This window comes from Macrotis lagotis, chromosome 3, assembly GCF_037893015.1.
Source record: "Macrotis lagotis isolate mMagLag1 chromosome 3, bilby.v1.9.chrom.fasta, whole genome shotgun sequence".
Classification (NCBI taxonomy): Eukaryota; Metazoa; Chordata; class Mammalia; order Peramelemorphia; family Peramelidae; genus Macrotis; species Macrotis lagotis.
In genome coordinates this window covers 98559017-98703195 of record NC_133660.1, presented here as the reverse complement: position 1 = coordinate 98703195, position 144179 = coordinate 98559017, and the positions used below count along the sequence as shown (strand labels likewise).

General features: G+C 34.9%; 2 long non-coding RNA genes across 5 annotated transcripts; one reads left to right on the top strand and one right to left on the bottom strand.

Moving 5' to 3' along the window:
• Positions 1-44587: 44587 nt before the first annotated feature.
• On the top strand, positions 44588-57454 carry LOC141517723 (uncharacterized). The gene is made up of 3 exons (XR_012476966.1): positions 44588-44666; positions 51876-52033; positions 57347-57454. It is a non-coding gene; the product is annotated as an uncharacterized LOC141517723 (long non-coding RNA).
• LOC141517722 (uncharacterized) lies at positions 56659-137139 on the bottom strand. 4 transcript variants are annotated; one of them, XR_012476965.1, is made up of 5 exons: positions 137062-137139; positions 80329-80522; positions 77795-77911; positions 66968-67305; positions 56659-57098 (listed from the first exon to the last, which is right to left on the bottom strand). It is a non-coding gene; the product is annotated as an uncharacterized LOC141517722 (long non-coding RNA). The 4 variants fall into 4 exon arrangements; XR_012476964.1 differs by lacking the exon at positions 56659-57098 and adding an exon at positions 63346-63543; XR_012476963.1 differs by lacking the exon at positions 56659-57098 and having other exon boundaries at positions 66557-67305.
• Positions 137140-144179: the final 7040 nt, after the last annotated feature.

Sequence of the window (144179 nt, the reverse complement as noted above, 5' to 3'; positions counted from 1 at the left end):
GAGACAGATTTTGGCTGTGGGATGTATAGAGAATGATGTACAAAAAGACTAGAAAGTTAGGACGTGGCCATATTACCAAGCGCTTTAAATGTCAAATAAGATTTACAGGAGGCTGGAGATGGAAAGTTATATTCAAGGCACAAGTAAAACAATGTAAGCTGAATTATAGATTGTGTGAAGGGAACTAAAATTTAAGAAGAATTGAAAGGTCAAAAGGGACCAAGTTATAATGAGATTTAAATGTCATATAGGACTTTATATGTGATCTTGGAGATAAGAGGACACATTGGGGTTTATTAAAAGGGGATCAAATGAAGGACGTGGTCAGATCTACTCTTCAGTAAAATTATATTGGCAGTTGAATTGAGGATAACTCTCCCCAGGAGAGATAAGGCTGGGAGAACTTTTAGAAGGTTAGAGGAATAACCTAGGCAAGAGAAGATAAGGACCAGATCCAGGGTATTGGTTGTATGAATAGAAAGGGGACATATACCAGAGATATGGTGAATTTTTAGAAATAACAAGATTTGTCAAAAGATTAGAAATATGGTGTGAGAGTAAAGAGACAAATATGACACTGAGTTTGCTAGTCTGTGTGACAAGGAGAAGAGTGATGACGTAAACAATATAAAGGAAGACTTTGGGAGAAAGATAACGAATTCTGTTTTGGACACTTAGAATTTAAAATAAATACTCACAAGACTTCCAGTTCAAGATGCTCAAAAGAGAGCTGATGGTGTGAGACTGCAACAGGAATGGATTCCTCAATCTAAGGATCTTCTGCAAAGGAATAATAATTGAATTCATTAGGTCTGATGAGACTATCTAATTATGAATACCAGAGGCCCAGATTAAGTTTTGAAGGACAGTCAATCATGGTGCATAACCTAAAAAAAGAACGAGAAGAATAAAAAAGACTAAAATTGAGTAGCCAGATAGAATTAATAGAGAGCAGAGTAATTAAAAAAAAACTAGGGAAGAGAGAGCATCCAGGAAGAGATTAATTTTGTTAAAAACCACAAGAGGTTAAGAAGGTTGAAAAGGGGGGAAAAGGCCATTAAATGTGGCAATTAAGAAAACATTGGTAACGTTAGAGACAGCAGTTTCAGATGAGTGATGACATCAGAAACAAGCTAGCAAAATATGAAGAAACAAGTGAACTGAGAGCAAATAGAGATACCAAGTAAAGACAGTTTTCTCAAAGTGTTAAGTCAAAAACACCTAGTCCAAGATATAAGACAGTAACTAGAGGAGGTTGTAGGATCAAGTGAAAGATTTTTTTCAACAATGAGGGAGACATGCATGTTTATATGCAACAGGAAAAGATCCAGTAGGGAGAGATAAATTGAAAATAAGATAGAAAATGGGTGCAATGCTAGAGACAATCTGCGATAAAAGACTTGAAGATGAAGGATGTAATAGAAGTCATTTCCTTGATAAGGTGAACCTCTAGCCCTTCATCAAAACCAGAGTAAAGCAGGTAGTTGAGAAAAGTGGCTTTATGATGTAAAATGAAAAGGATTGAAGATAGAATTTTAGCAAATAGCCTCATATTGGGGTAGATGAGGGACTGAAATATGAGGTGAGGCCCTCAGTAGAGAGGAAAAAGAGAATAATGCTATGAAAAGGTTGAGGAGAGACAATAAATTTAACACAGATCGTGCAGATAATGGGATAGAAAATCAATTAGGAATGAGTAGAATGATCGCCTTGCCTCAGTGAAGGCCCATTTGAGATTAAATTCAAGCAGGACCAACCATTTCATTATTTCTTCTTGCTCTCTTTCAGATGTGAACAGAATTAAAAGAAGTAGGTTGTGGGAATAATCTTACATTTAAAGTGTAGTAAAGTGATAGGACAAGAGGCCAAGGGATTCAAGAGTAGGAGATAGATACTATTGAGCTGAATTGGTTCATCAAGGGATTGACAGAGGAAATGAATTAATTATCCATTGCAGAGTTAATGACATGGAATAGAGGCAACTAACTGCCAGAGTGAATATAATGAACTTGGAATCCGGAAAGTCTGAGTAGCAATTAATCCTCAGACTATTACTAGCTGTGTGACCCTGGGCAAGTCACTTGACTTCTGTCTATGGGAATCATAATAGCACCTGCTTTTCACAGATTTTCTGAGGAGCAAATGAGATATTTGTAAAATGTTTTACAAACCTTAAAGTGATATATAAATGCTAGCTATTAGTGTCATCGTCTTCAGAACTAAGATATGAGGGCACAAATATAGTGTGAATGGAGAAGAGGGTTAGGGGGTATAAGGAAGTTTGAACAATGGACTGATAAAAGATTATGATCAGAAAAGGAAAGTTAGGGGTGGAGCCAAGATGGCAGTAGGAGAACAGCCTTTCTTAGGAGCTCTCACCAAAATACTTCAACAACCTTAAAATTATGACTCTAACTAAATTTTTGAGAGACAGAACCCACAGAAAGATCCAGCGAAGCAATTCTCGAGCCCAAGGTAACCTGGAAAATAGTGGGAAGGATCTCTTTTATGGGACTGCAGGGGGCAGCAGCACACCAGAGCTAAGTAACTTCAGGCTTCCAGGAATAGCCTCGGGGCACCTGGGTCCCTTGGGAGACACTGCTCTGGCAGCAGAAGCAGTTTCCTGACCTGCTACCCCAGGGAACACCAAGCACAACTTGGAAGATCAGCAGGGAGACCTTTGCCAGAGTGATCATAAAGCCCAGGCCAGGGTGGCCTTCCTCAGCATGGCCCTCCTCAGCATGGTCATGGCCCTCAGCACATCCCAGATCCCATGAAACGGAAGCAGTTCTTTGGAGCTTCCCAGCAAAAGCCGTCCATAACTGCTCTGTGATTGCTCAGCCCATGGAAAGTAAGGGAGTGGAGGGAGACTGCTGAAGTCTGTCCTCTGTCCCTGGGACAAGACTCTGGGTCTTTGACCATATTCAGACCTTGGTCACAGTTTGGGGCCCCAGAGGGGTAAGCTTGTGCCCATTCACAGGCCAGGAGAACAGTCATGGCCTCTCATAAGACCTTGAAGGAACTGAGGTTCTTATAGTAAGCACTCCAAAACCAGGATACAGGCTGGGGAAATGAGTAAACAGAAAAATAAGGAACCTGACCATAGACAATTACTTTGGTCCCATGGAAGACCAACACACATACTCTGAAAATGAGAAAGTCCAAGCTTCTGCATCTAAAGACTCCAAGAAATATAGAAATTGGGATCAGGCTATGACAGAGATCAAAAAAGATTTTGAAAATAAAGTAAGGGAGTTAGAGGAAAAATTGGGAAGAAAAAGGAGGGAGATGCAGGAAACACATGAAAATGAAGTCACCAGCGTAGTCAAGCAGATCCAAAAAAATGCTGAAGAAAATAACATATTCAAAACCAATTTAGGTCAAATGGATAAAACAGTTCAAAAAAGTTAATGAAGATCCAACCTTTCTGGAGAGCAATTTGGAACTACGCCCAAAGGGCAACAAAATTGTGCATACCCTTTGATTCAGCAATACCACTACTGGGTCTATATCCTGAAGAGATGATAAATACAAAAATATTCATAGCAGCCCTGTTTGTGGTGGCAAAGAACTGGAAATTAAGTGAATGCCCTTCAATTAGGGAATGGCTTAACAAACTGTGGTATATGTATGTCATGGAACACTATTGTTCTATTAGAAACCAGGAGGGATGGTAAGTCAGGGAAGCCTGGAGGGATTTGCATGAACTGATGCTGAGTGAGATGAGACAGATGAGTGGAACTAGAAAAGCATTGTACCCTAACAGTAACATGGGGGCAATGATCAACCTTGATGGACTCGCTCATTCTATCAGTTCAACAATCAGGGACAATTTGGGGCTGTCTGCAATGGAGAATATCATCTGTATTCAGAGAAAGAATTGTGGAGTTGGAACAAAGACCAAGGATTATTACCTTTAATTTGAAAAAAAAAACATATCTTATTGTCTGATATTTCTATCTCTTATACTTTATGTTTCTTCCTTAAAGATGTGATTTCTCTCTCATCACGTTCAATTTGGATCAATGTATACCATGGAAACAATGTAAAGACTGGCAAATTGACTTCTGTGGGGGGTGGGGGGAAGGGAAATAAGATTTTGGGGAAAACTGTAAAACTCAAAATAAGTAAAATGTTAGATTAAAAAAAAAGAAAGGGACTGACTCTCCAAAAAAACAATTACTGAGGAGAACAATGTTTTAAAAAGCAGAATTGACCAGATGGAAAAGGAGATAAGAAAAGCTCTCTGAGGAAAACAAATCCTTCGAATGTGGAATGGAGGAAAAGGAAGCTGATGACTTTGCGAGAAATCAAGACACAATAATTCAATATCAAAAGAATGAAAAAATGGAAGAAAATGTGAAATGTCTCATTGAAAAAAAACAACTGATTGGGCAAACAGATGCAAGAGAGATAATTTAAAAATTATTAGGCTACTTGAAAATAATGATCAGAAAATTGCCTTGACCTCATTTTTAAAGATTTTCTACAGGAAAATTGCCCTGATATCCTAGAAGCAGAGAGTAAAATAGAAATTGAGGTGATCCACTGATCTCCTATTAAAAGAGATCCAAAATCAACAACCCCCAGGAATATTATAGCCAAGTTCCAGAACTCCCAAGTTAAATAAAATATTACAAGCAGCCAGAAGGACACAATTCAAATATCGTGGAGCTACAGTCAGGATCATACAGGATTGGCAGCAACTAAATTAAGAGCTTATAGGGCTTGGAATATAATATTCTGGAAGGCAAAAGAGCTCAGAATGCAAATGAGAATCAACTGCCCAGCAAAACTGAACATCCTCTTCCAGGGGAAAAGATGGACTTTCAGTAAAACAGGGGAATTTCAAATGTTCCTGTTGAAACAGCCAGAGTTAAACACAAAGTTCGATATTCAAGTGCAGGACTCAGGTGAAACATAGAAAATAGATGAGAAGGTAAATTATGAGGGACTTAATGATGATGAACTGTTGTGTATTTCTACATGGGAAGATGATACTGATAATACTCATATGAACCTTCTCATTTAATAGAGCAGGTAGAAGGAAACTTTATAAATGAGACACAGGAGGGAACTGAATTTGAAGGTATCATATAATGTAAAAATGGAGTGAATGGGTGAAAGGGAAATGTACTGGGATTAAGAGAAAAGGGAGGTAGAAGAGGCTAAGATATTTCATTTACAAGAGTCAAGAAATAGCTTTCACAATGGTATGGAATGGGGGAAGGTGAGGGGGAATGAGGGAGGCTTCAATCTCATTGGAAAGGGCTTAGAGAAGAAACAGCAGGCATACTCAATAGGGTATATAAATCTAAAAGAAAAAGGAGAGAAGGGGGACAGGAGGAGGGGAGAGGGGATGTTGTAGATAGAGGAGAGGGGGAGATCATAGGAGAAGATAGATATAACACATGTTCTTTTTCACTTTTTGCAAGGTGATGGGATTGGTTGGCCTGTCTGGGACCATGGGACCAGGTGGTTGCTGGACTCTGGGGTGGACCTCTTGGCGCCAGGGCCGGTGCTCTATCTACTATACCACTCAACTGCCCCACAGCACATTTTTGAAGAGGGACACAGTGAAAGGAAAGAGAAAATATAATAGATGGTAGAAGGGAAGAATGGATAGAGGAAATTAAAATCAACCATAGTAACCGTGGAAAATATGGAAGTAACTTCTATGAAGTACTTACATTAAAGAATGTGATCTAGGAGCAGCTAGGTGGCACAGTGGATAGAGCACCAGCCCTGGAGTCAGGAATACTTGAGTTCAAATCTGGTCTCAGACACATACTAATTACCTAGCTGTGTGGCCTTGGGTAAGCCAGTTAACCCCATCACCTTGCAAAAACTAAAAAGATAAGGAATGTGATCCACCTGAGACAAAGCTGATGGTATCAGAACACAGACTGAAATTCATCTTTTTCTTTCTTTCACTTTATTTCTCATGAGGTTTTATATTTTTGTGGGGGGAAGGGTCATTATGTTTACTCTTACCACATGAATATTTTAGTAATGTGTAAATAAATTAAAGAAAATTAAAAAAAAAGAAAAGGATATTTAGAGTTCAAAAGATGAAAGTGCAAAACCAATGAGTAATTATACAGAACAAGAGGATGAGTTTCTATAAATAGCTGGGGTGGAGTTGAGGAATATGTAGTGGAAAGTGTCTTAGATTGAGAAACAAAAGAGTTAATGTATTTGAACGAGCATCAGTGTGTATACTGAAGTATGAAGACATGAGATGAAGTGAAGAGAGAGTTTGAGCTAAGCCTGGCATCTATCCTTAGAAAATGTTTTTGAAAAAATTGAATTAGCCAATCTCAACTCTACGGTTTGAGTATTTTGGGCCGGTCTATAATCAGGACTAATCTCTTTAAGTAAGAAAACTCCCAATAACATGGGATTTTTCTACTCTCCCCATCTGTAACTTAATCTATAACTAGTCATGATAAATTGTCTAGGACACTGAAAAGTTATGTGACCTGCCCAAAGTCAAACAGCTAATATATGTTAGATTGAACTCTTATTGACTGTAAATCCAACTCTCTATGCACTATATCACACTACCTCAAGGCAAGAGATCTATATCAATAATCCCAACTCTCTCCCATGATTTATTATGCATAAATAAATGACTTAACCCTCTTGACAAACCATTTCATTGCTGGTAGATCCACAAAAATACATAGGGATAAATAAGGCAGGTCAGAGACCATGAGTCATTGGTGTAAACTATTTTAGGTTGTGCATTACTGGAGAGTTCAGCAATTATCAAAACTTTTTCTCTAAGTTAAAGAGGTCAAATCACCAGTTTATTAATTCCCCAATAAAATAAATTGGGTTCCTTCATTTTTAATTAAAATTTAGTTCCCTGATAGGCTATTACTGACAAAAGTGTTATACTCTATCATTTTACAGGGAAGAATAAAATATATGAGTTTACCTTCATGAAAATAGATTTCACTTTAGTACTGGAACATTATCTATTTTTGATCAGAGAAAGTTAGCCTAATTGACAGAGCAACTGAGTTGTAGAAGTCGCATCATTTTCTTATTAGGCCTACCTAGAGTGAGCAATAAACAGGTTCAAACAACTTTAGCCATTTTTAAAATTGTAAAATGAATTTTTTTGAATGGATAACATGCACCAAGAAGCAGAGCATGAAAAATTGAACAAATTGTGTGGGCATGAAAATATATTGAGGCTGTTTTGGCTTTCACTCCCCACAGTGTTAACCTGTATAGATAATAAGTCCCCTTTAGCCAAGGATTCTTTTCTAAGGCTTTAATACAAAGACCCCAATCAAAGGTTCTTCAATCAGACTCTACAATTTTTCCTAACTTTATTTCTGAACCATGGTATTATCCATTTAATAGATGTGGTGAACAAGCCTGCTTTAGAATTCTAGTGGCTCAAACCTATCATCTTATCCACCTTTCTCTTGTAAAAATTATCCAATGGACAAGAAAGAAATGGATTAGATGGTTGGGAAACAGATCAGAAGTTTGACACATTAGCTAAGTGATAGTAGGAAGAGGCACTTGAGTTTCTCTCTCCCAAAGTCAAAGCTTTTAAAACTGTCTTGAATTGCCTTTCAAAAGAATTTTCTTCTATGAAAAATAGAGGACCCAACAAAGGGAAAATTCAGTTCTGGGTCTAGGGATGAGAATTTTCTAGGGAAGTGAACATTTGGTCTTAAATTATACAATAGAGCAGAGGAAGGTGAGGTAGATATTAAGGAAGCATATTTCAAATAATGCAATTAAAGGATAAATAAACTCCCATTTCATTAATGTTCTAAAGAGGATGTCATCTAATGAGGAGTGGGAATAGGAGTGTTTTGGATCAAACTAAAAACAGCTCTTGAATAGATTATTAAAATTTCATTGTGATCATTAATACTTTGGAAATCAGCAAAAACTACAAATCAGGGCTTAGTTTATTGTTTGTTGATCATCTAGACTTTAAAAAGTGATGGAGAAAATGTTAATAATGCACATTAAATTTTAAGTGTGTCATGGACAGTTTGAGGGTTTGTTTGTTTTTTTGGAGACTAATTGTTAAACATCACACCAATGAGTAAGAAGTACTCAAGAATAGAATTCAATGGCTATGAAGAGGAAAGGAGGGAAATGAGGAAAGAAGGAAGAAAGGAAGGAACTAAGGAAGGAAGGAAGGAAGGAAAGAGGGAAAGAGGGAGGGAGGGAAGGAAGGAAGGAAGGAAGGAAGGAAGGAAGGAAGGAAGGAAGGAAGGAAGGAAGGAAGGAAGGAGAAAAACCCTTCATTAAGAGTCTACTATAGGGGGCAGCTAGGTGGTGCAGTGGATAAAGCACTGGCCATTGGAGTCAGGAGTACCTGGGTTCAAATCCAGTCTCAGACACTTAATAATTACCTAGCTGTGTGGCCTTGGGCAAGGCACTTAACCCTGTTTGCGGGAAAAAAAAGAGTCTACTATGTGCTAAGCACTATAAAATATAATGTGATTTGATCCTCACAACAACCATGGGAGATGGGTGCTATGATTACCCATGTTTTATAGTTGAGGAAACAGACAAATACAGGTTAAATGGCCTGCCTAGAATCATGTGATGCTATAAATTGTCTTTCCAACTCCAAGCCAAGCATTCTATTCACTATACCACACAGCTGTTTCTAGAAAGAAAAATAACTGGGGCACAGTTCTATAAAGATATTGTCAAAAATGCAAAAATTCAAAAGGAACTAAAGCTGATAACAAAAAGGGGGGGTGGTATTTAATTACATTATACCAAAAAAAGGCTGCTTGAGATTCATATGATTGTTGGACAGAACCAAGATGGTAGAGAAAAGGGAGGGACTCCCCTGATCTCTACCAAATTCCCCTTCAAACAACTTTCAATAATTCCTCGAAATAATTTCAGGAGCAACGGAACCCATAAAAAAATGGAGTAAAATTTTCCAGCTCAAGACAACTTAAAAGATCAGCAGGAACAGTCCATCACACCAGAGTGAGAGTGGAGCATGGTCCAGCACAGGCAATGACTTGGCAAGCCAGGAGCAGACCACACTTCAGTCAGACAGTACAGGCTCAGGGGCAACTGAACTAGCAGGAACAGCTTCTGGAGCTGTCAGCTCACAGATGGTAAGGAGTCAGAAAACTGCTCAAAAAAGATTATGAGGGTCCCTTTGCTGCCACTGGATGCAGGACCTTGTCGTAGTACCCTTATGGGAATATAGGTTAAAATCCTAGCTCGAATTCCCACTAAGATTCCCATAGGTAACAGAGCCAGGATTCAAACCCAAATCCTCAGATGCTGAAACCAAGGCTCTTTCCTCTGCAGCTCCACCCATAGTTTGTATCCTTTAAATTGTCAAGGAGAACGATTGCTTGATAGGAAAAAAAAGATAGAGCAAAATTGTCTAAGAGGGAATTAATACCCAAGATAATAAGGAATTAAAAAGAGAGCATAGGACATTCCCTTCATCAATTCAAGAAATACTGGAAAAACAGGACTGACAGCATCAAAAAGAATGATTAGATTGTGAGCTCCTTGAGAGTAAGAACTGTCTTTTACCTCTTTTTTTTGCATTTTGTCTAGCACATGTAAGTTACTTAATGTGTACTGAATACTAAACTGGCAGTGTCAGTTTAAAAAGTAAACTTGGAATAATGAGAAAGGTACCTTAGTGTGAGATGACAAGCATACTATTTTCCAAAAGAAAAGAATTGAGTTTTCGAACTATATACCAATGAGTTTAAATTTTATTACTGACAAACTCCTATTTAACTACCAAAGAAACACTACTTCCCACCTTTTGGTGATAAGGGTCAAGAACCTGCAAAAGAATAATAATAAAATAAATTTAAAATGTCCATCTTCATAACTTCTCTGTAATGTAAGCATGCTCCAAAATTAGAGATTTCAAGAGGCATAACTAAGGTACTTAAACTGAACTTCTATTCTCCTAGTGCCATCAAACAATATTAGTCATTCAACTAAAAATCTCATTTAGCTGCATGAGTGTCCAGTCAAAATTCCAGCTGGAGTTTTGATCCTCACCATCTTCCAGTTCTAATGCTCTTATGCTTATTTTCAACTCCATCTTCTTTATTTGGCCACCTAGGTCCACATTACCTCCTCAAGCAACTGCTTTTCCATGTACTATTCTCCCTTATACAAGCAAATAACAGTGAATTCAGGTTTCTTTGAGTCAGATTTTTCAGTCCTCAGAATACAGAAGGGAAAATGCAGAGGTTTCCCAGACAACATTAGCTTATGTCCCATCTATGTCTTTTCTGCTTTTTCCTCCAAATGATTAAATTACATTCTAGATTATTTTCACCTTGGCACATCATGTTTTATATCAACAATATCAAGCTAAAATAGCAACAAATTTCTAAGTTAGAAAACTGGTCCAAAAAATAAAGATTGCAAGGGTCCCTTTGCTACCACTGGATGCAGGACCCTGTTGTATTGTCTTTATGTGAATGTGGGTTAAAATCCTAGATGGAATTCCCACTAAAATCCCATGGTAAAAGAGTCAGGATTTAAATTCAAGTCCCTGGATGCTGAAACAAAGGCTCTTTCTTCTGTAACTCATTTTACATTCTTTAAATTGCCAAGGAAAATGATTGCTTCACAGAAAAAGGATAGGACAAAATTGTCTAAGAGGGAATTAATACCCAAGATAAATGAGGAATTAAAAAGAGAGCATACAACTTGCCCTTCATCAGTTCAAGAAATACTGGAAGAACTATATCACAGGACTGACTTAGAAAACTATAAATTAACATTATTTATGTTGTTTTGTATTTTTATTTGTTTTGTTCAATATTTCAAAATTATATTTTAATCTGGTTCATCTGCACTGAGAGTTTTGCAGTGGGGGTAAGTATGATACCTCTGTTCTTCCCTCATTTGTTTATACTCTCATCTTTGCTCTCCATGCCCATTATGTTCCACTTTCATAGGTCACCAAAAGTTGCAATTCAACTTTGTTCCAGCAAAGAAGAAGGGATCAGAGAGCTAGGAGGCTTATACTTAAATGGTATTATTAAGGAGAGATTAGTGGGTCTAGAAAGTGATCACAAAGCTTCATTAAGAATATATCATACTAGATTAATTGTATTTCCTTTTTTGACAGATCAAGTGAATTGAGGTTCAACCTGTTCCTGGCTCACCAAGTCATTGTCTGTGCTCCACTCTCACTTTGGAGTGACAGACTGTTCCTGCTGACCTTTCAAGTTGTCTTGAGCTGGAAAATCTTACTCCATTTTTTGTGGTTTCTGTTTCTAATTGTTACATTACCAATGATATTAGTAAAGCATTTGGGTAATTTGCACAATTCTTGTGCAAAAGCTGGAGTGATATAGGCTAGACAAGAAGACAACTGGGAATATTCCAAATTGGTTGAATGACTAGATTCAATAAGTGTCTATTAAATGAATCAGTGTCAAACTGGATGGAATCCAGGTAACTGCCTCTGAAATCTGTACTTCATTCTTTGTTGTTAATTTATCAATGATTTAGACAAAGTTATGGAAAGCATTTCTGACAATTTTTTAAAATGACACAAAGCTCAGAGGAATAGGTAATACACTGGAAATGAGTCAGCACACAAAACATCAAGGATCTAAAGCATGAATTGTAATAGGAATAAAGCTGTATAAAGTCTTATATTTGTGCTCAGAAATTATTGTCACATGTATAAGCTGGGAGACATTCAAGCTCAACATAAGATCACAATAAGATGCAGTAAAAAAAATAGATAATGTGGTTTCAGCTTGCACTAACAAATCCAGTGTAGAAAGGTGGAAATAGTGCTGAGTTTACAGTCATAGAATCTGAGTTCAAATTCCATCTCTGCCAGTTATGGGCATGTGATCTTGGTTTTCTCTGGGACATATTTTTCTTTTGAATAAAATCAACAGGTTGGACAAAGGACTCTTTTAGCTCTACAATCTATGATTTTGAGATACAGAGGGTAGAAATAGGAAGATACAAGATTTGCTATATTCCACTCAGGTCAAGACAGAATATTGTTTTTGCATTCAGTTCTGGTTGCCATATTTAAGGAAGGACATTGATAAACTGAAAAGTATCCAGGGGAAGGCAATCAGAATGGTTGCCTATCATTTCATGAAATAAGGATCAGTTGAAAGAACTAGGGATGTTAAGCCTGGTGAAGAGAAAATTGCAGGGAGGGGATGATAGATGTCTTTAAGTATTTAAGTTTTTGTCAAATGGAAATGGAAACAGATGTTCTACTAGACCTTAGAGAGCAGAACTAGGAGTAACAGGTGGTGAAGTTAAGAAATACATTTTTCCTTGAGATTCAGAAAAACATTCTAACTAGCACCATCCAAAAATGACCTCAGTAAAATGAATAAAACCAGGAGAATATTGTACAGAATAGCAATAATACTGAATGATGATCAACTGTAAATGACATAGCTGTTCTCTGCCATACAATGATCCAAAACAATCATGAAAGACACAATGAAAGATGCTTTCTGTCTCCAAAGAAAGAATTAATGGAGTTGAAATGTAAATCAAATCATACTTTTTTCAACTTCTTGGGGGTTTTTATGGGGGGAGGGATCTTTCATAATATAACCAATATGGAAATATACTTTGCATGACAACACATGCATAACCTATGTCAAATTGCTTACCTTCTCAATGAAAAGGGATTGGGAGGGAAGGAAGGAAAGACTTGGGAACTCAATTTTTTTAAATGAATGTTAATAATTATTTCCATATGTGGTTGGGGGAAAAATGAAATATTAAATAAATTTTTCAAGTGATTTCATCTACCTTAGAAGTTTGGGTTCCCCTTACTTTAGAGGATTTCAAGGAAAAGCTGGATGATTTGTTAGATTATGATAAAGGAGAGATTTTTTTTTGGTAGCTACAGTTTGAACTGAATTAATTGGTCTATGAGATTAATTGCAACACTTAGATTCTGTGTGATTCTTTAACCTCTCTGGATCTTATTTTCTTCTAGTATGAAAATGGAAAATTTGAACTAGATACTTTCTAAGGTCCCTTGTAACTGCAATTTTCTATGATCCTGTTATTCTATCAGGAGTATGTTAGTAAATGTTTGACCAGAGAAAATGCAATCATGACACACTTTTAAATTTAATCTGCATTATTAACATTTTCTGTCATTTTGTAAAATCTAGAAAACCAACAAAAAATAAATTGAACCATGGATTATCATGTTTACTGATTTCCAAAGAATAAATATTTATGATGGAAATTTAACAATCAACTCTTTTGAGCTGTTTTGAGTTGACTCCAGCTCACCCCTGGAACTACAAAAATTGTCATGAGCATTTTAGGTGAATTGATGGCTCTACAAAATAAAATCAAACTCCCCCTATTTCCTTCTGAATTCTAGTTTTGGGGGGGGTGATAGTGGATAGATCGGAGAAGGGGAAAGGAAAGAAGTGGGGCGGGGGGGAATCTGGCATTCTGAGGTTTGAAAATCAATAGCACTGACAATTCATACTAGGATCATGTGGAATGATTTTTTGTTTTTGGTCTTTTGTGTGTGTCCTTAGCAGTCTGGGTTGCAGATTGCAGTGGTTTTCTAGGCTTAAACCACAGTAGTTCCAAATAAAAAGAAAGGTCTTCTCATGCACTGCTTTTTTACTGATACCTATATTATATACCTATATTATATTTTATATATATATTATATATATATATATACTGATACCTACATTAAAGAAAATAATTCTACTTTAAAGTTTTACCCAAAATAAGCTAGTATGATCTATTCTCTGAGACCTAAGTAAACCTGTGCTTTAAATAAGGCCAAATGTAATTTTCTAGGATTTATTTGCATGGAAAAAAGAAAACTATAAATTCAGAGAGGGTGACTTTACTACAATAAAGGTGACTTCCTACAAGATTCATTTGCCAAGTGAATCATGAATTCTTCAGTATTAGATTGATGACTTATGATGCTGTTAGAAATAAAAATGAGAATGGTAACATAGTTCCTTGATGAAGAAGATGCCACTAATGGCTGAAAGGATTATAGGATTTAAGTCTGGACAGCATCTTATAAAATCATATAGACCAGGGATTCTTAACCTTTTTAATGTCATGGACCTCTTTAACAGAACTCTTAATATTTTTAAATTCATGAAATAAAATACACAGGATTAGGATTGTAAAGAAAATCCAATTAAATTGAAATAGTTATCAAAATATTAAGTTTCAATTTCATGGATCTGTGATTAAAATCCACTAGTCTAGAACAACTCATTCTTTTCTAATAATGGGGGGGGAAAGGCTTACTGAGTTGAAGTTACTTGCCTAAATTTACAAGGTTAGACTGAAACCTAATATACAATAAATAACAGTAGTAAATAAAAAGAATCAGAGTTCTTATTTGAAATGTAATGATGTTTCTTCTACATTATACTTATCTCTTCTCAAAATGGACAGTATAAAAATTTCTTGAAAGAGAAATGGTTCATATCATTAGGAATCCCTGTACAAGGTAATGATTGATGCCTTAGAATTTCTAAAGTAGAATGGACTGTTCTCCTAGGAATTGGTTTCCCCTTCACTGAGGATGGGGGAAAACAGAGACTGGATGATAAATTATCAGATGAATAGGTAAACACACAGAATTGAGGCTGGATGTGCTGCCCAAATGGTGGTAACAATCAATACTACTGACCCTTCCTTTCTCCCTCAGAGCAAAAGGATATAGTAATATTCTCCCAGAGAATACTAAATACCTAGTCCATGTACTTTGTTTGCTTCTGCCTGGGTTTGCTTTTAAAGGGACTGTGCTTCAAGTATGACTTGATCTGAAAGGATTCTGAGTTCTCTTACAATTCTGAAATTCTGTGACTATTATTCCTAAGAATAAATGACTACAGTAACCCAGTGTTTGATAAACCCAAAGCTACAACTTTGGGGGCAAGTACTCATCATTTGACAAAACTTGCTGGTAAAAGTAGAAGACAGAACTTAGGCACAGATAAAATCAAAATGGACAAATTATTTAGACATAAAGCATCATATAAGCAAAATAGGGGAACTTGGGGAAATATGTCTGTCAGATCTCTCAATATGGGAAGAGTTGATGATCAAAAAAGGGTTGGAGAGGATTGCAAAAGGTAAAATGGATAATTTTAATTATGTGAAAATAAAGTTTTTGTTTTCTTAATATTAATGCTTTAGTTTGTTTTCCAATTACATACAATAGTAGTTTCTACCTATCATTTTTGTAAGGTTTTGAATTTTACAATTTTTCCCACACCCTCCCTTCCCTCCCCATCCCCCCACAGAAGGCAGTCTGATAATCTTTACATTGTTTCCATGTTATACATTGATTGAAACTGAATGTGTTGAGAGAGAAATTATATCCTTGAGGAGAAAATAAAATATTATAGATAAGTAAATTATGTAGTACGTGACACTTTTAAAAATTGAAGGTAATAGACTATGGTCTTTGTTTAAACTCCACAGTTCTTTCTCTGGATACAGATGGTATTCCATGTCGCAGGTACTCCAAAATTGTCCCTGATTATTGCATTGATGGAATGAGCAAGTCCATTGAGGTTGATCATCAACTCCATGTTGCTGCTGTTAAGATGTACAATGCTCTTCTGGTTTTGCTCATCTCATTCAATATCAGTTCATGCAAGTCTTTCCAGGCTTCTCTGAAATCCCATCCCTCTTGGTTTCTAATAGAAATATAGTATTCTATAAAATACATAGATCACAATTTGTTCAGCCATACCCCAATTGATGGACATTCAATCAATTTCCAATCCTTTGCTACCACAAACAGTAATACTATGAATATTTTTTTACAAGTGATGTTTTTACTCTTTTTCATCATCTCTTCAGGGTACAGACCCAGTACTGGTATTGTTGGTTCAAAGGGTATGCACATTTTAATTGCTCTTTGGGCATAATTCCAGATTGCTCTTCAGAAATGTTGGCTGAGTTCACAGCTCCACCAACAATGTATTAGGGTTCCAGATTTCCCACATCCCTTCTAACATTGAACATTGTTCTTTCTGGTCATATTGGCCACTCTGATAGGTATGAGATGGTACCTCAGAATTGCTTTAATTTGCATTTCTCTAATCAGTAATGATTTAAAGCAATTTTTCATGTGATTATGGATAGCTCTGATTTCCTCATCTGTAAATTGTCTTTTCATATCCTTTTACTATTTGTTAATTGAGGAATGACTTATGTTTTTATAAATCTGACTCAGAGTTCTATATATTTTAGAAATTAGTCCTTTCTCAGATATACTAGTTGTAAAAATTGTTTCCCAATTTACTACATTCATATTGATCTTGTTACAGTGGTTTTATTTGGGTAAAAGCTTTTTAATATGATGTAAGCAAAATTATCTAATTTTTTAATGATGTTCTCCATTTCTTCCTTGGTCATAAACTGTTTCCATTTCCATAGATCTGATAGGTAAACTTTTCCTTGATCTCCTAGTTTGCTTATAATACTGTCTTCTGTGTCTAAATCTTGCACCCATTTTGATTTTATCTTGTATAGGGAGTGAAATGTTGGTCTAATCCAAGTTTCTGCCATGCTAACTTCCAATTTTCCCAACAGTTTTATCAAAGAGAGAGTTCTTATCCCAGAAGCTGGACTCTTTGGGTTTCTCAAATAGCAGATTACTATAATCATTTCATTCTGTCCCTTTTGCACCTAATCTATTACATTGGTCTACCACTCTATTTCTTAGTCAATACCAGACAGTTTTGATAACTGGTGCTTTATAATATAATTTTAGATCTGGTAAGGCTAAGCCACCTTCTTTTGCAATTTTTCCTTTTTTTGTTTTTTCAGATTTTTTTAATAATGTACTTGAGTTGGTTCATGTTTCATAAAGCCCAACCTTATGGAGTTCAAACACTTACACATCCCTCCTTTGACCCAAAGAGCAAACATGCACTTACTTTTAAACAGAGACTTAAAACAGGATTAGTCCCCTAGGGAAAAGGACATCACATTCTCCATGTTTTCTTCCTTTAAAAAAAAAAAAGGTACACATAAAATACAAAACTTCCTGCTGACCAACCAGTAGGCCTGGGCCATCCTTGACATTAACACTGGCTGACTAGCCCCATGTCCAGGAGTTCCCATGGCCAACCTGATGTGTGCCCAGCCTGGGCTCCTGGAGGCTGGACTGGAGAAAGGACAAGGGGCATTCGAGAATGTAGTTCATTTCTTGGATTGAGATTTTGAGGAAAAAGAGGGAGGTCCAAGCCAGAAAGGAATAAGTGCCTTTCATATTAAAGTATGTTTTACTTTAATATGAAAAGCACTTATTCAGGAAGGCAGGAGGTGTGGTCCTGGGTCTTTTGCACTTTTTTTTCATTAAATCCCTGGATATTCTTGACTTTTTGTTTCTCCATATGAATTTAGTTACAATTTTTTTTCATGCTTATTAAAGTAATTTTTTTGTAAGTTAGATTGGTAAGTCACTAAATAAGTAGTTTAATTTAGGTAGAATTGTCATTTTTTATTATATTAGCTTGGCCTATCCATGAGCAGTTGATATTTCCAAAGTTACTTAACTCTGATTTTATTTGTGTGAAAAGTGTTTTATAGTTTTTTTCATGGAGTTTCTGAGTCTGCCTTGGCAGACTGCCTTGGCAAGTATTTTATAGTGTGTGAAGTTACTTTAAATGAAATTTCTCTTTCTAGCTCTTGCTACTGTATCTTACTAGTCATATATAGTAATGCTGAGGATTTGTGTGGGTTTATTTTATATCCTACAACTTTGCTAAAGTTGCTAATTTTTTATATTAGTATTTTAGATGATTTTTTAGGATTCTCTAGGTATGCCATCATGTCATCTACAAGGAGTGAGAGGTTTGTTTCTTCCTTCCCAATTCTAATTCTTTCAATACCTTTATCATCTTTTATTGCTGAAGCTAACATTTCTAACACAATATTGAATAGTAGTGGTGATAATGAGCATCCTTGTTTCACCTCTGATCTTATTGTGAATGCCTCTAGCTTATACCCATTGCATAAAATACCTGTTGATGATTTCAGATAGATACTGCTTATCATTCTAAAGAACAATCTATTGCTCTCTGGTGTTTTTAATAGGAATGGGTGCTGTATTTTGACAACAGCTTTTTCAGCATCTATTGATATAATCATATAATTTCTGATAGGTTTGCTATTGATATAATTAATTATGCTGACAGTTTCCCTTATATTGAACCAACCCTGCATTCCTGGAATAAATTCTACTTGGTCATAATGTATTATCCTAGTGATAACTTGTAATTGTTTTGCTAAGATTTTATTTAAGATTTCTACATCCATATTCATCAGGGAGATAGATCTATAATTTTCTTTCTCTGTATGAACTCTTCCTGGTTTAGGTATTAGCACCATATTGGTGTCATAGAAAGAGTTAGGCAGAGTTCTGTCTTCACCTATTTTTCCAGAGTTTATATACAATTGAAACCAATTGTTCCTTAAATGTTTGATAGAATTCACTTGTGCATCCATCTGATCCTGGAGATTTTTTTCTTAGGGGGTTCAATGATAGCTTGTTGAATTTCTTTTTCCTGAGAAAGGTTTATTTAGGTATTTAATTTACTCTTCATTTAATCTGGGCAAACATATTCATAAATATTCATCCATTTTACTTAGATGATCAAATTTATTGGCATACAGTTGGGCAAAATAATTGTGAATAATTATTTAATTTCCTCCTCACTGGTAGTGAGTTTTCATTTAAGATACTAATAATTTAGTTTTCTTCTTTCTTGTTTTTAATCAAATTAACCAAAGGTTTATCAATTTTATTGCTTTTTATCCCCATAAGGTCAACTCTTGTTTTTATTTATTAGTTTTCTTGCTGTCAAATTAATTTCTCCTTTAATTTTTAGAATTTCTAATTTGGTATTTAATTGTAGGTTTTTTATTTTTTCTTTCTATAATTTTTTTTAGTTGCATGTTTAGTTCATTGATTTCCTCTTTCCCTATTTTATTCATGTAAGCATTTAAAGATATAATATATCCCCTAATAACTGCCTTGACTGTATCCCATAAGTTTTTATGTTGTCTCATTTTTGTCATTATCTAGGATGAAATCATTAATTCTCTCTATAATTTATTGTTTTATCTACTCTTTCTTTAAAATGAGGTTATTTAATTTCCTATTAATTTAGGATCTGTCTCTCCATGGCCCATTTTTGCACATGATTTTTATTGCATTATGATCTGAGAAGGAAGTATTCATTATTTCTGCCTTTCTTCATTTGATTATAAGGTTTTTATGCCCTAATAAACAGTCAATTTTTTTGTAAGTGCCATGTACTGCAGGAAGAAAGTGTATTTCTTTCTATCCCCCCATTCAATTTTCTCCAAAGGTCTATCATGACTAGGTTTTCTAACATTCTATTTACCTCTTTAACTTCCTTCTTGTATTTATCTTAATCTGAGAGAGGGTGGGTGGCTAGGTGATGCAGTGGATAGAGCACTAGGCTCTGGAGTCAGGAGTACCTGAGTTCAAATCTGACCTCAGACACTTAATAATTACCTAGCTGTGTGGCCTTGAGCAAGCCACTTAACCCCATTGCCTTGAAAAAAAAACTAAAGAAACATCTGAGAGAGGGAGGTTGAGATCTCTCACCAGCAGAGTTTTGCTGTTTATGTCTTCCTCTAACTTATTCAGCTTCTCCTCTAAGAATTTGGATGTTATACCACTTGATGTATACATATTTAGTATTGAAATTGCTTCATTGTCTATGGTACCTTTTAGGAGTATATAGTTTTCTTCCTTATCTCTTTTACTAAGAGCTATTTTTGCAGCTGCTTTGTTTGAGTTAAGGATAGCTACCCCTTCCTTTTTTCACTTTGGCTGAAGCAAAGTATATTCTGCTCTAACCTTTTACCTTTACTCTAAATGTATTACTTTGCTTCAAATGTGTTTCTTGTAAGTAGCATATTGTAGGATTCTGGTTTTTAATTCACTCTGCTATTCACTTGCATTTTATGAGAGAGTGCATCTCATTCACATTCAAAGTTATAATTATTAACTCTTTATTGGCCTCCATGCTATCTTCACTCTGTATTTTCCCCCCTTTTCTCACTTTATCCATATTCCCCAGTATTTTACTTCTGAATACCACTCCTTTAGTGTGTTTCCCCCTCATATCCACTCCCTCCCCTTTCTTTCCCCCTTTCCTTTTGTCCCTTCTTCCTTCCCTTCTTTCTTTAGTTCCCTGTTTCTTCTCCCCTCCCCCTTTCCCCCTTTTGATATTTGAAAGGTAAGATAAGTTTCTTAATTGAGTGTGTGTATATTAATCCTTCTTTGAGCCAAATTTGATGAGGGTAAGATTCAGGTGGTTCTCACCTCTCTCTGCTTCCCCTCTATTTAAATAGGTCCTTTGTACCTCTTCATGTAATGCGTTTTACCCTATTCAATCTGCTCCATCTCTTTACTGTCTCCCCTTTTTAAGGAGGTATTGTTTTTAAATCATTCTATCTGAATCACAGACAAGTCATGAGTGTCCATTACTTCTGGCTAAGTATAATCTCTATAATAGAGATATATTTCTCAAGAGTTGTGAGAATCTTTCTCCCAGGTGGGGATATAGCCAAGTCCATCTTATAGGATGGCAATTTTTCTCTTTTCCTTTTTTTTAACCTTTTCATGTGTCTCTTGAGTCTCCTGTTTGAAGTACAAAATTTCTATTTAGTTCTGGTCTGTTGGAAGTCTCCTATTTCATTAAATGTCCATCTTTTCCCCTGGAAGAGAAGGCTCGGTTTGTTTTTTTTAGGTTTTTTTGCAAGGCAAATGGGGTTAAGTGGCTTGCCCAAGGCCACACAGCTAGGTAATTATTAAGTGTCTGAGACCAGATTTGAACCCAGGTACTCCTGACTCCAGGGCTGGTGCTTTATCCACTGCGCCACCTAGCCACCCTGAGAAGGCTCAGTTTTGCAGGATAGTGAATTCTTGGCTGCATTTGAAGCTACCTTCCTCTTTGTAATATCGTATTCCAGGCCCTTCAATCCCTTAAAGCTGATGCAATCAAGTCCTATGTAATCTTTACTGTGTTTCCTTGGTATCTGTATTGTTTTTTTCTGATTGCTTGCAGTATTTTCTCTTTTATCTGATAATTTGTGGAATTTGGCCACAATATTCCTTGGTGTTTTCATTTTTGGACCCCTTTCAGAAGGGGATCGATGTATTCTTACAATAACTATTTTGCCCTCTGGTTTCATGATATCAGGGTAATTTTCCAACACTAAATCCTGAAATATTGAGCCCAGGCTTTTTCTATCCTCAATGTTTTCATGAAGCCCAGTCATTTTAACTTGTCTTTTATGAATCTATTTCTATTCTCTAGGTCTGCCATTTTGCCAATGAGCTATTTTATGTTTTCTTCTATTTATTTTATTTTTTTGGTTTTGTCATTAGTTTCCACAGATTCCAATTTTTTTAGAGAAGAATTTTCTTCATTTATCTTTTGGTTCTCCTTTTCCATTTGGTCAATTCTATATTTGAAGGAGTTTTCCATTTGTCCAATTGTATTTTCCAAGGATTTTCTTTCTTGTTGCAGGTGTTAATTTTCTCTTGCATTTCTTTCTCCAATTTTCCCAATTGATTTTAAATTTCTTCCTGATTTCTTCTAAGAAGTCTTTCTGAGCTGGAGACCAATTCATATTCTCAGAAATTCTGGCTCTCTCTCTGAGTTAGGATCTTTGTCTTCAAGGTAGCTTTCAATGGAACCCTCCCCTTAACTGGCCTTTCTTCATTTTCCTAGCATCTTGTGTTGGGGGAGGGGCTGATTCATAGACCTTTGGTTTTGAAAACCCTAGAGGCTTTGCTCACTGGGCTTAGTAACTCCAAGTGGCCCAGTGGGGGGGGGGGTGCTAGAGACTCTCTGGAGTGTCTGTGTCATTGATTTCTGGCCCACTCCCTAGGCCTGGGGGTGGTGGTGAATGTCCTTGAACATTATGTGCTAGGCCCTTGGTCTATATGGTTAATCTCCTTATTATTCACTCAGTTCTGAGAGAGATCTGCTGCCCACACCTGAGCTGGGGCCGGCAGGAATGTTGTTACCATATTTGTTCTGGGAAGAGTCCCTTTTTCTCAGGGATGGGGAGAGTCAACTGGAAATATGGGGACTCTGCTGAAAATATGGAGCACACAGCCCTGGTCTTCCAGGCCAGTGAAGATGAGCAGATTGATGTCTAGCTGCAGTGCTGGAGCTCTCCCACCTACTGTGCTAGAACTCTCCCTTCAACCATGCAGAAACTCTTCTGCCCACTTACAAAGCCAAAAGCTTCTGTGGCTGCTCTTAAGTTAATTCCGGATCTCACCCTACCACCCCTGTGCTGGCTTTCTGCTGTCTCTTCCTGGCTCACCCAAATTCCCCTGAGACAGACCTTGTTGCTAGATGTGATTCGCTTTTGCTCTTGCTGGATTTTGTGCATCTGAATTCTTTTAGGAAGCTTGATTCATGTTAACTCTGAAGGAAAGCCAGGAGACCTTAGGGCAGTGCCTGATCTCTGCCATCTTAAATAAAGAAGTTTGGCACAAACAAAACTAATGCAGCCAAAATTTGAAGGAAAGCAGGAAACAGAAAAATTTTTTACAGTAATTTTCTATAATAAAGATGTCATTTTTCAAATATGTATAGAAATAAGCCAAATTTGTAAAAAAAGAAACATTTTCAAACTGATAAGTGGTGAAAGATTATGAACAGGCAGTTTTCAGAAGAAGAAATCAAATATTGTATCAATAGTCACATAAAAATGACTTTAACCACTATTGGTTAGAGATATGCATATTAAACCAACTCTGAGATAGTGCCTTATAGTATCAGATTGACTGTCAGAAAAAAAATTTTCAAATGCTGGGGAACATGTGGAAAAATTGGGGCACTAATGCACTATTGATGAAACTGTAACCTGATCCAGACATTCTGGAAAGCAATTTGAAACTATGCCTAACAGACTTTTCAACTATGTGTACATACCCTTTGACCCAGCATACACTACTAGGTCTGTGTCCAAAAGATTTACAAAGAAGAAGAAAGGTTCAATTTATACAAAAATAATCATAGCAGCTCTTTTGTTGTGACAAAGATTTGAAAGTTGACAGGTTGCCTATCAATTGAAAAATGACTGAATAAGTTCTGGCATTTGGTTGTGCTATAAGAAAATATGAACAAGATGGTTTCAGAAAAACCTGAGCACTCATATGAACTGATACAAAGTGAAGTGAGCATGATGGTAGATCTACACATTTTCATTTTATTTTTTCACAATTGATATTATATTTTATTTTTCAAATTACATGTTATGAAAATTTTTCAACATTCATTCACATGCATATGCATATTTATAAGTTACATAGTTTAGTTCCACTCTCCCTTCCCACCCCTGCCCTCAACAATGAATAGTGTGGTGAACATTGTACATATATATATATATATATGTTTATTTCTGTTTAATATGATTATAGATTAGCCATTTTTGGTATGAGCAATTAGAACTAAAGAAAAAGGAAGAAAATCATGAAATAGGAAATAAAAACATAAGAGAAATTTTTAAAAAGTGAATGTAGTATTCATTCAGATTCTGTAGGTTTTTCTTTGTTTTGTTTTGTTTTTGTTTTGTTTTTCTTCTTCTGAACGTGGATAGCATTTTCCATAACAAATTTTCCTCGGTCTCTGAAACTCTGAGAGGAGTTGCATACATTAAGGTTGATCAACTCACAATGTTGTTAATGTTTACAACACATTAACATATATATGTTCATGTACAAATATGCATGTATATATAAATACTGATGCTGATCCCACATTAACATATATACATATATATATGTATATATGTTCACATATAGAGAATGCTGATGCTGATCCCTTCACTCAGTCTCACTTCCTGAGATTCATTCATTGCCTCTCTAGACTCCAACCATTCATAGTTTCTTATAGAACAATAGTACTCCATGACATTCATATACCATAATTTTTCATTCATTCCCCAATTGATGGGTATCACCGCAATTTTCAAATCTTTGACACTTCAAAAAGAGCTGAAATGAATATTTTGGAACATGTGGGACTTTTCCCATTTTTTAGGATTTCTTCTGGATATAAACCTAGTATTGGTATCAGTTTTATTGCTCGTTGAGCATAGTTTCTATATTGCTCTCCAGAATGATTGGGTCAGTTCACAATTCCACCAACAGTGAATTAATGTCCCAATCCTCCTACATCCTCTCCAACATTGATCTTTTTCCCTTTTTGTCATCTCAGCTCATAGTTGTTGTAATTTGCATTTCTCTAATTGATAATGATTAAGATTTATTCATATGATTATAGGTTTAATTTCTTCATTTGAAAACTGCCTGTTCATATCAATTGGGGAATGACTTGAAACCTTATGAATCTAATTCAATTCTTTATATATGTTAAAAATGAGACCTTTATCAGAACCCCTAATTGTCTAAATTGTTCCCCAGTTTTCTGTTTTCCTTCTTATTTTTTCAGCATCAATTTTGTTAGTATAAACCCTTTTTAATTTAATATAGTCAAAAATAATACATTTTACAATTTATAATGTACTCTACTTCTTGCTAGGTCATAATTTCTCTTCTTTTCATTGATCCGACGGATAAGAGTATTTCATGATCTATTCATTGGTCTCTGGTATAACCCTTTATGCTTAAAGTCTGTACATATTTTAACCTTATTTCGGTATAGGGAATGAGATATGGGTCTATGACTATTTTTTGCCATACTATTTTCCAGTTTTCCCACTAATTTTTGTCAAATAGTGAGTTTTTATCCCAGAAATTAATCTTTTTTTACTGTAGTCATTTTATTAGTTTCTTTTGAACCTATCCTAATCCACTGATCTATTACTCTATTTCTTAACCAGTACCAGGCAGTTTGATGACTGCCATTTTATAGTATAGTTTTAGATCTGGTACAGCAAAGCCACTTCCTTTACATTTTTTTCATCAGTTCCCCTGACCTTTTGTTGCTCCAGATGAATTTTGTTACTATTTTTTTCTAGGTTGGTAAAATAGTTATTTGATAATTTGATTGGTACAGCACTGAATATATAATTTAATTTGGATAGGACTGTCATTTTTACTATATTAGCTCATCCTAACCATGAGCAACTGACATTTTCCTAACTGTTTAGATCTGATTTTATTTGTGTGAAAAGTGCTTTGTAATTGTGTTCATACAGTTTCTGAGGTTATCTTGGGAGGTAAATTCTCAAGTATTTAAAATTATCTGCAGTAAGTTCAAAAGGAATTTCTCTTTCTATATCTTGCTCTTGCATTTTGCTGTTCCAAGTAGTTTTTAGATGATTTTCTCAGGTTCTCTAAGAATACAATGATATCATCTTCAAAAGAGTGAAAGTTTTGCTTCCTGATTGTCAATCCTAATTCCTTCAATTTCTTTTTCTTGTCTTATTGCTAAAGCTAACATTTCTAATACTATATTGAATAGTAATGGTGATAATGGACATCCTTGTTTCACCCCTGATTTTATTAGATCTTATTAGAAATGTTCCTAGTTTATCCCCATTGCATATAATATTTGTAGATAGTTTTAGATAGATACTACTTATTATCTTTAAGGAAAATTCCATTTATTCTAATACTCTTTTGTGTTTTAATAGGAATAGATATAGTTTTTGTCAAAGATTTTTTATGATTTCTGTTGATTTTGTTACTGATGGGATCAGTTATGTTGAGTGTTCTCATAATATTGAACCATCCCTAACTAGCTGGTAAATATCTCACCTGATTGTGGTGTATTATAAGAGTAATAACTTGTAATTGCTTTGCTAAAACTTTGTTTAAGGTTTTTGCATCAATGTTAATTAGGGTGATTGGGCTATAATTTTCTTTGTCTATTTTGACTCTTTCTGGTTTAGGTATCAGCACCATATTGATTCCATAAAAGGAATTTGACAGAACTCCTTCTTCTTGTATTTTGAAATAGTTTTTGTAGAATTGTAATTAATTGTTCCTTAAATGCTTCATAGAATTCACTTGTAAATCTATCTGGTCCTTTTCTTATGGAGCATATTGATGGATTTTCCAATTTCTTTTTCTGAAATGGGGTTATTTAAGCATTTTTACTTCCTCTTCTGTTACTCTGCATAGTTTGCCTTTTTTGTAGGTTGTCAAATTTATTGGCCCACAATTGAGCAAAATAGCTCCAGATTATCTTTTAATTTCCTCCTCATTGACAGTACATTCACCCTTTCCATTTTTGATATTGGTAAATTGGTTTTCTTTATTCTTTCTTTTTAATAAGATTAAACAAAATTTTATCCATTTTATTTATTTTCATAAAACTAACTCCTAGTTTTATTTATAAGGTCAATGGTTTTCTTGCTTTCAATTTTACTAATCTCTCTCTTGATTTTCAGAATTTCTAATTGGGTACTTAATTGGGAATATTTAATTTGTTCTTTTTCCTAGCCTTTTTAGTTGCATACCCAATGCATTAATCTCTTTATTTTATTCATATAACCACTTAGAGATATAAAATTTCCCCTAAAAAACTGCTTTGGCTGCATCTTATGAATTTTGGTATGATGTCTAATTATCATTTTTTTGGATGAAATGACTGATTATTTGTATGATGTTTTGCTTAAACCACTCATTATTTAAAATTAAGTCTTGTAGTTTCCAATTAATTTTGGTTTATCTTTCCATGGCCCTTTATTACATGCAATTTTTATTGCCTCATGATCTGAAAAGTATGAATTTATTATTTCTGCCTTTCTGCATTTGATTGTTAGGGTTTTATACTCTAATACATGGTCAATTTTTGGTATAGGTGCCATGTACTGAAGAGAAAAAGGTATATTCTTTCTTATTCCCATTAAGTTTTTTCCAGAAGTCTTTCATATCTAAATTTTTTAAGATTTTGTTCACTTTCTTAACTTCCTTCTTGTTTATTTTGTGGTTAGATTTATTTAGTTATGAGGGAGGGAACTTGAGGTCCTCCTTTATTATAGTTTTCTTGCATAGTCACCTTGAAATTCATTCAACTTCTCTAAGTATTTGGATGTGATATTAAACATATATGCTTAATGATATAACACCATTGCTTATGTTGCCTTTTAAGAAGATGTAGTTTCCTTCCTTATCCCTTTTAATGATATCTATTTTTGCTTTTGCTTTGTCTGAGATCAGGATCACTAACCTTGATTTTTTTTTTCACTCCAGCTAAAGTATACAGTATTTTGCTACAACTTTTTACCTTTATCTTTGTGTATCTCTCTGCTTCAAATGTGTTCCTTGTATACAACATATTGTGGGATTCTGATTTTTAATCTATTCTGCTATCTACTTTCATTTTATGGGAAAATTCATCCCATTCACATTTATTACAAAGATTAATAATTCTTTATTTCTCTGCATGTTATCTTCCCCCATTTGTACTTTTCTCTTTCCTTTCCTGTTATTCCTCCTTGCCAATGTTTTGCTCCTTTCCCCCTTTAACTTCTCTTTTAAATTTTTAACTTTCAATTTACTTTCACTTATACCTTTGCCTTTTCTTTTATCAGTCCCTTCTTTCCTTTTCTTACCCTTTCCCCACCATTTCCCTGTAGAGTACGATAGATTTTTAAGTGCAACTGTGAATGTATCTTATTCCCTCTCTAGAATAAATCTATTGAATGAGATTTACTCAGTATTCACACATTCCCTTCTTTCTCTCTATTATAATCATTCTTTGACCTCTTTACCTGGTGTTATTTATTAACTAATGCCTTGCTTTTTCCTTCTTGTTACGTTTTTATTGTTTTCAAAGTATTATCAAAGTGCAATCAATCAAAGGTTGATCGATTGCTTGCTTCATTGATAAATAGCATTGCCTCATCGTCACTAAGTACCCTCCCCTCTTCTGTCTCATTATAAATACACTACTCAAGAGTCATTAATCACATCAAATTATAATCATTTTATACCTTAACCCCTTTTCAAGTACCCTCATGGATACCCAATCCTCATGAGCCAAAGCATTATGCAAAACCAAAACATTTCATGAATGATTTGTACCCCCTAAGCATACTCTCCCCCACACTCCCCTACTTAAACTCCCCAACCAATGTACTTAAATTAAATCCTCATTAATTAAAGTATGGATTAAGATAATCTATTTATAGACAACCCTTCTAATAAGGTTCCCACCCTCTGCACCTATGTTTCTCCAAACCTCTAAGTATCTAGTAAATTAAAGTCTCTTCTGATTTAATTAAATATATAGTCTCTTGGTACACTAAGTACTGAGGCACTCTGAAGATCTCTCTTAAGAACTTTACAACTGATTGTAAGGTATGGAAAACATTGGCACAAGACTATCCAGCATGCCCTCATCTGAGCTGTACAAGCAAGACAGAATTAAAATAGGTCAAAAGAAACATGAGACACATAAGTTTAGAGTAAACACCCCAGCTTTTCACCTGGACTATTTGTGCATGACTTGTAGTAGAGCTTTCTGGACTCATATTGGTCTGATCAGGCACAGTTGGATGCCCAGTAATTTGTCACAAATAAAGTGATGCCATTTTGGTTTTCTTCAATAGAAGGACAAGAACAAACCATATCCATATCCTCTAAGTTCAATTTCTTCAATTATATCCTAAAAGGAATCCAGTTCTCAAGAGTTATAATTGTTATCTTCCCTTATAGAGTGCTGTATACTCTTTAATGCTCTTGACTAATACGTTTTCCCCTTTCCATTTGCTTTTTTTACGCATCTCTTGAGTCTTGATTTTGACAATTGAATTCTTGCTTCAATTCTGATCTTTTTATTAGTAAATTTTGGAAATCCTCTATTTTGTTAAACATCCATCTTCTTTTCCTTTACAAATTTACAAAGTATATTGAATTTTGCAGAGTAGTAAATTCTTGGTTGTAATCCAAGGTCCTTTGCACTCCAAAATACATATTCCAGATCTCCAATCCTTCAATGGTGAAGATTTTGCTTCCTTTATATTTGAAATGTTTCTTTTGGGCTACTCACAGTACCTTTTCCTTAATTTTAGAATTCTGGAATTTGGCTATGATAGTCTTTGTAATTTTTATCCTAGTGTCTTTTCCTGGAAGAGTTCTTTGTATTCTTTCAGTGACTATTTTGTCTTCTTGATCTAGTAGATATGGATACTTTTCCCTGATAATTTTCTGAAATATAATTTCTAGGATTTCTGATAGACAAATGATTTATAAATAATCACATCTGGATCAATTTTCCAGGTTGTTTATTTTTTTCTAAATGGTACTTTACATTTTCTTTGATTTTTTTCATTTTTTTACTTTGTTTGATGGAATCTTGGTGTTTCATAAATTTATCATTTTTCTATTTCCTCAATTTTAATTTTAGTGCTTTATTTTCTTCAGTTAGCTTTTGTGTTTCCTTTTCCAGTTGGCTAATTTTATTTTTTGAGTTGCATTCCTTTTCCAATTGGTTGATAAGAGTTTTCAGTGAACTGCATTCCTTTTTTAGTTGGTTGACTTGAGTTTTAGATGAGTTGCATACCTTTTTCAGTTGGTCAATTTTATTTTTTGAAGAATTAAATTCTTTTTCCAGCTGGCTATTTTTACTTTTAAGGAGTTGATTTTTCAGTCAATTTTTCATAATATTCCTACATGACTCATTTTACCCCTTTTTCTTCTTCCTCTCTTCTTTGGTTTTTAAATTCTTTGTTAAACTCTTCTATATGAGGTTTTGGATTTGAGATCAATTCATAAGATTCCTTTGAGACTTCCCATGTAGGAAAATTTTCATTGCTTTCTTCTTCTTAGGTGGCATTTTTATCATCTCTATCTGTATAGAAGCTTTTATATGATTAGTGTTCTTTTAGATTTTGTGCTCAATTTGATTGCTCCTGGTGTACAGGGAGTATAAATCAGATATTTCTGTGCTGGAGCTGGGGCCTGATCCCTGGCTTATCACCAGCCAAGATTTTTCCTATTTGATTCAGTGTTTTGCCCCAGTGTTCCCAAGGGTTCAGACCTCCTTTTGGGTGGGGACTCTCCCTGTGGCTTGCTATCTAGATGCCAGGAACTATGCTGTTTTCAAGCTGCACATGCTAACTTCATTCGGCTATCTTGACTCTGCCCTGAAAGTCCTCACATTTTCATTTTAATATCTTAGTGTTTGAAATTAAAATGACACTTAAGAAGATAGATTGAAGGAGGGTGAAGTAAAGGCAGAGATTCTTCTGAGTTCTCCCTTAAATCTTTACCTTTAAATAATAACTCTAACCAAATTCTAGAGTAGCAGAACCTACAAAAAAAATGGAGTGAAACAATTTTCCAGCCCAAGACAACTTGGAAGATGCAAAAGAAGTATCTATTGCACAGGGATTAGAAAGGACCCACATTGTAGCCTGTGCAGTACCAGAGTGAACTGGCCACAGCATTCCAAAAGCAGACAGTAGGATGACTGAGTTAGTGGCAATGGTGGAAGTTTTTAGACCTCTCAGTCCAGGGATTGTCTAGGACAACTTGGAAGGTCAGCAGGAAAATTGTGCCATACCAGGGTGAGAGTGGACACACAGTACATCCCAGGGCTCAGCAGTTCAGACCCTGAGCTCTCAGCACACAGATGGGAAAGGGGTTGGGGAGAGATTGCAGGGGTCTCTTTGCTTTCACTAAGGCAGAACTCTGTTGCTTTGTTCATAATCAAAGCAGGGTTATAGTCTGGCCCACCAGTTCCAGAAAGAGGAACAGAAGCACAACAGAGCTTACTGCCTACAGCAGAATGGGTACATTCCTCACAGTTCTAGGGCAACATGGAGTGCTTGTAGGAACCAATAGGCCAGAGTGTAGGCCAGAAGAGTAGTTACAACTTCTTATAAGACCTTGGAGTAATTGAAAACTTGCAGGTCCCTGGCAGGGGGAGGGGCGGGGGGGGTTCTGGGAGGGGTAGGTTATCCATGTAAACAACTGTAAAAACCCTCAAAGGTTAGGACAATGTGTCCTCCACTCTATATGCAGAGTCCCACCTTGACAAAGAGTTAAAATCTAGTCATAGGCTGAGGAAATGAGCAAACAACAAAAGAAAAAATCCAACCACAGACAGTTACTTTTGGTCAAATGGAAGATCAAATTACACACTCAGAAGAAGATAACAAAGTCAAATTTTCTACATTCAAAGCCTCTAAGAAAAATATGAATTGACTTCAAGTCATGGAAGAGCTCAAAAAAAAAGATTTTGAAGGTAGAGAAAATATTCAGAAGAGAAATAAGGGTAATGCAGGAAAATCAATAACACTGAGTCAGCACTTGGTGAATGAGATACAAAAAAAGGCTGAAGGAAATAATATCTTAAACACAAAACTGTGCCCAATGGAAAAAGAGATTCAAAAAGTCAGTGAGGAAAAGAATGCCTCAGAAAGCAGAACTGGTCAAATGGAAAAGGAGATACAAAATCTTACTGAAAAAAAATAATTCCTTAAAATATATAATAGAGCAAAGAGAAGCTAATGATTTTGTGATAAATCAAGAAAAAATAAAACAAAACCACAAGAATGAAAACAAAAGAAAATATAAAATATTTCATTGGGAAAAACAACTGACCTGGAAAATAGATCCAGAAGAGATCATTTTAAAATTATTGGACTACCTGAAATCCATGAGCAATAAAAGAACCTAGACATCATTTTTCAAGAAATGATCAAGGAAAACTCTAGAAGCAGAGAGTAAAATAGAAATTGAAAGAATCCATTGATGATCTCCTGATAGAGTTCCTCAAATGAAAACTTCCAGGAATATTTTAATAAAATTTCAAAATTCCCAAGTCAAAGAGAAAATATTGCAAGCAACCAGAAAGAAACAATTAAAATATCATGTAGCCACAGTCAAGAAAAGACAAGATTTAGCAGCTTTTATAATATGGGATCATAGGAATTGGAATATGATATTCCAGAAAACAAAAGAGCTTGGGTTTCAACCAAGAATCATCTACCCAGCAAAACTGAATATACTTTTTCAAGGGAAAAGATGGGCATTCAGTGAAATATGGGACTTTCAAACTTTCCTGATCAAACAACTAGAGTTGAACAGAAAATTTAATCTTCAATTAAGAGACTCAAGAGAAGCATAAAAAAGTAAACAGGAAAAGCAAATAATAAGGGACTTAAAGATGTTGAACTGCTTATATTCCTGCATGGGTAGATGATACTGATAACTCATATGAACTTTCTCATTTATTAGGGCAGTTAGAAGGAGCATGTATAGACAAAGCACAGTTGGGGAGTTGAATTTGAAATGATAATATATTAAAGAGATGAAATTAATGGGTGAGAAAGTAATTTACCAAGAGAAAGGGAAAGGAGAGGGAGAGTGGGGTAAATTATTTCACACAAAAGAGGCAAGTAAAAGCTTTTGCAGTGGAATGAAAGAGAGGGAACATGAGTGGAAGTGAGTTAACTTATTCTCATCAGAAGTGGCTCAGAGAGGGAATAATATACACACTCAATTGGGTATAGAACTCTATTTTAATCCTAGATAAAATAGGAGAGAAAGATGGAAGAAAGGGGATGGAAGGTAGATAATAGAAGGGAGGAAGATTTTGGAAGGGAATAGTCAGATGTAAAACACTTTTGATGATGGACAGGGTAAAAGAGAGAGAGAGAGAATAGAATATAAGGAAATACAGTTGAAAATGCAATTAGAAATACAATTGGAAAATACAGTTAGAAATACAGTTGGAAAAATATTGAAATAAGTTTCTCTGAAAAAGATCTCATTCCTGGAACTCTATCAAATTTATAAAAAATAAGAGACATTCCCCAATTAATAAGTGATCAAGAAAAATTTTCGGGTGAGATCAGCATTACAATCTTTTAAAATCATTTTAAAAAGTGTCCTAAATCACTCTAATTAGGAGAAATGGGGGTTGGAACAATTCTGAGGTGATAACTTATACCTATTGAATTGGCTAATAGGACAGAAGGAGACAATGACTAATTTTGGAAGGGATGTAGGGAAACTGAGACATTGATGCATTGTTGGAGGACTTGTGAAATGATTCAACAATTCTATAGATCAATTTGGAACTATGCCCAAAGGGCTATAAAACCCATGCCTACCCTTTGGCCTAGCAATGTCACTACCAGGTCTAAATTCCAAAAGAGACTGAAATAAGGGAGAAAAAGAACCTATATGTATATGGATGTTTATTGTGGCTCTTTTCTGGTGAAGGAGAACTGGAGATTGAGGGGATTCTCATTTGTTGGGGAATGGCTGAAATAATTGTGGTTTGTCATGGAAATGAAATGCTGTTCTGTATGGGAAATGATGAACAGGATGCTCTCAGTTAAGAAAACTCCATTGTGGAAAGACTAAAAATATACAAAATGGAATAGTTCTGATATTTCTATTATACAAATATTCTCTTCATGATGTTCCATTTATGATTCATTGTACTACTATCATTTGTGACAAACTCTCTGAAATTCCTTCCTCATATTTAATACTGGAGTTTACACAGTAGTTAGGTATTAATTAGACTTAAAATAAGGAGGACATAGATTTAAACTCTGCCTCATACAGTTATCACTTTTGTCACATAAGTTAAAATATTTAACCTCTCTGTGCCTCACTATTTCCATTTATAATGTAGGATGTAGTGGATTAGAAGTCCTCTATGTTCCCTTCCACCTTAAAGCTATGATGTTACAAGGATGTTTTTTAAGCTCCCTTACAAGGTTAGATTTATCACATAAAAATTGCAAGATAACAAACAAAGCTGAAAAGAGTAGTAGGGCCTAACCAATTATACACAAAGTTCATGACAGTATGACACAAGATTAAAATTTCATTGTACTTACCACTTGCTAACTATAATAAAGTAAAAACATTACTTAAAAAAAAGGAAGGTAAATTGAGAGACATGGTTTGGCCAGATGAAATATGTACTTTATGAAATCCATGCTAAGTCAATAAAATCTAGAAAGCACAGAGGAATCATTTTATACAATATCTCAGAGAGGGAAATATAGCAATAGAATAGAAAAAAGGGACTATTATTACCTCCAAAAAGTCACTGGAAATTTATAAATAGCTAAAAACCCAACTAAAATCTAAAAAGCCTATTTCATCTTTATTAAAGCTTTTTGTGGAAAAATCTATACATGCATTGAGAGATACTGCAGACCTCATCCCTTTAGATGCATAATCTACTAAACTGAAAAAATTCAAGAGCCTGCTCTATTTATTATTCATTAATTATAAGAAATTACTTTATTTAAGAGAGAAAACATGAGGAAAATGTAGTTTAAAGGTTTTCCTCTGATGTGTGTCTGGTGCATTTTTAAAAGATCATATCACATTACTTGATAAACGTAACCTCATGAATAACTTAGATCAAAAACTCTTTATTTATATCAAATAAGGAACCATGAAATAAGGAATTGAATGTTCATATAATGTATTAGCCATAGTCATGGAGGATGTTTCATGAATAAAAGAAAGAGTTCTGATTCATAATGAGGTCTTCTTAGATACTCTTATTTATTGATGATATGTGTTGATTTCATCATGGCCTAGAGAGAACATTGATCCATTTAATCAAATAAGTTTGACCTAAGAAGATAAGTAGGGAAAAATCAAATGGATGCATGATGAATGCTTATTTTAAGGACATGTGGTTTGAAGAAATCATATGATTTAATTGATTTGGATATTTCCTCCCATACATAGTAATCCATCTTTATTGTCCATTGTGGATGGCTCTTGTATCCTACCAGCTTCAACCCAATATCCTTAAAGCTTTCCTTACTTTCTCCTGGCATCACAAGGATACCAGTAGAGTCAATCTATTCATCTGTCATACTTTAACCATAAGCATATGACTAATCTATCTTCGTTAGCATCGTATTAATATATGCATATTATATATGCATAAATTAATGTGATTATATATATATATCTCCCTTGTGAAAAATTTTTACTCATGTTTTTCTTCTGAGATCCACAATGATTATAATTATAGCTTGTGTTTACCCTCCATATCCCTCATCATTGTGTGTCATTTATTTCTCCTCCCCCTTCTCTTCTTTAAATATCATTTCCAGGTTCCTGGTTGCCAATTTTCACTGTGGATCAGATTTTCAGCTGCTCCATGCAACTATATTTGTTTTGGGGTTTTTTTTAGGATTTTTCAAGGCAAATGGGGTTAAGTGGCTTGCCCAAGGCCACACAGCTAGGTAATTATTAAGTGTCTGAGACCAGATTTGAACCCAGGTACTCCTGACTCCAAGGCCAGTGCTTTATCCACTACACCACCTAGCCGCCCCATACATTTGTTTTTTGATAAGAAGATTTCATCTAAGAAGTTTTACTGGCCAATAATTTCACTGGTTTCTGAATTATTTTACAAGTATGAAAATCTTCTTTTGTTCCCATAACAAAAAGTATAAGATTCAAGTTAAGTGACATACAAATGAATGAATAAACAAACAGATAAGTGAATAGATAAATAAACAGTTGAACAGATAGATAAAGAAGCAGATAGCCTCTCTTTGGGAGCAGCAATAGGGAAAATGTGAATGTTTCCATGAGATTGGCTCAATGGGAAGAACCTATGAGTACATCTGACCAGGTATTTCTGAGGACAGGCATGGAATTGCACTTTTGTAGATGATGCCAGAGTCAAGTCTGTGGGGTGAATGGTGAGGCAAAGAGGAGATGGAGAAGAGGGGTAACAGGACCAGGCAAGACTCATCCTGAAGGTTGACTGAAATGTCAATAACCACCTTGACATTTAAAAAGTGTCATTACATCGACATGGAAACATTGTCTCCTTTTAAAAAAGAATTAAAATATCTGATGCATCTCCAAAAATTTATTTTCCATGGATTTAATAAAAGGACATCAATCAAAAATATCACTTGTTCACCACTTTTCTGATACAACTGTAAAACATTCAAAGACATTAGAGGTGAATAGAACCTGATTGCAGGAGAATTTTCTTAGTCATTCAACTCACTGAGCATGACAGATACATAAGGGATTATTTACTTGAACTTAGATCTATTTTTTAATATGTTGAATATGGAGATTTTTACGACTTTTGACCTTTGTTTGCTGATTCTGCTGTCTCTCTAAGATTCTACTAAGCCACATGACCAACTCTTACATCTGCTCCTTCAGGAACTCTCAGTGTCCTAAGACATTACACCATAATCCACCATACATTCTAAATGGATGTGTGACCTTAATATTAAAGATTTTACTATTAAAAAAACAGACCATATACCTGTCACAGATATGGGTAGGAAATGTTCTTTTTTTAAAAAATTATTAAATTTCATTTTATTTTCTGTTTCAAAATCGCTCCATTTCCCCTCTCTCAACCATCATAAAGCAAGAAAAATAAAAGCCATTATAAAAACATATAACCATGCAAAAGAAATTTCTATTTTTAGTCTTCAAAAAAGTCAAGAAAATAAAATAGAAAAATGTATGCTTCGTTATACATGCTGAGTCTATCAGTTCTCTGTCTAGAGATAAATAGTATGTTTTATTATGAGTCCTTTGGAATTGTGGTTGGTCAATGTGCTAATCAGAGTTACAAAATTTTTCACAGTTAATCATCTTGTTTTCCTTGATCTCATTAAATTTTGTATCAGTTCAGACTAGTTTTCCCAGGTTTTCCTGAAACCATCCCCTTTATCAATTCATTTAGCATAATAGTATGCCATCACATTCATATGCAATAACTTTTTCAGTTATTCCCCCAAATGATGAAAATCCCCTCAGTTTTCAATTTTTTTCAACCATAAAATGAACTGCTATAAATGTGTGTATATGTGTATTTCATTTCCTCCTTATTTGATCTCTTTGGTATATAGACTCACTAGCAGTATCCCTGAGCCAAATGGCACAGTTCAATAGTTTTTTGAATATAACTCCATATGATTTTGCAGAATAGTTAGACTAGTACACAACTCCACTAGTAGCACATTACTGTACTAGTTTTTTACACATCTTCTCAAGCATTTGTCAGGTATCTCAGAGTTATTTAAATCTGCACTTATCTAATTATTAATGATTTAAAGCATTTTTCCATGACTATTGATAGCTTTGTTTCATCCTCTTAAAACTACTTATTTATATCCTTTAATCATTTATCAGTCCTTAACAGTCGATATATTCTTAAACATGAATTAGAGGTAATTCCAAAAGATAAAATAAATAACTTTGATTAGATGAAACTGAAAAATTTCTCCAGTCAAAACTCAATTCAAGTTGGAGAAGAAGAAACATAGTTGAATAGGATAAAATATTTTCATCAAATTTATCTAATTTTCTTACTTAATTCAATGCTTCAAATTCAATTAATTTGGATCCTAGATTATTATCTGAGTGCACCCAATTGACTAATTCTGATATGACTTCCACATTTGTAACATTTGTTTCCAATTTGTTAAGAAAAATTGTATTTCATTTGTTATATTGCCTGCTGCTCACCATGGTTAGTACATACATATTTTTAATAACAACCATTCATTATGTTACTATTTTTTCTGTAAGGTGAGATGAGAAGACTATTCAAGCAACACAGCTGACAATTCTGATTTTTCTTTATAGTTGTACCTCTAGAAGAAGAAAAGCCATCTCTAGTGACTTAATACAAATACTAATGAATTTCTATTAGTAAAACTGACAAGACAGCTATCCAGAGAAATATTTTCTATTATATTTATAGATATGATGGATGCTCAAGGAATCTGCTGTTAACCTACAGCTATTTAACTGACTTCTCATAGCCCTTTTCCCTCGGCTATTTTTTGCCTCATGACCATCTCCTCTATTTCATCCATCAAAGTTTTCTCCAATATACAAAGTCATATACTCAATCATCATGAACCTTAGTGCTTGAGATGAACCTATATAGAACCCTCGGGTATATCTATAGGTTTTTCTTTGCCTGTAACTGTATATATGTATCTTAGTGAAATGTGCATATAATCAACTTAGTGTATGTATCATAAGTGCCTTCTTGGTACTTTATTTGACCAAATTGGGGGAGGAAATCAATAAAAACAATTATTAACCACATGAATTAAATACTTATTCATACTTCTTTATTAAAAATGACTCATATGATTGTTTTAAGTGGGACTTTTACTTTCAAAAGTCCATGGTGATTGTGGGAAAATGTTGTATTTCAAAGCAATAATGACACTAGAATTCTGCATTACTTGGTATATTTGTAAAAGGTTTGAACATTGTGTGAATCAGCTACTTTGCCTCCCTTTTTTATTCCACCATGGCGTCTGAAGAAATAGAAGAGGACACACAAAGGACTAAGGTAAATTTTGGGATTTTTTTCTTTTTTCCATGGGTTGCTAGTATCATCTAGTATTAATTACTTAGTAATGAACCTGTGGATTTTGTGGGGTTTTGTATACACATTGGACAGTAGACTCCGTCTGTCAGCAGCACTATATTAGACATTATTTCCAGCTTGTGTGAGGAGGAAAAAAGTCTGTCAGTTTATTATTTGTTCAGTTGGCATAGTTTTCCAGCATGTCCTCCAAGCCATGATAGGGCATTGGCATAAGACTTTGCATAGGAACTGAACTGTATACAAATTATGAGTCACTTTGTTATTATGTCAAATCCCATACCCCATAGCATGCCTTTATAGATGGCACTGATGACAAGCCATCCTGACTGCACTGATCACAAGCCTTCCTGAAAATTATTTCCTAAGGATCATTCCTTACTCTTAATATGTCTCTATGTTGCTCATACAGGAGCTTTTGCTGTTCTTCAATCCTTAGAATTACATAGGGAATGGGGACAATTTTAGGGTTTCTGTGATGGAGAATACCATCTGTATCCAAAGAAAGAAGTATGGAGTTTAAAGACCAAAGACTATTACGTTCAACTTAAAAAAAAAAAAAGTTGTCTTGATTCTTCTGGGGGAGTAGCCCAAGATGGAGACAAGATAAGAGCCTCTCCATATTATTTCAAAAATCTTAAAATTATGACTCTAAATTTTCGAGAGACAGAACCCACAGAAAGATCCAATGAGGCAATTCTCCAGATCAGGGTAACCTGGAAAATAATGGGAAAATGCCACTCCATGCGGTTAGAGTGGTAGCCCCACCAGAATGAAGAAACTTCAGTCTCCTGGAAAGAGCCCCAAGGCTCCTGGGAGCCATGGTTCCCCCAGCAGAAGCAGTTTCCTGACCTGGACCCCCGGGAGCACTGGGCACTACTTGGAGGATCAGCAGTGGGACCTCTACCAGAGTGAGCATGCAAAGCCCAGGCCCTCAGTGCACTCAGCACAGCAGCCAGCAGCCCAGACCCAGGAAATGGAAGCAGGTCTGGAGCACACAAGCAGGAGCCTCCAGGCAACTGAGCCCTGAGTGCTCAGCCCACTGAAGGTAGGGGAGAGAGACTTCAGAGGTCTGTTCTCTGTACCTAGAACAGGACTCTGGGGCTCTGACCACATTCAGATCTTAAATGCAGTCTAGGGCCCCCCATGGAACAAGACACCCCCCCCCCATACCTCAGCCCTGTGGCAGAGGGGTGTGTATGTGGTCATTCACAGACCAGGAGAGTAATCAGAGCTTCACACTCTGAGATCCTTGGGGGGGGGGTCCCAATAATAATAATCAAAAGCTCAGGAACACCCCAAAACCAGACATGGGATGGAAAAATGAGTAAACAGAGAAAAAGAGGAACACCATTGATAAATACTTTGTCTATGATCCCAAGAAGGATCAAAATACTCAATCTGAAGATGAGGAAGTACAAACTCCTGCATTTAAGACCCCAAGAAAAACGGAAATTGGGCTCAGGCTATGACAGAGCTCAAAAAAAGATTTTGAAAACCAAGTAAGGGAGATGTAAGAAAAATTGAGAAAAGAAAGGAGAGAGATGCAGAAAAGACATGAAAAAGAAGTCAGCAGCTTAGTCAAGGAGATCTAAAAAAGTGCTGAAAAAAAAATAACATGTTAAAAACCAGCATAGATCAAATGGATAAAACAGTTCAAAAAGTTATTGAGGAGAAGAATGATTTAAAAAGCAGAATTGACCAGATGGAAAAGGAGATAAGAAAGCTCTCTGAGGAAAACAAATCCTTCAGATATAGAATGGAGCTAAAGGAAGCTGATGACTTTACAAAAAAGTCAAGACACAGTACTTCAACACCAAAAGAATGAAAAATTAGAAGAAAATGTGAAACATCTTACTGAAAAAAAAACCACTGATCTGGAAAACAAATTCAGAAAAGATAATTTTAAAATTATTGGGATACCTGAAAGTCATGATCAGGAAAAGAGTCTTGACCTTATTTTAAAAGAATTAGTACAGGGAAATGGCCCTGATATCCTAAAAGCAGAGGGCAAAATAGAAATTGAGAGAATCCACTGATCTCCCCCAGAAAGAGATAAAAAAAACCCTAGGAAATATTGTAGCCAAGTTCCAGAGCTCCCAAGTCAAAGAGAAAATATTAAAAGCATCCAGAAAGACACAATTCAAATATTGTGGAGCTGCAGTCAGGATCACACAGGGCTTAGCAGCAACTACATTAAGGGCTCATAGGACTTGTAATATAATATTCCAGAAGGCAAAAGAGCTTAAAATGCAGCTGAGAATCAACTACCCAGTAAAACTGAATGTCCTCTTCCAGGGGAAAAGATGGACTTTCCATGAACTAGGGAAATTTCAAATGTTCCTGTTGAAATGACCAGAGCTGAACAGAAAGCTTGGCCTTCAAATACAGGACTCAGGTGAAGCACAGAGAGTGGAGGAGAAGGGGAAAATATGAGGGACTTAATGATGATGAACTACATGTATTCCTGCATAGAAAAATGATACTGATAATACTAATAATAACCTTCTCATTTAATAGAGCAGGTAGAGGGAGTTTTTATAGATGAAGCATAGGAAAGAGCTGAATTTGAAGATAGAATATATTGTAAAAATGGAGCCAAGGGCTAAAAGGGAAATGGACTGGGAGTAAGAGAAAGGAGATCTGGAATAGGCTAAGATATTTTGTATAACATATATATATATATATATATATATATATATATATATATATATATTATATATATATTTGCAATGAGCTGATGCAATGATTTGGAAGGGGAAGGTGAGGGAGAATGAGGGAACCTTCACTCTCATCAGAAATGGCTCAGAAAGGAAACAACATATACACTCAATAGAGTATAGACATCTAGAGTAAAAAAGGAGAGAAGGGGTAAATGGGGGAAGGGGGATGTGGTTGATAGAGGAGAGGGTAGATCATAGGAAAGAATAGTCAGATATAACACATTTTCTTTTTTACTTCTTGCAAGGGGCTGGGATTGGGTCGCCTGTCCAGGACCACAGGGCTGGGTGGTTGCTAGGTCTCTGGGGTGGTATTTGGGCTCGCGGTCTCTTGGTCCCAGGGCCAGTGATCAGTCTGTTTCACCACTCAGCTACCCTATGGAACATTTTAGAAGAGGGACAGAGTGAAAGGAGAAAGAAGATATATAATATATGGTATTGGGGAGGTATGGATGGAAGGAATTACAATCAGCAACAGTAACAGTGGAAAAATATGGAAGTAACTTTTGTGATGGACTTATCATAAAGAATGTGATCCACCTGAGACAGAGCTGATGGTATCAGAACACAGACTGAAACACATTTTTTCTTTCTTTTACTTTATTTCTCGTGAGAGTCTTTATTTTTTTTGAGGGGGGGTATTATGTTTAACTCTTAAACAAGAATATTTTAGTAATGTATAAAAATCACTTGTACAAAAATAAAAAATAAAAATAAAAAAGTTGTCTTATGTTTTATGTAATTTAGATATCTCTTATATTTTATTTTTTCCTTAAGGATATGATTTTTCTCTCAACACATTCAATTATGTTCAATGTATGGCATGGAAACAATGTAAAGATTTTCAGACTGCCTCCTGTGGTGGGGGAGAAGAGAGAGGGAAGCTAAGTAGGGGTAAAAACTGTAAAATTCAAAACATTACAAAAAATGATAGGTAGGAGCTACTATTTTACATAATTGGAAAACAAGTAAAATATTTATGTTAAAATATATTTTAAAAGTTCTGCACTGAGTTGGACAAAACAATCTAAAAGTATTAGAGGTGAAAGTACAAGACAATGCAATAATCAATAAATTGATAAGAATTTATTTTAAAAATAAAGAATTACATGATTACCCGTAAACTTGAAAGAACAATATTGCATACCAATGTATTGAGCCACATAACAGGGCGGATTCTAATTATGTTGTCCTACATACCCTGGCAAGAAGACCCACTCAATCCATTTCTTCAAGATAATCAAGATACCAAATTGACTGCATGGGAACTCACAATGGTCTGTGTCTGGAATTGTCTATGGGGAATGAGCACAGAGAAAATATATGAGTAATTCTAATCATATGTAAGCCATCACATGAATTCTTTGTTCACAAATCTATTTTAGGAAGAAGTCATGCTGTAATTATAGAAGGCTTTCATATTGTGACATCATTTGCAACCCATCTAAAAGCTCTTCAGGTATAAGCTAGAATCTAGGTCTAAAGTTCAAGAATTGAATCTGAGTTGATAAGAATTCAATTTAGTAAGCATTTGTTGAGAATACTAGGTTCCAGGCAATATGCTAGATCCTGGGGCTACCAAAGAGAGAATTAAATAGTCCCTGTCCTCAAGGAGCTTACATTTTCTAGGGAAGGAAAGGAAAAAAAATACCAAATATATAGATCATGTAGAGAATCTTAAATAGCAAAGGATACACAGAAAATAGATTTATTTCCCCTTCGTACCTTGAGATGCATGTGGTTATTGTTGACTGGATAATTCTAAGAGTTCTTTGCCAACCCAATCAGGTGTCAAATTGACCACTTGTCCGTTTGTCTCCCTCTGGCTCCAGCTGTCGGCAGATTATATGAAATAAAGTCAAAAAACAATGTTTCTGCCCTGGAAGTCAGAATTCACCAATCTACCTTACTAACCAATACCTTGCTTTGCCTTTCTGACATCTAGAACTTCTTACGTAGACCTATACTATTTGCCTTGGCTGTGATACTGGACTAGAATCATTGCCTGCTTGGATGTTGGCCTTCCAGATCTCTCTTGTTTAGTTCAGATGCTTCCCTTCCACCTTTGATATAGCTAGAGCTCTGACCCTGATGTCAAAAAATCTATGGTTTAAGTCCTTGCTTCACAACATTGTAGCTCTATCACTTTAGTCATGGTTCTAAAACTCTAAGTCTCAGTTTTCACATCTATAAAACAAGGATAATACTATGCTAAAAAAAATTATGGAGTTGTTATTAAGCAGAAATATCATAAACTCTCAAACAGTGAGGCAGTAGTCTGGATGATGTGAATTAGATCCTTTTGATACTCATCAACTTTGTGACCTTGGTAAATCACTTAACCTTTCTGAGCCTGTTTCCACATGAATAAAATGGGGACAATAATAACTATACCACCAACCTTTAATTACTTTTAAAGACCTTGAATTCCTTCTCAGTAAAATGAGAATAATGCCTATAGCATCAATCCTGCAGGACGTTTAAAAAGATTCAAGGAAACAGTTAAACACAATGTGTCCCAAAAGTCTTAGTGTGGTTTTAATAGCTCTAAATAGTGCAGCTTAAAAATGGCACCAAGACTTTTGGGACAGCCTATATAAATTGCTTTGTAAAGTTTAATGAGCAATGAAAATGTCAGCCCTTTTTTTATGATGATGATCACCCTGCCCCATTGCTACCCATACCTAAAGAAGGACAAAACAATTTATTATGCTATTTTACTATGGTATGTAGGTTACTACTAACAAAGAGAAAGCCTTCAGGGCTGCTGTTAAACTGTCAACAGCCACAGCTTTAGGTCTACAAGTTTTGGTCTGAGCCTTTAGCTGTTCACCATCTTGTACAATGGTGCAGGGAAACCATTGCCAAAGCAGATGGGGATGCATTTGGGAAAGAAAATAGATTAGGAAAGACACTCAATAATCTGGTTCCCTTCCACCTGGAAAAACAGCTTCCCTTGGTTTCTTGCCCTCCATCCTTTAAATCTTTCTTTCTAAGGATTTATCTATGCCATAGCTCATCCTATTGAATTTTTGCAATCAGTATGTGAACTATTCCATTTATATATCCCTATGCTTTCCTATCAAGACTATAGTATAAATGAGTTCCTGGCTCAAGTTTGTATCTCCTTTTTAAGATATATTGAATAAATATGTAAATAATGCTATCTCTAGAGCTGAAAAGGTATGCAAAGATGCTTAAGGATGATCACAATAATGCAAAATTCATGACAACTCATTTGCTGTAATGGTAAATCTGAGTCAGTAAATGGTGTTTAAAAATACAGATGGGAGATACTTTCAGCAGAAGGATAAGTTCTATATGTATAAGTCCAAAATTTCAAAAGTAACTAAATTCTCTGTTAACGCCAATGACAAAATGGATTATGTTGTCATTTTGTCCTAGCAAGTCAATTGTGATGTAGGAGTCTCCAGAGATCTGAAGGGCTCTTAGTTTGCTATAAATAGCTTACCAAGAAAAACTAAGACTGCTGAGGCAATCCCTAATGGCTAGTAAAGAGGTTAGTGCCATTTCTAATGCCATGTCTCATCAGAAGACACCTCACTACACACCGGTAAGTAAAAACTAATGCTGAACCCCACCTCACCTCAACAAAACACAATGACAGGAGAAAGCACTGATGCTGAGAATAAAGCAATGATTTCTTAGAAAAACAGGTTTCCAAATCCAAGTACACAGATGGAAATGACTCAATCCAACCATAAACGCAAAATCTAGACACATGATTGTGCTGCTTTCACTTTACCTCTAACTCTATCATTGAAGCAAAAGTTGTTCATCCCAGCAAAAAACTCTTTAGTAACATACTTTTGGATCAATCATTCAAGATGTCTGCTTGCAGCAGCAGCTGAATAAAGAGGCCCTAGTGGCAGACCCAAAAGCTAACAAAATAGTTCATTAAACTATAGAATTCAATTCCATGGAAACGAACCTAATTAAAAACAAGTATTTACTTACTAACTGCCTACTATGAGTAACCCTATACAACAAGTCACCTTAATGTTTTTCAATCTCGTTGTTCTCCAGGGTTCATTTAAGGGTCCAGCCAAAGTACTAGGAGACTTCTTTGCATTCTTTTGACATTGGCTATAATGAAATAATCAATTGTTCTTGTCACATAACCAGTCTACCATCTTCCATTTCCATTTTAGATAGATACACAGACACACATACACACACACACACACACACACACACACACACACACACACAGATATATACATATATGAAATTTTCCATCAATATTCTATATAAAATGGGAAATTATGTGTGCATATATCTAAATCAGATATATATGATGGTAATACATTTCTGCATATATATGTGAGTATATATGTATGAATATATGATATATGTGTGTGTTTGTATTCTTTATTTCAATTTCCAGTTGTAATTTCTGATTTGGTAAATGTTGCAGTATTGATACCAACCAACTGCCTTCTGTGTGGTATAGTATATTCTTCAAAAACTTGTGCTCTATTAGTTGGAGATATACAAAAATATCACAAGACAATTCAAATAAAAAAAGTTGGGCCTTTGTTTTAAGGAGAAATTTGGGGTCATTAAAGGAATTAGGTGACTTTCCCAAAACAACCCAGACTGCTTTCCATATCCTGTTAAATTGTACATCTTACTCATTGTCCATTTGCATCTGTCCAAGATAGATAGGATGATGGACAAGATCCAATTTGAGGAAGGATTCATCAATATCCTGGAGCAAAACATGATCACTGTGTTCTTTCTTACCCTTCCCCACAGAGGTTCAGCAAGGATTAATGAATGATAGAAAAGTGCAGCAAGTTATAAAATGCAAGTCATAAAATGATTCACATCATTTTCTCCAATATAATTGTTTACCAATTTTTTTTTTATTTTTATTCCCTATTTCCTTCTATGTTCAACCATGACACAAGCTTTTGGTCTCTCATCTATAGGGCCACATATTTAAAGTTCTGTTTTTCCAATGCTTGATTTTATGTCCTTTTCTTATTTCTTTTTCCCCTTCTTACCTAACTTCAATTGACATAGGGAATGTTCATAAAATGAATTCCCAATTAGTAAATGTTTCATCAAGATTATTTTAGAGGGATAATCTGACATAACTAACAACTTTTGATTATTCTTTTTTTGTTGTCATATAACTATGACCTATAAAGATGCTTTCAATTTACAATATAGAAAGATTATGCAGTAGAATAGAAAAAATACTGGTCTTTTTTGAGGAAAATATAAGTTTAAATCTCAGGTCTTTTACTTTCTAGTTATAACATTAACCTTTCTGAGTCTCAAATTTCCTCATCAATTAAATGGGAATAATAAAGTTTCTCCCATATTCTCACTCCCATTGATACTAGGAAAAAAGATCATACCCTTCATATTTTCTGAGTGAACCATATGGAGTGTTTCATACAAAAAACAAATATAAAAGAGTTTTTTAGACTAACTTTGCATAATTGTATATGACACTCCCAGAAATGGAATTAAGAGGTAAGTAGAACCAAGGAAACAATTTACACTAAACTGCAACTTAACGTTAAGGAAAAGAACACTGAGGGAGTTAAGTTCTTCACAACACCAAGGAAGACGTATACCTTCCTCCTTTCATCAGAGATAATTGACCATAAGTAAATAATGAGGTCTAGGGTAATAGATATGGTCAATGTGATCTCTTGGTTTACTTTATTTAAATATGCTTCTTTGTTAGGGGAAAGTTAGAGGAGGAAGATTTTAAAAATATCAATAAAATTATTTTTAAAAAAAGAAAAATAGACATATGTGTTTTATATTCTGAAAATGGATTCCTTGGGAAATATTGACATTGCCTTCATTATTACTATGTGTTTGCGAAGGCCATCATAGGATACAGAACAGGAAAAAGTAGAAAAAACATGGATGCTTTTCTAACTTTCTCAGCTGCTTGGCAGTGGGCTTGAGTTACAGGCTGCCTATGCGGTGCATTATTCCTACACCCCAACAAAGTCAAGGAAATCAAAGATATAATTATCACAACCAGGTGAAAGGATGCCAAACATGTCAAGATTGAGAAAAACAAACATTATATCAAGTTTAATATGCACAGCAGCAGGTACCTGTACAAGTTGGTCATTACAAACAAAGAGAAGGCAGAGAAAGTCAAGAGTCCCTGCCTTTAGGACTGGCTAAAGGAAAATAAGTGAAGACCAGGTGAAGTCATCCTGTATCTGAACTATATAAAATCTAGAAGAAAAAGAAAGAAAAATAACATTAGAGGAATTACTTAATAAGTAATTATTTAAAAATAGACTCCATGAAATTTCCCCCTTTTGCTTCAGAATAAGTAAATTAAAAGAATATATGGTGAGTGACAAATTTAAAAAATAAAAACCTATAGTAGTATGTATGTGTGTTTCTATTGTGTAGTACATATAGACTCTGGGGGATCCTTATCTCAATCCCCACCTGCATTGATGAGTTAGGTTTCCCTAAGCAAAATCAACTATATGTATCTCCCCTTCAGGTTCCTGAGTTATTCCTAGGAGGTAATGAGTGTATTTTAAAGACTTTTTAGCTTAACTTCTCATTCTAATGTGCTTTCCCCTGTATTACTTAATTGCCAGTTAGAGTTGTATCTCCCTTATATTATTGGTTATCCCAGTGATTAGTACCTAGTATCATTTAGCAAATTGACATCAGATTAGCCTTTATAAAGAAATATTTACTGAAAAGAGATAGAAAAGACCAAAACAAATAATATCCCTCAAAATGTTTATGAATTTCCCATATAAGCATTCAAGAGAAAGCTCAAGTTTAGAATTAACAAAAATGGAAATTCATAAATCATGAAAGATATTTTGATGATGTCCTTCAAGACATTTTCAGTAGGGTTCATTACCCTACCTCACCCAATCAGTTCTTTGTAGAGCCTTAAATCTACATCAAGTTTGTATTTGCAAACACTGACATAATTTCTAATAATGATTCTGTTAATATGGCCAGAAACAAGTTGTAAGATTCAAAATCCTTCACTCTCTTCAAATTTCACTAAGTTCTGTGGGAAAAGGGGAGATAAAGGCATGCCCTCCTCCTTTCCCCCAAGTAATTCCTTCTCAGGGGTTTAGCTAGAATGGTCTTTTTTCCCTCCTGTATCAGGAATCCAAATCTCCTTATTTCAACTCTCTCATCGGTTTTAAACTGGCTCAGAATAGATAATAAAATATTTCAGCCAATCTGAACAAATTTCTTATCATCCCCTAGGTCAATAATTAGGTCTTTCTCATACCTAGTGAACAACTGAGGTACATTCACAGCTAGTAATATAATAGCATCTTATCACTCCCTTTGGGGTGTGGAAAAGTGATTGATATATTCAATCAATCATAACTTAAAATATATATCATATATGTGACATAGATATATGTATATTTTTAGGTTCATGCTGTCAGACATCTCTATTACTCATTATCAACAAATAAATCACTCACCTTTGAAATGAAAATGTTATCACAAATCTCCAAGATGAGAAGTAGATGCCTCCAAGAATTTATTTAATGTTATAATAAAAAGAAGACTACTTTTTACTCTGACTTTCAATGTCATCATTCACCTGTGATTTTACCTTTGAACTTCCTTCAGTGCCTGGGGTCTTCTCAGCCTGGAGTTCCTTCCACCAAATGCTGTACCACCATTTTTCCCATTGGTGAATTCTTTCTGGGGTTTCCATTTTGGGAATGGGACCAGTCCAGACATTTTTCATTCCCTTCCAAACTGCACTTTTGGTTCTCTTGACTTAACCACCATGCCCTTAAATAAATACCTTCTCTATGTTCCAACCTCCAGCTTCTTTTCTGTATATACTGTCTTTCCTTATTAAAATGCAAGTTTCTCCAAGGCAGTGACAGTCTCTCTTTTTATTGGATATGCATCTCTAGAATTTAGGAAAGAGCTGGACACAGCACTTAATAAGTGATTGTTGCTTTGCTTGATGCCTATGACAGCTCTTCTGTTTCAAGGCATTCTATATCAACATAAATTTTTGATACAAAAAAGTCACTTTCTTCAAGAGATTTGGAAGGAATAATTCACCTTTTTGTAATGGAAGGCTGTTTAAAAAAAAGAAAAGGAGTTAACCTAGGGCCATTGTGGTTGACAAAAACAAAAACAAAAAAGATAACTCTGAAAATGGATCATGATTCCAGAAAACTGTTCCCAGGACCAAATGACAATCTATATTCTTCTCTTACCATGTAGCTCTGAATAGGATAATAGGTCCAATTTCATGTTTGTAATGATGAAGAATGAGAGAAAGGCATTATCTGATATTATGCTGTACAACAACCCTCACAAAAAGGGAAAAAGAGATCATGAAGTATGCTTAGCTTCACAAAAAAAAAATACAAAGGAAACCATGCTGAGGTGGGAATTTATAAGATAACAGGTGCCATGGATTCTCTCCCTCTATGTATGTGAGCACTTTCTCAATCTAAAAGAGAAAAGGGTATTTTTTGTGAAAATGAGTAGATCCCTCTAGGGAGCAGGTAGATGTTGGGACCTGAGATGTGACTGTGGGACAGGAATGTCTGATAGCTATCTGGTATGACAATTCCAGCAGACTTAGAAGAAAGGAATTTAGGATGGGGTGAGTAACCAGTATTCAACCCATGAGTTCCAGGAATGCAATGCTTTCTCTTTTCTTTATCTTTCTTTCTTTTTTTTTTTTTTTTTTTTTTTTTTTTGGTTAGCACATACACACTCTCAAATATTACTCTGTTTGCTACTATGGGCACACTGGAATATGAATATTTTAGTTCCTCTCAAATTTGGTTGCTATTCTCCAGTATGCATCCATTTCAGGTATTTTTTTCCTTTTCTTTTTTTTGCCTCGATTTGGTGATGGTTAGAAGAATGGGTTTTGATAAGACAAATCTTGGCCAAAACTCACAGTTCCCATGGATGTCCAAATATCTAAAGGATTTTTGACTTTCATTGTTTTAGAGTTCTCTGGGTTCTTCCTAGTGACAGAGGGGATATCATAGAATGCAGTAAGAATGAACCCAGGCAAATTTTGTCCAATGTAGACTTCGATGAGAGTTAATAAAAAAAAAAAAACATAGTGTTTCCTTAAACTCAATTAAAATAGTTATAGAAAGAGGACAGAATCTGGAGCCCTTTAAAGAATGGAGGTTTGGGGTTTGAGATAAGAGGGATGTTCTTCTCAAAGGTACACAGGGCTTATTATATTATTAGTTTATTTTTTTCTTAAGGAAAGATTTTATTTTGAGTTTTACAATTTTACCCCCATTCCTGCTTCCCTCCCCCACCCCCACCCCCACAGAAGGCAGTCTGTCATTCCTCACATTGTTTCCAGGATACACCTTGATCCAAGTTGAATGTGATGGGAGAGAAATCATATTGCCAAGTAAGAAAAATAAAGTACAAGAGAGAGCAAAACTACACAACAAAATAATGGGGTTTTTTTCTAAATTGAAGGTAATAATAGTCTTTGGTCTTCATTCAAACTCCATAATTCTCTTTCTGGATAGGGATAGCATTCTCCACCACAGATAACCCAAAATTGTCCCTGATTGTTGCAATGATGGAATGAATAAGTCCATCAAGTTTGCTGATCACCCCCATGTTGCTGCCAGGGTGTACAATGTTTTTCTGGTCTGGCTCATCTTGCTCAGAATCAGTTCATGCAAATCCTTCCAGGCTTCCCTGAATTCCCATCCCTCCTGGTTTCTAATAGAACAATAGTGTTCCATGACATACATATACCACAGTTTGTTAAGCCATTCCCCAATTGAAGGACATTCACTTAATTTCCAATTCTTTGCCACCACAAAAAGGGCTGCTATGAAAAATTTTGTACAGGTGATGTTTTTACCCTTTTTCATAATCGATTCAGGATATAGATCTAGTAGTGCTATTGCTGGATCAAAGGGTTTTTATTGCCCTTTAGGCATAATTCCAGATTCCTCTCCAGAAAGTTTGGATCATTTCACAGCTCCACCAACAATGCATTAGTGTCCCAGATTTCCCACATCCCTTCCAAAATTGATCATTGTCTTTTCTGGTCATATTGGTCAGCCTGAGAGGTGTGAGGTGATACCTCAGAGACTCTTTAATTTGCATTTCTATAATAACTAATAATTTAGAGTAACTTTTCATATGACTATGGATCACTTTGATTTCCTCATCTATAAATTGCCTCCCCATATCCTTTGACCATTTGTCAATTGGTAAATGGCTTTTTTTAAAATAAATTTGAAATAGATTCCTATATATTTTAGAAATGAGCCCTTTGTCAGAAATATTAGCTGTAAAAATTGATTCCCAATTTCTTTTGACTTTGGTTACAATGGTTTTGTCCATGCAAAAGCTTTTTAATTTAATGTAATCAAAATTATCTAGTTCATTTATAATGATGTTCTCCATCTCTTCCTTGGTCACAAACTTCTTCCTTTACCATAGATCTGACAGGTATACTACTCCTTGATCTTCTATTTTGCTTAAAATATTGTTTTTATGTCTAAATCTTGTATCCTTTTTGATCTTATCTTGGTATAGCGAGGATGTGAGATGCTGGTTTAATATATTATTAGTTTATTCAAAATTCCCCTCTAAATATGGAATTAGAAAAAAGGAATAGAAAGAAATGAGAAAGAAGAATTTGATAAATAATTCAACATTCAGAACTAAAAGGCTGTACAAATCTATATTAATTTCAACAAAGAGTGAGGTTTATTCCAACAAGCTAATTTGACATTTTCCTGTGAAAATTAAGGGTGTCTGCTGCAGTCACGGAGTTCAGCATGGTGCTGGTGCTTAATAAGAGACTCAGTGATCTAATGGGCTTGCACAGATATATAGATCAATCTACTTCACGAAGAACTATGTTCAAAAGTCCTAGGACTGCTCATCTGTTTCAATTGGAAGGCAAAGGTAAACTTGCTATTTAAGGGATAGTTCTATGATTTTCTTTCTCTGTTTGAACTCTTCCTGGTTTAAGGTATCAGCACCATATTGATGTCATAGAGTTCCATCTTCACCTATATAAATGACCTTTTATTTACAACCTGAAACTTTGTGGAAGTAGCAGGATATTCATCCTATTCCAAATGGATGAACTTTTAAATCAATATGATCAGGAATTCAGCTTAACAAATTCTTACTGTATTTCACAGTTCCTAGTTTGGACAGCATTAGATTTGCTGCTAGAACAGTAATAGCAATTATATAATAATAATAATTGCAATAGAAATAGTTCAGTAAGTGAATTACTCTCCTGTCAAAGAAACATTTCTTTCATTTTTTTAAGGTTTTTGCAAGGCAAATGGAGTTAAGTGGCTTACCCAAGGCCACACAGCTAGGTAATTATTAAGTGGCTGAGACCAGATTTGAACCCAGGTACTCCATGATATCAGGACAATTTTCCATCATAAGATCCTGTAATATTAAGCCAGGCTTTTTTTTTTTTCCTCTTCAATGTTTTCAAGAAGTCCAATAATTCTCATATGGCCCCTCCTCAATCTATTCTCGAGGCCAGTGGTTTTGCTGATGAGGTATTTTACATTTTCTTCTATTTTTTCTATTTTTTTATTTTGTTTAACAGGCTCTTGCTGTCTTGTGAAGTCATTAGTTTCCACAGATTCCATTCTTTTTTTTTTTAGGGAGGAGTTTTCTTCATTTACCTTTTGTAACTCCTTTTCCAGTTGGTCAATTCTACTTTTGAAAGAGCTTTCCAGGGGCAGCTAGGTGGCATAGTGGATAAAACACTGGCCCTGAAGTCAGGAGTACCTGGGTTCAAATCCGGTCTCAGACATTTAACGATTACCTAGCTGTGTGACCTTGGGCAAGCCACTTAACCCCATTTGCCTTGCAAAAATCTAAAAATACAAAAGAAAAAAAAAAGAAAGAGCTTTCCATTTGATCAATTGAAGTTTTGAGAGAATTATTTTCTTTTTTGAATTTGCCCAATTGAGGATCTGAGAGAATTATTCTCATTTTATATTTGTCCAATTGAGGATCTGAGAAAATTATTCTCATTTTGTATTTGTCCAATTACATTTTCCAATGATTTGTTTTCTTGTTGCAAGGTGTTAATTGTCACTCCCAAATTTTCCAATTGATTTCTAAACTCCTTCCTGATTTCTTCAAGGAAATATTTCTGTGCTGGGGACCAGATTATATTCTCCTCAGAGGTTCAAGTTCTCTCTGAGTTAGGGTCTTTTCCTTCCAAGAATTTTTCTATGGATCTACCTTTCTGCTGACCTTCATTTTGCTAAAACCTTGAGTTGAGGAGGGGCCAGTTCACAGAGGTTTGGTGTTGGGATTCCTAGAGGCTTTACTCACTGAGTGCAATTTTTCTGGCTGGCCAATGGGAGGTGCTTGTTGCTTTCTCTGGAGTGTCTGTGACCTTGATTGAGGCCTACTCCCTTAGCCTGGAGGGAGCAATTGAAGCTGTTAAATACTTTTTTTGTTTGATTGTTTGTTTTTTGTTTGTTTTTTTAGGTTGCCAGGCAAATGGGGTTAAATGGCTTGCCCAAGGCCACACAGCTAGGTAATTATTAAGTGTTTGAGACCAGATTTGAACCCAGGTACCAAAGCCTGTGCTTTATCCACTACCCCACCTAGCCGCCCCTGTTAAATACTTTTGTCTTCAATCAGTGATACCCTGGGGTGAGGTCATCCTTCTCCCTATTGTCAGCTGGGCTAGTTCTTCTACTCACACACACCTGTGCTTGGGACAGAAGTAGTCTGTAATTATATTTGTTCTGGGAAGAGGCCTCAGCCATAATGGAGGCATGGACTAGGAGTTCCTCATACCAGAGGAACCCAGGAATGGTGTCTGCAGCTCTCCTGCACATGAACTCCGCCCCCCCCCCCCCCCAGCCCTGTCGGCAAGCTCCAGATGGTCAGCGCCAACACCAATCCCTCTGCTCCCTAGTAGACCCAAGCCCCGAATTCTAGCCCCATGACTGCTGATCAAGCAGGTCTGGCTCTCCGGCCCTCAGGCTCCCAGGGCTCCAACCCCACTGCTAATCAGGCTGATCTGAGGCTGATCTATCCTCTGCACCCGGACTCAACCACAGCTGCAGAAGACAAATCATGAGGGAGATGTTCTTTCTCCTGGCTTTTCTTTCTGGGTTTTGTGGATTGGATTTCTGTTAAGAGGTTTGTTTCATATCATAGATGGGGAAAGATCAGGAGACTTTAGAACTGTGCCTGTCTTCTCTCTGCCACCTTGGCTAGATCAAAGAAACATTTCTTAGTCAATTAAAGTTGTTACAAGCTCAATCTCTTGAATATGCAATTAGAGTAAATATATTTCCCAGAGGCAATGAGATCCAGGGAACATAGTATTTTTTAAATGATATTTTATTTTATTTTTCTAATTACATGTTATGAAAGTTTTTCAATATTCATCCACGTGTATATGTATGTGTATAAGTTACATAATTTACTTCCACCCTCCCTTCCCATCTCCCTCCCCTCAGTGGCAAACATTTAGCTGAATGTTGTACATATACATTTGTGTTTAGCAGATTTACAGATTAGTCATTATCAATATAAGGAATTAGGATTAAGGGAAAAGAAAGAAAACCATGAGATAGGAAAGAAATATATAAGAAATTTTTTTAAAAAGTGAATGTGGTATTCAGTCAGATTCTTTGGGGTTTTTTCTGGTGTTGTTTTATTTTCTTTTGTTTTTCTTCCTCTGGATAGGTATAGCATTGTCTCTAGTCAGTCTCCTAGGGTTTTCTAGCTCTCTGAATTGCAGAAAGGAACTGCATCCACCAAAGCTGATCAATTCACAGTGTTGTTGTTAATGTGTACAATTTTTTCTCAGTTCTGCTCCTTTGCTCAGCATCAGTTCCTGAAATTCATTCCATGCTTCTCTAGAGTCCAACCATTCATGATTTGTTATAGAATAATAGTATTCCATAATATTCATATACTATAACCTGTTCAATCATTCCCCAATTGATGGCATTCTCTCGTTTTCCAATTTCTTGCCACTACAAAATGAGTTGTTCTGAATATTTTGGAACATATGGAATTTTTCCCATTTTTATAATTTCTTCTGGATATAGGACTAGTATTGGAATTACTGAGTAAAAGAGTATGAACAGTTTTATTGTTCTTTGGGTATAGCTCCATATTGCTCTCCATAATGATTGGATCAGTTCCATAATATAGTAATGTCCCAATCCTCCCACAACCTCTCCAACACTGATCTTAGCTGTGTGAGGTGATACCACATAGATGCATTTTTTCTAATCAGTAATGATTTGGAGCTTTTTTCATATGATTTTATACATATATATTTATATATATATACATAGCTTTAATATCTTCATTTGTCTACTCATATTCTTTGAGCATTTATCAATTGGGGAATGACTTGTAACCATATAAACTTGATACAATTCTCTCTCTCTCTCTCTCTCTCCATATACATACATATATATATATATATATATATACATATATATATATATATACATATATATGTTTCAGAAGTGACTTTTTTTAGAACCTCTGGCTGGGCAAATTGCTCCCCATCCTTCTATTTTTGTTCTAATTTAGTTAGCATAGGTTTTATTAGTGCAAAAACTTTTTAATTTAATATAGTCAAAATCATCTATTTTGTGATTTATAATATATTCTATTTCTTGCTTGGTCAAAAATTTCTCCCCTTTCCATAGATCTGACAAATGGAGTGTTTCTTGGTCTGTTAATTGGTCTATGGTATTACATTTTATGTCTAAATTCTGTACACCTTTTTGACCTTATGTTGCTATAGGGTATGAGATGTGGATGGGAGATAAAGTTGGGTTTTTTTGTTTGTTTTGTTTTGTTTTTTTTAGGTTTTTGCAAGGCAAATGGGGTGAAGTGGCTTGCCCAAGGCCACACAGCTAGGTAATTATTAAGTGTATGAGACCAGATTTGAACACAGGTACTACTGACTCCAGGGCCAGTGCTTTATCCACTGTGCCACCTAGCCACCCCGGGAGATAAAGTTTTTAAAGTAATGTTGAAATGCTATGAAATTTATTCTTCTAACTATTGTTCATTTGTTTGGGATTTTTATTGTCGAGGTTTTTTTTGAGTCTTTAAATAAATTAATTTATTTTCTTGATGTTACATATATCACTTGGTGATATATGACTAATAACAATATCCAAGAATAGGAAATAATAATGACTCTGTATTCTAAATTTGTCAGACCTCATCCAGAGTTTCTTGTTCTTGAGTGTAAGGAGAGTTTTGATAATCTAAAGAGGATCAAAGAAAAGACAACCATGATGGTGGAGGACATCAAGCTTTTATTATACAAAACAATTTTGAAGGAAATATGAATATTTAGCATGGAGAAAAAAATGCATGGGATTTGAGGACATGGTGGCTGTGTATAAGTACTTAAAGGGATAACCAGTGAATTATATTTATTCTTTTTAGTTCCAAAGAACAGAACCAGGATCAAAGGACAAAATGTAAAAAGAGGAAATTTTTGTTTTGATTTTGTAGAAAAACTTCCTAGTAAATTTGTTGGTTTTGCTGTTGTTTGGTTGTATCAGTCACTTCTGACTTTTTGTGGCCCATTTTGGGGTTTTCTTAGCAGAGATACTAGAGTTGTTTACTACTTTCTTCTGAAATTCATTTTACAATGAGGAAACTGAGTCAAACAGGGATAATTGACTTGCCCAGAATCACATAGCCCATAAGTATCTAAGGTCAAATTTGAACTCAGGTCTTCCTGACCCAGGACTCTATACACTTCACCACTGACAATAAGAGCTGATCAAAAGTGGAAATAGTTACCTTGAGAAGTGGTGAGTTGGCCCTCCTTAAAATTCTTCAAGTAAATGATGAATGATCACTTGTTATAACAGGGATTACTTTTAGGTAGAACTTGGACAAGACGATTGCTTAGGGCCCTTCCAACTCTCAAAATCCTGTGATTGTATGATTCCTCATGTAATGTCCAAGTGAATCTCAAGACCTGAGATAAACAGATGAAATTGAATGAAAATGAAGGTTCTTTGACACTGTGAACCCTACTCAATTGGTTCTTAAGGCAATAGCCAATACAACCTATCTGTAATATATTGATGAATGAAAATTTCAATCAAATAAGCTTGTTTGGTATTTGTCTACAATAGCTAGCTGTTGTCTGCACTCAAAGTGCAAACTTGTGACCTTCTCAAAGTCAAGGTAAAGGACTCAAAGGAACATATCTTCCTTTTCCAGGATACCCTAAGGAATGAAAAAGATATTTATATGAAAGGAAAAAGAAACTAAAGTCAAAAAAAAGAAGAAAAAGGATTTGAAGAAGCAGAAGAGAATAATGACCTAGAATTAGAGAATAAAAAAAATATATTCAAAACAAGAAAGAAAAAGAGATTGTGACTTTGTATTCCTAAAGTGCCTTTCCCATTGTTCATGCTTAATAAGTCGTTGTTGAATTAATCTGAAAACTGAAGTCTAAATAATTTCTATGAATCTCTTCCTTGTAAAAAGGAAAGTCAGATCACCAGGAAAGGACCAAATATGGTCATATCACTCCCCTGCACAATAAATTTCAAAAGCATCCTATTACTTCAAATAATCAAGATCAAGATGAAACTAGTCTGCCTGGCAACCAAAGTGTATCCCAATCTGGAAGCACCTCTCTTTCCAGTCTCATATATTTCTCTTCTCCATATAGACTAGACAAACAGGATTTCTTTTTCTTTTTGGAGGTGATTGGGGTTCAGTTACATGCCAAGGTCTAGAAGCTTGTAGGTATCTGAGAATAGATTTGAAGTCAAGTCTTCTTGATTCCAGGTCACTGCAAGCTACACTTCTTTTTTCTTTTTAATTAAAGATTTTAATTGAGTTTTTGAGTTTTACAATTTTTCCCCCAATCTTACTTCCCTCCCCCAACCCCCACAGAAAGCAATCTTTCAGTCTTTACTTTATTTCCATGTTGTACCTTGATCCAAATTGGGTGTGATGAGAGAAATCACATCCTTAAGGAAGAAACAAAAAGTCCTAGAGATAATAAGAGCAGACAATAAGATATCTGTTTTATTTTCTAAATTAAAGGGAAAAGTTCCTGAACTTTGTTCAAACTCCATGGCTCCTTATCTGGATACAGATGGTATTCTCAATTGGAGACAGCTGAAAATTGTCCCTGAATGTTGCACTGATGGAATGAGCGAGTCCATCAAGGTTGAATATAACCCCCATGGTGCTGTGATGGTGTACAGTGTTTTTCTGGTCCTGCTCATCTCAACCATCATCAGTTCATGCAAATTCCTCCAGGCATCCTTGAATTCCCACCCCTCCTGGATTCTAATAGAACAATAGTGTTCTATGACATACATAAACCACAGTTTGCTAAACCATTCCCCAATTGAAGGACATTTATTTGATTCCCAATTCTCTGCCACCACAAACAGGGCTGCTATGACTATTTTTGTACAAGTGATGTTTTTACCCTTTGTCATCATCTCTTCAGGGTATAGACTCAGTAGTGGTATTGCTGGGTCAAAGGGTATGTTAATTTTTGTTGCCTTTTGGGCATAGTTCCAAATTTCTATCCAGAAAGGTTGTATGAGTTCACAACTCCACCAACGGTGTAATAGTGTCCCAGGTTTCCCACAACCATTCCAACAATGATTATTATCCTTTCTGGTCATATGGGCTGGTGTGAGGTGGTACCTCAGAGAAGCTTTAATTTGCATCTCTCTATTTATTAATGATTTGGAGGAATTTTTCATGTGGCTATGGATTGCTTTGATCGCCTCATCTGTAAATTGCCTTTGCATATCCTTTGACCATTTGTCACTTGGGGAATAGGTTTTGTTTTAAAAAATATGACTCGAATCTCTGTATAATTTAGAAATGAGTCTTTTGTCAGAATCATTAGTTGTAAAGATTGTTTCCCAATTTACTACATTTCTTTTCATCTTGGTTACAGTGGTTTTATCTGTGCAAAAGCTTTTTTAATTTAGTGCAAACCAACTCATCTAGTTTGTTTTTGGTGATGTTCTCCAACTCTTCCTTAGTCACAAACTGCTCCCCTTTCCATAGATCTGACAGGTAAACTAGTCCTTGATCTTCCAATTTGTTTATAGTATTGATTTTTGTGTCTAAGTCCTGTAACCAATTGGATCTTATCTTGGTAAAGGGTGTGAGGTGTTGGTTCTAATCTAAGTTTCTTCCATACTAACTTCCAATTTTCCCAGTAGTTTTTATCAAAGAGAGAGTTTTTATACCAATAGTTGGACTCTTTGGGTTTATCAAACAGTAGATTACTATAATTATTTCCTGCTAATGCACCTAGTCTATTCCACTGGTCCACCACACTGATTCTTAGCCAATATCAAACAGTTTTGATGACTGATGCTTAATAATATAATTTTAGATCAGGTAGGGCAAACCACCTTCTTTTGCAATTTTTTTCATTAAATTCCTGGAAATTCTTGACTTTTTATTTCTCTATGTGAATTTACTTACAACTTGTTCTAACCCATTAAAGTAATTTTTTGTTATTTTGATTGGTAGGGCATTAAACAGGTAGTTTAGTTTTGGTAGAATTGTCATTTTTATTATATTAGTTCTGCCTATCCACGAGCAGTTGATATTTTCCCAGTTATTTAAATCTGATTTAATTTGTGTGAGAAGTGTTTTATAATTGTTTTCAAAAAGTTACTGAGTCTGTCTTGGAAAAATAGACTCCCAGGTACTTTATATAGTCTAAGGTTACTTTGAATGGGATTTCTCTTTCTAGCTCTTCCTGCTGTATCTTGCTAGACATATATAGAAAAGTTCAGGATTTATGAGGGTTTATTTTATAACCTGCAAATTTGCTAAAATTGCTAATTGTTTCCAGTAGTTTTTTGGATGATTTCTTGGGATTCTCTAGGTAGACCATCATGTCATCTGCAAAGAGTGAGAGTTTTGTCTTTTCCTTCCCAATTCTAATTCCTTCAATTTCTTTTTCTTCTCTAATTTCTGAAACTAACATTTCTAATACAATATTGAATAGTAGTGGTGATAATGGGCACCCTTGTTTCACAACCCTGATCTTACTGGGAATGCCTCTAGCTTCTCCCCCATTGAATATAATGTTTGTTGATGGTTTCAGTTAGATACTGCTAATTATTCTAAGGAACAGTCCATTTATTTCTACACTCTAGTGTTTTTAATAGGAATGGGTGCTGTATTTTGTCAAAAGCTTTTTCAGCACCTATTTATATGATCATATAATTTCTGATAGGTTTGTTGTAGATATAATTGATTATACTAACAGTTTTCCTAATATTGAACCAACCCTGCATTCCTGGGATAAATCCTAATTGATCATAATGTATTATCCCAGTGATAACTTGTTATAATCATTTTGCTAAGATTTATTTAAGATTTTTGCATCTATATTCATTAGGGAGATAGTTCTGTATTTTTCTTTCTCTGTTTTCACTCTTCCTGGTATAGGTATCAGCACCATATTTGTTTCATAGAAAGAGTTAGGCAGAGTTCCAACTTTTCCTATTTTCCCAAAGTGTTTATATAGAATTGGAACCAATTATTCCTTAAATGTTTGGTAGAATTCACTTGTAAATCCATCAGGCCATGGATATTTTTTCTTAGGCAGTTCAATGATGGCTTGTTTAATTTCTTTTTCTGAGATAGGGTTGTTTAGGTATTTAATCTCCTCTTCATTTAACCTGGGCAACTTATATTTTTGTAAATATTCATCCATTTCACTTAGATTATCAAATTTATTGGCATAGAGTTGGGCAAAATAATTTTGAAATATTCCTTTAATTTCCTTCTCATTGGTGGTAAACTCAACTTTTTCATTTATGATACTAGCAATTTGGTTTTCTTCTTTCTTTTTTTGAATAAAATTGACCAGAGGTTTATCAATTTTATTGGTTTTTTCATAAAACCAACTTTTGGTTTTATTTATTAGTTCATTATTTTTTGCTTTCAATTTTATTAATTTCTCCTTTAATTTTTAGATTACCTAATTTGGTGTTTAATTGGAATTTTTTAATTTGTTCTTTCTCTAATTTTTTTAGCTGCATATTTAGTTCATTGATTTCCTCTTTCTCCAATTTATTCATGTACGCACTTAAAGATATAATATATCCCCTGAGAGATGCTTTGAGTGAATCCCATAGGTTTTGGTATGTTGTTTCATTATTGTCATTATCTAGGATAAAAATGAATAATTCTTTCTATAATTTGTTTTTTGGTCCACTCATTTTTTAAAATGAAGTTATTCAGTTTCCAATTTGTTCTGGCTCTATATCTCCTTGGCCCAATATTGCATGTGACTTTTATTGCATTGTGATCTGAGAAAGATGTATTCACAATTTCTGCCTTTCTGCAGTTGACCATTAGGTGTTTATGTCCTAGTACATGGTCAATTTTTGTGTGTTCCATGTACTGCAGAGAAAAAGGTATATTCTTTTCTATCCCCATTCAATTTCCTCAATAAATCTACCATATCTAGTTTTTCTAACAATCTACTTACCTCCTTAACTTCTTTCTTGGTTATTTTATGATTCAATATCTGGATCTGAGAATAGGAGGTCGAGATCTCCCACTAGTAGAGATTTGCAGTCTATGTCTTCCTGTAGTTCTTTCAGCTTCTCCTCTAATAATTTGGATGCTATCCTATTGGGTGCATATATATTCAGTATTGAAATAACTTTATTGTCTATGGTACCTTTTAGGAGGATATAGTTTCCTTGCTTACCTCTTTTAATGCTATCTATTTTTGCTGCTGCTTTGTCTGAGATAAGGATTTCTTCCCCTGCTTTTTTCACTTCAGCTGAAGAAAAATATATTTTGCTCCAACTTTTTACCTTTACTCTATATGTATCTCTCCGCTTTAGATGAGTTTCTTGTAAGCAGCATATTGTAGGATTCTGGTTTTTAATCCACTCTGCTATTCACTTAACATTTTAAGGGGAGAGTTCATCCCATTCACATTCAAAGTCATGATTACTAATTCTTTATTGCCCTCCATGCTATCTTCCCTCTGTTTGTATTTCCCCCTTCCCCCCCTTATCCATATTCCCCAGTATTTTGTTTCTGAATACCACCCCTTTCAGTGTGTTTGCCTTCCTGTATCACCCCCTCTCCTTTCTTCCCCCTTTCCCTTTTTCCCATTTCCATTCCCTTCCTTTTGTTATTTCCTCTTTATTCCTACCCCTCCCTTTCTCTATCCCCCCTCTCCTTTCCCCTTTTTATACTTGAAAGGTTAGATTTTTTTTAAGTTAACTGAGTATGTGTAAGTTGACTTTAAGCCAAGTCTGATGAGAAGAAGATTCAGGTGTTTCTCATCTCCTCCCTTCTTCCCCTCTATTACCATAGGTATTTTGTACCTCTTAGTGTAATAAGATTTACCCCATTAAATTCCCTACCTCCTCCCATCTCCTTCCTGTCCCCCTTTTTAAGGAGGTATTGTTTTTAAAAATCGTTCTATCTGAGTCATAGAAAATTCTGAGTATCCTTCACTTCTAGATAAGTGCATTCTATCTCATAGAGTTAAAATTCTTCAGTTATCGGAGTTTTTTTTCCCAAATGGGGTTAAAGCCAGTTACATCCCATTGGATAGCAGTCTCATGGATAGTTCACGAGTGTCCATCACTTCTGGCTAGGTATATTCTCTCTGTTAGAGCACAATTCTCAAGATTTATGAGAATCTTTTCCCCCATGCTGGGATATAGCCAGTTTCAACTTATTGGATAACAGTATTTTTTCTTTTACTTCCCCCCTTTTTTTAACTTTTCATGTGTCTCTCTTGAACCTCCTTTTTGATGTCCAAATTTTCTATTTAGCTCTGGTCTTTTCATCAGGAAATTTTGGAATTCTTCCACTTCATTAAATTTCCATCTTTTTCCCCTGGAAGAGAAATCTCAGCTTTGCAGGATAGTGGAAGTTACACATCTTGATATTTCTCTTGCATATCAGTTCATCTCATACTTCGGAATTGTTATACTGTTTGTCTTCTAGACCTAATAGGCTCTCCCTCCTTTAATGGTCTTTAAGAATCCTGAGTTTCTTTGAAGGTTCAAGTAGTATTATTTACATTAGTTTTTCTTATTTCCCCCATGGCTTGTGCTTTCTCCTCAAAATATCTTTGAATCTACCATGTGTGTGTGTATATATATATATATATATATATATATATATATATATATGTATATGTATATGTATATGTATATATTTGTGCATGTTGTCTTGGCCCTAACAAGTCTACAAGCTCCTTGAGTTAAGGGTTTGTTTTGCTCTTGTCTTCTTAGCAGTAGGACATATCACATAAAATGAGCCTAAAATACTTATTTGTGGCTAGATAAAAAGGATGGAAGACTGGTCATATAAGAAGATGGAGAGATCAAGTAGTTGTCTGGTCTCCAAGGAATTGTTATGTGAAACCACAGACTCTATGAGAAAAAGAGATCATTAATGTTAGAAAAAGAAACAGGTAATGGTGACTTCTTCCTGCGGAAGATGCAAATCATCTATTTATCAAGTTGACATTAACAACAGAAAGAACAACTATGATTCCAGGTCATGTATCTAGAATTTGATGGAGAAATTGTCAAGAACTGTCAAATCTGATAATTACTATGTACCATCTGATTATTTATGTAGACCTTAGTGATAATACCAGGAAAAAAATCAAGAATGAAAAAGGATTGAACAAGAACTGGAAACCTTGAGGGTACAAGTGACATTTTCATCACTGCTGCCAAATGAGAATAAAAATTTTAGGGGAGAAAGTTAGATAGGGAAATGAATAGCTACTTATGAAAATGCTAACTTAGAACAACATTTGCATTTCTTAAAATATAAGAATGAAGGGCTCTTGGCCAGAAATGATATGTACCTAACAGATACTGGTAAAAACATATTTCTCTAAACTTTTACAAATTTAATCCAATATGAAAAGGGAAAGGGAAGAGAGAATAATTACAATGTGGGGGGGGGAAGCAATAGAGATATCTAGAAATTCAAAGGAAGCAAAATATAAGAATGAATCTAGCAATTAAAACCATGGCCTTAGGTATTTATATGCAAATACAGAAAATTTGGGTAACAGGAAAAATTTACCAGAAAGTTTAACACCAGGAAGCAAAGTTATGAGTAAGATATGGTGTAATTAGAACTATGACTGGGGTATGGCTTTGAAGATGGATTTGATTAGTCCCCGATTCTCTTAGAATCATTAAATAATTTTTTGCAGAGGCCCAACCAAAAGAGAAAAAGAAATAAATTCTCACAAAGAAATTCCAACAACAAAAAAACCTTGCAGAAATATTGAGGAAAGAGGAGTAAATGAAAGCTTCAAAACTAAGGGAAATAAAATAAAGTAAAATAAAATTTTTAGAAATCCAAACAAATAAAGATTTCAGTTCAATGAAAATAAAAATTTTCAAACAAGTTACATAAAAGCTCCAGATTAAAAGAATAATTCTTTACTATCTAAAATTAAGATGCCAAGAAAGAAATAAACAAAAAAAAAATCCTGAGAGTGTTTGGAAGGTGTTATCAAAGTATAGGGTAAAAAGAAAAGTCAGATCTAAAATTTAAATGCAACTAATTAAAAAAGGGAAATGTTGGCTTAAAATAGAAGACAGAATTCTTAGAGAAAAGAAAGAGGAAAGGAAAATGTTTAGGAAAACCATAAAAAAGGAAAGGAGATGGAATTCAAAATTTCAATAATATTAAAGAATTGTAAAAGTCAGAAGGAAAAGAGAGAAAAAAGAATATTTGTGCAATTTTTAATTTAAAAAAAAGTCAACTCAAGGAAAAAGTTCAATGTGTTGGTCTACAAAAACATGAGGAAACAAAATACCCCTAATATTCTATTTTCAGGAAAATGTAAAAATCATCTAGAAGTACTGGGACCACAAGATGGAATAGAACTTGTTCCAGTACAAAGGGGACCATCAGAGAGGAAACATAACTTTATCACACTCTACAATATAGTTGCCAAGCTCCACAGCTACCAGATCCAAGAGAACATAAAAGTGGATTTCAAAGGAGATTATATACTAAGGAACTCCCTCCAAAATTGCCAAGCATGATTTTTTCTTCTTTAGAATTGGAAAGAAAAAAAAATATTCTTTGAGATGTATAGTGTCCTGTGCTGCCCTACTCTGTCCTATTCAGAATACACCTCAATCAATGTATTTAGCTCTGGATGTTACATACAAGGAAGGTAGACTGGAGAGCCTGTAGTTCATGACATATGTGGAATTATGAAGAAATTGTTTAGGTCAAAGAAACAAAAATTTAGCAGGGACATAATAATTCCCTGCATGTGCTTGAAGTGTTAGCAGTGTGAAAGAGAAATATGATTTGCAATACTTCATCTCAGGAGGCAGAATTATGACCAATGGTTTGAAGTTAAATAAATGTAAATTACAGTTCAACATAAATAAAACTCTAACAAGGAAGTCTATTCAAAAGTAGAATGGGCTGCCTCTGGAGGTAGCTGGTTCCTTCTCATTAAAGGTCTTCAAATGAAGATTGGATGGACATATTTCTGAATACAATTGTGGGGAATTCCCACAATTGAATTTTCATTCAAATTGTTTTTCTGATTCTGCATACTCAGAACAGTGTCTTCTCTGAATTGTCAGATTGCTTGACAAATGTGATTAGTTTGGCATCCTGTAAATTTCAATTTTTTTCTAAATTTATCTTAAAATCTGTATCAGTAAATCATACTAAGAAACTGAAATGTCAACACAAGCCCTCTATCCCCCAGTGTGAAAGAACAACTGGCATGTGAAATGTTGCTTCTATGAACATCTCAAGCAGAATCTTTGACTAGAAACAAGAAAGACTGAAATAAAATGCTTTAGCCATTATAAACAAAAGATAATGGAAACAGGAAAATACTTTGATTTAGTGTTCTTATTTTCATTGAAGATGTCACTATGACATAAATTTGGCTTTGTGCTTAATACAAAGAACAATACCTTTCAGAAGTAATGACCATCATCACCACCATGCTAGAAAACTGACCAAGTTAACAATGAATCCTCCTAACAAAGTATATCTAACATTAACTTTTTGAATATATTCACAAATTTCAAGAAATCCATGATCTCATTAATATAAATGTTTCCTCCAGTGATACAGAGAGCATCCTATACATGCTGTGCTTGTTCTATGACATTATTACCTGTGCCTTCCTAAGTGTTTGCCACAAAACACCAATTTGCCCAATGTGTTTTGTAATTTCCACACTTTTTCTTAACATGAAGAGGATTTTAATTTTAAAATTTGATTAATTGGAATCTATGATTATTTCACAGTATAGCTATAAGTGATACTTTTTCAAATCTAAAATTCTTTTTCCTAATAAAAATACTAATAAATTTTCTCTGTGAACAAACCTTAGTCATTTTATTATATAAAGTAAATATCCTATTTAACCACAGAGTAACTAAGTAATGTACACAGTAAAACCACAAGGAGAAGTCAAATTTTCTGTACTGCCAAGCAGCTGTCACTTTTGGTTGGTCAAGCACAAAACACTTTAATGTTTCAGATATGACAGACTTCAGATTATCCAAGTAAAAATAAATAAAAACTTTTCTACTCTTTTATTTTAAAAAAATGATTGAAGTTACTAAACAGAGTGGAAGAAAAAATATAATCTTTTATTTTTTTCAATTCTTCTGTTTTTCTATGAAAAATATGAATCAGCACTTCCGGCCCAGATGGTGGAGAGAACACAGGCACAGTTCTAAAGTCTCGTGATCTTTCCCCATCTATCATATGAAATAAACCTCTTAACAGAAATCCAACCCACAAAACCCAAAAAGAAAAGCCAGGAGAAAGAACACCTACCTCAGGATTTGTCTCTTGCAGCAGCATTGGATGAATTTGGGCAGGTGAGTCCAGGCTCAGAGGGTGGATCAGCCATGGATCAGCCAGATTAGCAGCTGAATTGGAGCCGGGAGTCTGAGGGCCCCAGAATCTAACCTGCTGGATCAGCAGTGGAGCTGGAAGGCAGGGGCTTGAGTCAACTAGGGAGCAGAGGCACTGGTGTTAGTGCTGTCCCTCTGGAGCTTACCAAAAGGGCTGTTGGGAGAGTTCTGGTGCAGGAGAGCTGCAGACACTATCCCTGGGCTCCTCTGGTTTGAGGAACTCTGAATCCACACCTCCATTACAGCTGAGGCTTCTTCCTGAAACAAACAAATGCAGACTACTTCTGCCTCAGTGTGTGAGCAGAAGAACCAGCCCAGTTTACAATAGGGAAAAGGATGGCCAAGGCAAAGCCCACCATTGATTGAAGGCAAAAGAATTCAATAGCTCCAACTCCTCCCTTCAAGCAAAGGGAGAAGGCCTAAATAAAGGTCACAGACACTCCAGAGAAAGCAACCAGCACCTCCTACTGGCCAGCCAGAGAAATTGTATTCAGTGAGTAAAGCCTTTAGCGATCCCAAGCTCCTGTGAACCAGCCCCTCCCCAACTCAAGGTCTTAGCAAAATGAAGAAGTGTTAGCAGAAAGGTAGATCCATAGAAAAGTTCTTGGAAGGGAAAGACCCTAACTCAGAAAAGATCTAGAACCTCTGAGGGGAATATGATCTGGTTTTCGGCACATAAAGGCTTCCTTGAAGAAAGGAGGAAGGAGCTCAAAAAGCAACTGGAAAATTTGGAAGAGACAATTAATACCTTGCAACAAGAAAACAAATCCTTAGAAAATACAATTGGACAAATACAAAAGGAGAATAAATCTCTCACATCATCAATTAGACAAATACAAAATGAGAATAATTCTCTCAAAACCTCAATTGGTCAAATGGAAAGCTCTTTCAAAAGTAGAATTGACCAATTGGAAAAGGAGTTGCAAAAGGTTAATGCAGAAAACTCCTCCCTAAAATAAAGAATGGAGTCTGCAGAAACTAATGAGTCCATGAGACAGCAAGGGCCAGTTAAACAAAATCATAAAATAGAAAAAATAGAGCAAAATGTAAAGTACCTCATCAACAAAACCACTGACCTCAAGAATAGATCGAGGAGTGGCAATCTGAGAATTATAGGACTTCCTGAAAACATTGAAGAGAAAAAAAGCCTGGACTTAATATTACAGGATGTAGTGATGGAAAACTGCCCTGATATCATGGAACCGGAGGGCAAAGTAGTTATTGAAAAAATACATCAATCCCCTTGAGAAAAAGATCCTAAAATGAAAACACCAAGGAATGCTGTGGCCAAATTTCAGAACTATCAGAAAAAAGAGAAAATCCTGCAAGCAGCCAGAAAGAAACAATTTAAATATCAAGGAGCCACAGTAAGGATCATGCAGGACCTGGCTGCATCAACATAAAGGGATCAAAGGGCCTGGAACGAGATATTTCGAAGAGCAAGGGAGCTTGGAATGCAGCCAAGAATCTACTATCCCACATACCTGAGCCTTCTCTTCCAGGGAAAAAGATGGACATTTAATGAAATGGAAGAATTCCAAAAATTCCTGATGAAAAGACCAGAGCTAAATAGAAAATTTGGACATCAAAAAGGAGGTTCAAGAGACACATGAAAAGGTATAATAAAGGGGGGGGTGGTAAAAGAAAGAAAAACTGCTATCAAGTAAGTTGAAACTGGCTGTTTCCTAGCATGGGGAAAAAGATTCTCATAAATCTTGAGAATTGTAACTCTAACAGAGAGAATATACCTAGCCCAAAATGATCTTTCATGATCTTTCATGACATTCATGATCTATCCATGAGACTGCTATCTAATGAGATGTAACTGGCTTTAACCCCACTTGGGAGAAAGACTCTAATAACTCTCAAGAATTTTAACACTATTAGATAGAATATACTTAACTATAAGTGACAGATACTCAGAATTTTCTATGACTGAGATAGAATGATCTAAAAAAAACACTACCTCCTTAAAAAGGGGGTCAGGAAAGAGACAGGAGGCGGGAGGGGATTGAATGGGGTAAATCTCATTACACTAAGAGGTACAAAGTACCTATGGTAATAGAGGGGAAGAAGGGAGCAAAAGAGAAACACCTGAATCTTCTCAATAGACTTGGCTTAAAGTCAACCTACACATACTCAGTTAACTTACAAAACATCTAACCTTTCAAGTCTGAAAAGGGGAAAAGGGGATGGGAGACAGAGAAAGGGAAGGGGAGTGGGGGAAAAAGGGGGAACTAACAAAAGGAAGGGCAGGGAAAAGGAATAACAGAAAGGGGAAAGAAAGGGGAGGGGGTGATATAGAAAGGCAAACACACTGAAGCGGGTGGTATTCAGAGACAAAATACTGGGGAATATGGATAAGGGGAGAAAGGGGGGAAAATACAAACAGAGAGAAGATAGCATGGAGGGCAATAAAGAATTAGTAATCATGAACTTGAATGTTAATGGGATGAACTCTCCCTTAAAATGTAAGCAAATAGCAGAGTGGATTAAAAACCAGAATCCTACAATATGCTGCTTACAAGAAACTCATTTGAAGAAGTTAGATACATATAGAGTAAAGGTAAAAGGTTGGAGCAAAAGTTATTTTGCTTCAGTTGAAGTAAAAAAAGGAGGGGTAGCAATCCTTATCTCAGACAAAGCAGCAGCAAAAATAGATAGCATTAAAAGAGATAAGGAAGGAAACTTTACCTCCTAAAAGGTACCATAGACAATAAAGTTATTTCAATACTGAATAGATATGCAACCAGTGGGATAGCATCCACATTCTAGAGGAGAAGCTGAAAGAATTACAGGAAGACATAGACAGCAAAACTCTACTAGTGGGAGAACTCAACCTCCCACTCTCAGATCCAGATAAATCGAATCATAAAATAAACAAGAAAGAAGTTAAGGTGGTAAATAGATTGTTAGAAAAATCAGATATGGTAGACTTATGGAAGAAACTGAATGGGGATAGAAAGGAATATACATTTTTCTCTGCAGTACATGGAACTTATACAAAAATTGGCCATGTACTAGGACATAAAAATCTAATGATCAACTGCAGAAAGGCAGAAATAGTGAATACATCTTTCTCAGATCACAATGCAATAAAAGTCATATGCAATATTGGGCCAAGGACAAATTGGAAACTGAATAACTTCATTTTAAAAAAATGAGTGGACCAAATAACAAATTATGGAAAGAATTAACCATTTTATCCTAGATAATAAAGAAACAACATGCCAAAACCTATGGAATTCATTCAAAGTGACTTTTAGGGGATATAGTATAGCTTAAATGCATACACGAATAAATTGGAGAAAGAGGAAATCAATGAACTAAACATGCAAGTAAATAAATTAGAGAAAAAGGAAATCAAAAATCCCCAATTAAATACCAGATTCAAAATTCTAGAAATTAAAGGAGAAAATAATAAAATGGAAAGCAAAAAATACTATTGAATTAATAAATAAAACCAAAAGTTGGTATTATGAAAAAAACAATAAAATTGATAAACCTCTGGTCAATTTGATTAAAAAAAAGAAAAAAAGAAAACCAAATTGCTAGTATCATAAATGAAAAAGGTGAACTCACCACCAATGAGGAGGAAATTAAAGTAATAATTCAAAATTATTTGCCCAACTCTATGCCATTAAATTTGATAATATAAGTGAAATGGATGAATATTTACAAAAATATAAGTTGCCCAGGTTAAATGAAGAAGAGAGATTAAATACCTAAACAACCCTATCTCAGAAAAAGAAATTCAACAAGCCATCATTGAACTGCCTAAGAAAAAATCTCCAGCACCTGATGGATTCACAAGTGAGTTCTACCAAACATTTAAGGAACAATTGGTTCCAATTCTATATAAACTCTTTGGAAAAATAGGGGAAGATGGAACTCTGCCTAACTCTTTCTATGAAACCAGTATGGTGCTGTTACCTTAACCTGGAAGAGTTAAAACAGAGAAAGAGAATTATAGACCAATCTACCTGATGAATATAGATGCAAAAATCTTAAATAAAATCTTAGCAAAATGATTACAAGTTATTACTAGGATAATACATTATGATCTAATAGGATTTATTCCATGAATGCAGGGTTGATTCAATATTAGGAAAACTGTTAGTATAATCAATTATATCAACAACAAACCTAGCAGAAATTATAGGATCATATCAATAGATACTGAAAAAAGGTTTTGACAAAATACAGCATCCATTCCTACTAAAAACACTAGAGAGTTTAGGAATAAATGGACTGTTCCTTAGAATAATTAGCAGTATCTATCTGAGGCTAGAGGCATTCCCAATAAGATCAGGGTTGTGAAACAAGGGTGCCCATTATCACCACTACTATTCAATATTGTATTAGAAATGTTAGCTTCAGCAATTAGACAAGAAAAAGAAATTGAAGGAATTAGAATTGGGAAGGAAAAGACAAAACTCTCACTCTTTGCAGATGACATGATGGTCTACCTAGAGAATCCCAAGAAATCATCCAGAAAACTACTGGAAACAATTAGAAATTTTAGCAAAGTTGCAGGGTATAAAACAAACCCTCACAAATCCTCAACTTTTCTATATATGTCTAGCAAGATACAGTAGGAAGAGCTAGAAAGAGAAATCCAATTCAAAGTAACCTCAGACAGTATAAAATACTTGGGAGTCTTTTTGCCAAGACAGACTCAGAATCTTTTTTTAAGGCTTTTTTTGCAAGGCAAACAGGGTTAAGTGACTTGCCCAAGGCCACACAGCTAGGTAATTATTAAGTGTCTGAGACCAGATTTGAACCCAGGTACTCCTGACTCCAAGGCTGGTGCTTTATCCACTACGCCACCTAGCCGCCCCAGAATCTTTTTGAAAAACAATTATAAAACACTTCTCACACAAATTAAATCAGATTTAAATAACTGGGCAAATATCAACTGCTCATGGATAGGTAGAGCTAATATCATAAAAATGACAATTCTACCACAACTAAGCTATCTGTTTAGTGCCCTACCAATCTAAATTCCAAAAAATTACTTTAATGAGTTAGAAAAAATTTTAAGTGAATTCATATGGAGCTTTCCGCGCTGCCCAGAAGAGGGGTCCATACAGCGTTGTTCATGGTTTCCGTCGTAACTTTCAAGGGAAACTTTCACAATGTCCGGAGTCCTGGATGTCTTGCAGATGAAGGAGGAGGATGTCCTCAAATTCCTCGCTGCAGGCACCCATTTGGGTGGCACCAATTTGGACTTCCAGATGGAACAGTCTATCTACAAAAGGAAGAGTGACCACATCTATATCATTAATTTGAAGAGAACTTGGGAAAAGCTTCTGCTGGCAGCTCGTGCCATTGTTGCCATTGAAAATCCAGCTGATGTTAGTATCATCTCATTCAGGAACACTGGCCAGAGAGCTATTCTGAAATTTGCTGCTGCCACTGGCGCCACACCTATTGCTGGACGCTTCACCCATTGCACCTTCACTAACCAGATCCAGGCAGCTTTCAGGGAGCCTCGCCTCTTGGTGGTCACTGATCCTCGTACAGATCATCAGCCTTTGACTGAAGCATCATATGTTAACCTTCCAACCATTGCACTGTGCAACACAGACTCCCCACTTCGCTATGTGGACATTGAAATCCCATGTAACAGCAAGGGAGCTCACTCACTGGGTCTGATGTGGTGGATGCTGGCCCGAGAAGTCCTGCGGATGCATGGTACAATCTCCCATGAGCACCCATTGGAGGTCATGCCTGATCTTTACTTCTACAGAGATCCAGAGGAGATTGAAAAGGAAGAGCAGGCCACAGCTGAGAAGGCAGTGACAAAGGAGGAATTTCAGGGTGAATGTACTGCACCTGCCCCAGAATTCACTGCTGCTCAGCCAGAGGTGACTGATTGGTCTGAGGGCGTCCAGGTGCCATCTGTGCTCATTCAGCAGTTCCCTACTGAAGATCGGAGTGCTCAGCCGGCTACTGAGGACTGGTCTGCAGCTCCTACTGCTCAGGCCACTGAATGGGTAGGAACTACCACAGAGTGGTCCTAATATTTACCCGGATGCTCTAATACTGTTGGAAAAATGTGGATGGAAAATAAACATTGGTTTCTTAAAAAAAATTCATATGGAGAAATAAAAAGTCAAGAATTGCCAGAAATTTAATGAAAAAAGTGCAAAAGAAGGTAGCTTAGCCCTACCTGATCTAAAATTATACTATAAAGCTTCAGTCATAAAAACTGTTTGCTACTGGCTAAGAAATAGAATGGTGGACCAGTGGAATAGACTAGGTATAAAAGCAGGAGATGATTATAGGAATCTGCTGTTTGATAAACCCAAAGAGTCAGGCCACCAGGATAAAAACTCCCTCTTTGATAAAAACTGCTGGGGTAATTGGAAGTTAGTATGGAAGAAATTTAGATTAGACCAACACCTAACACCCTTTACCAAGATAAGATCCAAATGGTTACAGAACTTAGAAATAAAAAAGAATACAATAAACAAATTAGAAGATCAAGGACTATTTTACCTGTCAGATCTAAGGAAAGGGGAGAAGTTTATGACTAAGGAAAAGTTGGAGAACACCGAAAACCAATTAGATGATTTTGATTACATTAAATTAAAAAGCTTTTGCACAGATAAAACCACTGTAACCAAGATCAAAAGAAATGTTGTCAATTGGGAAACAATCTTTACAACTAATGATTCTGATAAAGGACTCATTTCTAAAATATACAGAGAACTGAGTCATCTTTTTAAAACAAAAAGCCATTCCCCAACTGACAAATGGCCAAAGGATATGCAAAGGCAATTTACAGATGAGGAGATCAAAACAATCCATAGCCATATGAAAAATTGCTCTAAACCATTAATTATTAGAGAAATGCAAATTAAAGCTTCTCTGAGGTACCACCTCACGCCTCTCAGACTGGCCAATATGACCAGGAAGGATAATGATCATTGTTGGAAGGGTTGTGGGAAATCTGGGACACTATTATACTGTTGGTGGAGCTGTGAACTCATCCAACCTTTCTGGAGAGCTATTTGGAACTACGCCCAAAGGGCAACAAAAATGTGCATACCCTTTGACCCAACAATACCACTACTGGTTCTATATCCTGAAGAGATGAAGAAAAAGGGTAAAAACATCACTTGTACAAAAATATTTATAGCAGCCCTGTTTGTGGAGGCAAAGAATTGGAAATCAAGTGCATGTCCTTCAATTGGGGAATGGCTTAGCAAACTGTGGTATATGTATGTCATGAAACACTATTGTTCTATTAGAAACCAGGAGGGATGGGATTTCAGGGAAGCCTGGAGGGATTTGCATGAACTGATGCTGAGTGAGATGAGCAGAAGCAGAAAAACACTGTACACCCTAACAGCACCATGGGGGTTATATTCAACCTTGAAGGACTCGCTCATTCCATCAGTGCAACAATCAGGAACAATTTTGGGCTGTCTGCAAAGGAGAGTGCCATCTGTATCCAGATAAGGAGATGTGGAGTTTGAACAAAGTTCAAGGACTATTCCCTTTAATTTAGAAAAAACAGATATCTTATTGTTTGATCTTGCTACCTCTTAGACTTCTTGTCTCTTCTTTAAGGATATGATTTCTCTCTCATCACACTCAATTTGGATCAAGGTATAACATGGAAACAAAGTAAAGACTGACAGATTGCTTTCCGTAGGGGGTGGGAGGAGGGAAGTAAGATTGGGTGGAAAATTGTAAATCAAATAATATCTTTAATAAAAATAAATTAAAAAAATATGAATAAAAATTATGAAAAATGTGGGTATTTTCATCCCTTTGATTAGAAAACAAAGTAATCAGGAGATTTAATTTTAAAATAAAAGAAGATATGTAATTGAGGAAAAAATAAAATACTATTAAAAATATAATAAAATAAAAATGAAAGAATTATGAACTTGAAGTAAGAAAGCCTAGGTTTGATTTCTGGATCTGACACTTACCAGAGAAGTACCAAAAAACCAAGTCTCTTATATTGCATGAGCTTCAGTTTCCTTCTCTATTGAAGTACTAAAATTAATTTTTTTTAAATGATAGGCTCTAATAGATGCTCTTTTACTTTATCTAGCCAGTAATTATACCTTGACACACTTTGCAGGCATCCTAAAGTCATTACTTTTTTGTAACCTTCCCTCTTTCCACTCCAATTTTCAACTCTATCTTCTCCTTATGTATGTTTCCCCATGTTTCCTAAAGGCAGAGACAAGCTTGCTTATTTATTCTTGTATCCCCAATGCTTAATACAGTTCCTAGTTCAGACAAAATAGTTAACAAAATTTTTTCTTTCATTCATTTATTCATTCACTCATTTCCAATGGTTTTAAATAGATGTTTAGAAATAAAAGGTATTGTTTATTTTAAGTGTTTATCTATTAACTACTTACCATGCTCAAAAGTATCATAAGCATGGTAGAAACAGAAACAAATTCTCAAACAAAAATCCTCAAGTTTATTCTTCTGATCTAGGTATAGCATGAACATAATAACAATCTGAGAAAAGAATAAAAGGAACAAATCAAAGATGAAACAAAGAAATCTAGGAATCTGAGGAAAGGGAAAGTACTAATAACTGAGAGAAGTCTAAGGTAAGGTCATGACAGTTGAGCTAGGCAATGAAGAAAAATAAGAATTGTGAAAAGCAAATGCTAATGGACTACTGAGGCATAAATACATAGAAGCTGAAAGAACTAACAGTTCAAAGAATAGACCTAAAATAGAAAATGAAAGGGAATAAACTGAAATAAATCAAGGAAAGTATGTTAAAGAGAGATAATGGAAGATCTAAAATGCCAAACTAACAAGTTTATAGCTTATCAGAGGAAAGAATTGGGAATCACTGAAGGTTTTTATTAACACTGGTATTACAGTCAAATCTGTTTAGGAAGGAATTTTGGTAGCTATGTGAGAATGGATTGGAAAAAAGAAAATGATAACAGAAAACTATTTAAGAAGCTATTGTAATAGTCCAGATGAGAGGGGATGGTGGAGGCTTAAGAGGAATATCATGTTAAGGGAGAGAAAGGAATGAAAATGATAAATATGGTAGAAAAAATGGACAGAATATAATTGGTTATGTAGAGGATGAAGAAAAAGGGAAGAAGATAATTCAAAGGTTATAAACCTGTGAGACTAGATGATGATGGTGCCATCAACAAAAATGGGGAAAGTTGGAAGAGTTCCATTTTCAACATGGTGAACTTAAGGTTCTGATATAGCATCCAAATGAAGATTTCCAACAGACTATAGCACTGGACCTCAGAAAATAAGGCAAGACATATATGTGTGTGTGTATATATATATGTGTGTGTGTGTGTGTGTGTGTGTGTGTGTGCTTTTTAGTATATATAGGAATTATCTCTATTAAATAGATAATTGAAGTGAGGAGATTGAAACCCAAAGGAGAGAGTCTAAAAGAAGATGAACCAAGAATGAGCCTCAGAAGACACCACAGTCAAAATATGAGAAGATAGATGATAATACAGCAAAGGAGACTAGGAAGAAATGGTGAGTAGGACTCAGAAAAGCAGTGTCATGGAAGTCAAGGCAAAAGAGAATGTTCAGGGGGAAGGACTGATTGACTTTATAAAATGCTTCAGAAAAGTAAAAAGCTAGAACTAAGACAAGACCAAATTGTTTCTCAAGCAAGAGATTATTTGCAATATCAAATTCAAAAAAAAAATGAAAACAATGCCAAGCAGATTACAACACTACTGCAATTTTGACTGACCAACTTCTTCCTCTCCAAGTCAGAATAGGACAAAAAGGAAAGTAATTGGGTAGCAGAGGGGAGTGAGTTTTAGCAAGCATAATAATCTAAGAAAATGGGCAGAAAGAGATTGTGAATTAGACCCTGCTGTCTTACCAAATGAAGCTGCTACAAGACTGGAAACAGTAGATGCCATTGTCATGTAAATAAATTGTGGCATATCAATGTAATGGAATATTACTGTGATATATAAAAGGACAATAAAAAAAACAGAGAAACATTGAAAGACCTATATGAACTAAGACTGAAGCTCCCAGAGTCAGTGAAACAATATATACTATAACTTTTGAAATGTAGGGGTAGCTAGATGGTGCAGGGAATAGAGCACTGGCCCTGCAGTCAGGAGGACCTGATTTCAAATCCAACCTCAGACACTTAATAATCACCTAGCTATGTGATTTTGAGTGAATAACTTAACCCTATTGCCTTACAAAAACAACAAAAAAAGAAAAAATGGAATTGGAAAGAACCACAAAACTTCTAAAAGCAAATGCTACAAATTTATAAGAGCAAGAACAGCATGTACATAGAAAAAAATATAATAGTAGGAAAAAGAGGATATAAGTATTAAAAAAGTATCATGATAGTCATATAATAGAATACCCAATATATTCAAAATAGGTAGATTTTAAAATAAAAATCCTTCTGATGTCAAAGAAGGCTGCATTAGATGAATTTTTTATAGAAACATATAGGAAGGTATGGGCAAGAGGATCACAGGATGGGCAGGTTTGGATTGTTTTCTACATCACTGAAGGAAGATCTACATTGATAAGCTCACAGGTCTCTTGGAATATGTGCCTATAATCAAAAACCTTTGTACTTGTTGGATAGTCAGTTTTGGACCAGTTTTCTAGCCCAGTGGTGTTGGTGGTCATTGCTTCTGGAAGGCATTACTATTTGTTTGAAGCAAAACTAATTTATATCATAACCAGAAATACTTTCAATAAAAAGGGATTTGAGAAGACAACTCACCCCATTCCTTTGTAAAGCTGAGAGATCTAAAGGTGTGGAACACTGCATCTATTTTCAGATTTTTCTCAATGTCACTCTTCTTCCTCTTTTTTTCCCTTCTAGATATTCATTGTGACCCTGGAGAAGAAAGAGGGAAAATTTAAAAGATATTTTAAAATATTGTAATAATTTTTAATGACACTATTTTTGTTGGTCAGTTGTTTCAGTCATGTCCAGTTCTTTGTGAGACTGGGTTTTTCATGGAAAGAATATGGCAAGGGTTTCCCATTTTCTTCTCCAGCTCATTTTACAGCTGAGGAAACTGAGGCAGATAAGGTTAATGACTCACCCAGGGTCACCTAGTTAGTAAGCATCTGAGAACAGATTTAAACTCATGTATTCTTGGCACTCTATCCATTGTGCCCTGACTCCATTTCCAAGCCCAGCTCAATCTCATCTCCTGAATCTGTAGAGAACTCAACTGCTACCCCACTTTCTCCAACTGAGCTAATTAACTCTCTGTCAAACCAGTGCTTTGTGTCTCCATCTCCATATTTTTCTGCCTCAGAACAGTAACACCAAAGCATAGTTCTCATAGGAGAGAACAAGCATGGAGAACCATAGGCCAGATTTTCCTCCTTTTGTCTTTTCTTCCTTTTAGTCCATCTATGTCCCTGCAATACTGATCAAAAGTTTCTTCAAAGCCAAAAGAAATTAAAAAGCTAGACCCTCTGAAAGTATGCGGTGGCACACATTCAGTTGACCTCTGATCCTCCAATGTCTCTATGGTATTTTCTCTTCAGAATCATCTTCACTTGAGGCAAATATAAGCTCTGTGTGTTTGTGGGTATGGGTGTGGATGTGGATGTATGGTATTAATGACTTTCTCTCAGTCTGGTCTTCTGTTTCATTGGGTGAATGCTTCTGTAGTATAAATACAAGTAAAGTAAAATTGTTAGATAACATCTACATCCTGTATAATAGATAGAAATAAAAGAACAAAACCTATAATGTTTAATAATGGGGGTTTAATTTATTCAGACTTGTTCTACATTCTACTACAGAGACAGTAATGAAAAAGTATCAAAAAGGGACTATTCAACCTATGATCAGTTCATGACTTTGCTATAAAATCTCCCTGTAACCTGAGATAAGACATAGCTACTCCCAAATCCTCCTTTTACCTTGTCTGTAAAATGGAAAGATGGAAGCAGGGGTTGTATAATGGAAAGAGTATTTGTCCTGAGGTCAAAGAACCTGGGTTTAAAATCTGTTTCTGATGCTATTACCTCTGTGATCTTGGGAAGTCCTTCCTTCATTTTCCCTTATCTGCAAAATGAGGGAATTTGACTAGGCACAATTTGTATGAAATTTGCTGATTACCTATAATATAGGATTTAGAGTGTCACATGATAGGGATAAATCTTGATCAAAAAGAAGAAGGAAAAAAAGTAATAACTTACTGCTGAGAGATGGGAAGGCAAGTATGCTCAAGAACAGATGAGAATGATGCTCACCAAAATAAAAGGACAGCCAATAAGACCGCCTTCTACTCCAAAAAAAAAAATGTGCTATCTCTCTCAGCAAATACCCAAGGGTCAGTTCAACATCTTATTTGTACTTATCCCAAGAAGTTCAACTTTGACCAAAATGTATCTAGACAGATGAAAATGGCTTGTGAATAAAGCATGTCTAGATAAAATGTAAACCCATTTTTCAAGCCCTCTCTCCACCTGTATTCCAGAAAGGAGAAAAGTCAAAGTCAAATGATAGTTGAGCTTTTCCCATAAATTATTAAATAGGATTTCTATTTCACTTAAAAATGGTGGTGCTAGTGACACTGACTAAGTACTTACTCACATTTAGGTCTACACACACACACACACACACACACACACACACACACACACACTCCATAATGAAGAAATAAATATAAGCAACCAGACTCTGACAGCACAGTTTCTTCCAGAACCCAATTACTGCAGAATAAAGGGTACTAGGTCTGGTCATCGTTTTATGAAAAAAAATCTCCATATGCCTGCTGTTGAGGTTCATCCTGCAAAATAAAGGCCATTATTGTTCAGGCTTAAGGAAAAGGAATGACAAAGTCATACAGAATACAGTTGATCTCATGACAGACTGGCATTGAATTTCAGAGTTTGCTCACTTAATATCAACTAGAAATTGCTAACCAAAAAGCAATTGATCCTCTCTGGAAATGGGTGCCAAGCTATTTTTGTATCACTTCTTGCTATCATCCTGCAGGTAAGCAGGGTCTCGCTGACACAGGTTTTCCTTCAGTACTTAGAGAACTAGTGAGATTTTTCTGAGGTCTGGGCATTGTGTTCTAAGTGGTGGCATTTTGTTCAAACAGTTTAGCACAGGTGCCAGACTCATTACCTGACCCTGGGGCAGCTCCTTAGCTGAGCTAGCAGGTTCCCAGTTATGTAACAACATCTGAGCAGGACTTTGAAATGGAGCTAGAAATGACTCTAATGAACTGTGCATTTCATTTAGTATCAGAAGATAAAACCATTAATGTTTGACAATCCTACCTTCTAGTCCCATGCTTTTCGTCCCCCACTCCGAAAAGAGTAGACAGGTTCTCAATTTCTCTTTTGGTTTAAGGATATTGTTCTTCAGTGTTCAGTTAGAGGGTATGTTTTTCAGTGTTGTTCTGCTTTGGATTTGTTTATTTCTTTAAAAGAACTATTCATGCAGCCTTTTGGAAAATTATTCATTCTTGTCACTATGGAAAAGAAACACAGTCCAAATATCTTTGTAAGGAGAGTTACCTTGCTGCTTTAAGTGTTTAGTTATAGATGTCAGTGAAACATGGTTATGAATCATAATACTAACAATAAACAGTTATTTATAACTTAAAATGATGCCATAAAGAATATAGCATGGGAATACTGGTATACTTTTATTCTGGTGGCTCATGATTGAAAAAATGCATTCATTGTTAGTCAAAGTTATGTTTTCTTGTCAATTGTCCAGATCAAAGAAAATATTCAATTTGAGTGTTTAAAAATTCCATCTAAATTTCAAAGAATGCATTTGTAAGCACTTAGAAAGAATTTCTTTTTCTTTCTGGCAGCTTCTTTTAATGAGTAAACATTGAAATGATATTTACTGTAAGGTCTGCAGAGGGACAAGAAGATGAAGGCAGGCAGGGAACTATATGCAGTGAAGTCTATCCCTTTGCTATCAGGAAAAAAGCAAACTTGTCAATGATGCACAATCGAGCCACTTGTAAAAGGGAACAATTTCCCTTTCCTTTCTCATGATTAACAAAAGTAAACATTTGCCAAAAAACATCTCTTATTTTCCTCATGTGGGTGATTCAAGGAGCGAAATGAGCTGCATAAATCATGCATTATTGGTCCAAGATACCTCATCCATTCTGGGTCCCATGAGGAGATACTAAAGTACAACTAAGGGAAAATCCAAGACCTTGGGGGAATTTTTTTTATCTAGATCTTTGATTCCCTCCATGTCAACGCAGCAACTCTCTTCATCCATGCAGATAAGCATCTTGTCTGTAACTTAAAAATCTTAAATAGTATAGCATGGCTATAAATGTAGAGCTGATTTTAGATTGTTTTCTGACAGAGGGGAGGGAGGGAGACAGAAAAATGTAAAACTCAAAACTTGCAAAAATGATTGATAAAAACTAACATTGCATGTAGTTGGAAAAACAAATAAAATATATATATATATTTAAAAAATCATTAAAAAAATTTCAAACAGTTGACTGGAGCAGTAAGAGATTAAATGACTGGTCTATGGTCACACAGATAGTATGTGTCAAAGGCAAGACTTAAACCCCTGATCTTCCTCATATCAAAGCCAATTCTTTATTCACTACATCCTGCTGCCTCTTTTTGAATATAGATATCAAAAGAAATGGAATTATTTATTATTCAAATTATTCAAGTCATGATCCTGTCTTTGCGAGCATGTAAAGTGATAGTTATTTTTGAAATATGTATGTGTGCAATAGATATAGAGCAATTGGTACTCTGAGTTGTCTAGAGAAGATAAGAGAAAGGAAAGGAGTCGTACAAATGCATAAGCACGTGGCACCTGGAAGGAAAAGAAGAAAAGCAAAGGAAAAAGGGAGATGATGCTAAGACATGGCTTTCATCTCATAGTAAACAAGTGACATGAATGCATTTCATGGCCATCAGTAGTAGCAGAATGAACTTCCCTGGTAGATAAAGAAAATGCTGAACAAACTCACATGAGGAGATGTTCTTGTCACATATTATTTTACTCTCATACTTTTATAAAATCTCTCCCTGCCCTATGTTTTACTTATATCACCATAGAAAACCACTGCCAGAAAGAAAAAAAACTCTTCCAGACCATATCTAGTGGTCAACCTAGAAGTTGAAAACTCATTACACTTGGTTAAGTGACCTGGGAGAGCAGATACACTAACTGTTAATAAGTCAGTACTCCAAGCTTTACCATTTTAGCAGAATCTCCTGAAATTTGAGATCTAATGTCCCAATAATTACAACAATTTACTAATTGGTCTTTTTGTTTCCTGTCTCTCTCTTCTTCATCATCAGTAGAGTGTATTGAGAAGCATAAAAGACAGAATTAAGGAATATAGGACAAAAATACAAAAATCATCAACTTGGAATTTAAAGCCCTCTGTAATCTGCCTCCCACCTTGCTTTCCAGTCTTATTTCATGTTACAAATTTTCATCCATTCTTTGTTCCAGTTGAAGTAATCTCCAGTTTTCCCATACTTTCCATTTCTGAACAGTCTTTGCTCAGACAAGGGGAATCATACTCCTTCCTCATCTCCAGTTCTTAGAATTGTTCACTTTCTTCTAGACTTCCTAAATGGAATCTTTTCTGATCTCACTGTACTCCCTTCTCATTTATTCCTGTTCTCTCTCCTAAAATTAACTTGTATTGGATATTCTTTGTTCAGATGTCTCTCTTGACATGTTCTTCTCCTACCCCCAGAAGTATATAAGTTTCTCAAAAGCAAAGAATACTTATTTTTGTTTATGAGAACATCAATGGCTAATACATAGTAATGTTCATTGGTTGATGAATTGATGATCTGAGTTGAATTCCCATAGTGTCTATGTCATCATGAGGCATGACCTTGGGAATCCATTTAACATCCAAAATGTTGAGTTTCCTCAATTGGAAATAAATGGTTGGACTTAGATGGCCTCTGAAGTCCCTTCCTCAATAATAGCAATATTAACCACATCACCTATAAATTTTAGTAAGAGTAATTACTAAAAAAAGAAATGTGAATGAAGGCTTTAAGTTGCATTACTCTGCCAGTGAATTTGATAACTTTTTGTCACAGATGCAGCATAAGCTCACTTGAATAAAATCTCCATGACAAATAGCTAAAAATTTTAAAGTAGACATCAGAGAAATTTGGAATCCCAAAGTTTTGATTATGTTTTCCCTTCTTCTCACACAACCCTGATTCATTTCCAACTTTAGAACCCATTCAGCTCAGTAACAATCCTGACCCTACAGTCAGCCTTCACCCATTGCAATAATACTGGTCTCTTAAAAAAAAACCACATTTCCCTTCAAGAAATAGCTCTTTCTTTCCAAGCTATCCGAATTTTTAGTATCTTAAAAGTTGAAAGAAGCAACTGGTTGAAAACTTAGATTATGAAGTCATTTGAGGTAGAATATAAAAAATGAGCATGGCATATTTTGAGTTAGAAAACTATCTAGTGCCATACAGCAAATGCAATCTTCAACCTCCTACCCTACCTTTCTCACCCCTCTGAAAGCTTACTGAATCCAGTGTATCATATTGCCCTAGTCCTTTCTGCCTTGACTTTGGGCAGAAGAGAGGTTCCATTCGTAATTCCACATCTAAACACTCATTCACTTAAATAACCTTTTGAAACATCATCATGAACTACAGAAAACCTTGCATTCCTCAACAAAGGAGACAGCTTATAAAAATTACTAACTTTGAAGCAAATATAGCATCACCTAAAGTTCCAAATTATTCACAATCAAAAAAAAGAAAAGGTGTGAAAAACTAAAATAAAAGTGCTCTTCCTGCTTTCAGCAGAGATGCCAGCAAGCAAAGTATGAGCAATGCTCTTATGTTTCCAAAAACAAAACCATTTGGGGTGGCTAGTGGTGCAGTGGATAGAGCACCAGCCCTGGAGTCAGTAGTACCTGATTTCAAATCCAGCCTCAGACATTTAATAGTTACCTAGCTGTGTGGCCTTGGGCAAGCCACTTAACCCCATTGCCTTGCAAAAACTAAAAAAGAAACCCACTCTTCAAAGAATGAAACTGGTCACCATTGAAGTTACTGGGAAGAATGAGGTACAGGCTCCAAAGATAATACCCAAGCTCCACAAATACTTGAAGTGATGACAATGTCACAGTCAAGGGTAGCTAAGTGGAGCAGAAGATTGCAAACCACTGAGTCTGGAATCAGGAAGAACAGTTCAAATCCAGTCTCAGATACTTCCTGACTGTGTGATTGTGGGAAAGTCCTTAATCTCATTTGCCTCAGTTTCCTCATCTGTAAAATGAGTTGGAGAAGGAACTAGCAAACTTACCCAGGGTTACAGAGTTAGGATGAGTCATATCCTCAGCCTCTGCAAACATGAAAAAAATAGCAATTTTTTAAATATGTATGTGTGATATAGGTAAGGAGCATTGGTTATTCTGAGTTGGCTTGAGAAGAGAAAGATCAGAGCCATAGATAAGACAGATAGATAGAGAGAGAGAGAGAGAGAGAGAGAGAGAGAGAGAGAGATAGATAGACAGACAGATAGACAGATAGATAGATAGATGGATGTTAGATGGAAAGAGGAAAAAGGAAAGAGGGTGATAATACTGCTACTACTACCATAAGTGATATGATTTGAATGACATGGTCTTCATCTAGCAAGACATATATGGCATGAATGCATTTCACAGTATTATTTTTAATCACAAATATCAAATATATACAAATTCAATAGGAAATAAAAGGAACCCCCCCAACAAAACACAAACTGGATGATAAACATTATGAATGCTATCACTCCTAACGGTTTGGGATGAGTCATGGCTGATAGTTTTCTACCTTACTTCAATCAAGTGTCCTTTTTGGTTTAAGCCTGGGATTGACTCTCTGTGTATTCTCCTTAAGGGGTTTACTGTTTTAACCATTTTCTTTATATTTAATTGGAATAGCAGCTCCATTCTTCTGTAGGCTAAGATGTCCTTTTTATGGAATTGTCTTTTTATTCTTTCACTGAAAATAAAAGTTCTCCACTAAGAAAAAGGTCTTGAATATAGCCACGCATAAAACAAAAGAGAAAAAGTTAACTAGATAAGGTGATTAGGATAAGTATATAAAAATAAACTAGCTATAGGATCATTTCACTAAGCTTTAATAATATGCCTTTAGTAATATCTAAGCAATATTTAATTTTTCATTATTTAACTTAATAACATTTAGTTTAATAAAAATCCCTATAGTAGTATGTCTGCTACCCTCCCCTACCTTCTTGCTATATGAGCTCTCCTCCTTAAACTTAGAAGTAAATTAAAAATTCTTGAGACAACATGTATCAGAGGATATCTATTTTTTTCAGATTTCATAAGAAGAAGCATTTAAATATATAATTGCATAAGGCTCAATTAGAGATGTTTAGTCCAAACCTGTGATTTCATCTACCTGGTTCACTCCTATTAAAAATAACTCTCTCCATCAAATAAGATCTGCAGCTGTTTGCAAATTATAGCCTTACTTTCCTAGATACTTAGAGGTTAAATGACTTGCCTAGGGTCACAAAACCAGTCCGAGGTATTGATGGAATACTTTAACAAAAGAAAACTATGAGAAACCAAGAGAAAATATTCTGCTGAGAATTCCCTCAATATTCCTTTCCATCTCTCAACACTCTTTCTTCCCATGTTCCCACTATTGGTTTTATATGTGTATTCCATATATTTTTAGTTCAAATTATTCAATTCTCTTCCTCAAAAACCTCCTTCCCTCATACTTCATCATGCTGAGAAGGTAACCTTGAGTTCTTAAAGAAATAAAGGAAGAAAGCTCTGTCATGCCCTATCAAGCTGAAAATATTTCAATATGGGCCTGGTGATGGACCTGTTCTCATCTGTACAGCAGTCTTGCTAAATGTCAAGGCTGGTCAGTAGATGATGATTTTCTTATATTAAATTACATATTTCTACTGCAACTCATCCTGGTCAAATTGAGGGGAAAATAACAGAATATTATGTATCAAAATTTTTCCTGAGCAGTCAGCCCAAAAGGATGGGAAACTTTCAAAAAGTTAAGTGTAATAACAAGAGAAACTGTGATAATATGGGAAAGAGTGCATCAAAAGAGAATGATGCATAAGAACTTCCTCATTTAAGAGATTGCTATTGATGGGCAAGAGCCTCATCAATTAACCAAAATTTTAAAAAGGCATTTCTAAAAGAATGAAAAAACAAATGTTAGTCATGGATGATAAATCCATGTAAAACCTAAGCTTGTTTCTGACCAAAATGGCAGAGAGAGGACCTGCACTGTGTTGAGGTCTTCTGGCTTTTCCTCAGAATCAATGTAAATCAAGCCTCTTAACAGATTTTGGAATGACAGAACTCACAAAAGAACAGAGTGAAATATCTTCCAGTAAGGTTCATGTTGGAGAGGAGGGCAGACCTGGACAAGGTGGGGGAAGATTAATCTGAGAAACTAGACTGTTGTAAGGGAGGCCTTTGTGGTGTGGACAAACTGGGAAAGTTCCAAGGACAGCTTGGCTGATCTTGATAGCCCAACCTGGGAGCCCCTGGTGTTCCAGTGGGAGGGCCTGATGTTTCCCAGAACAAATAACACAGAAACAGTCCCAGGTGTCTGCACCTGTTCCAGGCCCAGGGTATGGACTGCTAACTTCCCCAGCAGTGACTATCCCGAAAGAACCTCTGGCATTTCTGACCTGAGAGCTGGGTGGTAGATGCAGATAATCAAGATACAGTCCCAGGTATGGTGAGTGGGGGACTGCCACCTCCACCTCAGATAATACCAAGGGAGCCCCTGACTTTCCTTATAGGTTAGTCCACCGAGTAACATTCTGAAGTTCCTAACACCTGTGATCCCAGGTCATTAAGCAAGCCTCTAAGGTCCTTAACACAAAGGTCTGCCAGAAAGCTCTTCCACCAACACAAAACCATTGGGATAGTCAACAAATCCCAAAATGGATAAGAAAGGCCAAAAAAAGCAGGATATTTGAATGTTACCTTGAAGATAAGTATACTAGTTCAGAAAATGAGGTCAGAAAGGATGCTTTATGTGAAACTTCAAAGGAGAATATAAATTGGGATCCAGTCCAGAAAGACTTTTTGGAAAAGCTCAGGAAGGAATTTAAAAATCAAATGGAAAAATTAAGAAAAAAAATGAAAGATAAAATTAACATATTTCAACAAAAATGACAGAAAAAAACAAGTTCTCTAAAAATACAATTGGACAAATGCAAAAAGAAAATAATTCCCCCCAAAACACAATTGGACAAATGGAAAAAGGTAGCAATTCATTTAAAAATGGAAAAGGAGATGCAAAAGTTAATAGATTGGCTCTAGTGGAAGCTAATGATTTCATGAAAAAAATAGAAGAAAATTTAAAATACCTCACTGGTAAACAACTAACCTGGAAAATGAAAGCCATGATCAATAACTAAATAAATAAAAAGCATGGATAGCATTCTACAGGAAATAATCATGGAGAATTGGCCTGATATTCTAGAACTAGAGGACAAAACACACACTGAAAGAATCCATCAATCATCTTCTGAAAGGGATCTCAAAATGAAAACACCAAGAAATAGCACAGCCAAACTCCAGAATTATCAAATCCAGGAGGAAATCCTGCAAGGGGTCAGAAAGAAGCACTCAAATAGGAGGAACTATAGTCAGGATTAAATTACAAAGGACATGGCTTCATCAACATTAAAAAATGGAAGAGCCTGGAATATGATATTCCAAAGAGCAAGAGAACTTGGATTACAACCAAGACTCAATTATCCACACAACTGAGCCTTCCCTTTCAGAGAAAAGATGGACATTTAACAAAATAGATGATTTTCAAATTTTCCTGATGAAAAGACCAGAGTTGAAGAGAAAGTTTGATCTTCATATAGGATATTCAAGAAATAAGATGAAAAAGTAAGCAGGGGGAAAGGAAAAGATAAATGAGTTACAGGGAGACATAATAGCAAAACTATTGGTAGGGGACCTCTACCTCCCTCTCTCAGAATTAGTTAAATCTAATCATAAAATAAACAGGAAAGAAGTTAAGGAGATGAATAGAATGATAGAAAAACTAAATATGATGGGCCACCAGAGAAAATTGAATGGGGATATAAAGGAATATGCCTTTTTCTGTTGTACATGGCACCTTCACAAAAATTGACCATGTATTAGGGCATAAAAACCACACAATCAAATGCAGAAAGTCATAAATATTGAATGTATCTTCTTCAGATCATGATTCAATAAAAATCATGTGCAATTAAGAGTTATGGAGAGATAGACCTAAAATTAAATGGAAACTAAATAACCTAACTCTAAAGGAGTGGATCAAATAACAAATCATAGAAATAATGAATAACTTCATCCAAGACAATGACAAAAAGGAGAAAAAATACCAAAACTTATGAGATATAACCAAAGTAGTTATTAGGGAAAATATCAGATTTCCAATACTTACATGAATAAAATAGAGAAAGAGATCAATAAAAAAATTAGAGAAAGAACAAATCAAAAATCCTCAATTAAATATCAAATTAGAAATTCTGAAAATTTAGGGTAAAATTTTAAAAAGTGAAAACAAGAAACCTATTGAGCTAATAAATAAAACTAAATTGATTTTATGGAAAAAAAATTTTTAATTTGATTTAAAAAAGAAAGAATAAAACCAAATTACCATATTCAGAAATGTAAAAAGGTTAATTCACCACCAATGAGGAGAGAGTTACAGTAATAATTCAGAGCTATTTTACTCAATTGTATGCCAAAAAATTTAAAATGTAAGTGAAATGGATGAATATTTACAAAAATATAAACTGCCCTGGTTAAAAGAAGAAAATAAATACTTAAACAACCCCATCTCAGAAAAAGAAATTGAACAAGCTATCAATGAACTCTCTAAGAGAAAATCTCCAGGACCAGATGAATTCATAAGTGAATTCTACCAAAACTTCAAAGAAAAATTTGTTCCAATTCTATATGAACTATTTGAAAAAATAGGTAAAGAAAGTGTTCTTCCAAATTTCTTCTAATGATACCAATATGGTGCTGATACCTAAATCAGGAAAAGTCAAAACAGAGAAAGTAAATTATAGCCCAATTTCCCTAATGAATTTGGATGCAAAAATTTTAAATAAAATATTAACAAAATGATTGTAGCAAGGTATCACTAGGATAATGCACTATGATCAAGCAGGATATATACCAAGAATGTAGGATTGATTCATTATTAGGAAAACTCTCAGCATAATTGACCATATCAATAACAAACCTAACAGAAAAAAAGCTGAAAAAGCTTTTGAAAAAATACAGCACCCATTCCTTATAAAATCCCTAGAGAACACAAGAAGAAATGTTCCTTAAAATGATAACCAGAATCTATCTAAAACCATCAATAAGCATTATATGTAATGAGCATAAGCTAGAAGCATTCACTATAAGATCAGAGATGAAACAAGTATGCCCATTATCTCTACTATTCTTCAATATTGTATTAGATATACTAGCTTTAGTAATAAGAGAAGAAAAGGAATTTGAAGTAATTAAAGTAGTTAATGGAGAAACAAAGATGAAATTAATAAAATCAAAAGTAGATGTTGGGGCATTTAGGTGGAGCAGTGGATAGAGCACTGGCCTTGGAGTCAGGAGTACCTGAGTTCAAATCCAGCCTCAGACACTTAATAATTACCTAGCTGTGTGGCCTTGGGCAAGCCACTTAAGCCCATTGCCTGGGGAAAAAAAAGTAGATGTTATAATTGTATACCTAGATAACCCTAGAAAATCATCTAAAAAACTATGTGACACAATTAGCAAATTTAGTAAAGTTGCAGATTATAAAATAAACCCATATAAATCTTCAGCATTTCTATATATTACTAACAAGACACCATAGTAAAAAAAAAAAGAGGAATTCCATTTAAAATAACTGCAGATAACATAAAATACTTAGGAGTCTACCTGCCAAGGTAGATTCAAAAACTATATGAAAACAACTATAAAATACATTTTACATAAATAAAAGCAGATCTAAATAACTGGGCAAACATCAATTGCTCACAGGAAGGCCAAGCCAATATAATAAAAATGACAATTCTACATAAATTAAATTACTTATTCAGTGTCTACCAATCAAACTTACAAAACATTATTTTATTGAGCTAAAAAAATATGAACTAAATTCATATGGAGTGACAAAAGGTCAAGAATATCTAAGTAATTAATGAAATAAATGCAAAGGAAGGTGACCTGGTATATACAAAATCTCAAATTATCTTATAAAGCATCAGTCACCAAAACCGTTTGGTATTAGCTAAGAAATAGAATAATGGATCAGTGGAATAAAAATAGAATAGAAATAGAAAAGAAATGGAATTAATTGACTGTAGTAATCTCCTATTTGATAAACCCAAAGATTCCAGTTTCTGAGATAAGTGCTCACTCTTTAATTAAAAAAAAAAATACAGCTGGGAAAACTGAAAGATAGCATGGCAGAAACTAGGCAGACCAACATCTCACACCCTAAACCAAGATAAGGTCAAAATGGGTACAGAATTTAGACATGAAAGGTGTTATCATAAACCAATTAGAAGAACAAGGGATAATTTATCTGTCAGATCCATGAAAAAGGGAGCAATTTATGACCAAAGAAGAAATAGAGAACATTATAAAAGACATAACAGATAAATTTGATATTAAATTGAAAAGTTTCTTCACAAATAAAGCCAAGGCAACCAAGAGCAAAAAAAAAGTGGAGTAAACTGAGAAACAATTTTTACACCTAGTGTTTCTGACAAAGGAATCATTTCCAAAATTTATAAAGAACTAAGTCAAATTTATAAGACTATAAGTCATTCCTCAATTGATAAATGGTCCAATGAAATGAAAAAAACAATTCTCAGATGAAGATATTAAAGCTATCTGTAGTTATATCAAAAAATTCTCTAAATCATTATGATTAGAGAAAAGCAAATTAAAACAAATATGAGGTGCCAACCTCAGACTAAAAGGGAAACTGATTAATGTTGGAGGGAATGTGGGAAAATTGAGATATTAAATGCATTGTTGGTGGAATTGTCAATTAATCCAACCTTTCTGGAGAGCAATTTGGAATTATGCTCAAAGGACAATAAAACTATGATCCACCACTAGGTCTATATCCCAAAAAGATCATAAAAAAAGGAAAAGGACCTACATGTACAAAAATATTTATAACAGTTATTTTCATAGTAATAAAGAATTGGAAATTGAGGGAATGTCCATCAATTGGGGAATGACTGAACAAATCATGGTATACGAATGTGATGAAACACTATTGTTCAATAAGAAACCATGAGGAACAGGACTTCAGAACAGCATGGAGAAACTTGTACAAATTGACCCTGAATGAAGTGAACAAAACCAGAAAAATATTTTCATGGGGTGTTGATCAACTATAACAGATTTGATCATTTCTGTATTACAATCATCAAAGACAATGCTAAAAGATTTATGATGGAGAATACTATCCATATCCAGAGAAGGAACTGTGGAGTTTAAATGTGGACCAAAGTTTGTTATCTTCAATTTAGGGGGAAAAAAAGTTGTCTTATGATATACTGTTCTTTCTAATTTTTTTCTGTTTAGATGGGATTCTTCTCTCACAACATGATTAATATAGATCCATGTTTAGCATGGTTATAGTTATAGAGCTATATTACATTGCTTTCTGTCAGGGGAGGGGCAAGGGAAAGGAGGGAGAGAGAAAAAAATGTAAAAAAGTGATTACTGAAAACTATCATTAGATGTTTGAAAAAAAAGAAAGAAATGAAAAACATAAAAAAGGAATACCTTTACTCATAATGACTTGATTTGCTGAGAAACATTAATAATAAAGATAATACTTATGTTATCAGTTTTGGTTTATTAAATGGAAGATTTTTGTGCCTTTTATTTATATTTAATGGATCTCTTCTACTATAGTACTTTCCACTCAAATATTAAAAATATTATTCTAAAATAGTGCTAAGACATATTAAAACATTGAACTTCACTATCCATTTGCCTTAAAGTAGATAATCAAATGTTGCATTATCCTATTTCACAAGATTAAAAGTAATGACACAATATGTTGAATTTTGCAAACTTTAAAGAACCATGTAAAGACTGGTTATTAGAAATCTTATTTATGATTGGTGCAACAAATAAGCTAGTGGTTGCCATACTTTAAATCATGCATATCAAAAGGCCTGTACAACTTGACACTCTCTGAGGAATATCTATATAAAAACTATGTAATGTTTTATTTATATTTATGCATATATATATATATATATATATGAGTTGTTCTCAAAGGAAATTCTGATTTAAAAAACCTGGTTAGAAAGAGGAGAAAGGGAAACAAGGAGAAATGTCAAAAGGTTCTAGTAGCTTTCCTCACCACTAATCCTCTCTCCTAAAAAAACATAGCTAATTCTTTTGGGAGTTGGGGACATTAATGGAATTGACATCGTTACTCTACTCACTCCACATTTGTCTTTAAAGAAAACCATAGCAATTTTATCTTAATGTATTTATCTAATAACACACGTGGAGCTAGATTGTAAGCTTAGACTGCATTGTTTGCTTTTAACAACTTATTTTCAACATTTAAAAAAAGCATTATAGAAATAATTCAAGATTATGTACCTATGTTATTGCCAAAGGAAAACAAATCTATGAATTTTACACTCTGAAGTAACCCCTCTGCAAAGTATCCCTGACCTGGAAGGGTACTTCTTGAGTAATGAAAGTGACAATTCTTCAACTATTCCATTAGGAATGCCTTTAGTATTGGTACAAATAGATTATACAGATAAACTAAGGCAAGCTAAGAAAAACTATAAATTGTCTTTGTTTTTGTCTTCTCTAGTGAGTTACAAAAAATTATTGTTTATTTATAGTGAATAATTAAATATTCAAGATTAGACATACTCTAATTTTTGCCAAAAATGGTTTATTAAATCCTGGGTAGAAGACAGTTAAGTGGTACAATGGTCTAGAATCAAAGACGTTCATCCTCCTGAGTTCAAATACATTCTCAGATATTTACTAATTCATTTTGTCTAAGATTATAGATATCATATATTCCTTTTTTCATAGACAAGGACCTTATACTTAAATGGATGTGTATGTGATGGAAAAATCATGTGTCAAGACCCTGACAATCATGAAATTTTTTGTAAATTTAAAACATCTATTCTGATCAGGCATTATTATTGAAACTTTACTTTTGAGGAGTAAATTGATAAGACTTATAGTCATAGAAAGCATTATACCCCCCAAGAATGATTCCCTTTAAGTCCAAGAATAGACAAAATATAGAAAGTCAGCAATTTAAACCTGGTTTTTGATCACAAACATAATTTGCATTACTATAAAATTCTCAAAATGTGATACAATTTCCATGAACATGATAGATTTGGAGTAAAAAAGTAAATCTGATTAACTCTTTGAGGATCCCTGGTCTACAAAATAAAGTTAAAGTTCTAGCCTAGCATTCAAGTTCCTACACAATCTGATCCTAACCCACCTTTTGCACAAACGTCCCCTACTACTTCCTAGGTACTCTGAGAGCCAAAGATCTTAATTTCAAAGATACCAATTCCTTACCTGAAATGCCCTCCATCCTCTATGAATTTCAGTACCTCATGAACTTTTTAAGTGTTTGGCATTTAAATTCTTCCTAATTTGGCTCCTATTTTTTCTAATCTTCAATATTACTTCTCCCAGGTCCTCTACTACAAGCCAGCTTGTACTGGCTTCCTCTGCTAGTCTCCCAATTGGTGAGTTCCCAATTGGAACCTCCTTCGAGGTAGTGTTTAAATTATCCAGGCTCATTTCTAACCAGTCTTCCCTCTTGACTCCCAAGACTTACTTCAACACGAGCCCACACTCCCCTTTTTAAATCCTTTTTACATGTTCTCTTTCCCAATTAAAATAAAAACTCTTTTTGAGTCAGAACTATATTTTATTTTGCCTGCATTAACTTACTTCAGTACCTGGGATGTAGTATTTTGTTTTTGTTGTTTATTTTTCAAAAGTATCTGACTCTTCATGACCTTTTGGGGTTTTATTGCCAAAGATATTGGAGTTGTTTACCATATTCTTGTCCAGTTAAAGAAGAAACTGGGGGCGGCTAGGTGGCTCAGTGGATAAAACACCGGCCCTAGAGTCAGGAGTACCTGGGTTCAAATCCGGTCTCAGACACTTAATAATTACCTAGCAGTGTGGCCTTGGGCAAGTCACTTTAACCCCACTTGCCTTGCAAAAAAAAGAAGAAACTGAAGCAAATGCGTTAAGAAACTTGCCCAGGATCATACAGTTAGTGTCTGAGACCATATTTGAACCAGGTGTTCCTGACTCCAGACCTGATGCTCCATACAGAAATATCTAGCTGTCCTTAGATTATAGGAAGTGTTTAAAAAATGCTTTAACATTTAACTAATGCTTTGTGTAATCAAATCTAATTGCAGAGATTGCCTGGGGAGAGATTCCTCATAATAAAAATTTTGTAAGATATAATAGTGAATTCCTTCATTACTATACTTTAATCAGAAATTCTCTTGGGATTTATATACCCTTTAGATTGATAGACTCTTCAATTTTTCTCTGAGAAAAAATATGTTGAAAAATCAAATTTAAATTGATAAGATCATCTCCTGACAGCCCTAACCAAGAGCATTTTTAACCTGTGCAAACCTAGAGCACAAAGTCATGATAAATGTGCACACTGAGATGAGATCATCGGTTCCCTAAAAGGGCTGACTAGTAGTAGGAGCTTTTGTGATCTCCTTACTCTACTAACAACATCCAAAGACAGTGATTGGCAGGAGTTTTTTTCCCTATTCCTGGGAATTGATTTAAATCTCTGAAACCTTTGCTTTCAGGATGACTGACATCTCAAACATCTCTCCACTGAGAAGCTTTCTTGCTCCCTCATTCCAAAGGCCATGTCACAAACGCAAAAAGAGGATTGCCAGATGGCGAAGGCCAGGGGGAAATTTAGACTGCTTAGTGTGAATCTACTCCATTTTAATGGAAAGTTCAAAAGAATTGCCAAAAGATCAAGTCTGTTCACTATGTAAGAAAATGAAGAGACCCACTTCAAATTTTTTTAATGCTGAGCAAGTTTATGTTTGAGGAATATAGCTATCACACAGCAACTCAACCAGGACCAAAGTCAGGTGCTTGCCCAAGCTTCAAGGGAACAGATATTATGAATGATGGAGAACATTATTTCAAAAAAAAGTGATCCTCCCCTATGATCATCCACTTTCAGTCCATATAGGCTATCACTTTCGAACTAATAAAGTGACATTTATATATTACTGTATGAGAAAAGAAAGAAAAGGAGAAGAGAAAGGAGTTTTCTGTACTGTAGTTTTGTGTTATTTCTCCTTGATTTCTAAATGTACATTATTGTAAATGCATTAAACTCTTAAAAATTTTTCAGCAGTTCCCAGAAGAGGAAATTAAAAACCAAGATTGGACAGCATACATACGTACGTACATACATACATATACACACACATAGCAAGAAAGACTAATTTAAAATGAGGAATCCTTCCCTAGTCATGTGACCTCAGGCAAGTCCCTTAACTTTTACCTCTTCTGTAAAATGGAATTAAAATAAAGGTTATAAGCCTTAAAAAGAGTTATTGCGATAATCAAATGAGATAATCAGTGTAAAGCTCTTTATAAGTATAAACACTATCAATATTGAAAAAGTACTAATGGAAGACCTGTGTAATTTTTTAAATAGTATTTTATAAAGTCTCACCATTATGATGTGTATACCTACATGCAATACTTTTAATTATACATATCCCTAATTTATATCTTACCTTATATAGTATTAAAAGGTATTGAATAATATGAATGTTATTCATATTTTCAAGGATTCTTGAATAAGCTTGACGTATGAATAGGAAGTACTATTAGAATGGTTACTATTTTACTTAATGGAATGAAAGGTTTTTTTCATTATCAACTAACAAGAAGTGCAGCAGGATCTTATATTCTCTACATCTCTCAGTGAATTCAAAAATACTAAAGTTTTGGTCTATTCTAGTATGACTTGTAAAAGTCTTCTTGTTCTTTACCTTTCTTCAGGATGCCTTCAAGGGTTGTACAGGTAGATGAGTCTTATAAATATTTAATATTGATGCAACAGTAAGCATAGAGGACAGTTGATGCCATTTGCTTAGAAGACTTTTTTGGAATTAAAATGATTTAAGATTTTTTTTCTCCTTGCCTTTGCTCTTTCAGATGCCTTGAAAATCGATCCTTAAATACCCTAACAATTGTGTCACCTCCAGTATTAATCTGTTCTATCTATAATTGGTCTAAGCTGACTGCTTTTCACAACTTTTTCTAATAACCTCTATTTCTTCCTCCCCTATATAAGCACTCTGAGATCTAATTCAAATGTGGTAGCTTTACTATCCTTCATGATGGAAAGAATTCTTTCCATAGCTCTTCATTTTCTCTTTTGTTTGTTTCTGTCATTTCATTTCTTAGCCCATATTTTGACAGCTGGCCAAAGATCTGATTGTAGTATAGGCATTTTCTGAAAGAAGTTACCTACTTCCTTCCAGGTTTCCCTATAGCCTCTGTCTCAGTTGCCATCCCCTGCTAGAGATACCTCTCACCTGGGAGGCCTCCTCTAAAATTCCATTGAAGGCAATGTCTGGGTTAATTGTGCTCATATCTAATTCCATTCAATTCTTGATTCTCACAATACTTATACAAGATCCTTTTTTCAGAACCATTTTATTTGCTGTCTGGACCCATTAGCTCTATGAGGGTATTGATTGTCTTTCCTCTTGCTTTCCCAGTGCCTCACACATCTTGATTCAATAAATATCATATAAATAATAAAAAATAATATTTAACATAAATGTTAATCTAATCTGATTCTTTTTCAATATGCTTCAGTGGTTAGACAAATTTTAATGTAACAGTTTGGGCTAGAAGTGTTTGGGCTATCCACCTTGTCTGGGATTCTCTCCTTCCTCATTCTTTACCTCCAGGCTTCCTTGACTTCCTTCAAGTTTCATTTAAAATGGCATCTTCTAAGAGACATCTTTCCTAGACTCATTATTGTTAGTGCCTTTCCTCTATATTAATGTCCTATTTATCCTTTATTTATTTATCCTGTTTAGCTGTTTGCATGTTATCTCCCTCCATTAAATTGTGGGCTACCTCCTTGAGAAAAGAAACTCTCTTTTGCCTTTCTTTAAATTCCCAGGGCTCAGCATATACAGTTCTTGGGACATCATAGGTGCTTCATGAATGCTTGTATAATAGCCAATTCTGTTACCTCATAGTTTGAAGTTGAACTACTCGGTTCTCAAAAACTGTAACAGCAAAACACAAATTCTGTATGTCCTATCAAAATGGTAAGGCTTCATGGTCTAGCCATGGATTCTCTCTTCTCTTAGTATGATTCTAACTCAGAATGATGCACAACCACATAAAGAGCTTATATTAGATTGTTTTCTGTCAAGGGAGGGGGAAAGGAAGGCAAGGAGGAAGAAAAATGTAAAACTCCAAACCTTGAAAAAAATGATTGTTCAATATTATACTGCATAATTTCAAAAGTACATTCCTTAAAGAAAAAAGTAATAATAAGCAATGTCACATAATAGGAAAAAAAGATTCATAACAAAAGTAGAGCCACCAAATGGTAAGACTTTTGGCCTCCACTAAAGAGAGCAGTGTTGATAATTATTCCAATTTAGCCTGTATACAACTTTGTATATAGTAATACGTGCATATATACTGTATATGCCATACATATATATATATATATATATATATATTTCTGTGTGTATGTGTGTGAGTGTGTGTACTGTAGAGTTATATATACAATTTTGAGGGCAGCTAGGTGTATAGGATGCAGGAAGATTCATGAGTTCAAATCAAGCCTCAGTCACTTACAAACTGTGTGATCCTAAGAAAGTCATTCAACCCACTTTGTCTCAATTACTTTATCTATAAAATAAGTTGTAAAACAAAATGATAAACCACTCCAGTATGTTTTCAAGGCAATCTCAAATGGTCTCACAAAGAGTGAATTTGACTGAAATAATTAAGCAATAACAGCATATAAAATAATAATAGTTAATAATAAAGTCCAGCCTTTATGTATTGCTTTAAGGCTTACAAAGTATTTACAAGTACTAACTCATTCTACCCTCAAAATTAACCTGGGAAGTGATTGATATTTTTATTCCCATTTTACAGATGAAGAAAATGAGGCAGAGAGAGGTTATGTGGCTTAATCAACACCATACACCTAATAAGTGTCCAAGACTGGACTTGGAAGTTGGATCCTTCATACTCTCACATCATCTTTCCATCTCCTTCCTACAGATGGCCATTCTTCATTATTATCAACTATCATTTCTAGATGAAAGCAGAGAGCACACAGCTACAAAGACAGAGAATGTCTTTATCCTTAAATGGTCCATGCTTCCATATATTGTTGTTCAAACACCATAAACACTCTCAGACTACATGGGTTCACATCCTCCCCCTATATCCAATAATTCTTCCTCACATGTGTGATCTGGCTACCAGTCATGTTATACACACTCTTATTCTGTGATTCAAGCCCCTAAAGCTTACTTGAACTAAACCATTCCCACCATAATACCAACTTTGTCCACTTATCCAAGGGTCAATACCTCTAGTATGTCTTCTCCACCCATTTCCAGGATCAGGAGACTTAAAAATAGTCAGAAGGCAACTACCAATAACAGGGAGTTATAATTTTTGTTTTGTTTTTTTCATGGGTATCCCCAGTCTAACAACATAACTACTACTAAATAATCCTACAAACCATGATTTCTTAACCTCTTTTCAATTCTTTTCACTAGGTTTCACATAAAATTTCTAATGAGTGGAACCCTTTCACTTAAAGTGAAGGGCTATGTGAAAGTGGGGAGTTTTCCTAAGTTCAAGCCTAGAGATATTATTTTAAAATTAATATCAGATTATTATCACCACTTTATAAATGGGAAAATAGATATGAAGGGTTTAAATCAGGAATAAAACCAGTAAGACCAGGTAAAAAGGGCTACATCTTTAATTCCCAGAGAAACATGTAGAAGAAGATGTTATTATGAAACCTTTATGGAGTCATTGGGTCAGATATATAGGGTATAACTGAGTAGTTTTAAGAGAGGAGCCTGCTAGTTCACCTAAGTCTCAATGAAAATAAGTGGAAAATTTGCAGAAATTTAGGGAAATTTATTTCTTAGATTAGGTATTCACAAGTGTCTGTTTATACATAATCCATCACATACATATAAACACATTGAGATTTGTCTTGCTTTATACAGCAGATGTGTGCCTGAAAAAAAAGTACATAAATCGTTGTATATAGATCAAACTGTCTTCTAAAAATAAAAATGCATAATGGTACTCCTCTTGTAATACAAAGAACCCTTAGGTAATACAGATAGCTAACTGCTTTGTAAAATTATATTCTACCATATTGAATTTTCTTACAATGGAGTGTTTCTATGGAATGATATTTGGTAAGCTCTTGGATCTCTAGACTGATTCATTTTTAGCTTTATATAAAACAAAGGTATTAAGGAGTTATAATATGCATCAAAATAAGGAGTATCCACATTGATGAAATCATAGCATCTTTAATAGAGAAGAAGAAACAGATCAAAAGTCATTTGGTGTATGTTTAAGTTCCAAGACTATTTTGCTCAGTCTCCAATACCCTTGATGCTGAGACACACCCAAATTGGGGGCCTCTGACCTGGTGACCCATATTTCTCTGGGAAATAAAAATGAAAAATGTAGCCTTCTTTATCTGGCTTTACTAGTTTTCTTTCTGATTTTACAATTTTTCTTCATGTATAAAAGGATGTTAATAATCATCATTATCTAATATTAATTCTTAAATGATAGGGCTATGCTTGAACTTAGGAAAAGTCCCCACCTTCATATAGGTCTCCATTTAAGTAAATGGTTCCAGTGAATATAAAGTATTCAAAATTCAAATCAACTAATACATTTGGAACTTTAAAAAATGCACTGCTCTCTCTCCTCATTAACCCATCCACCTCTCAGCTGTTAAAATGATTTTCCTAAAGTACAGGTCATTCTCTATCACAATAGAGATAGCTTCTACAACTCAAATCTATCATTGATGGCACATGATACCTTCGTGTTAAGCTGGTGTTAATGAAGCGTTATGTTGATAAATGTTCTAAAGAGAAAATGCATCCATGACTTTCTTTGTCACTTCCTTTATCTATACAATCAATAAAACAATAAATTAAGCCCTGATATGAAGCATTTGTAGATTTCTGAGGTGTGAATGGTTCCCCTGAAAATTTAATAATCAGATCTTGCCAGCCAGTTCAAGATGGCTCCAGTATAGCCCAATATTTAAATAATACTATTGACAGTAAGACTTGAATTTCAGAAAATTCTACTCCATTTGAATGTAGTCTAGGAACTCTCTCAGATGTATATTTTTCCTTGATTGAACATTACCCAGGAAATATAATTTTCCCTAATTTTGCAACCGTATTGGAGCTGACTTTCAGTTTCTGTATCAGTTTAATTTCAACTTTATTCTTGCTATAAACATACTTTTTTACTACAGCTTTTCTCATATAATGTACCTTTCATGTGTTTACTCTATATTATGTAAAGTATAAAAAGGATAGACTAGTACACAGTTGAAAATGCCTCTAATTTAGCAATAAGGCAGGATAATGACACTATTTAATCACTATAGTGCATGGTCTTACTTGAGCTACTGCTGAAATTGATTATGCAAAGTCATTGGCATAGTCAGAATCAATAATGGGAAGCATTTGCATTTCTCCCTCTAAACTCTCACCCTCATTTTCTTATCACTTTAAAACAATATTTAGCACAATTTTTCCTTTACTTTTGTGACAAGAAAATAAGAAGAATGTCCTAACAACTTACCCCATCTGGTAGTATTTTCTGCTATTTTTAATTTTCTGTTCTCAATTTTATAGGCATAGCATATAATACATAGCTGGATAGCCACATTCAGAGTCAGGAAGACCTAATTTCAAGTCCTATCTCTGACACATACTGACACATAGTTAAGTCACTTAAACCTCTTATTGCCACAAGCAAATTTATGATATTATACGTCTCAGAGAAGGTACCAATTGGCATTGGTAGAAGGGATTCTCTCACTTGGAAACTCAATCTACCAATGAAATCACTGGTCTTGTCCCTATACCTTTCCTCTAACTCAATGCAAGTCAATTGACATAGATTTAATAACTTGTGTTCATAGAGCTAATATGCTTCAAAAGAGCTTTCAAAGATCTTGCAGGTTTGCATAATTCTTCTACAGATCATAATATTATGCCTGTTCACCTCAAAAATAATCACATGAGGGGTGATAAATCTCTTAACCCTTAATTAGGTTATAGCTTGGACAATTTAATCCCTCCCTTCTCTGTATTTGAAGTTTTCTAACTTTGTTGAATCTCTCAGGGATGAGTTCCAATAGCAAAACCTTTGAGAATTCAGTCACCATCATATTACCTTTACAAAGGATTTTAGTAAATATTTAAATCATTATGTAAAATATTCATAAATGTTAATTATGTATAATAGCATTTTGTATTTTACAAGCATATTATAAATTCCTTTTTAAAATAATAGCTAACATTTGTATATGCTTTATGGTTTATCAGATGCTTTACATATGTGATCTCATTAGATCCTCCCAAGAAGAATATTAGGCAGGTGGTATTATTATCCCCATTTCATAAAAGAGAAAACTGAGTATGAAAAAGGTTAAGTGATTTGCCTAAGGTCACATAGAAGAATTCAAATTCAAATTCAAATCTTTCTGACTCCAACCTTTGGCACTCTATCCCCTCTACTACCAGAACTGTCATTTAAAGTTTATGTAGAAGGATGCTCTATTTAATTCTTCTCTTAATTCTTGTCTTTGTAACCAAGAGTTCATCAGTTATATGCATTCTAAAATGATATAAATAAGAGGCTGTCTCATTGTCTCCTTCCTATCACTTCTTAACATGGAACCAAATGTCTTGAAGAAAACTTGGTTATCCAAGCTATTCCACAACAGCTCCCAATCATGGCCAACTCTTCAATCACTTGACTAGCTAAATAATTAAAGACTCATTAAAGAATATATTCATTCACTCGATAAACATTTCTTAAGTAGTTGCCAGAATTGGTACTGTAGTAAGTGCCAGAGAGGTAAAAAAGAAGCAAAACACAATCCTTTCTCTCAAGAAGCTTACAATTTTATGGAGAAAACAACATAATACACAAACACACACACACACACACAAACACACACAGGAAATTATATATATAGGATAAATAGAAAACACTTAAAAGAAGAAAGGCACTAGAATTAAGAGAGACTTCCCATAGAAAGTACCTGTTGAAAGCTAGGGAAATCAGAAATCAAAGTCAAAGAGAAAGGTCGTTCTAAGCATGGAAGACAGAGAAAATGCCTAGAACCAAGAAATGAAGTAAATGGGGAAAGAATTACTCATGATTCATTTCCTGGCTCCCTCTCATTACTCTACCAGATACCCAATAGTCTAGTTTCTTCTATTGATTTAGTGTTTGGAGGTGAGTGGGATACAGTGTGTCCAGGCTATTGATTCTAGGAGTCGCTATTCTCTGAGAAGTCATTTTTCTCTTTTCTAACTAAAGAAAGACAGTGCAGAGAATGTCGTTCATTTTTACCATCCTGTTTTGAGAAGTATACTTCAAATCAGTTCTAGTATCTTGTCATAGACACCATTCTCGTAAAGAGATGATAGAGGAAAATAAGGGAGAAAGGGTAAGAAAGTGGAGGTAAAGAGGGAGGGAAGGAAATGGACATTTATTTAGGATCTACTATGCACCAGATACTTAATAATGTCTTATTTGATGAGATATTGGAAAAGTAGATAATGATGGAAAGAAGACTTGGGTTCAGATCCTACCTATCACAGGTGTGATATTTAACTGTGCCATCGAAAAAAGTTGTTTAACATCTTGGTTTCTCCATCCATAAAATGGAAATAACAAGGCTTGCTCTATTTCATGGACTATTGTGAAGAAAAAAATGAATTGTGAAAGTGGCTAAAAAGGGCTTCTCAATAGTCTCAGTGGGGCTTAAAAACCACTTAATATGCCTTCTATGAACTACTATTTAATAATAATAATAATAATAATAATAACATCTTTGCAATGTTTACTATGTGATAAGCACTTTACTAAATGCTTTCTAATTATTATCTCATTTGATTCTCACAACAATCCCAGGAATTGGAAGCTATCTCATTTTCAGGTAAGATCCTGAGACAGAATTTAAGTAACTTGCCCAAGGTCCTAGGCAGGGATTTTTCGACAAGAATCTCTTGAAGAGGGGCAGCTAGGTGATGCAGTAGATAGAGCACCAGCCCTGGAGTCAGGAGTACCTGAGTTCAAATCTGGCCTCAGACACTTAATTACCTAGTTGTGTGGCCTTGGGCAAGCCACTTAACCCTATTTGCCTTGCAATAAACCTTAAAAAAAATCTCTTAAAAAAACTGCCAGTCCAAGTATTATTATTATTATTATTATATCCATTTTTACATATGAATATATTAGCTCTCAGAAAAGTAGAATAATTAGCCTAAGGTATGTGTCAGGCAGGACCATTACATGAACTTTTAGAGCTTACAATATCATTTGTTATTGTATAGATATTTTTCAGTTGTCTAACCCTTTGTGATCAAATTTGGAGTTTTCTTGGTACAAATATTGGAATGATTTGCCATTACTTTCTCCAGCTCATTTTATAGATGAAGAAACCAAAGGAATTGTCCAAGGTTACACAAATAGTAAGGTCTGACTTATCTGGTTTCCTTCAAGACTCAATTCAAATCCTTCTTTCTGCAAGTCTTCTCCTGCTCCATTCTGCAGCTAATGCATTGCCACTAACATTACCTCCCATTTCTCCTGTATATTTCTTGTATATACATAGTTATTTTCATGTTGTCTCCCCACAATAATGACCTTCTTTTCAGCAGTATCATGTTTTTGCCTTGCTGTTTTCCCCATAGATAGAAAAATAACTGGCACATAGTGTTCCTTAACAAATACTTGCTATGAATAATAATGATGATACTAAATAAAATTATGCTTAAATGCTATTTTACCTGCAATAATAACATCTGAAATTTAAAGGAATATCTAGCAAAACTTACAGAATTCTGGTATACCATATTATAACTCTTAAGAGTCAATGTATAGTATCATCCTGCATTCTCCTATCATCAGTCATTCTAAATTGGCCATTATAATCTTTATAATTCATCTAATTAGGTATCTACAAGGTGACAAACCCTACTGGTCAGTGAGGACTTGAGGTCCACAATACAGAAGAGAATTCATAGGAATATAAAAATATATATAATATAAAATTCATAGGAATATAAAAGTTGTTATGAATTTAAATTTAAATACATGAAAGCATGAGTAAGTTTCATACCTTCTGTGGGCCTTCATTCCGCATCTCTAAAATTGGTTCTTTTTCAACAAAAACGATTTTTTATATTTCTACTTCAAAAAAATATGTGAAGGTCTGCTGCATGAAAGAAAGATTAGATTTATAGGGTCATGGATCTAGAGCTAGAGGAGACCTTTAAGCGCATCTTAGCCAAAAGCTATATTTGAGGGATAATAAAATTGACAAGTGGGGAGAAATGTGTACCCTGAAATGTGTCTGAATGACTGAACTTCAGTGACAAAGAGTGAAAAGTTGATAATTTTTTTAATTGTTTAATTACTCTTTTCAATATCATTACTACAAAACTAACATTACTTACTCTGGTCATTTTGCAAATTTATCTATGTTGATTCTGAGCAGTTTGTCTTGTCTTTCTGGATTTAAAGTATAAAACAAAAACAAGAAAAATAATGTTCTCACAAAAATATTTGAGTTGAGGTTTAATTTATGACCTCAGAAATGTTTCCACAGAACCTCACATTAGGAGAAAAAAGCAGTAAAGAGTTCCTAGTAAAGAGCAAATTTCCTTCTATGTTTTCTTTCTTTAAATACATATAAAATCACGTGTACATACATACACACAGTGGCATATATTCTTGTACTTGAAATATATATATATATATATATATATTCATATATATATGTATATTATATATATATTTGTTAGCTAAAAATATACTTAAGCCATCAAAATGGTTTCTTGAAGGTACCTAAAACAATATGCCTTTATGCCTCCTAAATGGACCATCAGTTACGGAAGAAAACAGGAAAAGAATAATAACCCTTTTACTCCATTTATCTCAAAGAGAAATATCATCCATTTTCCGTTGCCTAATGATGGAATGTTATCAACAAAACATTCTAATGGTCCACACTAAAATAAAAGACCCACCAGAGTGATGTACAAAGGTACAGCCCAGCACAAAATCATCACTATCCAGCTCTGAGCATAGTTAAAGAAAATGAAGAAATAGATGCTTTTTCATGGGAATTAATTTGCAAGAGAGACACCTAGCCAGAATTCTTTTGGCAGGACGATCCTTTTTTTAAAACATCTTGTTATTGCTCTGGGCACAGAAAATGTATTTGCATGCACCAGTCACTTAGAAAAAAGGAACAAAACCTAAAGGGTGAGATGGAGAGATAGTGTCTACTTTTCAACACAGTGGTGGCTGCTGCTCTTTAAATGAAACATGGTTCAACTGCAAAATAGAATTCTCAAACCAAATTAGCAAGGACCATTATCTCTCATGAAATTGTAGCAGCTTGCTAGAATCTTTGTTACTCGAGTTTGACAAGCAGGCTTTTTTTCCGGGTAGCAAAGGAAGATATTTTTATTGCATCTTGGATTTAAATAGCACCTTTCTTTAGAAATGCTAAAAGCCCTTTCATGTGTATTGTCGCATTTGTCTCCAATGTTCTGCAACATACAGAAGAAGTCCATCAAACCACAAATATTTTTCAGGACCCATTCTGTGTTAGGCAGTTTTTGAAGATGTGGGGGATACCAAGAGAAATAAGAAGTTGTTATCAAGCTGTGGAGGTCAAATTAAAGCAGAGAAAATAATTAGACTGCAAGCAAGACATGTCTGGGTTCAATTCTGCAAACTTTTAAATACTATTTTGCAATTGTAGTTGCTTTTGTCGGTGGTATTATTATGTGGAATAAATAATAAGTGTTACATAAGGAGTTCAGAGAAGGAAAAACCATGCAAATTGGAATAATCAGGTAAGATTTTAGTGCTCAAGCTAGTCCTCAGAAGATGGATGCAACTAAAGTAGTTTGAAATATGACATTCACAAGCTAGATGGGACTGGATGAGGGAGGGTCTTCCAATTCAGGGAGCTGAAAAGATATAAAAGGAGAGGAGGATGCAAAATCTTCAATTCAATTTAAGATACTTAATTAAAGTTCACACAGAGTAACCCTGGTAGAGATGAAATTTAGATGGGTTTCCAAACTCTCAGTCCTAGCCCTTTAGTGCCAATCCAGAATTATGGAGTAATTAATCCTCAAAACAGACACAATCTCTAGTTTTTGGTTTCATTCTGCCTAAAGCAAATAGCATTCAAAGCTCTTTTTGCTCTATACTAATAATATAGCCTGAAAATCATATTCTTGGTGGTCAGCTATGGCGATCCTATGCAGAGTAAGGCTTCTTTTCTCATCCTAAGAGCAGTCAGAGAATGATAAACAGTGGTAAATGGGTTGATAATCACTTCAAATTGCTATGCTAAAAGCTAATCTACAAGCTAAATAAATAAAAAGGCAAGAAAAAAGAGGAGTACACGTCCAGCAGTAAAACAAGTAACATAATATTTGTATTATCTATCTCACAGGACTGTTCTGGAGCTAAAATGAGACACTTCAAATAAAGCACTTTGGAATACATAAAGCCTAATTTTTTTTAGAGGAAGCATGGTTTCTTTTATTCTCTTATTTCAATATTTGAAATGTAAATAACTTTGAAAAACAGCATAAGGAAGCAAAAAGAACATTGGCCTTTGAGTAAACAAACCTTGCTACTAACTCCAGCTCCAACACAGCAGTCAACTGCAGCCATGAGCAGCAAATTTCTAAATGTTCTCACAACTTCAGTTACCCCGCCTGTAAAGAGGGGTTAATAATAGTCCCACTACCTAAGGTAGTTTAACTGCAGAACCCGTTGCAAATTCACTCTCCTTCATGGTCTCTATTAAATGAAATAATACAGAACTGAGAGGGCTTGAAAATGATACAATGAATGAAGCATCAAACCTGGAGTCAGGAATATTTGAGTTCAAATCTAACCTCAGACACTCACTATTGTGACTTACACTGGGAAAGTCACTTAATACTGTTTGCTTCAGTTTTTTCATCTATAAAAGAAGCTAAAGAAGGAAATGGCAATCCATTCTAACATCTTTGCCAAGAAAACCCAAAATGGGTTCACAAAGAATCCAACATGACTGAAAACAAAATATACCACATATGCTTCAATTAATTTTTTTTTCTTCTTGATTTTAGATGAGAGACAGCCAGTGCAAAACTTGTGTGTGTGAGAGAGAGAGAGACAGACAGAGAGGCAGAAAGAGAGAGATAGAGAGAGACAAAGAGACAGAGAGACAAAGACAGAGAGAGAGAGATAGACAGACAGACACACACAGAGAGAGACAGAGAGACAGACAGACAAGGGGCGGCTAGGAGGCACAGTGGATAGAGTACTGGACCTGGAGACAGGAGGACCTGAGTTCAAATCCAATCTCAAACACTTAATTACCCAGCTGTGTGACCTTGGGCAATTTACTTTACCCCAATATGCCATGCCAAAAAGAAAAAAGGACTGAGACAGAGAGAGACAGAGCTCTCTTCCTCTAAAAATAAGGCTTTTTAAACTTTTATATGCCACTAAATTGATTTTTCTTACCATTTGCTAAAAGTTTTCTGCTCCTCTCTTGGACTAAATATTCAGGCCTATGATATCTAGGGAACTAGGGGAAGAGAAACGAACACGTATTTTTGAGTATCACCTATATACTAGACATTGTGCTTAACTCTTTACAAATATCATCTCACATTATTTTCACAACAAACCCAGGAGGTAGGTGCTATCCCCCTTATTTTACAGCTGGGAAAACTGAAACCAATAGAACTTGTGTCCAAGACCACTTTTGAATTTATTTTCTTGACTTCAGATCCTCTGCTTTATCTGCTGAATCACTTGGTAACCTCAAAATGGAAACTACTATTTCTATAATTTTTTCAGACATCATTTCATTTTTCCTAAGAGTGATCTTTCAAGATAGTTTCTGTTTCTTAGAGAGATCCTACTTATCAGGGATCAGACAGGTTTCAGATCATCTGAGCCTATCACTTCTCAGATGGCCTATTAGTTTCAATATCTCCTTTTACTCTTGAAGCAGCTCTTTTCAAAATACTCACAAAGTTTAGGTATTCTTATGTCTTCCTAGACTGGATGGAGGCTGATGTTTCCCCTTCCTCTCCTTGACATTGTTCCATTTGGTGCCCTTTTACAACTTTGCTGGAATGTGCATAAGAACTGGGCTATTTTGGAATCTCTCATATTGTTATTTTAATCATATGATGATATCTTATTATACACAACAGATGGTTAAACAAAGCTATCTCTCAGTAACTTCTCTCATGAAATCTTTATATGTTCTTAACAAATGCTGTAGGTAGAGCTTGGGTGAAAGAGAGTTCTTAAGGTAGTATTCTGCACCACTGAGTTGGTACTTTTATTTTTTTCTTCATTTTGATTTATTTTTCAATAAAAAGAGAGTTTTCTCTCACATTACTCCACATTTAAAAAGAAAGACAAAACCTCTGAAACAAATATGCATATTGAAGCAAAAAAATTTCCACATTGTCTATATCCAAAAACACATGGTTCATTCTCCAATTTGAATCCATCAGTCCTCTTTCAGCATGTACTTAAAATATGTTTATTGACTAAGGTAAATAGGTAGCATAAATCATCATCAGTCATTTGACATAATGATTTGTCAGTGCACTGATCAGAGATCTTAAGCTTTTCAGTTATTCATCTACATAATGGTATCATGGTATAAATGGTTCTGATTTTACTCTGCATCAATTCATACAAGTATTCTCAAGTTTTTTTGAACACATACCTTTCATCATTTCTTATAGCTCAAAAGAATTCCATTCCATTCATATACTATAATTTGTTCAGTCATTCCTCAATTGATGGTCACCCTCTTAGTTTCCAGTTCTTTATTCTGCTATAATTGTTTTTATAAATATGTATCCTTTATCTATTTCTTTTATCTATTTAGGATATGGGTCTTTTTTTAGTCCAAAAGATATGCATAATTTACTGAATTTTGGGCCAGAATTACAAACTGCTTTTCAGAACATATAGTACAACTCACAACTTCACATACACACAATAATGTGCTCATTTCCTTGTAGACCTTTGAACATTTGCTATTTTTCTTTTTTTGTCAATATTGCCAACCTGATGGATGCGAGGTAACCTCAAAGTTGCTTTAATTTGCACTTTTCTACTTATTAGACATTTGAAGCATCTGTTCACATGGCTACTTATACCTTGGCAAATGGTTCTTATTCTCATAAATTTGAGTCCATTCTTAATAACTTTTGGAAATGAGAGTCTTAGCAGAAAAGCTTGCTGCAATTTTGCTGCAAGATTTTGTTTGTGTAAAAACTTTTTAATTTTGTATAATTAAGATTGTTCATTTTATATTGTTTGGTCATCTTGTATGATCATGGATTCTTTTCCAGCCATAGATCTGCAAGTTAGTTCCTTCCCTCCACCTATAATTTGTTTATAATGTCACTTTAAATGGCTAAATCATTTATCAGTTTAGAGCTTATTTGGTACACATTGTGAGTTTCTAGTATATGCCTCATTTTTGCCAGATTGTTTTCCAGTTTTCTGAACAGTGTTTGTTAAATAATAAATTCTTATCCCAATACTTGTATACTTGAATTTATCAAACAAGAGACTACTATATTCATTTACTTCTACATTTTCTTAAGCAAATTTGTTTGCCTGATCAACCTTTCTATGATTTAGCATCAAATCATTTTGATGAAAATTTGAGATCTGGTATTGCAAAACCTCCTTTCTTTCCACTCTTTTCCAATATTTATCTTGACCTTTTATTAGTCTAGTTGAAGTTTATTATATTTTATATTTATTATACTTTTATATTTATTATATTCTATAAAGAAATCTTTTAGAGGTCTAATGTATGTGGCACTAAATAAATTGAGTAATTCAAATAGTATTATCATTTTTTTATTGTTGGCTTACCTACCCATGTATTTTCCAATTATATAAGTATGTGTCCATTTATATAGTATATAAAGTATAGAATACTTTATAGTTGTGTTCATATATTTCTCATATATGAGAATATAGCAGGCAAACTGCCATGTATTTTCTATAATTTTTAGTTATTTTTAAAGAGAATTTTTCTATCTCTTCCTGTAATTTTTGTTTGGGTAATATATAGAAAATGTAAATTTTTACATGGATTTATTTTACCTTCTCCAACTTTGCTGGTAACATTAACAGTTATTTAATTTTAAAATTGACTTTATAGCAAGGGACTACAAACTATTATTAGCTCCTGGACTAAACAAAAAAAGGTAGAAGGTTGTATTTGGTTCACAAGCTCAAGAGTATTCTGAGTAAACCATCATATCTTCTGCAAAAAGTAATAATTTTGTTTCCACTTTTCCCACATTTATTCCCTCAATATCTTTTGCTTAGATTATTACAGTTTTGTTAATCTCTTCTTTGATTTTTCATGATTTCTATTTTAGCAATTTTTCTTTATTAAAATGTGCTGTCTAGATCTATGGAAAGGGAAGCAGTTTATGACTAAGGAAGAGATAGAGAACATCACCTAAAACAAACTAGATTATTTTGATTACATTAAATTAAAAAGGTTTTGCACAGATAAAACTACTGTAACCAAGACCAAAAGAAATGTAGTAAACTGGGAAACAATCTTTACAACTAATGTTTCTGATAAAGGACTCATTTCTAAAATATACAGAGAACTGAGTCATCTTTTTAAAACAAAAAGCCATTCCCCAATTGACAAATGGTCAAAGGATATGCAAAGGCAATTTACAGATGAGATCAAAGCAATCCATAGCCATATGAAAAATTGCTCTAAATCATTAATTATTAGAGAAATGCAAATTAAAGCTTCTCTGAGATACTACCTCACACCTCTCAGACTGGCCAATATGACCAGAAAGGATAATAATCATTGTTGGAAGGGTTGTGGGAAATCTGGGACACTATTACACGGTTGGTGGAGCTGTAAACCCATCGAACCTTTCTGGAGAGGAATTTGGAACTATGCCCAAAGGGCAACAAAAATGAGCATACACTTTGACCCAGCAATACCACTATACCCTGAAGAGATGATGGAAAAAAATGTAAAAACATCACTTGTACAAAAAATATTCATAGCAGCCCTGTTTTTGGTGGCAAAGAATTGGAAATCAAATAAATGTCCTTCAATTGGGGAATGGCTGAGCAAACTGTGATTTTATATATATATATATATATATATATATATATATATATATATATATGTATATATATGTATGTATATATATACATATATATATGTATGTATGTATGTATGTCATGTAATACTATTGTTCTATTAGAAACCAGGAGGGATGGGAATTCAGGGAAGCCTGGAGGGATTTTCATGAACTGATGCTGAATGAGATGAGCAGAACCACAAAAACACTGTACACCCTAACAGCAACATTGGGGTGATGATCAACCTTAATGGACTCACTAATTCCATCAGTACAACATTCAGGGACAATTTTGGGCTGTCTGCAATGGAGAGTGCCATCTGTATCCAGATAAAGAGCCATGGAGTTTGAACAAAGTTCAAGGACTATTCCCTTTAATTTAGGGAAAAAAAAACATCTTATTGTCTGATCTTGTTATCTCTAAGACTTTTTGTTTCTTCCTTAAGGATATGATTTCTCTCTCATCACACTCAATTTGGATCAGTGTACAACATGGAAACAGAGTAAAGACTGATAGATTGCTTTCCATGGTGGGGGGAGGTGAGTAAGATTGGGGGAAAAATTGTAAAACTCAAACTCAAATAAAATCTTTAATAAAAAAAAAATGTGCTGTCTAGACTTCTGGGGCTTTAATAAAGCCTCTGAACAAATCCTAATGTGACAGAAACCACCAAAAAAAGTGAAATAGCATAATGAGATATCTTGAAGGAATTTCAAGAAAAGGTCTGTCATATGAGTAAAAGGGTAGTATAGGCCAGTATAGGCAGGATAGCTGGGAAGCCAGCAAGAAACTACTAGCCAAAGCACATCTAAGGTCCCAGCACAACTCTGCCAGCAGTTAGGGTCCCAAATGTGCATCAGAGAGCAAGGTTTTGGGTCCTGAGTAGCTGGTGTGGTGTTAGGCTATCCTAGCATGGGGAGTAAACCAGGAATACCAGAAATGCCAAAGCAGAAAGCCAGGGACCAGAACCCTGGCACCCCAGCAAAAAAAAAAAAAAAACCCTTAGAACTATATACCCTAATAGCACAGGAACAGAGCTCAACTGAGAAATGACCAAGAGAAAAATGCCAACCATTGACAGCTACTACACTGATACAGGGGATAAAAACATAACTCAGAAGAGGCAAAAAGTGACAAAATACAAAATGTGGAGCCTTTAAGTGGTTGATGATGGTCTCAGTTCCAAGAAAGACCTCTTGGAAGAGCTGGAAAAGGATGTTAAAAATCAAAGAGGGGAGGAAGAAGAAAAAAAGGAGAAAAGAAATGAGAGTCAAGCAAGAGAATTATGAAAAAATAACTGAAGAAAACAATTTTAAAAGTAAAATTGACCAGCTAGAAAATAAAATTAATCAATTGGAAAAGGAAACAAAATGCTAACTGAAGATGAGGAAAAACCTTAAAAACTAGAATTGGACAAATTAAAATGAATGACTCTTTGAGACCCTTCATTTCCATCAAACAAACCCAAAGGTTGAAAAAAATAGAAGAAAATGTAATGTGTCTCTTAGGAAAAACAACTGACTTGGCAAATGAATCCAAAAGAGATAATTTACCTAAAAGCCATGATCAGAAAAAAGAGCCTGGACAATATCATGCAGGAAATTATCATGGAAAACTATTCTAATAGCCTAGGAAAAGCAGGTAAAAATAGTCCTTGAAAGAATCCATTGATCACAACCAGAATTAGATCCCAAAATAAAAATTCCAAGGAATATTGTAACCAAATTTCAAAATTCTCAGAGGAGAAAATACTGTAAGTATCCAAAAAAGAAGTAATTTAAATACAAGGAATCCACAGTAGGATTAGGCAGAATTTATCAGCTTCATATTAAAGGATCAGAGGGGCTAGAATATGATATTCCAGAGGGCAAAAGAGCTTGGATTACAATCAAGAATCAACTGCTCTGCAAAATTCAACATTATTTCAAGGGAAAATACAGACTATTTTCAAAGAAATAGAGGATTTTGAAACTTTCCTGACAAAAAAGACCAGAGCCAAAGAGAAAATTTGATCTTCAAATGGAAGACTCAAGGGATGTGTAAAAAGGCAAATGGAAGGGGAGGAGGATTGAGGAGGAAATGTTAGCTAACTCTTGAGAACTGCAATTCTTTTTGAACAAAAGGGGTGGGTATAAATTGACTGATAGCATCAAACTTTTAGCTCTTAAGTAATTTTGCTTTATATGATTCTTTTTATCATTATTTTTATTTATTTGTTTGTTTATTTATTTATTTTTGAATTTTACAATTTTTCCCTCTATTTCCCCAATCTCGCTTCCCTCCCCCAACCCCCCCACAGAATGCAGTCTGTTATTCTTTACATTGCTTCCATGCTATACATTGGTCTAAGTTGAATGTGTTAAGAGAGATATCATTATCCTAAAGGGAAAAAAATATAAAAGATATCAAAATTATGTAATAAAATAACATTTTTTTAAAATTAAAGGTAATAGTCTTTGGTCTTTCTTCAAACTCCACAGTTCTTTCACTGGATACAAATGGTATTCTCCATCATAGATACCCCAAAATTGTCCCTGATTGTTGCACTGATGGAATCAGAAAATCCATTAAGATTGATCATCAACCCCATGCTGCTGTTATGGTGTACAATGTTCTTCTGATTCTGCTCATCTTGTTCAGCATCAGTTCATGCAAATCCTTCCAGGCTTATCTGAATTCCCACCCCTCCTTGGTTTCTAATAGCACAATAGTGTTCCATAATGTACACATACCACAGTTTATTAAGCCATTCCCCAGTTGATGGATATTCATTCAATTTCCAATTCTTTGCCACCAGAAACAGAGCTGCTATGAATATTTATGTACAAGTAACATTTTTACTCTTTTTCATGATCTCTTCAGTGTATACCAGTAGTGGTATTACTGGATCAAAGGGTGTGCACATTTTTGTTGCCCTTTTGGCATAATTCCAAATTGCTCTCCAGAAAGGCTAGATGAGTTCACAGCTCCACCAACATATTAATGTCCCAGATTTCCCACATCCTTTCCAACATTGATTATTGTCCTTTCTGGTCATATTGATCAGTCTGAGAGGTGTGAGATGGTACCTGAGATGCTGTAATTTGCATTTCTATAATAACTAATGATTTAGAGTAACTTTTCATATGACTATGGATCTCTTTGATTTCCTCAACTGAAAATTGCATCTCCATATCCTTTGACCATTTGTCAATTGGGAAATGGCTTTTTTTTATAAATTTGACTCAGATCTCTATATTTTTAGGAATGAGTCTTTTGTCTGAAATACCAGTTGTAAAAATAGTTTCCCAATTTACATTTCTTTTGATCTTGGTTACAGTGGTTTTATCTATGCAAAAGTTTTTTTTAATTTAATGTAATCAAAATAATCTAGTTTGTTTTTAATTATGTTCTCCATCTTCTTTCCATAGATCTGACAGGTAAACTATTCCTTGATCTCCTAGTTTGCTTAAAATATTGTCTTTTACATCTAAATCCTGTATCCATTTTGATCTTATCTTGGTATAGGGTGTAAGGTGTTGGTGTAATACAAGTTTCTGCCATACAAACTTCCAATTTTCCCAACAGCTTTTATCTCAGAGAGAGGTTTTTTTTAGGTGTTTTTTTTTTGCAAGGCAATGGAGTTAAGTGGCTTGCCCAAGACCACACAGCTAGGTAATTATTAAGTGTCTGAGGTTGGATTTGAAATCAGGTCCTCCTGACTCCAGGGCCGGTGATCTATTCACTGCACCACCTAGCCACCCTGAAGAGAGAGCTTTTATCCCAAAAGCTGGACTCTTTGGGTTTATCAAATAGCAGATTACTATAATCATTTCCTACTATACCTTTTGTACCTAGTCCATTCCACTGATCTACCACTCTATTTCTTGGCCAATACCAGGCAGTTTTGATGATTGAAGCTTTATGGTATAATTTTAGATCTGGTACAGGTGAACCACCTTCTTTTGCACTTTTTTCCATTAAATCCATGGAAATTCTTGACTTTTTATTTCTCCATATGAATTTCCTTACAATTTTTTTATGATTATATAAATTTTTTGGAATTTTGATTGGTAGGCAACTAAATAAGGAGTTTAATTTGGTAGATTTGTCATTTTTATTTTATTAGCTTGGCCTATCCATGAGCAATTGATATTTGCCCAGTTATTTAAGTCTGATTTTATTTGTGTGAGAAGGGTTTTGTAATTGTTTTCATGAAGTTTCTGAGTCTTTCTTAGCAAGTCAACTCCCAAATATTTTATAGTATCTGAAGTTATTTTGAATGGAATAGTTCTTTCTAGCTCTTTCTGCTGTATCTTGCAGGTCATATACAGAAATGTTGAGAATTTATGAGAGTTGTGAATCCATCGAGACATGGAGATTTTTTCTTAGGGAGTTCAATAATGGCTTGTTGAATTTCTTTTTCTGAAATAGGGTTATTTAGGTATTTGATTTCCTCTTCATTTAACCTGGGCGATTTATATTTTTGTAAATATTCATCCATTTCACTTAGATTATCAAATTTACTGACATATAGTTGGGCAAAATAATTCTGAATTATTGCTTTTATTTCTTTCTCATTGGTGGTGAGTTCACCTTTTTCATTTATGATACTAGCAATTTGGTTTTCCTTCTTTTGTTAATCAAATCTACCAGAGGTTTATCAATTTTATTGGGTTTTTTCATAAAACCAACTCTTGGTTTTATTTATTAGTTCAATAGTTTTCTTGCTTTCGATTTTATTCATTTCTCCTTTAATTTTTAGAATTTCTAATTTGCTATTTAATTGGGGTTTTTAATTTGTTCTTTCTCTAATTTCTTTTAGTTGCATTTTAGTTTGTTGAATTCATCTTTCTCAAATTTATTCATGTAACCATTTAAAGATATAACATATCCCCTGATAACCACCTTGGCTGTATCCCATAAGCTTTGGTATGTTGTTTTGTTACTTTCATTATCTAGGATGAAATCATTAATTATTTCTATGATTTGTTGTTTGATCCATTCATTCTTTAAAATTAGGTTATTTAGTTTCCAATTAGTTTTAGGTCAATCTCTCCTTGGCCCATTATTGCGTGTGAATTTTATTGCATTATGATCTGAGAAGGATGTATTCACTATTGCTGCCTTTCTGCATTTGATTATTGTGTTTTTATGCCCTAGCACATGTTCTAAGTGCCACGTACTACAGAAAAAAAAAGTATATTCCTTTCTATCCCCATTCAATTTCCTCTACAGGTCTATCATATCTAGGTTTTCTAACAATCTACTTACGTCATTAACTTCCTTCTTGTTTATTTTGTGGTTAGATTTATCAAAATCTGAGAGTGGGAGGTTGAGGTCTCCCACTAGTAGAGTTTTGCTATCTATGTCTTCATGTAACTCATTCAACTTCTCCTCTAAGAATTTGGATGCTATACCACTTGGTGCATACATATTTAGTATTGAAATTGCTTCATTTTAGGAGGATATAGTTTCCTTCCTTATCTCTTTTAATGAGATCTATTTTTGCAGATGCTTTTTCTGAGATAAGGATTGCTACCCCTGCTTTTTTCACTTCAGCTAAAGCAAAATATATTCTGCTCCACTCTATTACCCTTACTCTACATGTATCTCTCTGCTTCAAATGAGTTTCTTGTAAGTAGCATATTGTGGGATTCTGGTTTTTAATCCACTCTGCTATTCATGTATTTTTTATGGGAGAGTTTATTCCACTCACATTCAAAGGCATAATTACTAGCTCTTTATTGCCCTCCATGTTATCTTCCTTCTGTTTATGTTTTTCCCTTTTCCAGTTTATCCATATTCCCAAATATTTTGTTTCAGAATACCACCACCTTCAGTGTGTTTACCCTCCTTATATCGAACCCCCTCCCCTTTCTTTCCCTTTTCCCTTTGTCCCTTCTTCCTTCCCTTCCTTCTGTTAGTTCCTTTTTTTATCCCCCTCCCCCCTTCCCCTTTTAATACAAGAAAGATGATATGTTTCTTAACTCAGTATGTGTATGTTGACTTTAAGCCAAATCTGATGAGATTAAGATTCAGGTGGTCCTCACCTCCTTCCTTCTTCCCTTCTATTGCATCAGGTCCTTAGTACCTCTTTCTGTGATGTGATTTACCCCATTCAATCTCCTCCATCCTCCCAGCTATTTACTGCTCCCCTTTTTAAGGAGATATTATTTTTAAATCATTCTATCAGAGTCACAGTTACATCATGAGTGTCCAATATTTCTGTCTAGGTATATTCTCTCTAATAGAGTTAAAATTCTCAAGTTATGAGAGTCTTTCTCCCAGGTGGGGATATAGCCAGTTTTATCTTATTGGACAGCAGTTTTTATTTTTACTTTACCTGTTTCTTTTTTACCTTTTCATCTGTCACTTGAGTCTACTGTTTGTAGTACAAATTTTCTATTTAGCTCTAGTCCTTTAATCAGGAAAAGTTGTAAGTCTCCTGTTTTACTAAATGTCCATCTTCCCCCCAGAAGAGAAAGCTCCCCCTTGCTCTTCAGAATATATCATTCCAGGACCTTCAATCCCTTAATGTTGATGCAGTCAGGTCCTGTGTAATCCTTACTGTGATTCCATGGTATCTAAATTGTTTCTTTCTGGATGCTTTCAGGATTTTCTATTTTTATCTGATATTTCTGGAAGTTGAGCACAATATTCCTTGGTGTTTTCATTTTGGGATTCCTTTCTGGAGGAGATTGATGTATTCTTTCAATTACTATTTTGCCCTCTGGTTCTAGGATGTCAGGGCAATTTTCCATCACTAAATGCTGTAATATTAAATCCTGGCTTTCTTTCTCTTCAATATTTTCAGGGAGTCCATTGCTTCTTAAATTGTCTCTCCTGGTTTTATTCTCAAGGTCAGTGGTTTTGCCAATGAGGTATTTTGTGTCTTCTTCTCTTTTTTTGATTTTTTTTTTGGTTTTGTTTAATAGATTCTTGTTATTTCATGAAGTCATTTGTTTCCACAGACTCCATTCTTTTTTTAGAGAAGAATTTTCTTCATTTACCTTTCACAACTCCTTTTCCAATTGTTCAATTCTTTTTTTGCAAGGCAATGGGGTTAGGTATCTTGCCCAAGACCACACAGCTAGGTAATTATTAAGTGTCTGAGGCTGGATTTGAACTCAGGTACTCCTGATTCTAGGGCTGGTGCTCTATCCACTGCACCACCTAGCCACCCATCAATTATCTTTTTGAAGGAGATTTCCATTTGTCCTAATTGACATTTTGAGAGAATTATTTTCTTTTTGCATTTGTCCAATTATTTTCTTGCCAAAAGATGTTAATTTTCTCATGGGCTGCTTTTCCCAAATTTCCCATTTGATTTTTAAACTCCTTCCTGATTTCTTCAAGTAAGTCTTTCTGGGTTAGAGACCAAAGCATATTCTCTTTGAAAGTTCTAGATCTCTCTGAGTTAAGGTTATATTCTAGGTAGTTTTCTATGGACCTCCCATTTCAATGGCCTTTCTTCATTTTCCTAAGATCTTGTGTTGGGAGAGGAGCTGGTTCACAGAGGTTTGGTGTTGAGATCCCTAGAGGCTTTGCTCACTGGGTTTAGTAACTCCAGGTGGGCCAACTAGTAGGGGGTGCTGATTACTTTCTCTGGAGTGCCTGTGACCTTGATTTGAGGCTCCCTAGGCCTGGAGGGGGTGGGTGATGCTTCTGGATACCTTTATCCTTGAACAGTGTGGGCTGGGCCCTGGGGCTAGAATTTTATTCTCCCTGTTCAGCTGAGGGAGCTCTGTTGTCCATGCCTGAGCCTGGGGTTGGGGATGGGGGAGTGGGCTGTTACTGTGTTTGTTCTGGGAAGAGGACTCAGCTGAACTAAAAGTATAGAGTCCATGGTTCTTCAGATCAGCAAAGCCCAGTGGATCGATGTCTAGCCACATTCTTCCATTCTGCAATTCTCTATGCTGGAATTTGCCTTCCAGCCCAGCTGGGACTCCCCCCAACCTCTGCTCTCACCGCCAAAAGCTCAGTGGCATGGGGCCCTAGGTCCCACAATCAGTGCCTCCATGGCTGATCTTAGGTTAGACCAGCTCTCATCCCACCCTCACTAGCTCTCTGCTCTCTGACCCCCAGCTCACCCATGATCCCCAGAGACAGACTTTATTGGTAAATGTTCTTCTCCTAGCTTTTTTCAATTGAATTTCTGTTAATAGGTTTCTTTCATATTATATTTGAGGGAAGACCAGGAGATCTTATCCATGTTGGCCAGAAGTTCCTTTACATGATTCTTTAACTCATGAGGAGTGTATTTATATTGAGGGTACTTGGAAAGAGGATGAGGTATAAATTGATTTCAACTTGATATTTATGGCTCTTGAGAACTGTATTTCTAATATGTCAGTGTGCTTGGACAGACTGTACTTGGGAAGAAGCTGTGGATATGAAGTGACTATGAAGTAATGTTGCTTAAGATCAATCAATCAACCCTTGAGAATTGTACTTCTTGTTTGTTGTTGTTGTTGTTGTTGTTTTGTTTAGTTTGATTTTATTTTTTTTAATTCTCTTTTTTGTACAAATGTTTTTTTTAATTAATAAAATATTCTTGTTTAAGAGTAAACAAAATAACCACCCCATGAATATAGACTTGCTTGGACGATAAAGTAAAGGGGAGAGAAAAAAATTAAAATTAAAAAATAATAATAATAGTACTAATTGTAGGTATGGCCAGGTGGCACAATGGATGAAGCACCAGCCCTGGAGCCATGAGCACCTGAGCCCACATCCAGCCCCATAGACCCAACAATCACCCAGCTGTGTGACATGCAAGACACCCGACTCCACTGCTCTGCAAAAACCAAAAAGAAGGGGGGAAAAAAGACCCAAAATAAAATAACAATAGTAATAATAGTAGGGGTGGCTGGGTGGCAGACAGAGCATTGGCCCTTGAGCCAGGAGCACCCGGGTCCAAATCCGGCCTCAGACACCCAAAGATCACCCTGCTATGTGGCCCCAGGCAGGCCATCCAGCCCCATTTGCCCTGCATCCTCCCCCAAAAAATAATAATAAAAAATGTACTTCAGTCTTTGTTCCAACACCAACAACTCTGTCATGGGTGGATCACATTCTTTATGGTAAGCCCATCACAAAAGTTACTTCCTTATTTTTCCACCATTACCATTGCTGATCCCAACTCCCTCCTTTCTTATTTCTCCACTACCATGTACTATATTTTCTTTCTCCTTTCACTCTGACTCTGCTGTAGGGTTGCTGAGTGGTGCAGCAGACAGATACCTGGTTCTAGGGCCAAGAAGCCCTGAGCACCCATACCACCGCTTAGGCCCAGAATCCACCTGGCCCTATGGTCCTGGACAGGCCTTCCAATCCCAGCCCCTTGCAAGAAGTGAAAAAGAAAATGTGTTATATCTTACCACTCTCCCCCCATGGTCCATCCTCTCCTCCTTTATTCACATCCCCACCCCTTCCCCCTGCTCCCCCCTCCTTCTTAATCCAGATGTCTATACCCCATTGAGTATATATGCTGTTTCCTCTCCTAGACACCTCTGATGAGAGCAAAGGTTCCCTCATTCCCCTTTGCCTCCCCACTTCCATATCATTTCAATAGCTCATTATAATAAAAAAATCTTATTATATGAAATATCTTGGCCTATTCCCCCTCTCCTTTTTCTTTCTCCCCATTACATTTCCCTTTTTTTCCTATTGACTCCATTTTTACACCATATTTTATCTTCAAATTCAGCTTTCTCCTGTGCTTCAACTATAAAAGCTCTTTCTACCTGCTCTATTAATTGAGAAGGTTCATATGAGTATTATCAGTGTCATTTTTCTATGCAGGAATACATGCAGTTCATCATCATTAAGTCCCTCATATTTTCTCCCTCTCCTCCAATCTCCATGCTTCACCTGAGTCCTGTATCTGAAGATCAAACCTTCTGTTCAGCTCTGGCCATTCCAAAAGGAACATTTGAAATTCCCCTGGTTCATTGAAAGTCCATCTTTTTCCCTGGAAGAGGACATTCAGCCTTGCTGGGTAGTTCATTCTTGGCTGCATTCTAAGCTCTTTTGCCTTCCAGTATATTATATTCCAAGCCCTACGAGCTTCCAATGTAGTTGCTGCTAAGTTCTCTGTGATCCTGACTGAAGCGTCATGATATTTGAATTGTGTCCTTCTGGCTGATTGTAATATTTTCTCTTTGACTTGGGAGTTCTGGAACTTGGCTATAATATTCTTAGAGGTTTGTTTTTTGGGATCCCTTTCTCGGGGGTATCTATGGATTCTCTCCATTTCTATTTTGACCTCTGCTTCTAGAATATCAGGGCAGTTTTCCTGTAGTAATTCTTTGAAAATGATGTCAAGGCTCTTTTCCTGATCATGACTTTCAGGTATTCCAATAATTTTTAAATTATCTTTCCTAAGTCTGTTTTCCATATCAGTTGTTTTTTCAATGAGATATTTCACATTTTCTTCTAATTTTTCATTTTTTTTGGTTTTGAAGTGTTGATTCCTGATTTCTGGTAAATTCATCAATCTCTCTGAATTCTGTTCTTTGTCTGAAGGTTTTGTTCTCCTCAGAGAGTTTTCTTATCTCTTTTTCCATCTGGCCAATTTTGCTTTTTAAGGCATTCTTCTCCTCAATAACTTTTTGAACTGTTTTATCCATTTGACCTAAGTTGGTTTTTAGCATGCTATTTTCTTCAGCATTTTTTTGGATTTCCTTGACTAAGCTGCTGACTTCATTTTCATGTTTTTCCTGCATCTCTCTCCTTTCTTTTCCCAGTTTTTCTTCCAACTCCCTCACTTGATTTTCAAAGTCTTTTTTGAGCTCTGTCATAGCCTGAAACCAATTTCTGTTTTTCTTGAAGTCTTTAGATGCAGGAGCTTGTGCTTCCTCATCTTCAGACTGAGTATTTTGATCCTTCTTGGGCTCATATGCAAAATATTTCTCAATGGTCTTCCTCTTGTTTCTCTGCTTGCTCATTTTCCCAGCCTGGGCCTGGTTTTGGGGTGCTTCCTGAGCTTTTGGGACACTCCCACAAGGGTCTCAGTGCGTGAGGCTCTGTCCTCCCTCCTAGGCTGTGAATGACCATAAGCGCCCCCCTCTGCCACGGGGCTGAAGTGGGGTGCCCTGGTGTTCTATGGGGGGGAGGGCCTAGACTGGTATCAGGATCTGAATGTGGTCAGAACCCCAGAGTCCTGTTCCAGGGGCAGAGGACAGAGCTCTGCACTCTCTCTTTACTCCCCTCCCTCAGCTCAATGGGCTCATGCCCTGGAGGCTCCTGCTTACCAGCTCTGCCTGCTTCTGTTTCCAGATCTGTGGAAAGACCAAGCTGCTTGCTGTGTGCCCTGAGGTTTGGGCTCCATGTGCTCACTCTGGCAGAGGTCCCCTGCTGTTCCCCCACTTTGTGCCTGGTGCTCCCCGCGGTGCAGCTCAGGAGACTCCCCCGCTGCTGTAATCCATGGCTCCCAGCACCCTGGGGCTGCCTCCTGGAGACTGAAGTTCTTTTGCTCTATCGGGCCACTCCTCTGGCCCCTCTGACCCTGGGGAGCAGAGCCTTTCTGCTCTTTTCCAGGTTACCTTGAGTAGGAGAACTGCCTCACTGGGTCCCTTTGTGGGTTCTGTCTCTCAAAAGTTTAGTTAGAGTCCTTAGTTTCAAGCTTTATCAGAGAGCACCTAAGACTCGATCCTTTCTTGTCGCCTGCCATCTTGGCTCTGCCCATTCTAGAATTGTACTTCTATCAGGACAGATTATAGGAGTATATTTTTTTCGAATTATGAATCCAGGCTATTAAGATGGAATTTAATCTGACTTTTGGGTGGTGTATTTATTTTATATCATTGCAATAATCATGTTATAAGAGTAAACATAAACCCCCCCCCCCTCCCCACCCAAGAAGATGAGAAACCTCAAGAATGGTGAGAGAGAGAAAAAAATGTACTTCAGTCTGTGTTCAGATTCCAATGACTCTGTCTCTGGGATGAATTTCCTTCTTTATCATAAGTCCACCAGAGAATTTGCTTCAATATTTCACCCATAGTTGCTATCACTAACTATTTTCATCCACTCTATTCCTCCCCACTTTCATTTTTTCTGTTCTCTCTCTCCTTTTATCCTGTCCCTGTCCAAAAGTGTGTTGTGTCTGAGGACCCTCACTCACAATCTTCCCTCTCTTCTATCTCCATCCTTCCCTCCCCCATTCATCCTTATCCCATCTCTTTCCTCTCATTTTTCTCTAGTGTAAGATAGATTTCTACATCCTATTAAGTGCGTATGTTATTTCCTTTCTGAGATTTTCTTTTGGAATCTCTTTCCAATGAGATTACAGGCTCACCCATTCTACCAAAGTCCCTCAATTTCTATTTTACCATCTGCTTCTAGGATCTTGGGGCAATTTTGCTTTATTATTTCTTGAAAAAGTTTTTTCTTGCCTCTCATGTGAAATATCTTAGCTCCTTCTTCCTCTCCGTTCTGTTCCTCCCAGTGCTTTCCTTTATCACCCATTGATTCCATCTTTTTACTATATTATACTATTATATTCTGCTCCTTCCTATACCTTCTCTATATGTGCTCCTTCTAATAGCTCTTATAAATGAGAAAGTTCATATGAATTATCAGAATCTTCTTCTGATGCCAGAATACAAACAGTTCAACATCATTAAGTTCCTCATAGTTAATTTTTCTCATCCACCTTCTCTATAGTTCACCAGGCTCCTGTATTTGAAGATCAAACTTTCTGTTCAGCTCTGGTTGTTTCCATAGGAAAGTTTGAAAGTCCCCTGTTTCATTGAAAATCCATCTTTTGCCCTGAAAGGGAATGTTCAGTTTTTCTGGGTAGTTGATTCTACCAATTGGGTTTAAAAACTTATCCTATTCTACAGAGAAATAGGGAAAAGGAGAAAGAATGAGGAAGAGGGTAAAAATAAAAGTTAAAGGGGAAATGGAGAAGGAAAGGAGGAAAGACTGATAGAAAGAAGGGCTGATCGAGAGACAGCAATCAGAAGCAAAACCTTTGTAAGGAAAGATAAGGGCAAAGGAAAGAGAAAAGTATAAAAGTGGAAGATAGCATGGAGAGAAAGGGAGTTAGTAACCACAACTGTAAATGTGAGGGGATTTTTTTTCTTTCTTATGGTTTTATTTTCCCTTAGTTATAATTCCTTTTTCACAATGTGACTAATATAGAAATATGCTAAACATGAGTGTACATGTAAAACTTTTACCAGATTGTTTGCTGTCATGGAGGGGGGAGGGGGAAAGGGAGGATAGTAGAAAAATGTGGAACTCATAAACTTGTAAATGAATGCAAGTAAATGGTAACATTTAATAATTTTTTTTAAAAAAAGAATGAAACTATAAGAAATGGGACTTCAGAAAAAACTGAAAAGACTTGCATGAACTGATGCAGAGTGATGGGAGCAAAACCAGAAGAACATTGTACACACTATCAGCAACATTGTATGATGATTAGCCTCTTCTCAGCAGGACAATAATCAAAGACAAATCCAAAGGACATGTGATGGGAACTATATCCAGAGAAAGAACTATGGAATTTGAATGCGAACCAAAGCTTACTTTTTTAATTTTTAGAATTTGATTTATAGGGGGTGGCTAGGTGGCACAGTGGATAAAGTACCAGCCCTGGAGTCAGGAGTACTGGGGTTCAAATCCAGTCTCAGACACTTAATAATTACCTAGCTGTGTGGCCTTGGGCAAGCCACTTAACCCCATTTGCCTTGAAAAAACCTAAAATAAATTTTAATTTATGTATTATGAATTTTTCCCTCTCATGTTTTTCCCTTTTTTATTTGATTCATCTTTCATAATATGATTAATATGGATACATGTTTAACATAGGCATACATGAGTAATCTTAATACATGGTGGGGAAGGGAAGAGAAGAAGGAAGAACAATGTGAAACAAAACCTTACAAAAATGGTTGATGAAAACTATCTTTGCATACAGTTGGGAAAAATAAATAAATAAAATATTTTTAAAATGTGTTTTCTAGTTTTTTTAGTTGCATGTCTAATTCATTCTGTTTCTTTATCTTTTTGAGGGGTGAGATATTCTAGTTAAGTGACTTGCCCAGAGACAAACAGTTAGTAAGGGTCAAATGTCTGAGGTCAAGTTTGAACTCAGGTCCTCTGGACTCCAGGGCTGGTGTTCTACACACTGCACCACCTAGTTATTCCTTTATCTTTTATTAACAAATGTATTTAGATACAATTTCCCCATAAGCATAACTTTGACTTTGTATCTCAAATTTTTGTATGTTTCCTAATTATCATAATTACCCTTAATGAAATTTATTGTTTCTATGATTAGCTTTGGCATGCTCTTAAAATTAATTTAGTCTCTAATTAGTCATAATCATTTGTTTAGCAGCTCTTTATGGAATGAAACTATTATTACATTGTGATAAATAAAGATGTATTTAATTTTTCTGCTTTTCTGCATTTAAGAAGTTTCCAGGCACTGACATGGCCAATTTTTGTAAAAGAATCACAAATAGTCAAAATATGTCTATTCCTGTCTATTCCCATTCAATAATTATCACTCATCTATCCTATTCAATTTGTCTAAAAATCTATTCAGATCCTTCTTTTTTGAAATATAGTTTCTAAATCTGAAAAGAGTACATCTAAACTCACTATTGCAATTTTATTATTTATTTTTCTCTATTAATTTTATCTTTTAAGTATTTAAGTGCTATGCCATTTGATCAATATATTGTAGGTATTTATATTAATTCATTGGCTATGGTACCTTTCAAAATAATGTAGTTTTCTCTTTTAATCACTTTTTATTGTGAGTGTATCTGAAATCATTATTGCTACCTTTACAATTTTATATTTCAGCTGAAATAGAAGAGATTTTATTCCATTTATTATTTTAACTCTCTTTGAATCTTTTTGTTTCAAGTATATGATCATTCATAAATAAAATTGTGCATTCTGGTCTCTAGTTCATTCTGCTATATTCTTCCATTTTATAAAGTACTTCATCCTATTGATAATTATGATGGCTAATTCACATATGTCATATATATATGTATATATATATATACATAAATCATATTCACTTATAACTTTTTTCACTCTTTGCTTTCTACCTTTTTCTTACAAAGACAGGGATAATGCGACACAAGTATACTAGGCATCATTGTTCTTTGCTTGATGCAACATGCTTCTGCTCCTAAATTCCTCTTCTCTTCCTTGAACCAGGACCCCAATCACATACAAAATATCTTTTCTTTATTTCCCTTTAAACCATGTCTTGAGACTATATATACTCTGATATATTATAGTTGTTTTGATTCTTATCTTCCCTCCTACTTTCCCCTCCCCATTCCCTCCTGTTTCTTTGTTGAAGGAAAAGTATTTCTGCATCCAACACTATGGTTACATGAATATGTTTTCTAATCCTTTGATCAATTCATATGAATTTGATGATAAAATCCTCAGCTTGTGCATCCCAATTATTTGAGGTAATTCCCTCCTCCCTTTTTCCTGGTGTATTTCCTTTTCCTTTCTTCTTTAAGGATTATTGAAATATAACAAAACCACTCCATATTGCTCAGTCTCATTTAGATCCCTGATGTTATTAGGGATTCAAAAAGATATCTGTATCAGCTCCCAATTAGGATATTAATGCTTTATTTTTGTGTAGTTACTTTTGATTGCTCACTTACATTGACATTTTTATATTTATCTTGACTCCTGTGTTTGTTTTTAAAATTTTCCATTTATCTCTGGTCTTTTCATCAGGAATACTTCAAAGTTCATTGGTACATTAAAGATTCACTTTTCTTTTTGTCTGGTGGATTATATTCCATTTTGCCTGATAAATTATTCTTTGTTGTGGGTTTCCATCATTTGCAGTTTGGAAATCATCTTCAGATCAGTGGATACCAAGGAGGTTCTTTGTACTTGATTTTTTATTAGATACTATATTTTTTCTTTAATATGGAAGTTGTGGAGTTAGGTTATGATGCTCCTGGAAGTTTCCACTTTGAGGTTTTTTTGGTTTATTTTTTTTTCAGGAAATAGCCAACAGATTCTTCCTATTTTCACTATATCCCCTGGTTCTAATAGATCTGGACAATTTTCATCCATAATTTATTAAAATGTGGCATCCAGATTTTTTTGATTGATTATTCTAATTATTCCAAATTTAACTCTCCTTAATCTATTTTTCTAGTTCAAATTTTTATTTTTATATGACATACTGTAAGTATTTTTACATTTTTTACACTTTCACTTTGTCTTGATGCTTCTTGATGCTTATGAAGTCATTAACTTCAGTTCAGTTCATTCCAATTTTCAGGGAATCTTTTAGTTAAGTAACATTTTCTACCTCTGTGTCAAACTCTTAATCAGCCTTACAACTGTCTCCTCCAAAGCTCTCTTTTCTTTTCCCCATTCTTTTCTCTAGTGTGCTCATTTCATTTAAAAAAATCATCATTTCTAAAATTCTTGATTCTTTTCCTCCAGTCAATCAACTTGCTACTCTATCTAAACTGCACCTTTTTTGGTAGTCTTTTTGAATTCAATCCCTTTGTCCAGATTTGTACTTTGGGTATCTTTATAATAGATCTTCATAGCAAGATCCTGTATTTCTTCATTCTTCTAGTCTTCCTTCTTAAATTGGGATTTTGTATTAGATAATCTCTTCTCACTTCTGGAGAGAATGAAGGGCTTTATTTGGTTCTGTTTTGTATTATCTGAGGTTTTATTTCTATTTTCTCTTGTAATTTATCATTGTACTCTTCAAGAAAGTCAGAGACACTTGGCATGAGTACACACAAACTTTCAGTGTACCATACATCTCACTTAAAGCATTATCTGATCACTTCCCTCTTGATCTGATCTTTGCAAGCTTCCAATCCAGATGTGGACCTAAGTAACACAACAGTAGGCTTGCCCTGGTTGAAGTTCCAATAGATTGCTGCCAATCCAAGTCCCTGCTAACTGAGCTATAGAACTCTATGAAGGCAGAGGACTGAATCCAAGACCTCTCTCTAGAATAAGTGTCACACAGATGATGCTTACACTATTTCTTCTCTTTACTCAGCCTATATCCTCAATCCTGTTCAAAACTAGATCTGCTTGGATGGCAACTGCTTCCTAAATCTGTCCTGGCTCCACAATATAGCTCTCGAATTGAAGCTAAACTGCTGAAAGCTATTCCTGTTCCCTTTCCCTGAATGATACACAGAGTTATGCCCAATCTGTGCTGAATCTAAGACTTCTTGCCCTGGAACAGAGGCACAAATCAACCTTCACCTAACCCCAGGAAGATTCTCTTACTCTAGGTTAGATCCTCTAAAGTTCAGAATGATGCAATTGTTATTTAGCTATTGTTCTTGCCCTTGGACTAAAAAAAAGATTCACTCTGTTTTCTCTAGGAAATGTAGTATCACTACCTGATTTGGCATTTTTTATTAACCTTTTGCTGGAATAATCATGAGGACACTTTGACTGTACCACTTCCTCCTTCTCCATCATCTTGGCTAATCTTCTTTGGCACTTTTGATAGTCAACAGACATTAGACATAATAAAACTTTAAATCATTTATATTACTTAATCAGTGGTGTGATTCTGGTGTAATCTACTTACAAAAATGTCTATAAAAGTCTTGCCTGTTCCCTTTTATTTTCATTAAAAATAATCTCAAAATATTCTCAGCACATTCTTATGAGACAATAAAGATATAAGATAAGCATATGGGTCAGTACAGAGATAAGAAAGCATATGGTAATTGGTTGTTGATGTCTTAAAGAGTGTAGTTTCTTTTTCCCCTTCTGTAATTAAAGCAGGTAATTACATCCAGACTCACAGAAACACTACTGAAATAGTCTTCCTCTTTGTTAATTGGTCATCATATTGGTCTGTGATCGTTCCCACTAGATACAGTTATGCTTTTGGAATTTTTAGCATAATCTATGAACTCTGTGTATACAGTGTATACATACTAGACCTTTTACAGAATGATCATGACATTTCATGAGCCCCATTTTCAAAAGGGAGTAGAGAGTTAGTCACAACAGAATTGTTGGCTAAGAAAGGATCTATATATCAACCTGAGGGGAAATGATCTCCTAGCTTTCAGTCACTCACCCGAATCATTTCTCTTTAAGTCCTTGAAAATGTACCATTAGCAACCTCAGTTGGCCATCACCTCCTTCTTCATCATGCCTTTCATTGTCTTCTTCCCTTTCCTGTTTCATTATTTACATTGGACTATCAGTTATTGAAAATTAGATGTTTCCTGGTCAGAGTTCCCTTCACTAACCACATTCCTGCCATATCTAACTAGAGAAAAGATCCTATGAAAATTAAATTACTGGGATAATTTTTTGTCTCTTGAGAGCATTGGTGCCCTTGAGCTGAATTTCTACAACCACTGGATGTCACCAGTGCTCCATATAACTAAAGACATTTTTAAAAAGCCATCCTATCTGGAGATCCATAGGGAAGAATAGGTATTAACAGCCATTTCCATTGTATTGAAAACCAAAAGAAGTTTAAAATTAAGCTATTTTAGACCTGAAATTAAACAGATTGATACTGTATCAAAAGGACATTACTAAGTTCTGGTGCACCTAAGATGGTGATCATTATTCAAAAGTATTCAATACTCCAGTAGGATTTAGTAGTACTTAACAGAGTTTGATTGAACCTGGAAAGACTCTTAGGGGGTCATTTAATCTACCCCTCATTTTAAAGATGAAATAGAGATACCTATAATGAGCTATTGGCAGACATAGAACCCAAATTAGTATTATTTTCACTTTAATCTCATTTCTAAAATTAGACTATAATGGGAACCCAAGTAGAAGCAATGTCCAGTCATAGATCCCAGTTAAAAGGGAGATATTCATTGTAACTGCTGGATAAACAGCTGCATTCTCAACAGAACTGTATATTATGATGTGGGAGCAGATGGAGAGTCCCTTTCTCCTTCAATGTACTTAATTTCCTTATTAACAGCTAGAGGCAATTTGCAACATGCTTTTTATGTCCAAGATAGGCCATGTGCTTAATTGAAAGTGATTTATAAATATCTAGTTTCACTTATAATTTCCAAGTGATTCTGTATCATACACAAGTGAATAATGTAAAGAGGTCAGTCAGAATAAATCTTGTCTTTCTCAGTCATTTGATGGCAGTGTCCCATGTGATAAGTTAGAACTATCTTGGTTAATTGACCTGCATGATAAATATTGACAATTCAGCCTTACCAGCTGAAAGAGATAAATCAAAATGGCAGTACCTTCTTTAATCTCTTCAGGTTATACTATTTCAAGTACATTTTAACCAGTGAACTGAGACTCTATGCTAAATATAGAGTCCCTTCCCTTTTATGGTCCATATTCTTTCCCACTTTGCCTGCTGCCTGAAGATTTAATAACTCACACTTACTTAACCATAAACTAAAACCTGACTCTAATGGCTTAACTAAGCATGAAATAATCCTGGGTTTTTGAAGGTTAGGTCTCCCAGCTCTTAGAAAAAGCAAAGATGTCAAATTAAAAACAAACAAAAACAGGTCATTATGAAGTCTTGAAGAAATAAATATACAATATTTCAAAGAGTCAAGATCTAGTTGGGATAGATATTTCCTGCAGGACTGAAGATCATGCTGTCTCTGCCTTGGCACTTGGTTTTTTATGAGTATTTTTTTTAAAAAATCATCAAGAATATCTCCATACTTAGCTAAACTAGTTTTTCCATCACAGATGCACAGTCTATCCTTAGACTTCCATACAAATCCTTTCTAGGTTAGTGGCTAAATTTCCAGATTAACAAAACATCAAGCATAGATCAAGATTTATTTGACATTACAAAATAGAGTACTTGCACCCAAACTAATAAACAGTTAAGCTCTGCCTCCCTTTTCCCTTCACAATGGATTCTGACCTTCCCCAGATACCAATACAGTTTTCCTAAGGTCTTTTATTACCAGATTAGAATAATATAACTATATACTTCAAAAAAATTCACATCTTGTCAAGCAGTCATGAAAGGCATGAACCTTTATAAGATTTTGTAACATTGTGAGTTCCAAATTTCTCTCCAGCTTCGTTTAAAAAAGGGGCACAAAAATCCTGAAGAAATTAGAGCTTAAAATGGCCAAAAATCAAAGGAGAAATTAATAAAATTGACATTTTAAAAATCATTGCACAGTAAGTAAACTAAAAACTGGTTTTATGAAGAAAACCAATAATACAAATGAACTATTGGCTAATTACCAATATCAAATTACCACCAATGAAGATAAAATTAAAACAAATATTGGAAATTATTTTGCCCAATTATATGGTAGTTATATTAACAATCTATGTGAAATGGATGAATATTTACAAAAATATAAATTGCCCAAACTAACAGAAGAGGAAACAGAATATTTAAACAATACTGTCTTAGAAAAAAAGAAATTAAAAAAAAACATAAATGAGCTCTTTAAGGGGGGGGGGGACCCAGTAATAGATGAATTTATAAGTGAATTCTATCAAACATTTAAGAACAAATTAATCCCATTGCTATACAATTTTGGTAGATAAAGATAGAGTCTTAATAATTTTTTGTGACACAAATATGGTTTTAACACCTAACCAGAGAGAGAGGAAAAAAACAGAGATGGAAAACAGGTCAGTTTCTCTAATTCTATTTAAAAATAACTGCAGATATTATAAAATACTTGGGAGTCTACCTGCCAAGACAAATACAAATACCATATTGATACAATAACAAAACTCCTTTCATACAAATAAAGACAAAACAAACAATTTGGGAAAATAGTAATTGCTATTTGGTAGACCAAGCTTATATAATAAAAATTAATTTACTTTTTCAATGCCCTACCAATCAAACTACCAAATGATTATTTTATAGAACTTTTAAAAATCATATAATAATCAAAACAATCTGGTACTGGCTAAAAAAATAGTGGTGGATTAGTGGAACAGACTAGGCATATTATATACATTAGCAAATTACTCTTGTAATTTTGTGTTTGATAAACCCAAAGATACAAGCTTTGCATTCAAGAATTCAACATTTGACAAAAATTCTTGGCAAAATTGAAAAGCAGTTTGGCAGAAACCAGACATAGGCCAGCAGCTTGCAAAATAAGTCAAAATAAGGTCAAAATGGGTAAGTGATTTAGACACAAGGAGTGATAACATAAGTAAATTAGAGAAATATGGAATTTTTATATCTATGGATACAGAAGAGTTTATGACCAAATAGAAGATCATGGAAATAAAATAGATAATTTCAATTACATGAAATTAAAAAGGTTTTGTACAAACAAACCAATGTGACCAAAATCAGAAGATAAACAGTTAAGGAGTGGGGTGGAATTTACACAGGTTTCTCTGATATAGACCTCATTTGTCAAATGCAAGGAAATAAGGTAAATTTATAAAGAATAAGAATCATTTCCAAATTGATAAATGGTCAAAGGATATAAACAGGCAGTTTTCAAAAGAAAGCAAAACTATCAATAATCACAAAGAAAAATACTCTGAATCACTATTGATTAGAGAAATGTAAATTAAAGCAAACCTAAGATCCTACCTCACCCCTACAGATGGACCTACCTAAAAAGAAGAAAAAAATGATAAATTCCAGAGGGCATGTGGAAAAATTGGGACATTAATGCACTCTTTGTGGAGTTGTCAACTGATTCAGTCCTTCTGGAGAACAGTTTGAAACTATGCCAAAACTATAAAATTGTACATTCCATTTGACCCAGCAAGATCAGTACTAGGTCTATATCCCAAAGAGATCAAAAAGAGGGGGGAAAGAACTTTTTGTTCAAAAATATGTATAGAAGTTATCTTTTTTGACTTCAAAAAATTGAAAATTGAGGGGATGTCCATCAATTGGGGGAACAGTAGGGCTATATGATTGTGATAGGATATTATTATACCACAAAAAATGAACAGGATGTTTCCAGAAAAATTTTGGAAGACAGATGACCTAATGCAAAGTGAAGTGAATAGAACCAGAAGAACATTGTACAGTAATAAAAGATGATCACCCATGAAAGATCCAGCTACTCTGCTTAAAACAATGACCCAACTCAAGTGCAAGGACCATTGATGAAAAATACTATGCACCTCTAGAAAGAGATGATTGATGAGCTCTAAATGTGAATTGAAACATAATTTTTTTAACTTTGTTTCTTGCTTTCAGAGGGCTTTTTTTGGTTTTGTAACACAGCTAATATAGAAACATTTACATGACTTTACATGTATAATTGATACCATATTGCTTGCCTTTTCAATAGGAAGAGGGTGAGAGGAAGGAAAAGAATCTTGAACTCATGATTTTTTAAAGAATGTTAAAAATAAATGAATAAAAAATTATACATTTAAAAATGTAAAAGCACTTCATAATAATAGACTTAATTTATATACCTTTTTCAGTTTGTTTTCTCACAAAAAGTATAATGGACATAGCACAAGTACAATTCCTAATTTATATATGAGGAAACATTCTCAGAAAGGTTAAAATGGCTTTCTCACCATCATAAGCCTGGCGTAAGTTTCAGAATGGGAGACCTACCTATTTCTTTTTCTGAATCTGTTAAGGACACTTTCCAGGATATAGCTGTAGTTGTCTTCATCAATCAGTTAGTTAACAAGCACTTACTGGCTAAGTACTAAGCATATTTTTAAAAAGGACAAAAAAATTCAAGTCCTGTCCTCAAAGAGCTTACCTTCTAATGGAGGGAACAACATGCATAGAGTATAAACAAAAGGTAATCTTAAAGAGAGAAGAGAAGGAAGCACTTAGGAAAGTCCTAATAATATCAACAAAATCCAAATACTATATTATGGATAAGGAATATTTCAGTAAGAAATGGTACTATATACTCAAAAAGGAAGTCCTGGTCTTTCATAAGGAACACGTAGAATTTACTAGACACTGACCTCAAGGACAAAGGAAAAAAAATGATGCAAGCAGGGTAATAGATGGACTTTAGGAATAGGAAAAGAGGGGACATTTTTTTCTATCAATATAAGTCCTTGCTTATTTTTTTTAAATAGCTATTAAATGTATACTCTATTTACTACACCAAAGACTGTGAAATACAAGGAAAATTGTGATACAAAAATCTTCGGGTCACATGCAAACTGGGTGTGGGAAGTGGGAAGAGGAGAGTAGGAATAAGTGCATAAGTAATTATGCTACAAGGGAGAGTAAAACCAAGGTATCAGAGATTTAGAATTGGATGGAATTTCAAAAACTATTTGGTCCAATCCCCCACACTTTAAAGAAGAGGAAATTGAGACCCAGTGATATTAAAGTGACTTACCCAAGATCATAGAGGTAATGAGTCAAAGGCCAGATTTGATCCTAGGCTCTTCCTACTCTAGAACTAATGTTCTTTCTACTGTATCAAGAGAAGTACTAAGAAAAATTTGAAGGGAGGAGAAATTACTTTCATTTGGGAGGGCTGAACCTAAGTAGTAGTTCTTTATTAAATATCTGAGAGTTCTCATGAATTAGTTATACTCAAGTTGAATCTCAAAGAAAAGGAAAGACTTCAATATATGAAGATGTTGAGAGAGTCCATTTGAAACATGGGGAATGCTATGAGCAAAGAGCAAGAAAGTACAAGTCAAGGAGACAGAATAGATAATAGCTCATTTTAGTTAGAATAGAGATAATATACATTATCTCATTTGAACCTCACAAAAGCCCTATGGCAAAGCTACTATTCTCATCTATATTTCATAGCCCAGGTTGGCTAGAATATAGACAACACACTATTTATTGTTCCATCTTCTCTTGTTCTGTGAAATATGAATGCTTCTAACTCAAACCTTAATTGATTCCACTTCTCTCAACCTACTCCCCCCTCTATTTGGAGGACAGAATACAAATCTTCTCCCAATGTCTTCCTTCATAGAGGACAGAAACTGAAATCTCCTATCACTCTATTTTTTATGTGCTATGTTTCCTGGTTTCAACTCTACAGAACAAGATACCTAGTTTCCATTCTCCCCATCACTATTCTCCCATTCCTACTTTTTGCTTCCTTTTTGTATAAAACCCTGGAAAGTCACTTGACCCTTTTTGCCTCAGTTTCCTCATTTGTAAAAGAGTGAGAAGGAAATGACAAACCAGTTTAGCATCTTTGCCAAGAAAACCCCAAATGGAGTCAAGTCAGACACAACTGGAACAACTTAACAGCAACAACAATTTCCGTGAAATTTAGAATATAAACTCATTGAAGGCAGGAATTGTCTCTCTTTTTATTAATTATATCCCCAGCACAAAGCATAGTGCCTAGCACATTCTACAAGCTTAATAAATGTTTATTGGATTGAATTATCTCATTTAAGCCTCTAAAACCCTCTAACATAGATGCAATTTTTATAAGCATTTCATAGATGAGAAACAGACTGAGTGAGATCAAGACTCATCCAGTCTCATACCTACTAAATTTCAGAAGTCAGATTTGAATGCAAGTGTCCCTTACTACATACAAAGCCACACTCCTCTACACAACCCTGAAGAGAGTGATAAATACTGGTTCACTCAAATAGGTAGAAAAAGAAATTCCTGACATGAGATTTCAGGAATTTCTTTTTCTACCTATTTGAGTGAACCAGTATTTATCACTCTCTTCAGGGTTGTGTTCTAGGGAGTAGTCTTCATTCATTCAAGACTCCAATTATCTACTTGATAGCAAGTCAGTGGACAGATCTGAGGAAATGGTCTCATTCAATTAGGAGTAAGAATTACCAATGAATCAATCAACCACAGTCTAGGCTGTGAACTCTTTTATTTGAATCAGGGAATATGAATTCAAGTCTTGCCTTTGATACTTACTACCTGTGTGACCCTAATCCACTAATACAATTTTCTTGTATATAAAATGAAAGTGCTGATCTATCAGCCAGAGATAATAACAGTTTACATGTTTAAATAAAGTTTTATTGGATTTTAAAATGTAATAACTATTTTTTAGCTAAGATCTACAAAATAGACATTTGACCTTCATGTTGTAGATAGCTGACTCCAGAGCAAGGTGGTCTCTGATAAGCCTTCTGTCTCTTCCTAGATTCTAGAGCTATTATCCTAGGAAAGTGCCAGGCCTTCTCAAGTATCTTATCCTCTCAGGAGGCAAATGCTTATTACTTTCATGCTTTTTTATGTCCATGGTATGCCAAGTGCTTGACTAGTGTACTTATCCGTTAAAACAAGTCATTTCATTAAATTGCTCACCCTGTTTTTTTTTTTTCCTGAGGAAACAGAGATAGTGGGAGATTAAGTAACTTACTGTGAATTCTATTCAAGTTTCAGCAGCTGACCTAAAACTAGAACCTATAAGTGTCTTTATTTCTACAATTACCTTCTCATTGGTAAGAAGAAGATACTGGGAGAAAAGAGGAAAGAGAACAGTAAATAAAATAGGAAACTTACCCAAGAGGTTAAATGCTTTGTTTTAAAAGCAATTTTGGTAATTCAAAGTTTGAGTCCAAAGAGTCTTCTGACTCCCCCTACTTTCCAACAGTAAATGACAGGTTATTCCTCCTTTATACCCCTATTTATTCATATGCAGTGCAATCTTTGCAAACAACACTTGGGGGAATCTGCTTCTTCCTTCTCTAGGCAGCCTGCCATCACTACCTCAGGGACTGTGCCTGCTTAGCTCTGGAAGGTTGCCCTGAATAGTTGAAAAGTTAAAAATAACCACTCAAAAAAAAAAGTTTAATTATATCTGAATTTCATTTAATCATACTTCCTGTCATTTTCCTGGGGTCTTTTTCCACTTATAAATAACTTGACTATTTAAAACATAAAACTCACAAAAAAGAACAGGTAACAATCTGCTTAATTCAAGAATTCCATCATTATGGTTCTCAGAGCTTGTGGAATCCATGTTCTTTGCACAAATCTAGTTTGCCAAATGTATGTGCCATGAGATTTACATCTCACATCTTGCCAAGTCTAGGAAGCATGATCAAGTTACCAACTCTCCAAGTTCCCAAATTAGAGTAAGAAACTAAAGAGGTACTTCTGGATTTGACAGACTAGATAATATCCTGATGCTCATACCTTCAAATTGAATTTGTCATGCTTGAGAGAGTCCACTGCCTTCTTAAATACAAAACTGGAGAGGACAGGAAATTGATGTAGAATGTGTGATCTTGAGTGTGAAATACCCAACTGCATAATTACTACATTAAATATCCGTTGTGTTTTACAGCAAGCTGGGCAATTTGCCTAATAATTAACTCTCTGTCACAAACTAACACATGTCTAATTCATCTCTTAAAAGGAATGGGACTAAAACTAACTTTGAACCACTAGCCCCAATCAAGATAAAATCTTCTTGTCCTAATGTCAGAAAAAGAGCATATCTGGGGGAAAAGAACATGCAGTGGAAAAGAACTGAAAAGAGTTCTTTATGAGGAATTAAGACCTAAACCCTGGAAAATGGACCACCTGAAAAAAAATGTTGTTTGGATTTTCAGCAAAAAAGACTAGAATGGTATAAAGAGTGGTTTGGTTATTTTGTGAGGCTGCAGAGGTACAAATTCTAAAATTTCTTAGGTTTAGGGGAAGAACTCTTCTTACTGACTTTGAGAAAATCAAAACTAGATTACAGAATATATTTAATCCCACTGGAGAGACATGCAATTCTAACAATGATTTGTCCATTGATAATTGACTCATAATGTTAATTTGTCAAACATATCACCTCTAAGTTTCCTCTTCTTCCAAATTCATCCTTAATTCTGCTCCTGCTGAAATCTATCCACAAGCTCTTAAAAGGATTTTTACAAATTTCATATGCAGTATCTTTAGCCAATTTTTCTTTCTTGCCAGTATAAAGACCATTTTCTATTCAGAATTGACTTGGCATCTCTCTCCACAGCAACCTGGCTCTTTACATCATTATAAAATGTTAATTTGGCCTTCTTTTCATTTCTTCATATTCATGTTTTTCTCCTCACTCTCTGGCCTTCACATTTCCTACTTATTTTTTTCAGCTGCCTCCCACACTCATTTTCCATCCTATCTCTGAATCATCCCTTACAAGGCCAAGTAACTACTTCTTTTATTCTTGCCCAAAGAATCCTTCCTTCTAAGAAAACCTTGTGACCCATAATAGACTTATCTTTACAGACATCAGGTATGTCCATCCAGACCAAAAAACCACTGTATCACAGAATTTGAGATGAAAGGGTCCCTCAGCAGTCATTTAGTCCAACCTATACTGGGGAAAAAAGAAGCCCTAATACCATAAAGACCACTGGTGGTGAGGATGCATTGCTTCCTGAGACAGCCCTTTCCGTTCTGGAGAATTCTAATCAAAAGGAATTCTTTCTCCCTGACAATCCCACCTTTCTTTCCTCAACTCTCTTCCATGCTCTTAACCTGACTCTTCTTTCTAAGACCCAACAGAATGAACCTAACTCCCTTCCATAACTTTTATAAGGCAACTCTACAAACTCTTGAAAACACCACTATTCTCCCTCTCCCTTCTACCATCTTCCCCCCTTGTCTTTCTTGGTCTAAATATACTCAATTCTTTCAAAAAATCTCCATCTGTCATAGAGTTAAATTTAAAGACCTTCACCATTCTGGGGGCTTTCAATTAAACATTTATTAAGTCTCACTATTTGTCACCCACTATATTTTCCCCACAGTAAAGACATCAGGGAAAGACAACTGAACCAGACATGTAAGAAAACAGTAAAAAATAAAAAGGAAAAGTGATATAAGTCAAGTGAGTTTAAACCAGAAGAGGAAATAATCCAATTCACAATTCCTGATCTTAGTAAAATAGAATAGGTGGTTCAATATATTGGTTGGTATGAGAAAGATGCATCCATCTATGGTGAATTGTATTCAATTCTCTGATTTGTTAGTTAACTGTAACTCATTCCCATATTTCCCTATACATGGTAAGCTCTCTTGGTTTCAAAAATATTTATATCAAGATAGACATAAAAAGGAGAATGAGAACAAGAACTGGTCCTATCAAAACTAGCACTATTAATGTAAGTTGACATAATTTCTTTATATAGGCAGCTAAGTGGAACAGTGACTAGAGGTTTGGAACAGGAATCAGGCAGAGTTGAGTTCAATTCCATTGTCAAATACTTTCTTAGCTGTGTGTCATGTATGTAAGTCATTAATTAAACTTCTGTCTGCTTCAATTCTTTTAAATGGGGATAATTTTTAAAAATTGTTTTGAGGATAAAATGAGATAATATTTGTAAAGTGCTCTGCAAAGTTAGAAGAGTCAAATAAATATTGTTAGATTATTTCTGAGAGCATTATAAGATTAAGTGACTTGTCCAGGGTCACAAATCAATAAATATCAGAGGCATGGTTTATACCCAGATTTTCTAGGCACTGAGATTAGTTGGCTGTTTGTTGTAGAAATCTTTAATTCAGAAACTGTGAGGATTTGATATGAGTTTTGTTGTTGTTTTAATTAAAAAGAAAAACAAACAAGAAGGCTGAGAAAACTGCTGCAGGGAAACAAATGACAGCAATAGACTGAAAAATCAGGCTTCAAATTGGATTTCTTTGATTTGGAAGTTCTGGTTAGAATGTCTTTCTTGATCAAGGTAACTTCATAAATGCCAATTTTCACATATAAAATGTGTAAAGTCTTCAATTACTCTTTTGAAGTTGTTCTAGAACTGTGATTTAACTGGGGTGGGGATTTACAGTGAGGATATCCCTTTCACCCCTACAAACTGATAACTCTTCTCAAACTGTCAGTCTAAAAGAGTGGCCTGGGGTAGTAAAAGGTTAGATGATTTGCCCCAAGTCTCACAGGAAGCATTGCGGGGAGGGGGGTAAAATTTGGGTCTTCCTGATTTCTAGATTGGAACCTCAATACACCACGATAGGTTGCCTCTCTCTAAATTACTCATGATTTAAGCCTTAGAGATGTTGATGAATATTCCTCCCTTGGTCCTCCTCCATCCAGAGTCACATTTCTTCCATCTTTTGCAGTCCCCTCAATCCCAAGTATGAATGATGGCATAAGATGGGGGCTCCATGACTGTGTTTGATGGAACTGAACTTTAGCACAAAGTGTACATTAAAATGTCAAGCTGTTCTAGGGAAAGTGTTTGTCTAAGTTGCTGGGGCCACTGATTGGGCTGTCAGCAGTACCAGCCCATGCCAGGATTAACTCTGTATTTGTATTCCTTGCCCCCAGCTCTTTCCTTCACCATTCAGGATCATTTGAACCATCCCCAAAGTCACCAAACAGGCTTAACCTGGGCAGTGTTTGCAAAAAGTTTTAAGGGGGCAGGTCTGTTGAATGAGGTCAGTGGAGAACTGAAACCTAGATTTATCTCCAGATAGTTCCTTAGATTTCTTATTTTTTCCCCTTTCAAAAAAATTCATTAAAATCTATTTGCAAGGAAATCAGAAATACTATTGCCTACTGTTCTATGGTGTTTTAATTAATCTATCCAGCACTCATTATATTGTTTATGTTGCTAAAGCTTCCTTTCCCCTATGCAGGGAACAGATGTTATTAACCTTTTCTTTTTTTTTTCACCAGGGAAAACTGCCAAATGAAAAGAAAAAAAACCAACCTTTTCTGTGCCTTAATTAACTGTTTGCTGACCACCTTCTAAAAATTAACCAACCTTATTCTAAGATTTCAGAGTTTCTAAGTTTCAAAGTATTTCTAAGTTTCAAAATGGGTCCATGATTTAGACAAAAAAGATGATTTCTTAAGTTAATTAGGAAAACAAGAAATAGTTTATCTGTATGATCTATGGAAAGGGGAGGAGTTTGTGATCATCAAGAGACAGAGAACATAATAAAATACAAAAAGGATAATTTTTATTACATTAAAATAAAAGCAATGCAACCAAGATTAAAAGGAATACAGAAAACTGGGAAACAATTTTTACAGCTGATAAAGGACTCATTTCTAAACTGTATGAGAACTGAACCAAATTTATAAGAATAAAAATCATTTCCCAATTGATAAAAGGCCAAAGGATATATAGGCAATTCTCAGATGAAGAAATTAAAGGTATCTATAGTCATATAAAAAATGTTTTAATTCATTATTGATCAGAGAAATACAAATTAAAACAACTCTGAGGTACCACCTTATTTTATATCTATCAGATTGTCCAAAATGACAAAAAAAAAAAAAGAAAAATGAGCAATGTCAAAGGGGATGTTTGAAAACTGTGACATTAATTCACTGATGGTGGAGTTGTGAACTGATCCAATCATTCTGGAGAACAATTTAAAGCTACTCCCAAAGGGAAATAAAACTGTCTATACCCTTTGATTCAGAAATACCCACTACTAAGTCTGTATGACAAAGAGAGCAGAATAAAGGGTACATAAATATAGTAACCCTTTTTTTGTTGTATTTCCAAAAGTTTATAATGTAGCAAAGGAATACAAATTAAAATGAGGTTAGGGTATAGAAATACAAATTCAGCATATCCCAATCTGAAATCCTCAGTGTCTCCCTTGGACCATGGCTTCTCCAAATTTCCTTCTTAGAAGTAATGACACCATCATCCTCTCATTCTTATTGAAATCAATAGAGGGCATTCTTAAAGAATCTTATAGAATCAATTAACGAACTAGTTGAAACAATTAACAAAGTTGTAGGAAATTTTAATAAAAAACACATAAATTGTCAGCAATTCTCTATACTACAAACAAAATCCAGCAACAAGAGATAGGAGAAATTCTGCTTAAAATAACTGTAGGGGCAGCCAGGTGCCACAGTGGATAGAGCATCAGTTCTGGAGACAGGAGGACCTGAGTTCCAATCCAACCTCAGATACTTAATAATTGCCTAGCTGTGTGACCTTGGAGAAGTCACTTAACCCCATTGCCTTCAATAAATAAAATAAAATACAATAAATACCTTTTTCTTTCCTTTCTCATGGTTTTCTTTTTTATCTGTAAACATGTTAAACACAAATATATATGCATAATATTCACCAGACAGTTCTCCATTGAGGAGAGGAGGGGGAAGGGAGAGTGGATGGAAATTATGAAACTTATAAATGTGCATATGCATGTGGATGAATGTTGCAAAATTTTCATAACATGTAATTGGAAAAATAAAATAAAATAAAATAAAATTTTAATTGGGGAAAAAAAAACTTTTGACCTATACCACAAAGAGATCATAAAAAGGGGAACTGACCTATTTGTGCAAAAATATTTGCAGCAGCTCTTGTTTTAGTGGCAAAGAATTAGAAATTGAGGGAACACCCATTGAGGAGTGCCTAAACAAATTGTGGTAGATGATCATGATGTAATGCTGTTATTCTATAAGGAATGAAAGCATATTTGGAGTCCACTTTCGAAGACAAATCCAAGGACTACAGTAACACAATTACAAAGCATTTTTCACACAAATAAAAACAGGTCTAAACAAATGGAAAAATATTAATTGCTCATGGGTATGCCAAGCCATTTCTTGGAAAAAGAAGAACAAAATTCATCAAGAAGATGTCAAAAATATCAAGGTAATGCATTTTTTTTAAATTGTGAAAGAAGGCGACCTAGCAGTTCCAGATTTCAAACTATATTACAAAGCAGTAATCATAAAAACAATATGGTACTGGCCAAAACAAAATAATGATAGAGCAGTGGAAAAGATTAGATACATAATATATAGTAATAAATAACCATAGTAATCTAGTGTTTAATAAATCCAAAGATCCAAGTTTTGAGGGCAAGAATGCACCATCTGCTGGGAAAAGTAGAAAGCAGTTTAGTGCTAAGTAGGTGTATGCCAATTGTTCATTCTGTATTCAACATACTGTCAAAATGGATACATGATTTAGACATAAAGGGCAATATCGTAATATCAAATTAGGGGTGCATGAAAAATTTTACCTGTCAGATCTATAGTTAAGGAAAGAATTTATGACTAAATGACATAGGATGTATCATGAGAAATAAAATGGATAATTCTGTTATATTAAATTTTAAAGGTTTTACATAAAGATGATCAGGCAGCCAAGATTAAATGGAAAATAGGAAGCTGAGAAAAAATTTCACAGCAAGGTTCTCTGATAAAGGTCTCTTTTTCTCAATTTATAGAGAATAGTAAAATTTATTTAAAAATACAAATCAATTTTCAATTTATAAAAGGTCAAAGGATATAAACAGGCAGTTTTTTTTAAAAGAAATCAAAGCTACATTTGGTCATAAATATTCCACATCACAATTTGTTAAAGAAATGCATATTAAAAAACCTTGAGGCATCATCTCATAACTATCAAATGGACTAATACAACAAAAAATGACAATGACAAATGACGGAGAGGATATGGAAAAAATTGGGACACTAATGTACTTTTGGTAGAGTTTTGAGCTGATCCAACCATTCTGGAGAGCAATATAGAACTATGCTCAAAAAGCAACAAAACTGTTCATACTCTTTGACCCAGCAATACCAATACTAGATCTATATCCAGAAGAAATCATAAAAAGGGGAAAGTACTAAATATTCCAAAATATTCGTAGAAGCTTTTATTTCATAGTAGCAAAAAATTGGAAATTGAGGG